The 144179-nt window shown below is 39.8% G+C and overlaps 2 protein-coding genes and 1 long non-coding RNA gene across 5 annotated transcripts in view; 1 reads left to right on the top strand and 2 right to left on the bottom strand.

The window, feature by feature from the left end:
- The window catches only part of LOC114829605, a 2893-nt gene extending 1157 nt beyond the window's left edge, over positions 1-1736 (bottom strand). Inside the window, exons 1-2 of the mRNA XM_034288541.1 lie at positions 1539-1736; positions 256-538 (exon numbers count right to left, since the gene is read on the bottom strand). Coding sequence (XP_034144432.1) covers positions 256-538; positions 1539-1624 — 369 coding nt within the window. The 5' untranslated portion in view covers positions 1625-1736. The remainder of the gene's footprint in view (positions 1-255; positions 539-1538) is intronic.
- Positions 1737-36033: 34297 nt separating this feature from the next.
- Positions 36034-128169, top strand: LOC105028774 (chemokine-like protein TAFA-5). Of its 2 annotated transcripts, XR_002196531.3 has the most exons (5): positions 36034-36906; positions 81457-81606; positions 105930-106057; positions 119589-119717; positions 123564-128169. XR_002196531.3 is itself a non-coding variant. In XM_020044955.3 (4 exons), the coding sequence occupies exons 1-4, from the start codon at positions 36816-36818 to the stop codon at positions 123570-123572; spliced, it is 378 nt and encodes a 125-aa protein (XP_019900514.1). In that variant the 5' UTR covers positions 36034-36815; the 3' UTR covers positions 123573-128169. The 2 variants fall into 2 exon arrangements, 1 of the variants encoding a protein (XP_019900514.1); XM_020044955.3 differs by lacking the exon at positions 119589-119717.
- On the bottom strand, positions 46249-47308 carry LOC106023883. 2 transcript variants are annotated; one of them, XR_004574834.1, is made up of 4 exons: positions 47268-47308; positions 47101-47184; positions 46734-46952; positions 46249-46349 (listed from the first exon to the last, which is right to left on the bottom strand). It is a non-coding gene; the product is annotated as an uncharacterized LOC106023883 (long non-coding RNA). The 2 variants fall into 2 exon arrangements; XR_004574835.1 differs by lacking the exon at positions 46249-46349 and adding an exon at positions 46356-46581.
- Positions 128170-144179: the final 16010 nt, after the last annotated feature.

The raw sequence follows: 144179 nt of genomic DNA, 5'->3' as shown, positions 1-144179 counted from the left end.
GGCAGTGTCCCTCCAACTGCAAAAAATCTTGTCTTAAAAATCTTGTTCTATTGGCCAAAAAGTCAAATTTATCTTGTTTTCAGGTAAAAAAATCTAGACGGTTAGCTTATTTTACATAAAAACAAGATAAATGTGACCTTTTTGCCAATGGAACAAGATTTTTAAGTTTTTTTTTTTTTGCAGTAAGGGGGCGACTGCAAGGTATATATCCATGTAAACACACAACTGCCATTGTAGTGGTACTGTGGCACTCACCTGCACATAGTCATAGCGAAGGTTCTTGACTGCAACACTGTTCCTCTCAAATGGAACCTTGTAAAGTTGTTTCATGCTGACGTGGTGTTCCCGCAGGACCCGGGCGAGTGTCGTCGTACTGACACTGTGCACATTGTGGAAAATTGCCTGGTCTTCGAGGATGCGCTCACGCAATTGGCGCAGGGTGATGGCGTTGTTTGCCACCACAAGGTTGACAACGGCCAGTTCCTGGGCATGGGTGAACACTCGTTGCCTTCCTCCCACGGCAGGTCGCCTGGCAGTTCTGCAAACAATTCATGATTAGTGTCGATGGTTAGGTTCTGTTCCCCATCCCGTACTGTCATACTGTACGTGGTGAAATACTGTATAACCAGATTCAGCCAGAACGCTGATGCACAGCAAATTTGAAAGCGCAAATTTAACACTCTCAGAGTTACAGTCAAATTAACACTCCCCCAGGGTTTATATGTAAACCACTGTAAAAGTGTTAAATTACTGTAACACTGGAAAATCTACAATAACACTAGACAATTTGCTGTGTGGGTACTTAGAGGTCTGCACGGGCTTTAAACTGAAGCCCTAACCCGGCCCGTACCCGCGATCATTTAACCCGAACCGACCCGACCCGACAGTTACATTTACATGTTAAGCCCGAACCCGACCCGAACCCGAGGTCAAAAAAACAAAAAAAAAACATGTTTGCAATATGTATTTAATGATTGCTTAAAACGATAAACAAATATCGTTACATAGGCGCAGCGGCCCCATCAGCACAGCAGTAAGAGAAAAAAAACTTAACTTACCAATTGCATAACTTTGCTGTGGTCGACCAGTTGTAACAGTCACACTGCTGCTGTCTGTGTTGTTGTGACTGAAATAGCGCGCGAGATCGGTAGCACATGCGCAAAACGGTTTTGTGATATTATAATGATAAAATAAATAAATATATATATTATTTTTTTATTATTTTTTTTTTGAGAGAGAGAGAGAGAGGGAGAGAGGAGCGCCTGTGTGTCTGTGTAACATATGCACATTGATTGCACATCTGCGCACGCATGTACTTTCTCTCTCTCGCGTGCCGGTCACCACAACACACACAGCAAGCAGGCAAAGCACAGTAGCACACGGCACGCAAACTATATATAGACTTTTTAGTTTTTAGGCTGTTCATTAAACATTAACCCGAAACCGACCCGAAACCCGCACATTTTTCGGGTCCCATCGGGCTCGGGTCGGGTAGCAGACCTCAATGTGCAGTCCTTTGGCGTTAATTCAGGACATACCTGTTTTCTTGTCGGTATGTCCGAATGATGCTGGCTACTGTGAAGCGGCTGAGGTTGGGCCGGACCCTCTGCCCGGCCTCCCTCATAGTCAGGCCATGGTTGATGACATGGTCCACCACAGTGGCCCTGATGTCGTCAGTGATAGTTATGCGTCTGCCTGGTTCCCGTTCAGGTTGGTGCCATTCTCCTCTCCCTCTTCCCCCATCTTGTTCTCCTCTCCCTCTTCCTCCATCTCTTCCTCGTTCTCCTCTCCCTCTTCCCCCATCTCGTTCTCCTCTCCCTCTTCCCCCATCTCGTTCTCCTCTCCCTCTTCCTCCATCTCTTCCTCATTCTCCTCTCCCTCTTCCCCCATTTCGTTCTCCTCTCCCTCTTCCTCCATCTCTTCCTCGTTCTCCTCTCCCTCTTCCCCCATCTCGTTCTCCTCTCCCTCTTCCCCCATCTCGTTCTCCTCTCCCTCTTCCTCCATCTCTTCCTCGTTCTCCTCTCCCTCTTCCTCCATCTCGTTCTCCTCTCCCTCTTTCTCCTCTCCCTCTTCCTCCATCTCATCCTCCTCTCCCTCTTCCTCGTTCTCCTCTCCCTCTTCCCCCATCTCGTTCTCCTCTCCCTCTTCCTCGTTCTCCTCTCCCTCTTCCCCCATCTCGTTCTCCTCTCCCTCTTCCTCCATCTCTTCCTCGTTCTCCTCTCCCTCTTCCCCCATCTCTTCCTCGTCTTCTCCTTCCCCTTGGTCCTTCGGCCTCCATATTCGCAATTGTATCACGACAGGTGCACATACCTGAGTTCTATTTATAGTGCTACAGCTGTGACTGATTGGTGTTCAATTACCGGTTAAGTGTTTTACTGTGTGTGCGGGGGTGTTGCTATTGTCGCATGTGTTTTTATTATTGAATGGATGTGCTGTATGCAAAGTGTTTCCTCATTTTCCAACGTGTGTAACATACAACACTCTGTGTGTAGTGTTTTGCACCGTGTGTTGCACAATTGTTTGCAGTGCAATGCCTACAATGTGTTTATTCATTTGGTGCCTGTGTGTAAGACATGCATGCAAATGATACGGTTTTGACGCTTGGATCTGGGCATTCACTTTTTGTGTTTTAGCAATTGGGAAAAACTGTAAAGTACTGTAACATATCACGTTACTGTATCACATGTATTGTATTCCTGGGTGGCTAATGCTCCTTTTCCAACAAAAGTGGTAGTTTTGTGAAACATACCGTGATAACGTGTTAAGATGTTTCAGTACTGTGTATGGTAAATACAGTAAAGTTCCGCATACACAGTACTGTTAAAAAGAAGCAAACGAGGACAATTTGTGGTTGCATTTTTCTACAGAATGGCTAGAAGACCTACTGGGGGTGGACACCAACACCGGTTCACCCAACAGCAGGAACTTGCCATAGTGAACCTAGTCAGAGCAAACAATGCAATCCGTCTCCACCAGCTACAGCAACAAATACTTGCAGATAGGCAAGTATTCAACAACATAAATCGAGTAAGCATTACAACTATCAGACGCATCTTGGTAAAGCACAACATGACCATGAAGCAATTGTACAGAGTCCCATTTAAAAGGAACAGTGTCAGGGTCAAAGAACTTCGACATGAATATGTACATGTAAGTGTTTCAGTCCTTTACATTTACAATAAAGAATGGGTGCAGTCCAGTAACAGATGAATATGTACCACTGGATTAGTACCACATAGATACATTCAGAAAGCTACACAGGTACCTGTGTGGTGGGGTGGTTCGGTTCTGTATGTGTAGTAGTGTAGGTGTGTGCTTTGAGTAAAGCCATCCACAATATGTATTTTTTGTTACAGAGAATCTTGGACATGGATGGAGCTGCCCAGCCACATGAATGTGTTTACATTGACGAGGCTCGATTCAACCTTAGCAAAAACAGACGACGGGACGTAATATAATTGGCCAAAGGGCAATTGTTCATGTCCCGGGGCAGCGCAGGGGAAATATCACATTGTGTGCTGCCATAAGTCTTCGAGGTCTACTGCACCATCATGCCAAACTAGGTCCCTAGCGCAACACATAATCAAATTTCTAGATGCACTTCATGATGCAGTTGTACAGGATGGACCAAAGCAGCCCAGGTTTGTTGTTGTCTGGGATAATGTTTATTTCCATCAGGCTGCTCTGGGCCAGAACTGGTTCACCAACCATGATCAATTTGAAGTTGTGTACTTGCCCCCTTACTCGCCATTTCTAAATCCTATAGAGGATTTATTTTTTCGCTTGGAGATGGCACGTATATGACCGCCAACCACATGCCCATATGCCATGGTCCTTAAAGTTTGGAAACAATGAGCCAAGTTTTGCAAAACGTGTTCAAGCAACGGGCAAAAACTGTAATAAGTGGAAAATTCAAGGATCTCTTGATACTAAGCCATGGTCAGGTAGGCCAATAAAGATGTCAGCCAAAACAGCTAGAAACAAGAAAAACCCACAGCTAACCTCAGGAAAAATACAGGTTGCTTTAGAAAATGATGATATGTTGTTTCAAGGAGCACAATACGACGATACTTGAACAAAAATGTTGCCAGAAAGAAGACTTTACTGCGCCAATGCCACAAAATTGCCCAATTACAATATGCTCGACAACACCTTGACACACCTCACAGCTTCTGGCACACTGTAATTTGGAGTGACAAGGCCAAAATAGAGCTTTATGGTCACAGACATAAGCACTATATTTGGAGAGGGGTCAACAAGGCCTATAGTGAAAAGAATACCATCACCACTATGAAGCATGGTGGTGGCTCACTGATGTTTTGGAGGTGTTGAGCTCTAAAGGAATCTTGTGAAAATTTATGGCAAGATGAATGCAGCATGTTATCAAAAAATACTGGCATACAATTTGCATTCAACTGCACGAAAGCTGTGCATGGGATGCTTTTGGACTTTCCAGCACGACAATGACCCTAAATACAAGGTAAAGCTGACCCTCCAGTGGTTACAGCAGAAAAAGGTGAAGGTTCTGGAGTGGCCATCACAGTCTCCTGACATTAATCATCGAGCCATTCTGGGGAGATCTCAAACATGTGGTTCATGCAAGACGACCAAAGACTTTGCATGACCTGGAGGCATTTTGCCAAGATGAATGGGCAGCTATACCACCTGCAAGAATTCGGGGCCTCATAGACAACTATTACAAAACATTGCACGCTGCCATTGATTCTAAAGGGGGCAATACACAGTATTACGGGTATGCAGACTTTTGAACAGGGGTCAGTATATTTTTTCCTTTGTTGCCATGTTTTAAAAGTTTTATGATTTTGCCATTCTATTATGACCTACAGTTGAATGTAAATCCCATAAGAAATAAAAGACGTGTTTTGCCTGCTCACTCATGTTTTCTTTACAAATGGTACATATACTACCAATTCTCCGAAGGTATGCAAACTTTTGAGCACAACTGTAACTCAGTTCAGAGTACACAGGTGCCACAAGTCTGAAGCAGATGAGGAGTACGTGTCTGAGGTGGTGGACGAGGAGGAAGAGTATGTGTCACAGGTGGTGGGCGAGGAGGAAGAGTACGTGTCACAGGTGGTGGGCGAGGAGGAAGAGTACGTGTCACAGGTGGTGGACGAGGAGGAAGAGAGCTGGCCGGACCCAGCACAAAGACATGATGCTGAGGCAGAATGAATCTCTCATTGACTTTGATTTAGCAGTTGGACAACATTTTAGAGTTATTGTAATGTGCTTTCCATTTAGAGTTTTCTTTGATCAGTGGGCTTTTGCAGTGGACTACTATGTGGACTAACTTGTCCCTCTCCCAACCCTGTGGGGAGCTTACATGCTAGGTATGTCATGGAGAAATATGTCCACCTGCTCACCTGTATTACCCCAACAAAGGTAATACAAATATTAATTAAAGATTTCTGTAGACCTTTATCCAATTTATTTGGAACTGGTTACTGCAAAATGGACTAAAATATAAGGAATATATCATTGACAAGATGCCATATCTACTAGCATGAATACACAGACAACAACAAACTGCTTACAATAACACTTTTTTCACCAATACCCTTTATAATATAATCCGTGTTTATATTATTAACGAATGGCATAACCCATAACCCATATGAAAAAAAATAATGTTCAATAAGCTATGTTCAAACATTGTATCTTAATGTTTGGAAACTAAAATAACACATATTCCAACACCGTATTTTAATGTAGGGATACACTGAACATACATTACATACAACATGTTTTCTATCCACTAAGGCTGTGTTTACACAGGAAACCTAATTCTTTCATTAATTTGTACTTTGACTAATCTGATCAGATCTGAAACAATATTGCTGTGAAAATGTCTGATCTGATAAATAGAATTCAACAAATAGAGAACATTAGATTGAGCCTGTGTAAGTGCCGTCTTTTCCAAAATAAGCTTATTTTAGGCTGTGTTTACAATTCTAATGTTGTTTTCTGCAATTAGTCTTTTGATAAATCACATCAGATCTTTTCACATACTATGTTTCAGAGCTTCACTAACTGGTCAAAGTACAAATTAACAGAGGTGGGGGACTCGAGTCACATGACTCGATTCGAGTCTGACTCGAGTCACAATTTTCAGGACTTGTGACTTGCTTGATTAAAATATCAAAATGACTTTGACTTGAGAACAAGTTACTTGAGACTTGACTTGACTTGAAGTGGAAGACTCGACAATGACTTGAACTTATAATAAACAAACAGCAATACAATTATTTTATATGTTGTGACATCAGCACCACTAATCAGTGTATGTGCCTTTAACGCTGCACAATTCAAACCGCGCCAAACATGGCAGACAGTAACGTTAGTCGAGCTCCACAAATAGTATAGTTTGGATACAAGGACTTTGAACTGGACCGTGTGAAAAAAAAAAGATTTGCCAGATGCTAAATATGCAAAAACGTCAAATTTCATTCGTCATTTTAAGAACCACAAGGAAAGGTAAGAAAGTAATCTCTTTATATTCAGTTTCACTCTATAACGATTAAGTTACTAATGTAATGAATTAATATTTTGTTTGTCATAATTTGGCCTTGGTTGCATATTATGTTTTTTTTTTCTTGTTAGAAATGTGACCATTATCATTACTGAATACGTCTGGTAAATTGATGTAAGGGAATTTGACTATAACAGTGGCATAGCCTGAATTTTAATGTTGATGGGCATCTTAAAATGAGCGGGCATGTATATTATTACACGTAGGCTATAATGTCTGTATTAAATGTGCGCATTTTCAAGTGTTTGTGGACTGCGTGTGGAAACTAAAAAGCATTGTGCTTACACCATAACAGTTAACTTTACTGAATGAAAGGCTAATGGAGGCGCCGATGTGATTAGCACCTAAACATTTCGAAGAGTTTTATTTTTTTACTCATACAGACAAGAATAATTGCAGCGTAATTACATATTAGGCAATTTTTCAGTCACAATAATTAGTTTATAAGGTTGTTATTATTAGCCTTTATTACATGGATTGGCTGAATTCCAGTGCAGAATGCGTGTTATTTCTTGATAACAGACCGTTGCCATGAAAAACAGCGCGTTGCTATGGACGCAGCAGGATTCTAACCAGAGACGGAACGGTACTTGATTTTGAAATCGAGCTTCGCACCGAGCGCACGTCAGAAACAGAGGACAGTGTGTGTGTTCATCTCTTTAGTACTGTGACTTGACTTGAAACTTATAAGGACTCGACTTGACTTGCTTAGGGTGAGGACTTGACTTGCTTGATTTATCTGAACTGTGACTTGAGACTTGACTCGAGACTTGATGGTTAAGACTTGAGACTTGCTTGGACTTGACCATGTGTGACTTGTCCCCATCTCTGCAAATTAATGATAACAAATATTTTTATTTAACTGCCTGTGTGAATGCTAGCTTAGGGGGTAGAGCGCTCTGTGCAAATAACTTGCATTCAATTTAAAACAGAGGCTATGTGTATCATTGTTTCATGAAGGCAACGTCGGAGAAATCAAGAAAAAGTCATAAACATGAAATTATATAATGATATGTATACATCATATTTGTTCTTGTTATATGTGTTTTGCTTTGTTTTGAGATAACATGTGTTACAGTGGTTCCATTCACAATAGTATTTCATGGAGCACCTACCTCTGGATAATTCCATTTGAAGCACAGATTCCCTCCAGGGTTGACCTCCAGTTGTTTCCTGCCTGCAGGCCACTACAGTTTCAACACTTCTCAACACGGTAACCCTTGTAAATTGTACAGGGAGCAGTAGAGGTGATATTGCAGAAAATATATCAATGTGATTGTAAAGCAATAGAAAAAAGCAACAAATACCTTTGCCCTCAAAAAGGTTATTCATCAAAAAGAAGGCATTGGCAAATCAAAGTTCTATGGCTTCTTCCTATCTGCAAGGCATTTGTTGGGTGGGCTATCACTGTTACTGAAATTGTTTTCACCGTTCTGTGACGCATCATTGCCGTGTGCAGCCAGCCTTCATGGCCTTTGCTCTGAGCTTTTCTTGCTAAACTAAATCAAGTTAAAGTTAAATGTGCGAGGCATGCCAAAGTGGAGTCTTGCAGTCCCTGAATAATGTAAAGAAATTGCTCCTTTGGCTTCTTAGACAATCTGCTCGGGGTTGAACTAATTTGAAGAATGCTTTCAAAACAGTTACATAAGCATAATGGTTGTGTTTGCTTGATATTCCAAAGCTCTCAAAACAAATTATCACATGCAGAAGACCTGACCTTTTATCCATTCGAGTGTTTATATTTAGAAATGTTTATATTTTTCTGGTCCAATTTGCAAGCCCATGCTTTGTGCTTTTCCTGTAGCCCATGGCAGGGCAGGCGGCCTGTATAGGAGGACTGATATCTAACACAGCTGAGGCATATTTTACTCTGGTAAGTACTGTTAAGTTCTAGTGGAACTCTAAACCTGTCCATCGGGCCCATTCTGAATTCACTGGGTCGGCAATATGAGCTGTCCAAAAGACACAATATGGAGAGAGTGAGAGAAAATGGAGGCAATGGATGTCTCATTGACTTTAGTGGGTAGCAGTGTGGTAAAGTAAGCTCTGGAATTAACACAGTAAAGTTGAACATGGTCATTTTATTCAGTAGGTTGTTATACATTTCTTAAAAAGTAAAAAAAAAATATACAGCTATGAGTCACCTATTTTCAAACAACCTCATCCGAGGAATCCCCTGATGTGGCATTACACCAGTGAAGTCAAAACTGAGAGCATGCTTTTGGCTATGCAGCTCTTTGGTTATACCCTGTTCAGAACTATTCAACAGTGTAATACCTCAGCCACGGACCAAAAAAGCCACAAGCTAACACCAAGTCCTAGTGTCACTTTCTAATCCTCTTTCCTTAAGTATTGTAAACGATTTACAGCCTACCACATAAATCTCTTTCTCTCACACACACGTTCAAACACACAAACAGATATGCACACATGCACACACACATCCACACGTCATACACCGACACACCATTGCACCCACGCAGCCCTATAAGACTTAATGCGTCTAGTCGCTCAGAGGCAGAAGGCACGATAACGCTCTAATACCCATTCACTGAATCACCTGCTGTCATAGGCCGAGGCCCAGGTATGATTTGAGTAGGCAGGAAATGCACATCATGTTCAGGGGTTTGTTATTATCTTCCTTTTCATTTAAACTTCACCTCCTCTTCCCTCCGACCCCCTCTGCCTCTCTAGAGTTTAGTTCTGTGAGCGTTAGTTCTTCCTTTTTGAGCTGGGAAGCCACGGGGACAGCTGGTTTATGGCTTGCCTTGAGAATGTCCTTGTGTGCTTTGCATAGCAATGACCGGAAACAGATATAAATTCTGAGCTGAATTTGGAATAAATGTATTCCCATTTGACCTCCGGGCAGTAAAATTCATAAAGTGTCCTATCTTTTATGGGTACATTAACTTTTTTCCCCTCCACTTTCAATACAGATTGTGATGTTGGAGCAGGAAACGTAGCTATCTTCAATGGAATGCTATAATGTCATTACATCTCTGGCCAAAACAATATTTTAGCCAAAGCATTATTTTATATCAGCAATATCTCAAAAGGATATTGCTTTCTATTATATTTTCTGACCTATTCAAAGACTTTGAGGTCAGATTGGCATTTGGATCCCACATTTGGGTTTCACTGCAATATGTTTCCTGACTTTTATGTGGTATTACTATAAAATGTCTTATCTACAACATATTTGTAGTTAGGTGCAAGACCGTTCCAATCTCAGCTGTTTACAGTCCAATAGCAACATTCCAAAAGGCGAAGATCTTGTCTTTAGTAGGTCTTTGGGTAAATGTGCTTGTGCATGGATCCAATTAACTCGTTTATATTATATAATGAAAGCCATATACTGGCTTAGAATTTAGGCTATAGCTGTTTACACTTCCACTTCCTGATGACATGAGAAACTCTGGAACTTCTCAAGGAACTCCTTGGTTTGGAACATTTTGCTATTTGAGAGTTTCTAAGAGGAACCTTTAAAGGTGGCTTATGCAGCATTTTCCATTTAAAATATCTGATAACAATCCTTACATATCATCAGTTAATGTAAAAAACAGTCTCTGGCAGAGTGTCAGGACTGGCACTATCCCCACTGCTATGGTGGCAAGTAAAACGTAGGTCGGGACGTTCGTATACATGTATTTCCTTGAAGGTGTGTGAGGTGAAGGCCAATGACAAACTTTGTTTGGGTTCTTGTATGCCTACACCAAGCACTCCAGAAACAAAAAATATAGAGAAGCAACGCGAACATCAGACAAAGCACGGAGTATAATGAGGGTGAATTTGGATTTGGCATTTATTAGATGGCGAGAGCTGAAGTTTGTGTAAATAGTGATGCAGAGTTGGCAATGTTTCTACTTGACCTGTACCGTTACCTTAGGTACCTCATTTAGCTAGTCAAGGAAAGCTATGCGTAAGTTACTAGATTGATGATGATGGAGAAACAATTATTTGATGTAGAAAATCATTCAATGTTCTTGTTTATTTTATTTCTATGAGCGCAAATACATCTTAGGAAGGTTTCTCCAAAACCTAATACATAAGCTACTATTGCTCGGAAAAAGCAATTACATTGCCTTTTAACTAGATTTAGTGTTGCACAAACTGGTTAAAATGTGCATATTATTGTCCCAGCCTGGCGCTAGCTGGCACAAATATGGTTATATGTTCTCTAGCTAGCCATCAACGAGTCTCTGAAACATGGTAATGCTTATAACGCAATAGATATTCCAGGTGACGTTTTGGTTGGTTTAGCTGTTTACTTTGTTTATTCCATGTTCTGTAGTTATGGAAAGGACACATCAACTTTCACCCCATCTAAAACGAAAGTCTGTGTTCATTGCTTCAGCATTGACGGTTGGTGGGTCAATCTTCTCGTAGTTAGTAATGACAGTGTCAGATCCTAATGGAGTTATAGAACCAATATAAAACTCACTGCCAATAGGTGGTGTAAAAATGTGCATAGTGCACCTTTAATGATCAATATAATCAATATAACAACGGGTTACAGAAGTAGCTCTGGAGAAAAGCTTGGCATAACATTTTAATGTGCTGTGATCAAACTTATGATAGATAAAAGTTTATACGTTATCTGTTTGTTTTTTTTCCAGCCTTGGCATCGTGGCTAATTCCACCAGGTAAAAAACAGCAGTTGGCCATTATAGAGCATTGATTTAAGTAAAATTACTTTAGGGGCATCATTTTGAAACCCTGACAGATTTTAAGCTTACCATTGACCTGAAATGCCAAGTATGACAATATGCAGAATCCAAAAGGTTCCTTCCAGCTACCTTTACTTCGAAGAGTGTACAGGACACAAAAGACAAACAGGGTTATGAGAAAAAGATGTCTACATTAGATTGACAGCAGGGTCAATTACAGTTCAACAAATGATACATGGAATTCATCTATTGGAGAGAATCCTACATTTCAATAGGGGGTTTTAACATTCAAGGACTGAATTTCATTGTACCATGTTGAAATAGAACATGATTGCAATGCTGTTAGATGCAGTCACACTATTGATGGGGAGAGTTAATGAGTCCCACTTGTATCTCTCTCCATGACCACTGATTGCAGAAAGGATTGGATATGCAAGGCAGGAAGGTCCATAAGCTCTTGGGGACCGTGCACCCTGTCATGTCTATTTTTGTGTATAAATCTGACAGTAAAGTGTTCGTGTTGTCCAATAATCTATATGGTTACTTAGACAAAATGAACTGAAAAAAGGTACTTGATTCAGATTGGACACTGCAATGTCGTCTACACATGTAATTTGGCACCCTTCGCAAATGTTAGCCAGTGAGCAAAAACGAACTGATAAAATGGACATCAACAGAAACATAAACATTCAACTTGTATTTCAAAGCAAAGGTTCGTGCAAAACCTATTTAGAAACCAGAAAAGGAACCAGGCAAGCCTAGTTCAGCCGACCCGCAAATAAAAGTGATAAATGTTGTTGCCCTCACTGGAGACACCATTAAGCATTGTGTTAAACTGACTAACGGTTCTCATTAAGTTTACCTCCACAACAAACAACATCTATGAACTGTATGGCTTTTGCCACTGGCCGTTTTAACAGCTTATCAGCTAGTAAAAGGCTTACTAGTATCTATCAACTTTCTAATTGGAATAGTCATGAGAATTGAGCAATTGCTAGCAAGATTGAATAGTCATTTGTGAAACAATAACTATCAGTATAGGTGACGATAACTGACTTTCTCGTCAAATGAAAAGATGAGAGCATCGTGGAAACCCCTACTTTTTGCTGCCCAAGGGGTTCAGATAAATCCTATATTACTTACTTGAGTAATCCACCAGAAACTGTAGCAATATTGTATAACCGTAAACGTTTTATTTTAGGCTTACTATAACATGGGTACTGAAGGTCTCTGTTGAATTTTGAGAAAACCAGGTTTGCGGCAATTGAAATTGTAAGACAGACTAATTGGTGTGAATAAAGAACTTGAACTGTGTCTAGGCTCACTGGAAATGTGTTTATAACAGGCTTTGAGGCTGGCATTGCTTAATTGTTTATGTTGTTTACATTTTATCCACAGAGTTGTAGGCTAATGTGTCATCACATTGTGTTAATGTGTTAACTCAAGAGTGGAATGTTTTTCCATGTTTGAACTGGGCCTGTGCCTATTTATTTATTAGTACAAATGTGCATGCCAACCTCACTGTTGTAACTTTTTGATCTCCATTCTCCTTTCTTACAGCATTTCTAGATATTGTAATGCCTTTATTGATATTGTATTATACCTCTATAGCGGTTTTGTTATGTTCAGATTGATAAGATCCATTCTTAGTTGCTATTCTAAACTGGGTCTCAATTCTAATCCTGCGGGGGGCGGTTTGAGAAAAACTGTGATATACTAATGGAAATGCCTCCATCAGATAACACTGATCTCTTTACTCCGAACTGAACAGTTGCTGTGATTGAAAAGACACAAAAACATATGAATTGAAAGAACTCAGCCTCACACCTCTGATGCCCATGTCGACATATTTAACCACCAACCACTTTACCCAAACACCTCTTGCTACTCCTAAATTAGAGCAGGTAGATTGATTGCAGAGGTTTTAAGGACAGGAGAGTAAAGAGAGGCTCAGGCACTTATCAAATTATTCAACACTTCCAGAAGTGTCGTGAAAACTCCAATGTCCCCAGCCACCATTTCATTGTGATCTTTTCCATCAACCAAAGTCTCCGGCCTTGCAAGAGTAATTATTAACTGTGCTTTTTTCACATCGATTACCTCTCCCTCACTGCTGTCCATCAATGTTTTCTATATTCATGTGAACAGAAAATGAGATTTCAACATGGACCCTCAGATATTTTTGAGTAGAATTGTCTCTACCTATAATTTAACAACTAGCTGGGTGTAAGGCCATGCATGAGGCTGCTCGGGATACTTTAATTGAAACGGGGCCTTAACATATTGGTAAGAGTTAAAATGTTTTTGAGTAGAAAAGCCATTTCAAAATTCGCTAATGTATCAGTCCTTTTGCCCCTGTTTTGTCAGTTACTGACATTTACTCAATTAGCACTACAGCTAACAGAGTTGAGCCAGCTATTTTAAACTAGTAGTAATCATTACAAAATGACCCAGGCAGTGCTCCAGACATTTGTTTTTTAAATAAATTACAAGAGTAAAATAATTTATTGCATAAGTATTTACCACCTTTTGTCAATACCCCTTTGGCCGCAATTACAGATATGGGTCTATTTGGATAATTCCCTACCAGATTTTCACATCTGGACACAGCAATTTCTACCAATTATTATGTAGAATTTCTCAAGCTGCGTCAAGTTGGCATGAGACTTTAGTTGAACATCATATTTCAATGATTTCTACTTGTTCTCAACTGTCTTGCTGAAAGATTAATCTTAAGTCCCAGATTTCATAAACTTCAGCAGATTTTCATCCATAATTTCTCTATACTTTACATCCCTTTTGCCCCCTATTTTCACAAGCTTTTCAGGTCCCTATGTAGAGAAGGAACCCGATATAATGATGCTAAAACCTTCCTGACTTGCTTTTGCCAAACATAGAGAGTTTGGCATTAGAATCTTCTTCCACTTGGTCTCAAAGTCTTCAACATGACTTCCGGCAAACTCTAGTTGAGATTTGATTTGTTTTATTTTTGCCACTCTCCAGTGATGCCACTTTTGTGAGGCACAGTAGTAAAGGTATTGTTGCAGCATGCAAAGTGTCTCCCAGCTCAGCCTGTGGAAGACTGTAACTCCTTTAGAGTTGCCAGAGGTCATTTTTTGGCCTCTCTGTGCCCAAATTGCCTGGACACTCAGTTTTTAAGGACAACCTATCCTAGACAGATTCAAAGTTGTGCAATACTCTCTCAATTTCTTAATCGTGGACTTCACTGTGTTCTGGTGGATACTCAGTGCCTGGGAAATGTTCTTATTTCGTACCCCTGATTGGTGCTTTTGAAGAAGTTTATTCCAGATTTGCATTGAAAGTTCCTTCGTATCCATGTTGTAGTTTTTGTCATGAATTTTACTAGCAAACTTCCAAGAGACAGGTGTATGTCAAGTGTGAACAGTCTCAAAGACTGTGACAGCTTATGCTGAACATGCAAATATTGCTTCAGCAAAGAGGAACAATGGTCACAATTTGACTGGCAAAGATAGATGGACCGGATTAACCGGATAGCTGCTCAAGACCATTAAGCACAGGCTTAAAAATTACCACAGAATTGAATCAGTACCTCTGTGACATGGTCTCAACAAAATGTTCATTTTATTGCCATTCTGAAACCACTTGTATCTAAGGCCAGTGCCAAAAAATGCAAACCTTGGACCATTGAGCAATTGTAAAAAGTTATATGAACAGATGAGTCATCTTTCATCCCATTTCCTACATCCAGATGGGTTTATATTTCTAGAAAGCCAAAGGATGTCTTCCATCCACAACGATTTCCATGGCCTCTCCAAACACCACATCTGAATATCATAGAACTTTTACAGGAAGTTCTGGACCACAGAGTGTGAAGAACTCTACAGTTCAAAAGTTTGGGGTCACTCAGAACTTTCCTGGTTTTTGAAAGAAAAGCACATTTTTTGTCCATTGAAATAACATCAAATAGATCTGAAATACATTGTAGACACTGTTAATGTTAATGGTGTATATGACTATTGTAGCTGGAAATAGGAGATTTTTAATGGTCCTACAGAGGACCTTTATCAGCATCCATCAGTCCTGTGTGGCACGTTGCGTTTGCTAATCCATGTTTATCATTTTAAAAGGCTAATTGATCATTAGAAAACCCTTTTGCAATTATGTTAGCAACTGAAACAATTGAAAACTATTGTGCTGATTAAAGAAGTATTAAAACTGGCCTTTAGGCTTGTGGAGTATCTGAAGCATCAGCAATTGTGTGTTCGATTAAAGGCTCAAAATGGCCAGAAACAAAATACTTCCTACTGAAAGTCATCAGTCCATCCTTGTTCTGAGAAATGAAGGCTATTCCAGTTGAGAAATTGTCAAGAATCTGAAGATCTTGTACAATGCTATGTTCTACTCCCTTCAAATATCAGAGCAAATGAATCAAACTAAATCTATCCGGAATAGGCCCCGGTGCACAACTGAGCAAGAGAACATACATTAGAGTCTAGTTTGAAAAATAGACACCTCACAGGTCCTCAACTGGCAGCTTCATTAAATATTACACACAAAACACCAGTCTCAACTAGAATGTCAAAGGTCTGCATGGCTGTAATTGCTGCAAATGGAGGATTCTTTGACGAAAGCAAAGTTAAAAGGAGACAATTATTACTTAAATTAAAAATCATTATTTCTAATCTTGTCAATGACTACATTTCCTATTCATTTTGCTATACACTCACCTAAAGGATTATTAGGAACACCATACTAATACTGTGTTTGACCCCCTTTCGCCTTCAGAACTGCCTTAATTCTACGTGGCATTGATTCAACAAGGTGCTGAAAGCATTCTCTAGAAATGTTGGCCCAAATTGATAGGATAGCATCTTGCATTTGATGGAGATTTGTGGGATGCACATCCAGGGCACAAAGCTCCCGTTCCACCACATCCCAAAGATGCTCTATTGGGTTGAGATCTGGTGACTGTGGGGGCCATTTCAGTACAGTGAACTCATTGTCATGTTCAAGAAACCAATTTGAAATGATTCGAGCTGGGTAAATGGTGGTCATAAAGGGATGGACATGGTCAGAAACAATGCTCAGGTAGGCCGTGGCATTTAAACAATGCCCAATTGGCACTAAGGGGCCTAAAGTGTGCCAAGAAAACATCCCCCACACCATTACACCACCACCAGCAGCCTGCACAGTGGTAACAAGGCATGATGGATCCATGTTCTCATTCTGTTTACGCCAAATTCTGACTCTATCATCTGAATGTCTCAATAGAAATCGAGACTCATCAGACCAGGCAACATTCTTCCAGTCTTCAACTGTCCAATTTTGGTGAGCTTGTGCAAATTGTAGCCTCTTTTTCCTATTTGTAGTGGTGATGAGTGGTACCCGGTGGGGTCTTCTGCTGTTGTAGCCCATCCGCCTCAAGGTTGTGTGTGTTGTGGCTTCACAAATGCTTTGCTGCATACCTCGGTTGTAATGAGTGGTTATTTCAGTCAAAGTTGCTCTTCTATCAGCTTGAATCAGTTGGCCCATTCTCCTCTGACCTCTAGTATCAACAAGGCATTTTCGCCCACAGGACTGCCGCATACTGGATGTTTTTCCCTTTTCACACCATTCTTTGTAAACCCTAGAAATGGTTGTGCATGAAAATCCCAGTAACTGAGCAGATTGTGAAATACTCAGACCGGCCCGTCTGACACCAACAACCATGCCACGCTCAAAATTGCTTAAATCACCTTTCTTTCCCATTCTGATATTCAGTTTGGAGTTCAGGAGATTGTCTTGACCAGGACCACACCCCTAAATGCATTGAAGCAACTGCCATGTGATTGGTTGATTAGATAATTGCATTAATGAGAAATTGAACAGGTGTTCCTAATAATCCTTTAGGTGAGTGTATTTCCTATTCAAATTCATTACGTACGTTTTCATGGAAAACTGGAAATTTCTGAAACTTTTGAATGGTAGTGTAGATATCCACCTCCAACTCTCAATTAACTGGATTCACTTCTTAAAGAACAATGCATTATCCCAATACACAAAGTTCAGGACTTGTGTGACAGCATTCCAAGAAATAGCACAATCGACATCAAAATCTTTCCCCCACATTTTAATTGGTGCCTCCAAGATCATCAGTGCCATCAACAAAACATGTTAATTTAGAGCACTGCTAGATATAATCTATGAAATCATGAAGACAATGGACCTGTCCAACTCTACACATTTTGGTGCCATTTTATAATATTTCATATTTCTGACATTCAAAGATTTCTTGACATTAGGATATTGAGACCGTTTTCATAGCAATATACCTGAACAAGATATGTGTGTCCTGAGTTTATTTAAGGGTATGTATGTGTGAGGGGAGAAGAGTATTACCTGTATGGAAATTAAATATTGCCCAGAACATAATACTGTTATTTAGCAAAAATAATTCACGGCATCCCTTTCTCAATATGAATGGAATTTGCAAAGAATCTGCATTCTCTTCAAACATCATGAAATTCATGTAAAACAGTGTTTCTCCACCCTGCTCCTGGGTGCCCCCCTTCCCTGCATGTTTTAGATCTCACCCTGCTCTGTCACACCTGATTCAACTGATCAGCTCATTATCAAGACCTTCATGAGGTACATCAGGTATGTTAGGGCAGGGAGAAATCTAAAACATGCAGGGCAGGGGGGTGTCCAGGAGCAGTGTTGAGAAGCACTGATGTAAAATGTTGGTGTACTACAAACAATAAATTAATATGGGTGCCTGGTGTGGTACTAGACTTACTGAAATGCGGAGCAAGTTGCAAATTTAAATTTTCAGAAAATTATTCCAGGCACCAACCAATGGGTTAGGGTAGAGTAAGTCTTAGTGGATGCCTGAGGCAGCAACATTACACTGAGATTAGATGCCTTTCTTTTCTTTCCTCCGTTTCTGTCTTTTGTTCCTCTCGGCACTCTGCAATTAATTTGTGGCAGTGTGAGAATTCCTCTTGACTAATAGCATTTAATTGGCATATGGTTTCCACCAGGAGGCCTGGGAACTGGAGAAGAGAGCACACCTGCTGAACTAGAGAGAATCTGGGCTGAGTCACGCTTAAATGGGTCCTGCCTCTCCCTGCCTGACCTGCGGCATCCATACATATCACAGCCCTTTTGGGTTCCTTCTCAAAAGAGCTGTAATTATCTGACGGGGTAACAATGTGGGGTATTGTCCTTGGCTTTAGGCAGTGGGATCGGGGGTGTTTAATGACCACAGTAGGTTGGTTGGGTGAAGCACTGTGTCATTTAATAGTTTTGTATTAGTGTGTCATGGGTCTTTTAGAGAGCGGGTGTTTGTGGTGGGTGCGGATGGTAGTTATGTGTCACACTGTACACAAGCATATTCAAGACTGTGCTTGCGTACAGCATCTCTCAGGTCGCTCCAATGATAGTGTGTGAGTCTGTGTGCACATTTGTGTGAGTGGGTGGCTGGAGGGTTGGCATGAAAATGCCGTAAAACAGAGAAAAGATAATCGACATAAACACAGTTTGTTTACCTTCGTTTACTTTTTATAGCTCATAAAATCATTTCAGAGTGAATGTCTATGCAAACCTACAGTTCCACATTTGTGCTTAAAACCTTTGGTGGGGCACAAAAATTCAAAGATGCTATCATACATAAGCATTATGCCCAACCATCCGCATCCCCTCCCTGGACAATTCAAAATGTGTTTCCAGTGCAAGATGATGACAGCCCTCAGCTCTGCAGTGTATTATAATAATATGGCCATTGGCAACACTACTATACTATATGCAGTACTTGGCCCTCTGGGTTGCTCGTTGTCAAATACATTAATGATATCTGTCCAGTGCCAGTTTAGACTACATTAATGACACTGTGACATTTTAACATTTCCCACATAACAGGAACAGCTATTAGTGCCCTTGGTTTCCTAGGCGGACTAATACATGGAGAGTATATGAAGATGCGATTTGGCAGGGGGAGGGAACTTGGATATGTTAAAGCTCGATCCTGGAGCCTATATCGCTGTTTGGCATAGACAAAGTGTAGCTCTGTAAAACCACTTTTTGATGTTATATGTCCGATGAGGTGGCCAACATGACCTGATAGGTGTGCTTTACACGCAAAGCAAATTGTGACAGGGTGGGGCATTACTTTTAAAGGACAAATGTGAATTGATGACATTTTATAACAAATTATAACTGTCAAAATATCTGTCAGCGATACCAGCTGATGCCGATATCATGTGGTGATGATGAATTGCAAACCAACAGTAAATTTTCTCTGATGGAAAATGTGGTCCGTATACTAACCACTAGCAGAATCCATATCTATGGTCACAGGATATGTTTTCATGAGGTGTGGGTAACCTAACAATTAATCTATTAAACAGTTTCCCAAATTTGTTTGGAAATTCTAGACATGGAGCATGTTTGTAGTGTACGTGCCTCACTATCATGTTGTGTGTGTCTATGCGTCTGTCCGTGTGTGTGTGTGCGCGCGCGTGTGTGTGCGTCTTGCGCGTGTCCGTCTGTGCATGTGTGTGCGCGTCTGTGTGTGTATGCGTCTGTGCATGTGTGTGCGTCTGTGTGCGTGTGTGCGTCTGTGCACGTGTGCGTCTGTGTGTGTGTGTGCGTGTGCACGTCTGTGCGTGTGTGTGCATGCGTCTGTGTGTGTGTGTTCGTTTGTGCGTGTGTGTGCATGGACTGTGCGTGTGAGCGGAGCCAGATCCCAACATATTACCAGGTGGATAAAACATTTATATGGGTTATTCTCAATCAATATTTTTTTTTACATGTCTGGAGCAAGTTAAATTAAAACATAACCAAGATGTGTAAAAATAAATCATTATTATGAGGTCTTGTTTTTAATAATAATGTTCTAGTTAAAATAATTTAAAGGATTGAAATTTGTGAACATTTCCCCATATGAAAATGCTGTAATGAGTCCGGACTAAATTATTGACAAACTTTGTAGTGTAATACATTCACCAGGTTTGCACACCTTGACCAGGTTTGCACACACTGCAACAGGGATTTTGGCCCACTCCTCCATATAGACCTTCTCCAGATCATTCAGGTTTTGGGGCTGTCACTGGCCAATACAGACTTTCAGCTCCCTCCAAAGATTTTCTATTGGGTTCAGGTCTGGAGACTGGCTAGGCCACTCCAGGACCTTGAGATGCTTCTTACGGAGCCACTCCTTAGTTGCCCTGGCTGTGTGTTTCGGGCCGTTGTCATGCTGGAAGACCCAGCCACGACCCACCTTCAATGCTTTTACTGAGGGAAGGAGGTTGTTGGCAAAGATCTCGCGATACATGGCCCCATCCATCCTCCCCTCAATACGGTGCAGTCGTCCTGTCCCCTTTGCAGAAAAGCATCCCCAAAGAATGATGTTTCCACCTCCATGTTTCACGGTTGGGATGGTGTTCAAGGGGTTGTACTCATCCTTCTTCTTCCTCCAAACACAGCGAGTGGAGTTTAGACCAAAAAGCTCTATTGTGTCTCATCAGACAACATGGCCTTCTCCCATTCCTCCTCTGGTCATTGGCAAACTTCAAACGAGTCTGGACATGAGCAGGGGGATTGAGCAGGGGGATCTTGCGTGTGCTGCAAGATTTTTATCCATGACGGCGTAGTGTGTTACTAATGGTTTTCTTTGAGTCCCAGCTCTCTTCAGGTCATTGACCAGGTCCTGCCGTGTAGTTCTGGGCTGATCTCTCAACTTCCCCACGAGGTGATATCTTGCATGGAGCCCCAGACCGAGGGAGCTTGACCTTCATCTTGAACTTCCATTTTCTAATAATTGCGCCAACAGTTGTTGCCTTCCCACCAAGCTGCTTGCCTATTGTCCTGTAGCCAATCCCAGTCTTGTGCAGGTCTACAATTCTATCCCTGATGTCCTTATACATCTCTCTGGTCTTGGCCATTGTGGAGAGGTTGGAGTCTGTTTGATTGAGTGTGTGGACGTGTTTTTTATACAGGTAACGAGTTCAAACAGTTGCATTTAATACAGGTGGAGAACAGGAGGGCTTCTTAAAGAAAAACCAACAGGTCTGTGAGAGCTGGAATTCTTACTGGTTGGTAGGTGATCAAATACTTATGTCATGCAATAAAATGCTAATTAATTATTAAAAATCATTCAATGTAATTTTCTGGATTTTTGTTTTAGATTTCGTCTCTCATAGTTGAAGAGTACCTATGATAAAAATTACAGACCTCTATATGCTTTGTAAGTAGGAAAACCTGCAAAATCGGCAGTGTATCAAGTACTTGTTCTCCCCACTGTAAATCTTCCAGCTTTCAAGACTAGGCTCAACATAATACATGACTGTATACATATTGCCACAATCCTCTATATATTATTTATTAGTCGCTCATAATTGCATAACAGCCTATCCAGCAACAGAAAACCTAGCTAATTAAGGTAGACCTATTGTGGCACGCTATAGTACGGACTTTGATACAAATATGGAGTCAGATTTACACATAAATATACAGTCCCTTCAGAAAGTATTCAGACACCTTCACTTCTTCCACATTTTGTTGTGTCTTTGACTTAATTTATAATTGATTAAATATATTGTTTTTGCACACATTCCCATAATGACAAAGCAATAAAGTAACTGGGTTGCATCACCCAATGGCCACTCTGACAGAGCTTCAGAGTTTCCTGCAGTAATGGGAGAACGTGCCAGATCTCTGCAACAATCCATCAACTCAGCCTTTTTGGTAGAGTGGTGTGATGGAAGCCATTTGTGAGTAAAAGTTTTATGACATGCCACTTGAAGGAAAAATATTATCTGTTCTGATGAGATCAAATTCAAACCATTTGGGCAACATTATAAGCATTAGGTCTGATGAAAACATAGACAAGACAAATCTCCATGAGGTCCAAATTGTAAACACTGTTACAAATATAATGTGCAAAATGCACAAAGTTGTATACATGTACACCAAAATACAACAAGCTAACAAGTCACTGCAAAAAAAAACAACTTCTAAAATGTATTTTACAAATATAATGTACTCTATACAGTGTAATATAGCATAACTTACTGTCATTCTTAAATATTCTTACTATTGCCACAGTTGAGCTGGTGAAACTTGGCTAGACATGCAGCCTTTTTCATTGAACAGCCATGATTGATAACATGGTCAATATTTATGTTACGAATGTCCTCTTAAACTTGCATTCCACTTTGAGCTACTCCACCACCATGCACCTGAATTTCTCTTCTCTAGTTTGGTCGACTCTTTCAAATAGCAACTCAAGGGTGACCTCTTCCATGCATGAATAAGGATTTATTGCTTATTGACCTTATTCACCGTGCCTCCATCTTGAAATCCAAAACGAGGCTAGGGGGTACACTCTAAACCGGAAGTTAATTGACAGAGCGCAGCAGCGGGCGTCTGTCATCATGGCGATACCTGTGTGGACATCAAATCTTTCATGTCTTCCTGAAATAACAGTGGACTATGTCGAAAAATGGGCCAATAAGGACTGCATGATTCCCCGGGCTGTTTTTCTGAAAGGATACAGCAACTGGATCGAGGGATATGTGCACGACGTGGAAGGTAATGCACGGACGATCACTGCTTTTTTTCTGAAATCAACATTAGTTAACGTTATACTTTTAAAGTTAGCTTGTTGGCTAGATAAAACAACAGGACGTGACAACATTACAACCTGATGCTAAGCATTGTTAAGATATATTAACCACACCAGACTGACTGTTATTTTGAGTGTTAACAATAAATTATTTTACCGACAGTCAAGAGGAGCGAGACAGTCAGTGTGAGAGCTAAGTCTTTTCGCTCAATGCGAAAAAACGAGGCACCTTACAACATTCAGGTATCATGACTGTGGATAAACTGCTCAGTTTGCGGAGTGGTGCCACTGCTAGAACAAATACGCTTGCTAAACGTTCAAATGTTAATCTTGATCATTCATATCAACAGTTCGTCTTTCCCTGCTAGACTAAAAATAACATGTTGATGTGATCTTTAGCTAAAAGTGTATTGGAACCATCAGTCAAAATAGCTTGTTTCCAAAGTGTCACTACAAAGCAAGGCAGGGTGCTACTGTTGGTTATTAAAATTATTAAATATTAAATATTAAGTACAAGTTAATTTGTTTACAGGCATGGGTTGCTCAGTTCACATAGCGATGTTACGTAGGGTTGGGGAAGGTACTATTCAGGTCTCACAGGTAACACAGATGCTAAAAACGAATCAGTAATGTCGTCTACTGGGATGCACAAACCCAGTAAAATGGATCTCACTGTTTATACGTAGTTGTGTGCTTAACATGGTCTAGATTAGCAATGGTTATTATCAGGCAGGCACAGATCACGTCGTGTTTATATTTTGCTGTAAGACACGGCTACCCATGGCAGGGTGTTAGCTGACCAGGCTAGTAAAAAGAGCAACAACTTGCTTAACGTTACCCCCGAATCAGCCCTTCGCTTGTTATAACTTTAAAAAGGACGGGTGCGTGGCTAATCAAGTAATGTCTATTTAGCCGGAAGGTTTAGCTAGCTATCTCCATGACAGTTAACGTAAATATGGCTAACGTTAGCATTGTAAACTAATGTTAATATCTTACCTTGAAATGGTGACCGGGATCTCTTCTTATTTTATGTATCCATTCACGGCAAAGTACAGGATCTTTGGGGAAACGATGGAAGGTTTGACCTGTATAGGATTTCTTTCTCTTTGAAGACATACATTTGGGAACACAACAATGCGGCAGCATTGTAGGTAACGTTATGACAGAAGTCTACAGATGTGCGGGCCAACGTTACTTCCGTACCCCACAGCCTCGTTTTGGTTTAAAGGAAGTGCCGTAGGTGAATAAGGCGAATCGAACAAAAAGTGCTTTGCATAACGTGTAAATAGGTTCCCATTCAAGCCAGTAGTTTATATCAGTTGTGACCTAATGTTTTAATTTTGTTTGCTATATTTACTTAATTAACTTTTGGGTGTTTTGTAGAGTTGTTTTTGCTGGTCGGAAAAATATGCTTCACATTAACTTTGTTTCACAGCAATGACCATTGACATCTGTTTTGCAAACAAAGAACAACGTTGTACTTATTAGGTTAAAATGGAGATTAATTTGACCCCAGGTTAATTCATTAAAAGTATCTTAGAAATCAAGAAAAACTGTAGGAAAGATATAAATACTGTATAAATACTGTGACTTAGCTTTACAAAAGCTGAGCATACTGGTACCAGATCTCTTTCATCCCCGACGTGTGGCAGCCATAGGGGATGCGGTACATTCGTTTCATTTTTACTTGATGATTTCGAAAAACACTGTCTGTTTGCTATGCTGACTGTAGATGCTGTATGTGGGCAAATGTTTGATCATCAATAATCTCAGAGCTCTAGAACAGCAACAGAATCTCTGTACTTACAGCACTAGAACTGATTGTTGTCCATCAAGAACATAATCAAACATTTTGATATACTGTACATACTCTAATGTAATTTGATTTATACAATGTAACCAATAGAATAGTTTTGCAAGTCTCAAAAGCAATTGTTTAAAGGTTTATTTACCAGTTGTCCCCGTTGAATATTTGATTGATTAAGTCAATAGATCTGGACAGATTTGGCCGAACACATTGCCCAGCTTCAGCTATGGTCTGTCCATGGTTTAGGACATGATCTACTATTGTGGCTTGAAACTCATCAGAGATGGCTCCTGGTCTTTATCTCTGACAGCCTTTTCCCACTCTTCCTCCTGTCATACTATATGGGGAAGTTCGAATTCTGCACCCTTTCTTTTGCTGATTCACTGAGCAGATGACCACAAATGCAACTAATTTCAGTTTGGCACATGGTTTTACCAAGTGTGAATAAAACCTTTTTGAGTGAATTTTTGTATACACTAATGCCATTTGTATTAACAGTTTTGCAAAACAATGTAAACTGAGTGCTATCACAGTACAAAAGCAACACAATTATTAAAAGGCACTTAAATGGATTTAGAAATTTGATCAGTGCTTTTATGCTGTAGACACTCATGCCAACGTTTTAAAGCAAGAAAAGGAACCAGGCAAGCCTAATTCTGCCAGCCCGCCATTAGAAAGGATGAATGTTGCTGCCCAAGCTAGATTCAATCCATGGTTTACTGTGTGACAAACTGCGTCTTTAACCACTACGCCAGGGGTTCCCAAATGTTTTTGGCCAACGACCCCCTTTTGATTCTCGTGACCCCAACCTTGTGAAGAAAAATTATATAATCATTCTTTTTTTTATTTGAGGCTATGAGAGTCAATTGTAAAGAACATTCTCCCCCGACCCCATTTTCATATCAGGTGACCCCACATGGGGTTGCGACCCCTAGTTTGTGAACTTCCGCACTACGCTATTTAAAAAGCACGTGATAAATGTGTAGAGATGTGGATTATCTGTTTGCTTGCATTATCAAACCAATATTCAAAACTCCACGGTTCCCTACATTAGTTAACATAGAATCCAACAACAGGTATAACAGGGTCACTACACTACATTCAACACATTAAATTATAGATTACTGTCCCATACGGAAAATAAATGTATTGTAAATATATTTTTGAATACATTTTGAAAATATATTCCTAAACACTTTTGGTAAATATATGTCAAAATGTTTGAAATTGGCTGCTTAAATATATTTATAAACAAGAAACCAGCCAAGCCTAGTTCAGCCGGCCCGCAATAGAATGTGTCGCCCACGTGAAAGGCTGTGTCGTTATAACCACTACACCACGGAGCTGTACATTTTCTGGGTGTCAGTATAACCTCGTCTCTATCCTGACCAAATCCTCTTTTGCCACTGGCCGTTTTAATAGTTCATTGGCATTTCGTGAATGACATTGATAGAGTTAAACTGACTAACGTTTCTTACTGAGTTCACCTCCACCACAAACAGTGTCTACGTATTAGCCAGCGAAGATTTCATCTATACAGAATAAGTACTTCGCTTCACCTGTGAGGAGATACAAACTCGGGACCTATAGCTCACAAGTCTGCTTCTCTAACCACTACGCTATTTAACAAGGTCACTCAGTCAATCAGTCAGAGACATTTGCTCTTCTTGACCGATTCCGCTTACGCGGTCCAAATATACTGTAACATTGGGAAGGCTGTGTTTCAAACCTGTGACCTATGTTCCACAGTCAGGCGCACTAACCACTACTCCAAACAGGATTATTTCATATGGAGGGGCAAGTAGTGGTCTTACCAACGTCGGTATAGTACCTCAGAATATATTTGTGACCATAAGATGTTATGTATTTTGGTAATGTATATCTATAAAATGTTTTCAACACCTAAATGTGATATAATAAATACGTCAGTAATTACATTTCATCTTATTACTTTCACAGGATCTGAAAAATGCATTTTAATATGGGCTTAAAAATACATTATGTAATGTCTTTTTTATACAAAATACATATTGTAATGAGAGCATTTTTGACGGTGAAATACATTTGGACAAAACTGAAATGTATTTATACATTTTCAAACACATTTTGGAATAAAAGCTGAAATACATTTTGATAGCTGAAATGTATTTTGAATTAAGTTAAATTTATTCGACATATATTCATCATGTATTCTACATACATTTTGCATTGCAAAAATATATATATTTTCCATATGGGGTAGATGGCTAGCAAATAACTATAGTACCTATAATGAAAACAATGACTTGAATCACTCCGAGACTGGTTTGTTTCTTTAGAAAACAAATAGACTGTTGAATAGCTAACCACTATGCCAAGTGAACTATGCTATGTAAATGGAAAACGAGAACAATATGAACAAATCCTAATGCCTAATTTGTTAGGAATAGCTAGCCAGCAGCTATACAGTACCAGTGGCGTTTTTATATGTAAACAATTGGTGGGGCACAAACCATTTCAAAATATAGGATACACACCTGTAAAGCTTCAAAAGTCCTTCTTGCTACTGATGTGTTTATTTAACACATCAACAAACAGCATGGCTCCACAAAACACTTTTAACGACAGAGCGGCTTGCTTCTACCAGGTGTTGTAGTACACATACTGGAGAGAGAGAGAGACAGAGAGAGAGAGAGATTCTTGTGTAATTGCTCTCCTTCTCTCCCACACACTGTAAAATGACCACTGTCACATTTACAAACCTAAATTAGGAATGCAACCAAGCTCAGAACCAATGTGCCTACAGGGCCATAAGCGAACAGCAATGAGCTCAAAGCAGAAAGACAACTTTTTAGGGATACAGATCCATTCTATGACAACAACCTTAATAGATAAGCATGGACACACTGACACTCGTCACCATCTATAATCAATCCAGCACAAAAATATGACCAATGCAACGACCAGCACCACAAAGGCAGGATGATAAAATATGCTTTAATTCACCAAGGCCGAGGGCTCACTTGAAGAGAAAAGTGGCACAGCGTTTCTTCCTCTAGGCAAACTTTTCGATGATTTTATTAAGTAGCTGCTGAATCAGCTGGCTTTCAATGGACAACATGGACAATGAGTTGAGTCGCAGCTGTCCCATGGTATTGCGAGTAAAGGTTTTCACCCTCTTCAAGGTGGAAAAGTTCCTCTCTGACATAGGTGTTGTTATGATCATTTTCAGCAGAGTGATGGATCTTAACAGAGATAGGGCCGTCTTACCAGTGTGAAGCTCAGTGTGGCGGTACAGAGTGGTCAGCTCAGACTTCAACTTTTCCTTGTTTCCTAAAGTTTTACCGCACAATCAAGCTCAGAAGTAGGGAATGACAGGACAAATTGTGGGGAAGAGCAAGCTGTCAACCAGCTTGGCAGTGATGACGTAGTCACTTTGTGAAAACCTCTGCTCCACCTGGGAGATGACTGTGTCGCATGCCTCCTTTATCACCGGCGCAGTGTTGGTTACTCGTCAGCCTGGCTCGTCTGTTCCATCGTGAACGGTGGCAGCAAATTCATCAGTTTCATTCCGCATATTCTGGACATTCTCCTTGAAACGATTGAGTGCACTGCTAATCCCAGATGCATCGATGCTCCGTTTTTGCAGAGTGTTGTAAAACATCAAGTTCAGGCATAAGGAAGAAAAAAATTCCAGCAGCTGCAGAAAGCCTCTGTCCCGGAGTTTTTTGACATACTGTATGCTTCACTTATGGTGGCCTCCTCCCATCTTGGTTGTGTGCGTATGTCCTCCATACACAGGAGCAGCGCAGCGCGGTTTTCCCAAACTGCACTGACAGTTCTACTCCATCGTACAGCGGGTGGCCTTGGAATGCGTCTCTGTGTTGCCTCAGCAAGTGCCGCAAGATGTTGGAGCGCCAGAGAAAAAGGTGGCAAAAACACCTTCAGGATGCTCATCTTTGCTGAACAAAGTTGCTGCAAGGTCAGGTTCAGCTGGTGAGCATAGCAGTGAACAAACTGGGCATGTGGGCTTTCATTAGTGTCTGTACCCCTCGGACGTTTCCACTCATTAGAGCTGCACCATCATAAGTCTGAGCGATCAGCTTTTTTCCCAGCTTCAGTGGTTCCAGCACACCCTTAATGCTATTAGAGAGGCCGAGTCCTGTTTTATCTTTGACTTCCACAAACTCCAAAAATCTTTCTGTCACTGTATTGTCAGGCAACATGTATCGAAACACAACCACCATTTGTGATTTACAGGAGACATCAGTTGTTTCATCTGCCTGTATGGCAAGAAATGATGTCTCGTCCACTTGCTTGGCTATCTCCTCCCAGTACACTTCATACATACAGTCTAACAGTTTGTTTTGTACAGTGCTAGATGTCCCTTTGAAGATGGGCTGAGCGTTATAGTGCCTCTGAAGTCTCAAATCGCCCTCACACAGTCTCAAAAATGCATCTGAATATTCCAGGATTCAGGGAGTCCACCGACTCGTCGTGTCCCCTCAGTGCGGTTTCACATTTTCCACACAGTTTAATACATGTTATGATCCGACTGAGAACGTACCTGTTTTCCTCCAGCTGTTTGTTATGCTGCTCAATGGAGCCCCTGTATGCACTGTCAACTTGGGCTGTGACATTTACCCTTCCAAGTAAGCCCAATTTCACAGAATTGTCCAGATTACTCCCGCTGCTCTCATGTTTTGCAATCCTCTCAGAAAGATGTTTCAAATATTTGTAACCCGTCCTCGACCAAGTGCCATCTCCACCAAATAGCAGACATGGAAAACAGAAGAGTGCCTTCATTTGTATGCTAACCATTAGCCACTTTTTATTCATAAACCTCTCCACGTTAAACACAAGGTTACTTTTACCAGTAGTTTGAGTGATGACAATATCCCGTAGCTGATGGGTACCAAGTCACTTTACATCAAGTTTCTCCTCCAAATTAAGGGTTTCAAATCGGTTTTCAAACCGGTGCTCGAGTATGAAATCCACTTTATTCATTTTCTCAAGTTATCTGGTGTTTGTGAAGCTAACAAGCTAGCTAAGACAACCTACCCTCCTTGCTCTTCTTGCCGACTAATGTTGGCACCAGACAGAGACATACGAATTACGAAATTACGCTGTAGTTGTGCTACCGGCTGTCAGCCCCACTTGGCATCAAATTTGTGTGATCTACATTGATCACACTAACATTCTGAGCATGCGTATTAATATTTTCACACGTACAATGTACATTGCATTGTGAGAGAGGGGCTAGCCCCACATTCACGCTTAGCTTATGGCCTACTACTGCAAACTCAAATCGGCAGAACGCAGTCTGAAGCAGTAAGGCAGGGACAAATTAACATTAAATAAAATCCTAACACAAGTGATATGCAATTTAGGAAGATGATTTATTCATAGATAATAAATGATAGGAAGTAATCTTCAAGAAATAAAAATAAAAAAGTATCTGAAGTGAGAGAGTACAGAAAGAGAGAGAACGAGACTACCTCACCACTGGAGCTTGTTCAATGTTCAACACCAGAGTCACCCTTCACTCACACATAAGTGGTGAAATCCCTTGCCGTTCCGCTAGAGACAATGGCCCTCATTTATCATTCTTGCGTAGAAACGGGCGTATATGTTGACGTAAGATTTTGCTTACACTCCTCTCACCGCCTGATTTATGAATCAATTTTAAAATCCAGGTTTTTAAATCAATTAATTTTAAAATCCCAGTGTACGCAATACCTGCCCTTGATAAATGCTGCGGATGAAAACGATCATCATTAGAATAACACGCCCATATATATTCAAGTCTCCGCTTCCCCCACGCCCTCATTTTACGCTATTGACACACGGAAGACGGCAAAAAAGATAAACTTCTCTGACGTGGCGATTGAGACGATCACCAGGGAGGTAGAAAGAAATAAAATTGTTTTATTTGGCAGTTTAAAAAGCGGAATAAAAGATGATGTGATGTGGAGTACCATTAATTCACATTAATAATTGCATGACAATTTGTAATATTCGTCTTACTGTTTTATGATATTTATTATTAATGACGTTTATTGTTATTTAGAAGAAGAATGTCGTTATTATTATTATTTCTATTATTATTATTATTATTTAAAAGAAGAAGAATGTCATTTTTATTATTTTGTCAGTCTGAATTATATTTTGGTCATTAAAAGCCTTTTATTACTGAACCCAGTCCGTGCGCAACTGCCGGGCCTGAAACTTCATGTAAAGCGCACAGGCTCGCATCTGAAGGAATACATATAAATCAAATGCTTTGGTAAAGTCACACAAATTAAACATTGAAGTCCATGTTGCACAAAAATAAACACTGAAGTTTGTAATTATTATGTTGTTGTTTTTTTTACAGTGGGTCATAATATATAATATATTTTAGTTTGTCAGTGCGTTAGGATTTTTTTTTCTGCACATTTCCGCACTAACTCAAAACGTGCGTACACCACCTCCTGAGCTGGCGTAGGATTTGAGAGTGCCGTACGCCAAAGTCCATATTGATAAATCTCAAAGTCACCGTGGTTTTGGGTGTACGCCAGGTGTACGCTGGAAATTTGGTGTACGCACTTTTGATAAATGAGGGCCAATGTGAGGCAGCTGACATTGTCCTGCATTTGCTGTTTTGTCCAGCTGACATTGTCCTGCCTTTGCTGTTTTGACCAATCAGTTACTTACTTTAAGCTGGGAAAAGTAGACTATTGCGTTCAAGGAAAAAGGCAGGCCCAACATAAACAAGAGTAATCTGCGTTCATTAAAATGAAACTCGCTAAAAGAAAACAAGGGATTTGAGCAGATTTCTCTGCTGTAGCCTACTTGTAATTCAAGAGAATCGTGACAGCCCCGCAGAAACTGGTCATTAACGACAATGGGTGCATGCGATTTGTTTTAAAAACTACATCTACTGAAGCAGGTAGCTAGTATTTCATTTTGGCTGATAGCAATAGCTAGCACCACTAAATACATATTACGTACTGATCGAGTGTAATGTTGTGGAAATGTCTCTACCCAACGTATTTTCACTGATTAAAGGACTGAGTCCCCTTGTTCAAATTAGAAAAGGAACATGGTAGAGAGGGATCTGGTGTTTGCCTAGGGGGAATCCTTGACCGGCACCAGCGGATTAGAAGGTTACTTGTAAATCAGTAAATCTGCATAACCCTTTAGTGTCTATCTGTTGTTTGTCCAGACATTGTGACTCCTCAGGAGTTGAGAAGGTTACCCATGTGAGGGTAGCCTTGTGTGAAGCCCAGGACATGTGATGGAACAAGGGGAATGTGTTTTATTGACAAGATGGATGAGCAGCAACTGACCATACCGCTTTTTACCGTATAAGTACTGATGACTGTTCATGTATTGAGTTAGAGACTCCTCGGATGATTATGTTTGTAAGCATTTGACGCGTCTTTCTATTTGCAAATAAACTTAATTATGCCAAGAGAATTTTGTCTCTGTACTTCCTCCTTTAAAGAGTTCTAAACGATTAAATTGCCATCACAGGTAACTATAAGTCTGAGACTCTGAGTGATCCTTGACCATGCTGTAGATGAGAGCAGCCCATTCGGGTACTTTGATTTTGGGTCATGCTCTCGCCTTTTTCTGGGGGGTAAGCAGCCCATTTAAATTGACTGGTTGTAAATACAAAATCTGAAGTATTTGTCAATTCATTCATGCAAAATAAGAAAACCATATTACTTTTTAGCTATTAGGAGCGCAAACACTATGGCCAGTCAGGCAAACAATAATTTCATATTATATAGAGAGAACTCAAGAAATAGGGGTTGAGTGTCCATTCAGTCTGCCTCCATCAAAGTGGACGAATGACCCAACTCAGTGGCCGGAGGTGTCATATCCTGATAGGCATTATACAACTTCCTTATTCCAGTTTATGTATTTATGACATCTGTCACTTTATTTTGTTGTTTTGGTAGTCTGTCCAATATGACGTTACTGTAAACTAATTAAATCGCTAAAATTTAGCTTGCACCCTGCAACTATAAGGTAGACTACAAATGAATGATGTTTATTGCTACAATAGTATGCAATGAACAATTACATATGTTGCGTGATTACATTTTTGAAGATTCAACTTCCTATAATTTTCTTATCATGGCATTAATGCAGCATTTAGACACACTTTGAATTGGGATTATTATAACGATAATCATGAAATCACTTGAGGGAAGTGAATTTTCAGAATGTTCTATGTACTGCCTTTTCAATGCAGCATCAACATTCACTTCTTTGACCTGTGATGAAGTGTTTGCCACAGACATGAACGTTTTGACAGGACGGGTCCCATAGTTGAGCATATTCATCCTCTCTGTGGGTGACCTGAAGCCATAGACCTCTCCTTTTGACGTCCTTTGTTTTTTTGGGAAGTAGAGAAAAGTGTGAACTGGCGTTTTTTCTCTTATTTGACATGCATAGCACATCACATTCTACAGCGCTAGCTGTCACCCAAAAGGGGGCGTTGTCTTTCGGACGAGAGGAAAGTGACGTCTGGCTGCTCTCATCTATATTGTTTCTCGTCAGACCTTGAGTGCAGTGTTGCCAAATTAGCATCTTTGTCGCTGTATTTAGCGAGTATTCAGACCCCTCTAGTGACTCTTTTTCAAAAAAGCGACAAATCTAGCAACTTTTTCTGGTGTTATTGGAGACTTTTGGAGACTCTGATGTGAAAGCACGTATCGTTCTTACTCTTCCCAACGAACAGCGAATGCTGCCGTGGGCCCCTCCCCCGTCCCAAAGCACTCACAGACGGCCCAGTCCTCGCGCAGCAGTTCTTCCCATAGGTTCTTCCCAGCTGCAGTCAGAGCAGGAGATGTTCACCCCTCCGCGTCCTGAGACTGCAAATGAATCGCGCATGCGGGAAGCCGACGCTGGCTGATCCTGCCCTGGCTTACATTCAATGAGTACATTCAGGGTAAATGTAAAATGTTCTTTGTCTAAAATAAATCACTGCACAAAAATAAATCACTGCATTTGACTCACACAGCCTAAGTCACTTACTCACCTCGTCCAATGTCTAGGAATTGTGACATTAAAAAAGGAAACCAGGCAAGCCTAGTTCAGCCGGCCCGCAATGGAAAGTGTTGATTGTGGCTGCCCTCTCGAGAATCGAACCCAGGTCGCCCAGGTGATTCGGGTGACAATGAAAATGTCCTGCATCATAAAAGAATTACAGTACAAACTGTTCCTGCAAAAAACGAGTTGATGTCCTGTGTCAACATTAACAAATTACACTACGCACTGTTAGTAAATGCCTTTGTAAATCCTTAATAAAGGTAAGGGTTATCATTAGTATCTGTTTGTTCATGTCATTGTTCATAATTTGTTCATGTGAAATACTGTATTCGTTAACGGGTGTTATAGCTGCAAAGGGGGGACCATCTCCACATTAATTCCCATGGTTTTGGAATGGCCTGTCCAACAACCGCATATAGGTGTGGCCATATGGTGTAGTTTGTTGAAAGTTTGTTGACAGTGTTAGTATTTGTTGATAAGCAACTGCTTGGTAAGGTTAGGATTAGGGAAAAGTTTAGAATACAAGTTAGGGTAAGGGTTAGAAAATACTTAAGGTTTTACTTATAGTGTATCATCTGTAGGGACACTTTTGGGACCCCCAAAGTATTACTATATTTTTAATGGCTTTTTTCATTAAAACATTTCATATCTGCCTTTTATGACAACGTGTATTTCACAATATCATTGTATTTTTCATAAGTTTAATGGTCTATCTCATAATCACATGGGTCAATCAATGCGAAAGGGTGGTCCTTAGCCCCTGAATGGCTAATCCAGCACGTTAACAGTGGCTACACTTGCCTGCTTATGTGGACGCACTGTTGCCAACTCCATAGTTTTCCTGATAAATTGGGCTATTATGAAAATAATGTGGCGGGTGAAAATAAATTGGTCGGGGGTGACGGTTTCTAGGATACTTGTAAAATGAACCACGACCACTAATTTTCACTTTCTAATAAAAGTAGGGTAGTGTGGTTGCTGCTAGGATGGCTTGGGCTGTGATGGAGACACAGCTAATGCGTGTGCGCGTGAGAGAGAGAGAGCATTGCTGCCTACTGCCGGCAGCACGTTGCACGTTAGGATACTTTACGGTATACAGTCAGGTAGAACCACAATAATCAGCAACGTAACTTTCATGAATAAACGTAACCTATGCCTTAACACTAAACCTATCCAGTTCAGACTAAACCTGAAAACCTGATTCTAACAATACCCCTAATTATACGCCCCCCCCCCCCCCCCCCCTATTCTTATAAAAAGAAACATCCGTCAAAATCACGTATCAGCGTGTCATTAGTATAATCATACATGAAAGTAGGCTACATAGAAATAGTAACGATAAAAGAAACAAAAATGCAGCTTTTTGGTTGTTTATGTGAGTGACTGATCTGAAGTCGGCCAAAAGTCAGCCAGCCTGCATAATCACGTTTGTCTGCAAAGAAGAAACCCTGTCTTAATTATATTCTCAGCTTTGGCAACATGACATTTAGACATAATTGATCCCCCAGAAAATGTACAGACTATGTCGTAGTTGTACATTTTAAGTGAATATAAAATCATTGACAGTGCTATATTGACTTTGATATAGGTTATTAAAGGGATCTAATCGATAAATGTAGGCTACGATAATTGGTTATACACCCACCATTCTTGACCAATTAATTCGCCTTTTTTTGTTCCATATAAAAACAAAATGAAACTGCTTCAATCAGTCGCATACATTTAGACTAGAAGACACCTGGCTGATTCAAAAACAATATCGCCAAAATGCATGTTTGATGAAAATATCTGAATGCGTTTTTCATATAGGTCACTGAGCATACAGTCTGAGCATCGTAGTTTACAGTTTTTGTTCCAGGCTATATTAAAGTTTTTTACTTGACATAATCTCAATGCAACACTGCCCAGATATCAAAGTGTCATCAAATATATCTCAAATATGGGACATTTTCTCCTTTTCTGTCCTGCACTCCGCTAATTCTGTTATGCGTAAGGGCCGTGCATAATACATGCATGCACTCAAGTCTGGGCCGGTATTAGCTCCACATTTTACGCGACTCTGATCAAACCGACTTCCAGTAGGTTAACTACTTTCGATGCTAAACAGCCAGGGATATAAATTTAATTTAAAAAATAATGTGTATATATGCATATATATGCAGTTGTAGATTACATCCCACATTCCTATTCCCTATAATCGATTAATAAAGCAACAGATAATTGTGCAAAATGCAAGAAGCACCTTAGTGATGGGCCTAAACCAAACCGTGTCCCCCAGTTTGCCCTCAACGGTAAACAGCCTGTGGAATCGCCTGGAGATAAACACTTGTAATGGCTGTGACGTAACGTATAGAGCAGTGAAAGTCGCTGGAGTAGCTGCGGTAGAACGAGGGCAAGCCCGAGAGGTATTGGTAGGCTACATTGATCAGCGTAGTGCCACCGCAATAACCACGCTGCCTATCGTTTATTTAACAAGTTATCAGCGGCTTTGCATTCAATTGCAATGGACCTGAATCTGAGCGGTGTTGTTAAGAGATGAGGTCGTCTTTTATGTAGTTTTAACTTGACTTCTTGTTATCCGTCAGTTGAGGGAATTGAATGGGAAGATTGAGAAACACAATGCAAAACAGCCCAAATGGATACAAGACGAAGAGATATCTAAGGAGACAGCGAAGATGGACGTATTCCAAACCAGCCACTGTCTAGTTAGTGATCTGTCTTATGCGGAAAATATCGAGACAAAATTAATTTTACGGAATTGCTGCAAAGTGGTCCGGTGGCGCAGCCGTCTCATATCATAGGCACCCCGAGTGTGTGGCACGCCGAGTCACTACGCTCGAAGAAGAATTTGCGGTGACAAGCAGTTTTATGTGCCCGTGAGAAAATTAGTCACTTGAAATTACGTGAATGATGGTCAACGACTTTAACTTTTCTGTCCACTATTTCATAATATCGGAAAGGTTGCATTATTTTGGAATTGAAGGAATGTTTCTCATGGATTGTACCTGTTTTGTATCTTACTTTGAAATCAAGCCCAGAAAATAACGATAGGGAATTGCCAATGGACTATTTTTTTGTCTTTCAACACTGCTGCATTGGATCAGAATGTATTTGTCATTGTAGCCTAGACTACAGCTGCTGAAGACCGTGCGCTCCGTCTGGTATTTTTGACTTTTCTCAACGATGCAGCTCCTCCGACTAGCGTGGGCTTTAGCAGGAGCGACAGTCTGCTGTTTTGTTATCTTCCTCATTCACTCACACGTTCTAAAAGAAGGTAATTCCTGATCTTTTGCGCTTCTTGATTTTACAGAACACTATTCAGAAACATTTCTATTCTGTTTTACAGATTAGGTTATTTGGTTAACTCAACTCAACCAAAGAAGCCCGGTTATATTATATCGCTCTGTACTCGTCTCATATTTAGACGAAGTTGCATGAGTAACTCAGTTACTTCTTACATGCGTTGTGAAGACGATTGGTGGTCTGTGTTTCAACCTAGACACACGCTTGTCCCCTAAAATACTAATTTTAATAATTAATATATATTTGTAAGCCCTATTTAATAAAACATAGCCACCTTTCAACAAGTATTACAGTAAATAAAATGCCTTGTGCATATTCGGGCAGTGTGTGTGTGTGTGAGTGAGTGAATGAATGAAAGAAAAGAGAAAACAGCGGAAGAGAGAGAGAGAAACCGACTAAGACTAGCAAAGGCGGTGTGCCAGGATTTAGGGTTGTGGGTGGGAGCTAGAGAATAGAGAGGTCTTTGGTAACATTAAGTATTCATTCTTCAGTAGATGGCACCAGAGGGCAATGCCAGGGTCAACTATAATTATATATAATCAAAAGTATTTATTTTGACTTAAGACATATAGCCGCACTGAGATTGCTATACTAAGATTGATTTTGCCTGCAACATAAAATGCCATTTGCAGAGAATGACTGCCACATGTTTTGGGATTTGAAAGCATCTGTTATACTACAGACACAGTGGCTGCGCACACTGCATTACCATACTTTAATTTGCAGTAAGACTTATGTCCACTGAAGTGTGAATGTATTTGCCCCAGAAAATAATTGTATAAAATTTGCGTATTGGAGCCCTAAATGAATGTCACACCAAGAGCTGCTGCAGGTGTGGCAAAGGCACAGTACACTTGGCTTGTTCTTCAGTGAGTGGGCAGTCCTCTGCTTTGTCCACTGCTTTATAAGTGGTGCCTGGAATAGGAGAATGGGTGACGCAGCATGTCTTTTATGCCTGCAAAGGGCTTTGTGGGAATACATGGCACAACTGTTCTCTAATCCCCCTTCTCCCGTGTTCCTTCTGCATCTTGGTGAGAAAGGCAATTGAGAATGACCCTTTGTGAGCAGTAATTGCTCTTACGTGCCTGAATTATATTTGACCATAAGATCAAATGCGAGAGCTGAACTTCATAAGATTTTCGACATTTCTTCATAAGCTTTATTGGAATGGACTAGGGTGTATGGATACTGTGTTTGTGTGTGTGTTTGAATTTGGCTGTATGTGGCCAAATGTGGCTGTGTTGCACTGAGCAGATATAAACATGCTCCTATTCTCCAAAGCTGGTGGGATGTGGGCCACCCTAGTTCTCACTGAAGTGTATTCATTTCCTCAACTGTACAAAAATAAATTATTAAATATAACATGAAAAAATATGTTATCTCTCATGACTGTGACATTGTTACACCAAGTAAAGGCCCCAGCACTGAAATAAAGGCCCCTGTCACCTACTTTCAGTATTTCTTAAAGATTGTGTTAGCAGAAATGATATGCTACTAATTCAAGACATTTTTTAATTCATCTGCCTCATGATGAGGGAGGATGATGAAAGTTTGGATGAAAATCTACTAAAAGTACAAAATCTGTTTCTTAGTTCATTTTATCAAGTTGCTAGTCACCCAAGTTTAGTTCTGTCAAAAGTGGTGTCCATGCAGCATGGCTATGTTCATGTCGCTTGGTAGTTTCAATGAAATGACAATGATTGGCTGCATTTTTGTTTGTATTAGCTTTTCTATGGTTGATTACTTAAATGTATAGATGGTGAAAAAACATTTTCAACTAACAAACATTTTTTTTATTCTTGTGGGTAAAGTGTATAGAGTTGTCAAAATGTCGCCTGCTACAGCCAAGTGAGATTGCATTTATAAAGTGAAACTAATGTTCTGAGTTCAGACAGCCTAGACTTTATTCTAATACTAAACTAAATGCTAGTCTAGAGCATTTCTGTGGAGTACAGATCAAGGAGTCCTTATGGTACTAGACATTGATCCGCTCAATTTACTGTAGTTCTAATACCAGTAGATTTGATCAAACTCAAGGTGCCATATGACTGCAGAGGTGGCAGGTAGCCTTAAGCACCTCATCTCTAACCAAAAGGTTGCAGGACCAAATCCCATAGCCGGCAAGGTAAAAAATTGGTCCAATAGACATTAACCTTCTATTTTTTTGTAATCTTTAACATAAGTTTTTTTTAGGCAGTATTGTGTATCATAGTGTACCAGTGACCAAGGTCAAATTATCAACACTGTATGAGAGACTTAATATTAATAATTCTTGAGAAGCTTTTGCATGTGACACAATGATGACTTAATTAAGACCTTTGGAAATGTGCTTCAGTGATGGCATTTCACTTTATTGTAAAAACCTGGTTCCCAAAAATTTGGGACACTGCTTAAAAAGCTAATTAAAACAGAATGCCATGATGGGCAAATAATATATCCCTATATTTAATTGTAAAAAATACAAAGACAACATATCAAATGTTGAAACTGAGAAATGTCATTGTTTTTGGAAAAATGCGGAATCCATGATTCACAAAAATAATTTCCAATTTTGATTTATCAGGCCACAGGACAGTTTTCCACTTCTCCTCAGTCCATCTTAAATGAGCTTAGGCCCAGGGAAGGTGGCAGCGCTTCTGGATTTTGTTCATGTATGGTTTGCTCTTTGCATAGAAGAGTTTTAACTTGCATTTGTGGATGCAGTGACGTTCTATGTTCAAAAGAATGCTTTTCGGAAGTCTTCCTGAACCCCTGCAGTGATTTCCACTACAGAATCACGTCTGTTTTTAATGCAGTCCCGAAGATCATGGCCATCCAATATTGGTATTCGGCCTTGTCCCTTGCGTTCAGAGATGTCTCCGGATTGGTAGAATCTTTCATGATTTTATGTACCATAGATGGTGAGATCCCCATACTGTTTGCAATTTTACATTGAGAAATGTTATTCTTAAAATTGTTGCACTATTTGCCTGTGCAGTCTTCCAATTCTGAAAGACCCAACCTCCCTGGAATAATCTTTTTATACCCAATCATGTAACTCACCGGTTGCCGATTAACCTAATTAGTTGTGAGATGTGCCACCAGGCTTTTATTTTATCATTACCCACTTTTCAAATCTTTTGTTGCCCCTGTCCCAGCTTCTTTGAAACGTGCTGCTGGCATCAAATTCAAAGTGGGCATATATTTTTCATGAAACAATAATATTTCTTAGTTTCAACATTTGATATGTTGTCTTTGTATTATTTTCTATTGAATATAGGGTTTAAATGATTTGCCTTCTGTTTTTCTTGACATTTTACACAGCGTCACAACATTTTTGGAAACAGGGTTGTACTTCTTTTGTCACATTAACAACTTTGGTAAACAAAGCCTCTGGTCAGGGACATTCTATAATGTAGAAAAGTGCTACATCTGAAAACTGTTTTTCTGGTTGCAATGATGTTTATTTGCTTCCCTTTTAAGAGGCTATATTTGCTTCCCTTTTTATTTGGGCTATATTAGGCAATCTTAGTAAATCAACGGAGTAGCTGTATAGCAGATGTTACATGTTTAAACCAAGGTAGAAAACCTGTGATCTGACTGCTAGTCCTGTTTTCCCTCCTTGAAATCAAGAATTTGACAGTTAACTTAGTATCTTTGTATGTTTAGGATACATTTAATGCACCATTCATTATTTTAAGATCACTAGACCCATGTAGATGAGGGAAAGGTAACTAAAAGAGGAAGACATTAATGTTTGTATATTTTGAAACCATGTTCCACACTACCCACAATGATTTTGGATTTATGTTTTGGTCCTACATCTTTTGTTGTCCCTTTGTCTTTTAGTATTATATTTATATATATATATATATATATATATATATATATTTAAATGGTTTGGTCTGGACTTTCACTGAAATGTACTTCTGGAACAGTTTGAAAACTCAAGAATTGGTCCGGTCAGTACAGGAAATGATTGAATCCTGAACGTGTAATTTGCCCAAACTTATATAATTTGTGAAGTTGTCGAACTTGGACTGCACAACAACTATCCCTTTTCGTTTTTGGTACAAAAAGTATCATGACACAAGATTATAGGCTCTGGGTTTGTTTATTTGCCATGGTAATAGAGATATTAACCATTATAAGAAGAACAGCAACCGACACTGCATGATGTCAAAAGCAATTTCAACCTAATCATTATTCCCAGGTCTCGACTTGAAGGCCAAACAAGGGAACCTGGCCATGTAATACACTGCGTAAATGTATTCTTATTTTCAATTTGGGCGGAATAATAATACAAAAAAATCATCATTTAATGAATATCCAATATCAACGAATGTCACTTTCTCTTATTCCCTCATCCTTGAATAAATTGCATGCCAGTTGCAATTGCAGCCCAAATGAAAGCAATTGGAAAATATTATGATTTTGTGTAACATGTTAAAGGCAGTATCACCACAGCAATATCTCTCTCATTTCCTGCTATAATTTCATTTTTTTTCTGATAATGATTGAGCCTCGCAATACCTGAAATGTTTATTTCACATTGTAAAGGATGATGTTGTGTTAATTTGTTCTCATTCGTTTTTTGCCTTTTACCAGTCATCCTCCTAATGGATAATGGGGGTTTGGATTCACATATCTCTAGTTGAAATACGAGAAAGCAGAGGGTGCCTGATAACAATATGTCATATGGCAATTGGTGTAAAACTTCAATAATTTATGCTTATCCTATTTTTATACATAAGAAACAACTATTCTCATAGGTGTTAATTTGTTAATATTGCAAGTTAATGGTGGCAATGTTTGAATGTTTGTACATTCTCTTGTTCCCGTTGAATCTCTCTGTGATTTAATACAGTAGTGTGTATCCACCCTACTGTATTTCCCATCCATCCATCACATCTATCCACCACATTTGTCTATCCATCTAGTTATTTTTCTATATGGCAGGGTACCATTTAGGTACATACAGTATGGATGTGAAAAGCATTAACACTCTATGGACCATTTGTCAGAAAGTAGTTTGCTACAGGTTATGTGTTATAATGTGATAAAAAGTCAGATTTTTGCTGATTAATCTCAACACTGATGTTCACTCCGTAAACAGAAATATGAAAGGTTTGCATATTTGAACAGGGAGAAGATTTCTTACTGTACGTTGAACTGTAATAACTGTTACACTCAACAGAAACTCTGAACAAGTCTCTGGGAGATGAATGTGCCTTTGTCAAACAACATTTAAATAAATCCGTCAACATTACAGACTTAAAAGTCATATGGTCAGTCAGAAAATTAATGCATACATCAATGCAAAAGTGGTTGTATTCATACAAGGGTTAATGCCAAGTCTTGTTACTTTTCTTGATTTTCCATTCAGACAGAGAACGCCCCTCATGAATGTATTCACCCATTTATATAAAGTCGATGTATTCTATTAAGTCTTAGCATGTATGCTCTGCTCTTTGAGGGGTGTCTCAACATTTCCCAAATGCTCAAGCATGTCATTATACATCTATAGCTTGTCCAGTCTGGACACTTACAGTACCAGTCAAAAGTTTGGACACACCTACTTATTCAAATAACACATATGAAATCATGTAGTAATAAATATTTTTTAAAACAAATCAAAATACATTTTATATTGTATATTCTTCAAAATAAACCACTCTTTGCCTTGATGACAGTCCATTGTTACTTGAAGACATGAAGGTCAGTCAATACGGAATATTTCAAGATCTTTGTTTCTTCAAATGCAGTCGCAAAAACCAAGTGCTCTAAAGAAAATGGCTCTCATGAGGATCCCCACAGGAAATACCCAGAGTTACCTCTGCTGCAGAGGATAAGTTCATTAGTTACCAGCCTCAGAAAACGGCAATAAACTGCACCTTCATGCACCCAAATGAAAGCTTCACAGAGTTCAAGTTACAGACATATCTCAACATCAACCGTTCAGAGAAGACTGCGTTAATCAGGTCTTTGTGGTGGAATTGCTGCAACGAGTCCACTACTGAAGGACACCAATAAGAAGAGATGTGCTTGGGCCAAGAAACAAGAAACTAGCCTATGCAAAGTTATATAGTAATGCTAAAGACAGAATCGTATTATCAAACTGAGTGACTTGCTCACTTTTGTGAAGACAATGTAAACATAATAGCTAGGCATAATCATACACACCTGGATGAATGACCGGTCAATCAAGTAGCTTGTTATTAAACTAAGTCACTTCCTCACTTTTGTGAAGAAAAGAACAAGCCAGGAACCCGGAAGTGTAAGCTAGCTTGCAACCTTGTTAACGTTAACAGTAACGCCATTAGCTATAGCCAGATAACTAGCAATGCAAAATACTTTTTGAAAAGGAATTATCTGTAGCTAGTTTCAGTGGGGCAAAAAAGTATTTAGTCAGCCACCAATTGTGCAAGTTCTCCCACTTAAGAAGATAAGAGAGGCCTGTAATTTTCATCATAGGTACTCTTCAACCATGAGAAACAAAATGAGAAAAATCACATTGTAGAAAAATCCAGAAAATTACATTGTAGGATTTTTAATGAATTTATTGGTAAATTATGGTAGAAAATAAGTATTTGGTCAATAACAAAAGTTCATCTCAATACTTTGTTATATACCCTTTGTTGGCAATGACAGAGGTCAAATGTTTTCTGTGAGTCTTCACAAGGTTTTCACACTCTTGCTGGTATTTTGGCCCATTCCTCCATGCAGATTTCCTCTAGAGCAGTGATGTTTCGGGGCTGTCGCTGGGCAACACAGACTTTCAACTCCCTCCAAAGATTTTCTATGGGGTTGAGATCTGGTGACTGGCTAGGCCACTCCAGAACCTTGAAATGCTTCTTACGAAGCCACTCCTTCGTTGCCCGGGCGGTGTGTTTGGGATCATTGTCATGCTGAAAGACCTAGCCACGTTTCATCTTCAATGCCCTTGCTGATGGAAGGAGGTTTTCACTCAAAATCTCACGATACATGGACGTGTGACTGTTTGAGGTTGTGGGCAGGTCTTTTATATTCAAAACAGGTGGCAGTTCAAACAAGTGCCATTAATACAGGTAACGAGTGGAGGACAGAGGAGCCTCTTAAAGATGAAGTTACAGGTCTGGTAGAGCCAGAAATCTTGCTTGTTTGTAGGTGACCAAATACTTCTTTTACAGAGGAATTTACCAATAAATTCATAAAAATTCCTACAATGTGATTTTCTGGATTTTCTTTCTCATTTTGTCTCTCATAGTTGAAGTGTACCTATGATGAAAATTAAAGTCCTCTCATCTTTTTAAGTGGGAGAACTTGCACAATTGGTGGCAGACTAAATACTTTTTTGCCCCACTCTAATGTTCGACTTATCTGTGTACATGTTTTGCTGCAGACTGAATATCCTCTGATTACATATAAAGTCCTTTGTTGTTTGCGTTTAGTTTGTTGACCTTGTTTACAAAGCTGTTTCTTTTTGCTACCGTTCACACCCAAGGTGTTCAATCCTCCAAGAATATTTTATTTTTGCTATCATTACTGCCATTGTTGTCTTTAGTTTCTAAATGTAATCCGTGGACGGTTATTTTATACAAGACGAGCCAGCATTTTCTTTCGACCACTGCCACTGCAATGAAATGCCTCAATTTTGCATGAACGTTCTGATTCATCTTCTGAGTCATGGCATCATTGTACTCCAGAAAGTAGTATCTCACTACTTGAGATTTGTTGATGATGCCAGCTAAATGCAGGGCAGCAATGTGGTTCACAGCTGTAGCAACGCAATCGTAGTTCACCGTTTTTGAAAAACCCTGGGTTACAATTCTAATAAACATGTACGGGTGTTATGACAGAAGCCGGTGACATTGCAGACCAATGTGAACTCAGTATTTTAGCATGTCCTTCATTATTTCAGCCAATCATGTCTAGCATGAAATTTCCTCTATTTTCTGCTGATTTAACAAGGGTTTGAGTTTAAAATTGTATTCGTATTTACACTTTGCATACTAGTTTATTATGAAGTCACATTCAAGTTCACATCTTCAAGAAAGCATTTCTGCAAAAAAGACAAAATCCCAGATAGCAATGAGTCGGCGGACCGGAGGCGGTCCTCCAAAGACAGTAGAAGCGTCAGAATGTCTAAATCGCAAACACGTTTGCCAGCTTTCCGCCGGCGGCAGACGCTTTTTAAAAGCAGCAGTCGCACTCCTACCGCCTGTGTTCTGCGGCCGGCCCGTGGTCCAACCGCCTTTCCACCGCCGTTATACAAAAGGTTTTCGAGCGATCTGCCGCTTTTATATATATATTTAATATTTATAGCATGCAGTTTATCGAGAATAATGATTGATCAAACCAGACAAATTTCCATTTGGTGTTTTAATTCCACATTTCAAAGTACAGTAACTGTCATTCAAACAAGATCACTGAAATAAATAATAGGCAGAAAAAAATAAACATAAATACACACAGAACATGCAGGTTTCCAATAAAATGTTGGTTAAAAAAAAAGAACAGCCATACAAGCAAATTATAACACAAACACAATCATTGTTAATAATATAGAGGTCAGCTCTGGGATGAAAATAATTACCAGTAAACATAACAAGTAATGAGGATATTTGGTACCAAAGAATGTGCAGGATACCAAATAAAACGAGGTAGAACATCACATTTTCAAGCCATTGAGTAAAGCTCTAGAGTAGAATATTCCATTATAATGGCATTGCTGACCTGGAGCACAATATTTACACCATGCTGCATTAAGATGTGTCTCTTGTATCTGTGATAAACAAAACTTGATATACATATATAAAAATACAGAGGTAAAAACAGTAGTAGAACAGACCATTATAACTGCAATGCTGACCTGTGGCACAAGGATTTACAAGCTATATTTAACAATAGAATAACAGTTAAGCACTGTGATGGAATGAAAAATGCTGATGTTAAAAACAGTAAGTAGAATATTTGGTACCAGGTACTGTGCAATATCAAGTATCAGAGGTACGAAATAGTATTTCCAAGCTATTATTAATTGAATAACAGTTAAGCATAGTGATGAAATGAAAGTAGAATGTTGGTACTAGTTAATGCGCAATATCAAGTAACAGGTATGAAATAGGATTTACAAATTATAATAGAATCGTTAAGATGGAATGAAATAAGCCAATACTAAAGTTAATACAAAAAAAACAGGGTGGGTTTGGTGAGTGTAGTCTGGCACTTCTGGCTTCTTGATGTTACTGACTGCAGGATAAAGAAAGTGTTCCAGTTCAGGGATGCTGGGGTGTCAGTAGTCAGCCTAGGTTTAAGGGGTTGGCTGTGGGTCCTTCTCAGCTGGGCGGCTTTTTCCTCCTTCACAGTCTGATGCTCCTTTCAGGTAACGTGTAACGTTAACCTGGACCGCCTCATCAGTGGCATCCTGGGTTGCCGGGTTCTTCTGGAGGGCCCCTGTAGAAAATACAGATCTGTCATTACATTTGAATGGCATAAGGCATAAGGGCATCTACTTAAAAAAATTACTTTGAACAATGGTCTTCAGGAACAGGTCTCTAAAACAGGTTTTAACCCCTATACCAGTCCAGGTTGTATTAACGGCAAGGTTATTAGAGAAAATACTCTGAAGCATTCTCCACACTGTTGTCTTCAGGTCCCTCCCACATTTGATAGCCAAAAACCGAAGCTGAAAATGTGTTAAATTACATTTCTCGCAAGCTTCTCATACATAAATATAAAATGTGACAGGCTGTGGATTTAGACTGTAGAATATACAGTGTACAAACTTAATTTGACTTTTTAGATTACCCTACGGCCTTATAAACGAAAGCAACACACAAATCGTTCCTGGAGCTCTTTATCCTCCCTCAAAATGCTGTCAAGAAACACCAAATCTTCCTGGGTGTCTAGGGGGAGTAACATCCCCTGGCAGGGATAGCTCTCCAACAGACACATTGGCACTGAAATGTTGCAGCATAGTGTCCATTTTGTTTTCCATGCTACGCACAACATCGCCAAACTCTCCAAGACGTCGCAGCACTAGGGTCTGATCTGCACCTACAGGGGTTCCCAGAATAAAAGAATAAAGTAGTCAGTCCTGGTCCCTCAATTACTAAACAATGACATTTTTACCTAGGTCTAATACACGTACATGTGGACCCAGTGGGAATTAAATCAACAACCACAGGTGGTTTGCAAGTTGTACCTGATTGCCCAGTGCGAGCAAACATCTTCAGCATTGTCCCAAATTGCTTCACCTGCTCTTGAAGCGAGCCGCTGTCACCCGAAGCTACAAAATGAAAGGCATATGGTCATTCTGAACCTACATTACACACAAAAAAGTAAAATTAAAGAAAGAGTGCATGTTCTCACCTGCTCGTGCATGGCTCCCCTCCCTCAGGGCATGGCTCCCCTCCCTCAGGGCATGGCTCCCCTCCCTCAGGGCTTGGTTCTCCTCCCTCAGGGCTTGGTTCTCCTCCCTCAGGGCTTGGTTCTCCTCCCTCAGGGCTTGGTTCTCCTCCCTCAGGGCTTGGTTCTCCTCCCTCAGGGCTTGGTTCTCCTCCTGGAAAACTAAAGGCACTATTTTCAAAACTGTTAAAAAACTGGACATTAGGACATAGGCCTAGAATATACCTTCATTGCTGAAAACTTCATGCTGTACATGCGATGCCAGGGGAGTCCAAGGGCCAATAACGGAGCGATGACTTTCTCCTATTGATAATCATTGACGTAAAAATATGTTTGAAGTTATTGCATACATGTAATGAATTGGACTTAAATGTAACAGTTTAGCGCAACGTATTACATACCTCCAGCCTTTTCACCCATTTGCTGCCAGGGTACATTTTCTGCTGGGGGTGTAAAGTTTAGTACTTGACGAACTGGGGGAAAAAACATAACAGCTTTAATTTCACTGCAGAGATTGCATATTCAGTAATGAAACAATAATTGAACTGTGCAAAGCTAATGATATGTACAACACACCTCCACACCTTTTATCCAGAAAGTCAAGTGCCCTAAAGAAAAACAGATTATGTATAAAAGGATTCCTAATCTTAAACAGAAATTTGAAAATCTAACAAAGTGTACAGTTTAGTTACAGGATCACAAATTAAGCATCACAGCAATACATTTTACATACCAACTCTGAAGTCTACAGATGGCTCAACATTTTCCTGGTTTTCTGGAATCAATGCAACTTCTGTAGAATGTAGTGATTCAAGTGAATGTCCTGTTTGTCCCTCTCAACTCTTTTCATTATTATTTTCCTTTTGGCCCAGTAACTAAACATTGTGACTAACAATGTATTTACCTTTAAAACCAAAACGATTGACCAACAGTAGGTCTCTTGGGTGAAGATAATCGGTTATGCTCTGGCCAAGGTATCTGCAACAAAACCGGATTGTTAACGTTAGGAATATACAGTAGCTATGCTGTGGGGGGGAAACATTATCAGCCAAATGTGGAACAGTGAAATTGTTAAAAATAAAATGTATTCATTGGGTGTTGTGATTCAAGTGAACACAGAATGTTCCTCAAACATAAAACGTACAGCAGCTCAGAGAATTAGAAATCACAATCGCCTTAAATCCAGTACAGTAGCAACACAGCACAAAACATGCTAGCCACAGTGTATACTGTAACAAAGGCAAAACAGCATGTGCTAGCTAACACTTACTCTAGCTACTGGACTAGCAGCATACTTGTTCAGGCAAACAAAATAATTTAAACAACATATATACATCGTTATTTTTGTAAGAAAGACTAAGTTTAAATTTTAGTGTTTTCTAGATGTAAAGCTTTTGCTACCTATTATAGCTCGTTAAAATTCAACATGTACTAACAACATTGCGTTAACAAGGCTACTTTAGCTAGTTAGGCCAGGACAAAGATGACTACACATTTTAAATATATAAACTAAAAACAATGTCAACATAATATTGCGTTACACAAAAAGGAAACATGTACTTACTTAAACGATGGTAGTCGATGACTTTGCTAGCTAGCAGACTGTAACTCGCGATTGAGCGATGAACTGATGCGAATGTGTCCAAACCAACATGGCCGGTCGATTTTGAGAGTAGCCTATTTAAAAGCGTCTTGCCGCAGAAGGACCGCGGTCCTTTAGACCGAGGCAACCGCCAGAGAAAATGAAGCAGTCAAAAAATCTCGCAAGAAATGGGAGTGACGTATTCGGCGGCAAACGTTTCATCCCCGCCAGCAGGACGCACCTATAGCCGACAGCTAAGGGCCGGCGGCAAAAAGAAGCCTTGCGGATATTTTTTGCTATCTGGGATATCGTCATAAAGCCCCCATATGGTCAGATACATGCATGGGTCAAATATTTTACCAAAATCAAGCTCAAATGTAGATTTTGAATAGCGAATAGCGAGATACTTGTTTTGTCCATTGTTGATTAGAACGGCCGCATCTGAGGCAATAAGTGCATTGCATTGTGTTATCATCAACTTACAGGTTACGAAGTTTATTGTAGCTATGTGTGCAATTTTTCATTTTCTTTTTTTTTCTCAATTTTTCCTGTCATTGAATACATTTGGCCAAACTCTCTTGTTATAAAAGATGAAGTGCTATGAACAGGTTATTGAAGACAGCATTGGCTATGACTAGACGGCAAATGCTAGATTTGTGCTAGACTCGAAATGCTAGACTCCAACCCAGTGTTGCCAGATATCGCAAAGAGAAACAAGATACCAAGACTGTCAAAGGAAACCCAAAATAATCAACTTAGAGCTGAAGACGAAGCCCCAAAAACGCCTTTTAACAAACAACACCTTTGTGCTATTGAAGTTTCAGAGAGCCAGCTGCTCTTATGGGGCCGAGTACCCAACTTTGAAGTTACATTCAAAATCTTTTTCTCTTAAAAGTGGAATTACATTTCAAGCCAACCTTTCTTTTACTACGAAGGTACTATGTTTGTGAACATATTGATAGCAAATACGAAGCTAATGGAAATGTATTTGATTTTGTTTGCAAACAATAATGAATTTATTGAACGCACCTCTAGCCACTGAACTAATTTGGGGAAGGGAAACAATCACAGCTAGTAGTAGCCAGGAGTAGCTCAGATGTACATTAAGCCTAAATCACACAACAGACGAACGTCAACCGTGTCATTATTGAGCACGTCATTTTGAAGTGCTCAATTCACATTAGGCGAGACAGTACTGCAAATGTTGTTCTTTGTTTTTTTTAGCTGTATTGACACCTTGTTAGGGACTTGTTGGAATTTTTGGTGAAAAGTATTTTACATGGTTAAGCGGTGGTTGACTTGAGCCTTCTAATTTTAGGCAAACAGCATTCCGGATCCTTTTTTAAGGCATGCCCTATTAACATATACATTTTCATTAACCTAGTCCAATGTGCAATTTGTCCGTTCCTGCACTTATTTTATCCAAAGTCAAGTGCTGTGAGTGTTCGACTGTGAGTGATGCCATTGACGTTAGTCTGTCATGTGATTTGGGCAGTACTCTTTCATTCAGTCCCATTCATTGTCTATACGCGCACATACACAAGTACGCAAGTCTTCTGATTTGGGCTTTAGGTAGCAGGGCTAGGCAATAGAGGGGGACGGTAAAGCATTTATTTAAAGTCTTGTGGACAAATCATTAAAGAAGCCCATATACACATTTGCATTTCGGAAACTAGCCCAAAAAAGCATGTCCCCCGACTAACAATATTACCAAACGACTTTCTGAAACAAGAAACCAGGCAAACCTAGTTCAGCCGGCCGGCAATAGAGAGTGTTGCCATGTCAAAATTTGAACCCAGGTCACCCACGTGAAAGGCTGTGTCGCTAACCACTACATGAAGCTGTACATTTGCGGGATATCAGTATAGCCTCTTGTCTCTATCCTGAACAAATGCTCTTTTGCCACTGGCCGTTTTAATAGTTAATTGGTCATTTGTGAATGGATACAGTTAAACTGATCAACGTTTCTTAATAAGTTTACCTCCACCACAAATAACATCTATGTATGGCGCTTGCCACTGGCCATTCTAATTCGGCTAAATTTAAACATCTAAGAAGCGGAAGCTGGCCATTACAGTATCTCATTATAGTATCTCACAAAAGTGAGTTCACCCCTCACATTTTTGTAAATATTTGATTATATCTGTTCTTGCTAAAATGTAAAGTAGTGAGTGTACAGCTTGTATAACAGTGTAAATTTGCTGTCCCCTCAAAAAAACACAACTCACAGCCATTCATATCTAAACCGATGGCAACAAAAGTAAGTACACCCTAAGTGAAAATGTCCAAAGTTTCAAAGGGATTTATAATGATCTTTTAAAGCCTTTTAAAATGATAAACTTGGATTAGCAAACAGAATGTGCCATTGGAACACAGGAGAGATGGTTGCTGATAATGTGCCTCTGTATGTCTATATAGATATTCCATTGAAAATAATTTCCTGTTACAATAGTCATTTACAACATTAGTAATATCTACACTGTGATTATGATAAGTTTTATGTTATTTTCATGAACACATTTTTTTATTTCGAAAGCAAGGACTTTTCTAAGTGATCCCAAACTTTGGAATGGTTGTGTGTGACCGAATATGTAGGTGTGCACATTTTTCGCTCCTGAGCAATTACCAATTTCTACCTAGAAAACCAGCTCGTGTTTGTAGTGTTTTTACTGTTTAAATTCATAGTTGTTAATCACACAAGTAAGCAATATGTACAGTGCAACTCAATGTGCCAATCATAGCCTAGCTTAGTCAGTGGCTGGAACTGAACATGACTCTAATACCACTTAGTTAATTGATTAAAATAATGAAGAGCATTAGAAATGAAATTGTGCATTGTCAAAATGAAGGCTCTCAACTGCTCCTGTTGTGCGAACTTCATTCATATTTATTTTATATGTCTAGTGTCAAAATCTCACACATCTCAGATACTGCACACTCCCAGCTACTATCTAATCATCGAAACATTGGAATTATTCCAACCCTGTTTAGCCATTTTTGGTTTAAAAGCAAAACACAATGTCTGGCAAATTCATTTTCAGCATGTGGTCTGTGGTTTGCTCATTTGAATATCAGCTGATGCAGGAGCTACGGGGCTTGCCTGTGTGCAATCCATAAACATTATCTTAATACGCTTCAATATTTATCGCAAACATAAACAGAGTTCTAACATTTTGGACCCATTTGGTTAAAATTGCAGTAGCCGTAGGCTACATTTATCAAAGACCACACATTCCTCTGTTGCTAAATTTGCAATAAAAGGGCCATATTAGCTGTTCAAGGACAATTTCACTTAAAAAAATAGTTCTACATTTCTATAGTTCAATTACTACATACTGCACAAAAATAAGCTGTTTGAAAAGTTTTAAATCATAAGCAATCCGCATATATGTTGATTGAAATACAGAAGATTGACATAGCAGTATGGTAGATCAAAGCTGCATCCTGGAAGACCTTTGTAGAGTGTTAAGTAGTCATTGTGGTGCCCATGTGAATTTCCTTCAACTTTTTTTTAATATGTACAAAATGGCTCAACGTACTCCAGTCTACACTAAGAAGGCTAGCCTTGATGAAATTTTCAAGTGACGAAGAAAGTGACCAGCCCAAAATAAAACAAAACGTTTTAACTTAGTTGTTGTGAATGTGGACTTGTATTTCTTCTTTAGTTGTTGCCTTTCTTTCATCTTGTTTAAACCAGCCCATTGACTGCCTTTTTTTTCCTACTCATTTTTTTGTTGAGAATTGGAGATAACAACACTTGGTTTCATTGCTGTGCCTCATGGTAGATGGAGGAGTGAAGGGCAGCAGTGAATTGGAGGTAATGAGCAGAGAGAGGAGGGAGGGATGGGCAGAGAGAAGGAGCGTTACTGGTATTCTCTGTAGTTACCATACACATTACAAAGTTTCCTCTTTGGCTCTCTGGCACGTCTTACATCATCTAGCCTGTATGTAGACAGAATGGCAATTACTGCAAATAACTACCTTTCTCTTGGGCTTCAACGAGTGCTGAGCCAGGTCTTTTCTCTGACGTGAAGCAAATTAATTGAAGTAAAAAGCTCTGTTTGTGGCATTCAGAAATGTATGTTGCGCTTACTTACCAATCACCCAAAGACGTCCGGCCCAGATGGTTACATATCTGAATGAGGATTGGTTCAGATTTGGTCCTTCTGGACGGACCTCAATTTCAGTAGACGTCCAGTCCAAATCTGAACAAATTATGTTTGGTTTCTGTCCGGACTGACCTTGATTCAAAATTCAACACACAAGTACAGATAACTTTTTTTTACATTTAATGTGTACAGCATAGTGGAGTCCAGTGTAGTACAGTAGAGAATGGTAAAATATGTACAGCACTTTGATGGACCTTATGAAAGTATTTGTTCTCCTTCACATATTTTGTTGTGTTTAAGACTGAATTTTTATTGCTTAAATATTTTCTGCCATGAATCTACTGTTAGAAGTATGATTGGAAAAGGGTTTACACTCAGGCTAGAATGTATAGCCGCTTTATGCCTTCTTCAGTGCTATACATTGAACTGACGAAATGTACTTTTAACAGATTCAAAAGCAATGCTCAGCTAGTTTTACGGGTGTATATAGTTGGGTTGTCAAATGGAAGATGCAACAATGCCACTTGTTACAGCATGATCAAGACCTGCCATAGAATTAATTACTTGAAGACATAAATTCAGTACATATGAGTTTACTATTTACTTGAAATAGAGCTCCAGAAAAAATTAAGAGACCACTGCACCTTTTTCTTTACTTTCCAAAAAAGTTGAAAAAGGAAGGTTTTGAGTGAGGACAGAAGGGATAAAATTAAGAGACCACTGAAAATTCAACGCTTCTGTTCCTCAATCAAAACCTTCCTTTTTTGACTTTTTTGGAAAGGAAAGAAAAATGTGCAGTGGTCTCTTATTTTTTTCCGGGGCTCTAGATTACATAAACATATCACAATGAGACTGGTGGTGATATGGAATATGAATCACGACCATAAGAAAGCAGTGTAGTATATAATAATGTATAAGCCATTGTATAGGCAAAGACCTATAAGTACTGTAGCATGCAAGGTCCAGTGCCACATTAAGACCCTGAGGATTAAAGATAAACTTTTCATCTGGTTTCACATTGCAGGAGTCACTCTTCTACATTTATGGCTTCAAAAGAAACACTCGTGGTGTGATTGTCTTCTTGAAAGTGTGTAGCAACTGGTGATGTAGGGTCCTGTGGATGGCACTGCGATGTTCATTGATGTGTGAACCCAGTCATCTGCGTGTGATGCCCATGTATTATTAGCATCAGGGACATGATAGAATGTAGACTACATTGTTAGACCCACAGGTGATGAATCTATTGTATATTCCTTGTTGAGAGTAGTGTGTGTATTGAATGCATTGTTGTTAAAAATTCCACGTGTTTAGGAACTGAATATATTAGTTATATTTTAGACATAAGGTGATTGACTAGGGCCATTAACATAATTTCTTATTGCTGTAATTCTTGTTCCATATCATGTAATATATTTAATGTCAATAGTCATCTCATATGTGCTTTAAGCTCAAGATGTCTTCATGTAATGCATTCTGTGGCAAGCCTTGATCATGCTGCAACAATGGCATACTTGTGTTCTCCATTTGAGAACACATAATGCTCCGGAAAAATTAAGAGACCACTGCACCTTTTTCTTTCCTTTCCAAAAAAATAGAAAAGGAAGGATTTGAGTGGGGATGAGACGGGTTCAAATTAAGTGACCACAGCAAATTGAACGCTTCTGTTGCTCACTCAAAACTGTCCTTTTCTTTTTGGAAAGGAAAGAAAAATTTGCAGTGGTCTCTTAATTTTTTCCGAAGCTTTATGTCTGGTGTATTTTTGAAGTACACATTCGTGCCAGATTTTTGGGGTAATATAGGCTAGATCAAATCCATTTGGTCATTAAAAAGGTAGGCCTCAGGGTTTCCATGATTCTCACGTCTTTCACTTGATGAAGAAGTCAGTTATTGTCACCTATATTGATAGTTATTGGGTCAATACATTTTTACGTTTTTGTGTCATGAAATTGCTTTGGCTGTGTAAAGTTCATTATTAGTCTCACTAGAAATTGCTCAATTCTTATGACTATTCCAAGTAGTAAGTTAGATACTAGTAAGCCTATTACTGGATAATAACGTGTGGTAAAATGGACAGTGGCAAAAGCCACATTTCATAGATGCGCTTTTTAGTGGAGGTAAACTTAATTCGAAATGTTAGTCAATTTAATACAATGCTTAATGGTGTCTAGCAAAATATATAAACTTGGCGTGATGTTTATGCGTGAAAAAAATTTTGAATGTCGAGATGCTATACCGAGAATGGGCAAACATATGGCATTGTGGTTTAGTGGTTAAAGACACAGCAACGTGTGTGAGAGACCTGGGTTTGAATCCAGTGAGGGTAACCTCATTTATCACTTTTAATTGCGGGCCGGCTGAACTAGGCTTGCCTGGTTCCTTTTCTGGTTATATACAGAGTTAACCAAGAGCACTCAATAAGCAGTTTTGATGGTGCTCTCAAGGTCAGTTTTTATTTTTACCAATTCATAATTTCACCATAATTAGCAGACAACTTTTCCAACACGCCATTATAGCAACACGGCAGTAGTAGGCACTTTTAACCTGACGACCAGACCACTTATTTTTTTGCTAGTTACTGCAGTCCAATGACATAATCTTTAGTTTTAAACCCCTCGCCTATGCCACTATCCCTCACAGGAATGTAGTTTCTGCCGATTTTGCAGGTTTTCCCACTTACAAAGCATGTAGAAGTCTGTAATTTTTATCTTGGGTACTCTTCAACTGTGAGTGACGGAATCTAAAACAAAAATCCAGAAAATCACATTGTATGATTTTTAAGAAATGTATTTGCATTTTATTGCATGACATAAGTATTTGATACATCAGAAAAGCAGAACTTAATATTTGGTAAAGAAACCTTTGTTTGCAATTACAGAGATCATACATTTCTTATAGTTCTTGACCAGGTTTGCACACACTGCAGCAGGGATTTTGGCCCACTCCTCCATACAGACTTTCTCCAGATCTTTCAAGTTTCGGGGCTGTCGCTGGGCAATACAGACTTTCAGTTCCCTCTAAAGATTTTCTATTGGGTTGAGGTCTGGAGACTGGCTAGGCCACTCCAGGCCCTTGAGATGCTTCTTACGGAGCCACTCCTTAGTTGCCCTGGCTGTGTGTTTCGGGTCGTTGTCATGCTGGAAGACCCAGCCACGACCCATCTTCAATGCTCTTACTGAGGGAAGGAGGTTGTTGGCCAAGATCTCACGATACATGGCCTCATCCATCCTCCCCTCAATACGGTGCAGTCGTCCTGTCCCCTTTGCAGAAAAGCATCCCCAAAGAATGATGTTTCCACCTCCATGCTTCATGGTTGGGATGGTGTTCTTGGGGTTGTACTCATCCTTCTTCTTCCTCCAAACACGGCGAGTGGAGTTTAGACCAAAAAGCTCAATTTTTGTCTCATCAGACCCCATCATCCAGATGTTCATTGGCAAACTTCAGATGGGCCTTGACATGCGCTGGCTTGAGCAGGGGGACCTTGTGTGCGCTGCATGATGGCGTTGTGTGTTACTAATGCTTTTCTTTGAGACTGTGGTCCCTTCAGGTCATTGACCAGGTCCTGCCATGTATTTCTGGGCAGATCCCTAAACTTCCTCATGATCATTTATGCTCCACGAGGTGAGATCTTGCATGGAGCCCCAGACCGAGGGAGATTGACCGTCATCTTGATTTTCTTCCATTTTCTAATAATTGCGCCAACAGTTGTTGCCTTCTCACCAAGCTGCTTGCCTATTGTCCTGTAGCCCATCCCAGCCTTGTGCAGGTATACAATTGTATCCCTGATGTCCTTACACAGCTCTCTGGTCTTGGCCATTGTGGAGAGGTTGGAGTCTGTTTGATTGAGTGTGTGGACAGGTGTCTTTTATACAGGTAACAAGTTCAAACAGGTGCAGTTAATACAGGTAATGAGTGGAGAACAGGAGGGCTTCCAAAAGAGAATCTAACAGGTCTGCGAGAGCCGGAATTCATACTGGTTGGTTGGTGTTCAAATACTTATGTCATGCAATAAAATTTAAATTAATTATTTAAAAATCATACAATGTGATTTTCTGGATTTTTGTTTTAGACTCTGTCTCTCACAGTTGAATTGTACCTATGATAAAAAATTAGAGACCTCTACATGCTTTGTAAGTAGGAAAACCTGCTAAATTGGCAGTGTATCAAATACTTGTTCTCCCCACTGTAAGTGTTGAATACAATTAACAAATGCTGCCCCCTTTCCACTTGATTTAGCTTTGCAGGCTTGATGCCGCCCAAAATCAAAGCAATCTGTAGTCACATGTCTAATGCCAGTTGTCATGAAGTGTAAAGTTTAATCAAAACTCCTAAAATATTGTGTCAGACAAGCCTCATTGGTAAGAATCCTTGTGAGGTGTGTAGTTTGTTAACTCTGGTCATCCCTTTCCCTTGTTTGGGCAAGTACACATGCACGTAAACTGTGATGTGATCATGTAAAATATTATTGAAGGCCTGAGGGTGTATGGGTATCTACTTTGCATTTAGACTGTAGCCCTGCTCCTCACTAGTCTTGCTAGGTGGTAATGATTACATTCTGGAACAAATTCTTAATTATACTCTCAATTATCTTGCTCCAAGACACTTCTTCAAATATTTCTGATCATACTACAGTAACTAACTAGCTATTAAAATTGCTTTAATTTTGTAGATTATTAGCTGGTTACGTTCTCTTTTGTAGTATGAAGTGAATGGTTCGTAGTCTTTCTAGCACAGATCAGAGTGGAAAGGCTTCTATGCTGTGGCTTAAGATGCTTGGATAATGAAGGGGCTTTGCCCTCAGGCTTTAAGGCACCCCCCTACAGTAATTGTTCAGATTTCTTCCCCCCTTTTTTTCATGTACTGAATAAAAAATATCAGCTGAACACATTTAACTCAATTGATAACAATACAGTTAAAATGTTTTGGGGTCACTTAGAAATGCCCTTGTTATCCATGAAAAAATACATGAAATTATTTTGTATAGGAAATATATTAAAATGAATAAGGAATATAGTCATTGACAAGGTTAGAAATAATTATTTTTAATTGAAATAATAATTGGGCCTTTCAAACTTTGCCTTTGTCAACTAAACCTCCATTTGCAGCAATTACAAACTTGCAGGTGGTGATCAGTTGACAGCTCCACCCCTCTATTCACCCAAGTGTCTAAGACATACGGCCGCAGGTCAGATGAAACGACAACAAAGTTGATCATCGACCTACGGCCTAGGGTGTCCTGGTGCCACGTGCACTGATGGACACCCTTATGCTTTAACACCCTTATGCTTGGTGTTCATTATGGACAAACTGTGACTAGCACAGAAGTGTTCGTTATGGACAAACTGTGACTAGCACAGAAGTCCAATTACTGAACACCGCTCGGGTTCAGATCAGGAGGGCTGTTCCTCCCAATCACGCCCCTCCAGGTGTCACTGTCGTTGCCCACGTGGGCGTTGAAGTCCCCCAGTAGAGCGATGGAGTCCCCAGTCGGAGCACTTTCCAGCACCCCTCCCAGAGACTCCAAGAAGGTTGGCTACTCTGCACTGCCGTTCGGCCCGTAGGCACAAACAACAGTGAGAGACCTATCCCCGACCCGTAGGCGCAGGGAAACGACCCTCTCGTTCACCGGGGTAAACTCCAACACATGGCGGCAGAGCTGGGGAGCTATAAGCAAACCCACACCAGCCCGCCGCCTCTCACCATGGGCAACTCCAGAGTGGTGAAGAGTCCATCCTCTCTCAAGGAGTGTGGTTCCAGAGCCCAAGCCGTGCGTAGAGGTGATCCCGACTATCTCTAGTCGGAACCTCTCAACCTCACGCACGATCTTAGGCTCCTTCCCCGCCAGCGAGGTGACGTTCCACGTCCCTAGAGCTAGTTTCAGTGTCCAGGGATCGGGTTGTCGAGGCCCCCGCCTTCAAGTGCCGCCCGATCCTCTACGCACCGACCCCTTTTTGGTCCCTCCTGTAGGTGGTGAGCCCACGGGAAGGCAGCCTCAGACATGACACTGGACGAAGGGAATGGGCAGAGGCTAGGGGTAGGCTTGTTTGAACTGATGATGCTTGAGGCGGTGGAGGAAGATGGTAACAGATTCAGAGTCACGGATTGATTGTGGAAGTGAGTCCAAAGCAATGGAGTAGCCCTGGAGAAAGCCCCGTCTCCAAAGCTCCGTAGCTTGGACCGTGGGATGATGAGGTGACCAGCTGTAGCAAAGCAGAGTGACCGAGAGTGTTGGTAATGGGGAATAAGATCAGAGAGGTAGGGTAGAGCAAGCTGATGGAGGGTTTTATAGGTGAGCAGAATAATTTTATAATCAATGCACTGAGGGACAGGGAGCCAGTGGCATTCTTGGAGGATAGGGGTGATGTGCTGCTCTGAGTTTTGAACCATTTGTAGTTTATGAAGGGATAAAGTGTTGATGCCAGAAAGAAGAGTGTTGCAGTAGTCCACACAGGAGGAGATACATCAAGGTTTCTGCGGCGGTTCGAGAGAGGGAGGCCTTTAGCTTGGCCATTTTGCTGATGAAAAAGAATGAGGATTTGACTGTTTGTTTCATGTGTTGTTCAAACCTGAGGGACGAGTCGAGGATGACGCCTAGGTTGCGTGCATGAGGAGAAGGGGAAACAACAGTGTCGTCAGTGGTGAGAGTGAAAGTTCCAGTTTTGGAGAGCGTGGATTTCAAGCCTATGAGAAGTAGTTCTGTTTTTTCACTGTGGCGCTTTAGGAAGTTGTTTTTATGTTGTTACTCCCATAGAAAGGTTACTCCCATAGAATCCCTTTGAATGGTTGGAGTTCCAGGCTCCAACACACTGGGCACAATAGTCTGGGGATGAGGTTAGCCTAGCAAAGATCTCAGACTTCATATCTACCAATCTCTGATATTTGCATAGGTCAACCTATGCAATATAATAACAACTTATAGTAATACATATATTACATACATATATGAGTAGCATTCACAAGAAAATTATGATAATGACTTAAATCTCCCTGTACTAAAATCTCCTCATCAGGCAAGTAGATAGTAATGCCATAGCTTTCCTCTACCACCCTGCTGCATTGCTGACCAAAGCTATGCAATACGTATTCAATGTATGTAATCCTTTTTTTATGTGGTTCTAGCAATGATTTACCAATGATATTAATAATTGAAGAGAGACGTTGTTGTTTACATAACAGCCGTAGGGAGTTTTAACTTTGATGACTTCGTAAAATAATAGATTTTCACCATCTGAAAGCATACTGATTAATACAGCATTCCTCAGAGTCTTCCTCTGAATCTCATGCTAAATTCCTTTTAAAGGATTGCACAGTCAAAGTAAAATCCTACTGTACTTTGGAATGCTCAACATCTTTGAATCCTATAAGGCACTGCCTGCCTTCTTTGTGACCCAGCAGATGCTTAGTAGTAATGAAACAATGTAGGCATTTATTTAGTTTTACACATTCTTGTAATATAGCCCATGCAATAGGATTTTCTGCATGTTGGCTGCAAGCAGTGTATAATGTTGTTCCAACAAACAAAATGCATAGCATTCTAATCATGCAAGAATTTATCCCTTGACAATAATCTGCAACAATTACATACAACTAGGAATTTTACACAGAAAGCAATTTAACCAGTGAGTCAAATACACATAATGTAAGGACACTTCCATGTTCAAGTGTTGGAACGTATCCAATTACATCAATTATTTTAATTGGCTGATCAGTAGTATGTTCCTGGAAATAATCACTTTCAGCTTGTGAAATTAGCATAGGGCTAACGTGCCATCTTATTCGATGGGGCATGCTACAATCTAGCATTCTTCATGTGAGAGTAAATCACCAATTTCAGTTGACTGTGTGAGGGAACGGCATCCTAGGGACTGGAGGACCCAGAGGGCACCATGCCTAAGGGGTGAGCAGGGTAGAGATAATTTGATTCACCTGTTGTCAATAATGTCTCTACCCTACTTAAGGAACCTCAGGCCAGGAACTCATTCTCTTTGGAGAGAACAAACAACGCACAGCCCGGACTATTTGATATAAAACTTTTAAATCTTTAAAGTATTGCCAAGTCCTCGCTAGCTGTAGAGATTGTGTACTTTTCTCCCCATAACGAATAGGCAGTATGGTATAGCCTAGGGATGTTTATTCCATTCTAGTGCTTCGTTTTGTTTATTCCAGAGCAGGATCCTTTGATTTTGTCCTAGCACGTTGTACTGCTAATATTTTTGTGTTATATCAATTTTTAAAAGAAAGGAGGAAAATAACAAATCTACACTCTACAATACACCTTGGAAAACGTTGTTTATGCCTCTGGTCTCATTTTCAACGTTCCCATTTATGATTTTTGTTGTGGGTGAAGCCAACCCCTTACCGCTGATATGAGTTTGGAGTTACAGAAACTTTTAAATTTAGGCTTTTTTGAGTTTGCAATGTCCCTCTGTTTATGTCCAACAAAAATACCTTTCTGTCGATTTCTGTGCTACTTTGAAACCATATCTCAATATGATGGAGATCTCTAATAGTATTAATGCACCTGTCATGTTTACCTTTAAACATATTATTTTGACCTTTTTTCAAGCAGATCACACATTTCCATATGGAAAGACTCACTGTCGAAGTAGATTAGTTATCTGTTGTACATGTTAGCAGGCTGAGCAGTGAGAGGAGGAACGAAGGGTTGTGATACCCATCATTAGACACTCTTTTCCTGGCTGTCTGTGCATTGGGAATTTTTGTGATTATATGTATTAGCTGGCATGCAACCCTATGGCAGGGAATCACTATAAAGAGGACCAGCACAGATTAGAATGGCCCAGAGTAATATTGTGATGCAGTCAAATGAAATTATGAGGTCAGTTAAGGTTGTGGCAGACTCACATTGCAGATTTCATCTTGCTTTTATGGGTTTGTATTGGATTAATTATTCCAATAGTTGAATATGTATTTGATGGCAATTTTCAGATTAATGCTGATTAGTTCCATTTTTTAATGTATTTGTATGCTGTAAATATTTCTCTAATGTAGTATGATGGCTCACATGTCTTTTCAAGTGTGTTTTGAAATATATGTCAGAATTGGCTTAGACATTATCAGAAGGTAAAGAGACATATCTTTATGATTATTTATTTTTTATTCTAATTTGTGGTTTGTCCACCAAGGCTCACCTAATATCCTTGTTAAATATTCACTGAAGAAACACAAGTTAGTAAACACACATTATATATTGCGTAATGTAACGGGACATTCACATTGCATGTCCTTAGCCTTTTTAATTCTGTAGGTGTGAGACCTATTGGGATAGAACTGAAGCTCTGAAGTGTCACTCACCACACACTTAGAAATAAAGGTGCCTGGAAGAATCTACCCCGGTGGCGATTTACACGACAAAGGGAGTTTTTAATCAAGGAACACTGAATGAAGGCTAAAAACAGATTGGATTACATGTTCAACCCCTTTTTTATACATTATCTCACAAAAGTGAGTACACCCCTCAATATTTGATTGGGCATTATTGACCAACAAATGAATATAGAATCAAAGGACTTAAAGTAACTTAACACTTTACTTTCTACAGCAAGTAACTAAGTAACATAACTTGTTACTTTATGGGAACTCGAACTACTAACAGTAATTACTTCTAAAAGTAACGTTCCCCAACACTGATGGCGACTGCCTTCCCAAAATTTTACACCGCTTCTGTGTCGGCATGGGAAAACTTGATTTTGCGCCCATACATAAAATACCAGCGAAACATTGCAGCGAACGTGATGATAGGAGGGACCGTTTTCCATATTTGCAGTGTTGCCAGGTGGGGAATATTTGATTATATCTGTTCATGTGACAACACTGAAGAAATGACACTTTGCTACAATGTGAAGTACTGAGTGTACAGCTTGTATAACAGTATACATGTGCTGTCCCCTCCAAATATCTCAACACACAGCCATTAATGTCTAAATCGCTGGCAACAAAAGTGAGTACACCCCTAAGTGAAAATATGCAAATTAGGCCCAAAGTGTCAATATTTTGTGTGGCCACCATCATTTTCCAGCACTGCCTTAACCATCTTGGGCATGGAGTTCACCAGAGCTTCACAGGTTGCCACTGGAGTTCTCTTCCAGTCCTCCATGACGACATCATGAAGCTGGTGGATGTTAAAGATCTTGCGCCTTCCATTTGAGGATGCCCCACAGATGCTCAATAGGGTTTAGGTCTGGAGACATGCTTGGCCAGTCCAACACGTTTATCCTCAGCTTCTTTACCAAGGCAGTGGTCGTCTTGGAGGTGTGTTTGGGGTCATTATCATGTTGGAAGACTGCCCTGCGGCCCAGGGATCATGCTCTATTTCAGTATGTCACAGTAAATTTAGGCATTCATGGTTCCCTCAATGAACTGTAGCTCCCCAGTGCTGGCAGCACTCATGCAGCCCCAGACCATGACACTCCAACCACGATGCTTGACTGTAGGCAAGACACTTTGTCTTTGTACTCCTCACCTTGTACTCCTCACCTAGCAAAGTGTCACATGAAAAGATATACTCAAATATTTACAAAAATGTGAGGGGTGTACTCACTTTTGTGAGATACTGTATGTGGTAAGGTGATAACATTTTGCTATTTGAACTGGAATCGAGGAACTGTATTAGAAGCCTTATGTAGAACCTTAAAATCTATATTACGTTTGTAAAATTTATTTTTAGAAGTAATGGCATTTAAAATATATTTTTGCACAAATATTGATAGAATAAACATATTGAAATTTGAGTCAAGCAATTATTAGTTATTTGGACCGGATCCAGGAAATATGACCCAGGAATGAATGCAATTTATTTGGTAACTAATAATATTATTAATAATGAACTTAGGACGATGGTGAGCTTGACACATTGTTCCAGTACATATCCACTCTCTCATTCAAGTGACATGATGATTGATGTGTGGCTGCTATTTAAAAAAAAAAATCACCCATATAATCTATTCGTGGAGGCACGCCTACCGTAGTATACGCAGAAGAATGATGTTGCCATGGACATCACTGCATATATTTAAGCAAGATGCCAGTCACACATTATCTGCTCAGATACATGGATCTCCTTCTTGCTGTTCCACAGCATTGCAAACATTGACCAAAACAGAGAAGATACAGACACATACATCTGCATGTGTGTACTTAACCTGAATCTACCTCTATTGTAATAGGTTTTATAACAAATATACACTAGCGTTCATAGTTTGGGGTCAATTTCTTTTTTTTGTCCATTAAAATAACATAAAATTGATAAACAATACAGTATACATATTATATCTACATAGACGTACAGAGGCCCATTATCAGCCAGGGGTGTAAAAAGTACAAAGTAGAAGTACTCGGCTGTGTTCACCAGTTTTGGGAAGTTCCTAAAGAAGGGTTAAATGACCATCTAAACAGAGTTCATAACTCATCAGTGTCCTTAATTGATCATTTACACTCTTCATTTTTATTTAATTGATCACTAGTTAGTTTTGAACTCCCTTTACCTGGTTATTTAGATCTTAATTAGATACTTCCCTAAAGTGGTGAACACAGCCAAACCCAGTTGAGTACTTTTACATTGTACTTTTTACACCTCTGTCAGCAATCATCACTCCTGTGTTCCAATGGTGTGTTGTGTTTGCTTATCCAAGTTTATCATTTTAAAAGGGACTTACTCTGGACTTACTCAATTTGTAAACCCTTTTGTGATTATGTTAGCACAGCTGAAAACTGCTGTGTTGACTAAAGGAACAATAAAACTGTCCTTCTTTAGACTAGTTGAGTATCTGGAGCATCAGCAATGGTGGGTTTGATTACTGGCTCAAAATGGTCAGAAACAAATTACTTTCTTCTGAAACTCATCTGTCTGTTCTTGTTCTGAGAAATGAATGCTATTCCATGTGAGAAATGGTCAAGAAACTGAAGATCACATACAACGCCATGTACTACTCCCTTCACAGAACAGCGCAAACTGTCTCTAATCAGAGTAGGAGTGGGAGGCCCTGCTGCAACTAAGCAATATGACAAATATATTTGAATGTCTAGTTTGAGAAACAGACATCACACAGGTGCTCAACTAACAGCTTCATTAAATAGTACCCGCAAAACGCCAGTCTCAACGGCAACGTCAATAGTGAAGAGGTGTCTCCGGGATGCTGGTCTTCTAGGCAGAGTTGCAAAGAAGAAGCCATATCTCAGCCTGATCAATAAAAAGAAAAGATTAAGATGGGCAAAAGAACACAGGGGGTGCTGTGGTGGTGGTAAAGTGGAAGATTGGTACATGATGAAAGGGATAATGAAGAAGGAAGGTTATCACACCATTTTGCAGCGCCATGCCATACCTTGTGGACGGCACTTGATTGGAGCCAATTTCCTCCTACAACAGGACAATGACCCAATGCACAGTTCCAAACTATGCAAGAACTATTTAGGAAAGAAGCCGTCACCTGGTATTCTGTCTATAACAGTCGCTGGATCTCAACCCTGTTGTGGGAGCAACCCTGTTGTGGGAGCAGCTTGATCGTATGGTACGAAAGAAGTGCGCATCAAGCCAATCCAAATTGTGGGAGGTGCTTCAGGAAGATTGAGGGAGGGGGGGACTTTTCAGATTACCTCAACAAATTCACTTCAAGAATGCCAATGGTTTGTAATTGCTGCAAATAGAGGATTCGTTGACAAAGGCAACGTTTGAAGGGCCCAATTATTATTTCAATAAAAAATAATTATTTCTAATCTTGTCAATGACTATATTTCTTATTCATTTTGCTATATTTCCTATATAAACTAATTTCATGTATGTTTTCATGGATAACAAGGGCATTTCTAAGTGACCCCAAAACATTTGAACTGTATTGTTATCAATTGACTTAAATGTGTTCAGCTCATATTTTTTATTCAGTACATGAAAACATGTGGGGGAAAAATCGAAACAATTATGTTGACTTTATCATAACACTCCTGACTGAATCTGACATTTATCCACCTGTCGTGGGTAAAGCGTAGCTGAATGTTGGTTTTTGGCACAGACATCTATAAGTTATGGTTGTGCTCAAAAGGTTGCATACTTTGTAGAATTAGTAGTATATGTACCATTTTTAAAGATGCAGCAAATTTTTTTTCAAGTATCATCGTATTGTGCTCCTTGAAACAACCACACCATCTTTTCCCAGAGCAGCCTGTATTTCTCCTGAGGTTACCTGTGGGTTTTTCTTTGTATCCCAAACAATTCTTCTGGCAGTTTTGGCTGAAATCTTTCTTGGTCAACCTGACGTTGAATTTTCCACTTTGTGATAAGTGATTGAACAGTACTGACTGTCATTTGCAAGGCTTTGGGTGTCTTTTTATATCCTTTTCCATCTTAATAAAGTTCCAGAACTGTCTTTTGACAGTTCTTTTCTGCTCCCCATGGCTCAGTATCTAGCCTGCTCAGTGCATCCATGTGTGAGCTAACAAACTCATTGACTATTTATACACAGACACTAATGGCAATTTAAAAAACCACAGGTGTGTGTCTGTAACAAGGCCAAACATTCAAGGGTATGTAAACTTTTGATCAGGGCCATTTGGGTGATTTCTGTTATCATTATGATTTAATAAGGAGTCAAACAACTACAGTATGTGTTAATAAATGGGTTCATATGATCACTATCCTTAAAGAAAATAAAAAAGATTTGCATGATCAGTCATATTTTCAATGCAAAATTTCACAATTTCTGCCATGGTATGCAAACTTATTAAGTGCTGAGTTGAGGTATTGTTAACTAATCTGTAAAAAGGAATCCCAGCAGCACAGATATTAAAACAGAAATAACTCAATTCACTTCATAGTGATGAAGGGTAAAGCAAAGTACTTTTAGAAATTTACCTCTGATCCACAGGCCTCCTCAGGCCTACGGTGGCATTCTAGAGCACTTTGGTAGTGTCTTTGTTTCAAAAAGGCTGACTGAGATGAATTGAGATGAGCAGGTGCACCGAAATAACCTCATAATCAAATGTAAATTAAACTACATGGAGCATTTTTGTAATTTACCCTGCACACATTGACTGTTTTGTTGACACAGCCTAGCCAAATTCAAATCATTTTTCTGACATTATATAATTGTTTACCCATTACTGCGGAAACAGTGGTAGACTAAATAAATTGTCACACTCCAGACCATTGTCATAAATTGACAGAATAAATATGTATAGTTGACATCTACATGCTGCTATAGTTGACATCAAAGGGATGCAAGTCATTTAGGGATGACTGATCACAAATATGAGGAATTTCAGTGGAACCAAATAAAAATAAACAATGCCTATCCTTCGCACATTTTTAATATGGCTTCCCTGTGGCATTGTGATTGACGTTCATATTCATTTTACATTCTAAAATAAGTCCACATAATGCGGGCATTGCCTGACTAAATTCTCTGCATGAACTGGTATGCTACTCATTCAAACACACCAATAAAGTCTGTTCATGTGACAGTCTACAATAGACTCTCTTACAATATAAGATGTTGGAAAGTGTATTTACAGTATTACTGTTATTCTATTGTGCTTATAAACAATAAATTAGTTTGACTCTACTATGTATGGCTCCAAATAAAACATGTTGGTTAAACAACATGATGGTATGCCAGTATACTCTCTTCTCATGGCACTACTGTTGTCCTGACCCTAACAGTAAATGTAGGGCCAGGACAACAGTAAATGTCTACAGACATTTTGGGTTTCCAAAATGTGCCACAATGACGGAGCCTTACCAGATCTAAATAGTTCCTTGATGAATACCTCTGAAAAGGATATTTGAGAAACTCATATGTAAAGTTTCTCAAACCCAACCTTTTCAATGTCAAGAAAGGTTCAACTGTGTAAGCGTTTTAATAAAATGTATTAGAGGTCTTAGAAATTGTCCGTTTCATATAGTGGTTGTAATAATTAGCATACCCGTTTGTCACGGGAGAGAGAAATTATATTATTTATTGCAGCTTTAGAGTCTTGTTCATGAGGTTACGGACCTGGTCTTCCTTACACAACATCAATCTCATCTCGCTCAATCTCTTCTCACTGTAATGTTGGTTACCAGCTAGCCTATACATTAAGGGCGTTTCTAACTAGCAAAGACCATGTTTTTAGAAGTCAACCCCCATGCCATATGGCCATCGTAAACATTCCTTTGGTCATTAATCTTAACAGAGATGTTTCTGTTGTTCTCATTATCTAGGCACATTCACTTCCCATGAAACGTACATTCATATTGTAATTGTTAATGCTCAGATTCTACAGAGGCGACAATTTGCTTACAGTCTGCAGACTCAGATAGTCGTTTTTAGCTACCACTTAGCATTATTGTCATCATAATATCTAATGTTGAGTTTATACACTGAAAATACAGGTTTTCCATTTTTATACATGCTAGCCAGGGTTCGCTGGGAGTACACTCAAACAAGCATATTTGTGAACACATGTATGCATACTGTATAGATTTTTGCCCATTGGAACATATGAATTTAATAAGACTGTTCTTTGTTCGTTTTTGCAATCCACTCCTGTGGGACAAGTATCACTTTCAGAGCTGGCTTTTGTCTGAGGTGGATCACAGATGGCTGCCAAAAATATCTGGCAAGGTGACAGTTAACTGGCAGTCCCGCCACAGTATACCCAGGCCTCCAAGGGATTGCCACGGAAACTTCCTCATCCAAGCAGCCCTCTCTATACCACAACATCCAAAACTGGGAAGGCAGTTTAGTTTTTAAGCTTGATGAACTTGATCGGCACAAGTTCCTGTCGCATCCATGTTGGATTGTTGGATTCTATCTTCTTGATTACTGTTGTCTCAGATGAGACGTTTAGCTTCCTCCATTTGATGTATATATCCTTGCACTAAGCACTTCACATTAGATCAGAATACTTTTGCTTCCTGACCAGGAAATTAGCTTTGAATGTGTAACAATATTTATTTAATTAATCTGTAAAATGCTTTTTTCTACTGAATTATTTTGTTGTAAAAGAATGCGTTTGAGTTACATAAGGGACAACAGCCTCTTCTGGATACCACAGGGGTGTCAGTTTGATGTCCATATAAACTATATGCCAACTGAAGTGCAGTGTGTTGGTTGACGCAGTTGGAGTCATGCACTGTCACTTGGTATGTACACACACCCAAGACATGTTTATCTTGTCAAAGTTGCTGTTATCGTCAATGACAACTTTCTGGTACTTAGTAGGGCTCAGCTTTATCACTCCAAGCCGTTTTGGTGGATTAGTGTCTGTTTGACAAGCAACATGGCTGAGGCTTATTTTCCTTTCACAGTATGGTCCTTGACTTTTACTTTTACTAAAGAACAAAACAGCTTAGTTCTCTGGAAGAGTTAACAACATGATTGTTTTCTGTATTGAATATTGAATATGGTTTTGTTTAAGGGAGCCATTTGTACGATTTCCAACAAGCAAAAGCAGACAAATTCTAATTATATTATAAACAAAACAGATTATTTGAAATCAATATTATTAACACTTTCATACTTATACTGAAGTTTAATGTCTGCATATTCATTTATCGGTGTTACACATACATTGCTGTCCGGTGTCAACAGCATATGATATAAAATAAAAAAATGTGTTTGCTGTTCCACTAACCTAGGACAAATAGATTAGATTCATTAGATTAGATTAAATTCAACTTTATTGTCATTGAACAATACGAGTACAGTATTACGAAATGCAGTTAGCATCTAACCAGAAGTGCAAATAGAAGAGGGCAGGATATTTACAAGTATAGGTAAGTAAAGTGTATGTTACAAGTGGAATGTATAGATGTGCAGTAAAGACAAATACAATGCAAAATGGCAATTCTAAATGAGCAATGAAGGCAAATAGAGGGCAGACAATTATTAAAGTACTACTTATGTGCAAGTTGGAATATTTGTGTGATGAGGCAATGCAAGACCAAATGGCAATTCAGACAATCAGTGCAATCAAGCAAGTTCAAGGTATCTCGAGGTGTCGAGTCTGTGCAACTGAAATGCAGGGATAGCAGCAATTAGGTTCCCGAGGTAGACAAGTAGTACAAGGGAGTAGTGCTACAAGGTCCCTGAGAGGCAGTACCAAGCGGTGGGCGTTTGGGTATGGTTTGTGATGGGATGAGTTCAGCAGGGTTACAGTAGATTGGAAGAAGCTGTTCCTGAGCCTGCTGGTGCGGGAATGAAGAGACCTGTACCGTCTGCCTGATGGTAGCAGTTTGTGGCATGGGAATGAAGGGTTTCTGATGAGGCAACGCGCCCTGCGCAGACACCGCTTGCACTGAAGGTCCATGATGTCTGGGAGCTGGGCACCAGTGATGTGCTGAGCGGTTTTCACCACCCGTTGTAGGGCCTTCCGGGTGGCCAGGGAGCATCTGCCAAACCACACTGTGGCACATTTAGTCATAATGCTCTCAATTGTGCAGTGGTAGAAGTTCATGAGGATCTGGGAAAATAAGCAGGCCTTTTTCAACCTCTCAAAAAGTACAGGCGCTGCTACACCTTTTTGACCAAGGTTGAGGTGTTGAGATATAGAATGTAACCTTACCAACTAAGTACATAACTACCTAACTTGACAATCTAGCTAACTTTATGCAAAGCTTAGTTTGGGATTTCTATTTTGATAGACTATTCTGTATAAATAACCAAGAGAGAAACAAGTTTCTTGTTCTCCCTTGTTAATATGGGGCAGATCTTTACAATGTAGTAAGCATATCTTCACCAATGCACTTAAAGTAATAATTTATGTTGCGTATCTTACCAGTAAGGTAAACTTGGCAAGTCCTTGGCAAGCACTGGCCCAAGTTTATGTAGTGGCATGATTTATTTTAAGAGCTTATATAAGGTTAATAGTTTGCTCACCGAGGATTGTTAATAAATCCTTTTTCAGATAAAATGGTGATGGGGTGATGCGCTTTGGTGTCTTATAGCTTTCCACTGTAACCTTCCCTATGCATAGTTATTTTTGATACCCAACTGTATGTCAAAACTCCCGATCTAGCATTCTGTGTGGGCAGTAGTCAGGGAATGAGATACGGAGGAAAAGTTTGAACAGTGAGTGGAAGGATGGGAAAACTTACACTGGGGGAGAAGTGCTAAGATTTAGGTGTGGAATAGTGTTTGAGATGAGCGGTAAATAGGAAAGAGAGGAAAAGGGCAGAGAGGGAGGATGTGTGTCAGTATATTTACCATACAGCTGAGCCAAAGCACCATGGCTGAGTCTGGATGAATGCGAAAGGGGAGAGATTAAAGCCTAGGAATGGGGAAGTCTGCATTCAGTTACTGCAGTGACCATGGGTGCCCTCACGCATGCTGATGAACTTCCATGAATGGTTCCATGGACTCTCCCCACCCCAATATCTACCAGGTTCCAACAATTATGGCCTATATGCAGCAAAGGACCATAGACAAATGGTAGTGTTTCTCTGAGTAGACCTGAGTTCACCAGGGTCTAAAAAATGTGGTTACGCGCCACTAGCGATCTAGTGCTCTAGTAAAAAGTGATCTAGTAAAAAGAAAACAAACAACAACATTTCTGGTTTCTTAACAGAGGATGGAGTGTGTAATGAGGGAAAATGAATAGAGTAGTTAGACCCTGTGGAGTAAGACCTTGCAGGGATTTTGAATACATTTAAAGAAACTCCTCTGAATGTTTGTAAGTATATTCGGTCATTGTTCTTCTCGTTCCTTGTTAATGGTCATTGCAGATGCATAGCTTGAAATAAAAAGAAAAATAATAGGTAAACCAGAAAATTATATTCGCTCATCAAAGAAATATCCTTTAACCTGTTACTGAAGTATGAAGTAACTGGAAAAATTATACTGTACCTGGAAAGCAAAAGGACATGCAAAGAAGGAAACATAAAAAAAAAAATCTGTATAAATATGTATTTTCATACATAGTGTTCAAAATATCTATTTTCCGGAATATTAAATCAGGTTTATTTTCTGTTCTGAATTAATTTTGAAAATATTTAATTTACGTACAGTGGATATAAAATGTCTACACACTCCTGTTAAAATACCAGGTTTTTGTGATGTAAAAGAATGAGACAAAGATATATCATGTCAGATCTTTTTCACATTTTAATGTGACCTATAATGTGAACAATTCAATTGAAAAACAGACTGAAATGTTTGAGGGGGTAAAATGAAAAATAAAAACCTTACAATAACCTGGTTGCATAAGTGTGCACACACTCATAACTGGGGATGTGGCTGTGTTTAGAATTAACCAATTACATTCAAATTCAGGTTAAATCAAAGTCATTACACACCTGCCATCATTTAAAGTACATACATACATACATCTTTTTCCGCTTCATCCGGAGCCGGGTCGTGGGGGCAGCAGTCTAAGCAGAGATGCCCAGACTTCCCTCTCCCCAGACACTTCCTCCAGCTCTTCCAGGGGGACACCGAGGCATTCCCAGGCCAGCCGGGAGTCCATCCAGCGTATCCTAGGTCTTCCCTGGGGTCTCCCCAAGAAGGCGTTCCGGAGGCATCCGAAACAGATGCCCACGCCACCTCAGCTGACCCCTCTCAATGTGGAGGTGACTCTGATTAATCACAAATAAAGTTCAGATGTTCTAGTAGGATTTTCCTGACATTTTCATAGTTGCACCTCAGAGCAAATGCCATGGTCCGCAGAGAGCTTCCAAAGTATCAGAGGGATCTCATTGTTGAAAGATATCAGTCAGGAGAAGGGTACAACATAATTTGTGAAGCATTAAATATACCATGGAACACAGTGAAGACAGTCATCATCAAGTGGAGAAAATATGGCACAACAGAGACATTACCAAGAACTCGACGTCTCTCCAAAATTGATGAAAAGACAAGAAGAAAATTGGTCTGGGAGGCTTCCAAGAGGCCTACAGCAACATTTAAGGAACTGCAGGATATTCCGGCAAATACTGGCTGTGTGCTACTTGTGACAACAATCTCCCGTATTCTTTATATGAATGGGCTATGGAGTAAGCCTTTTCTTGCAAAGAAAAACATCCAAGCCCGGCTGAAGTTTGCAAACCCAAAAAGCAAAGTCTGATGAAACCAAGGTTGAACTTTTTGGCCATAATTCCAAAAGGTATGTTTGGCGCAACAACAACACTTCACATCACCCAAAGAACACCATAACCACAGTGAAGCATGGTGGTGGCAGCATCATGCTTTGGGGCTGTTTTTCTTCAGCTGGAACCGGTGGCCTTAGTCAGGGTGGAGGGAATTATGAACAGTTCCAAATACCAGGCAATTTTGGCACAAAATGCAAAGAAGAGTGGGCAAATATTGCCACGTCAAGATGTGCCATGCTAATAGACTCCTACCCAAAAGACTGAGTGCTGTAATAAAATCAAAAGGTTCTTCAACAAAATATTAGTTTAAGGGTATACACCCAGGTTATTCAGTTTTTTTAGTATTTCATTTTTTTCCTCAAAGATTTCAGTTTTTTTTTTTTCAATTGAATTGTTCACGTTGTAGGTCACATTAAAGATGGAATTGTTCTGACATGATTTATCTTTGTCTCATTCTTTTACATCACAAGAACCTGGCATTTTAACAGGGGTGTATAGACTTTTTATATCCACTGTATATTTTAAAATTCTTATTTTTTGGGGTGAAATTTCAGCTGCACACTTTCAATCTAAGCATTACAGTATATCACTAAAATTCATTTTATATACAATTTTATATAGGGTAAATATTCTATTACATAACCTCAAGCTAAAAACTGACAGCAAAGATGTTCAAAGTAGCACAAGGTATTTAACTATGCTGTACAAAAGAGCACAGTACAATTTAAGTGTATTAAAATAGGGCATAATATAATATATAATTGTACTATGCTGTGCTTTATTGTACTTCACTCAGTGATTGTTAAGGGTTTTATAATTACAGAAGATCGATATATCAAAGTTAGCAACAAAATACATTTACAGTTTATTTTATTTAAATACATTAAAATGCAAAATAATACATTGTATCTGCATTAATATTGGAATGTTTGTGTTTTTCGGTAATTATTTTTGCATTTGAAAATGCTGAATTTCTATTGGAAGTTTACTTCTCTTGACAAATGGAAGAGCTGCTTTGAAAACCACCGCTTAGTTTAGAAATTATTGTCCCATCAGTATCACTATGAAATATCTTTCAAATGTATATAAAAAAATATAAAATTATACACAATGAGTTGGAAATTTTTTCTTAGCAATCACCAAGCTCTTGGGTTAGGGTTAGGATTATTTCTCAGAACAAATTTTACATAATGCTCCTTTAAGAACCCATATTTTATATATTTTACTATCCAAAAATAGACATGTAAGAATACTGGCCAACACTTGACTCAACTTTCACCCTCTTTATCAGCTAATTGGAGTGTTAATCATTTGTCATGGAAATGTACTGTAAGAACCTATGGGTTCAGAATTGCCATTCAGAAGATATCATTTGAAGTAATTGAAATAATAAGTGTCATTCAAACATTGTTTTCATCAAATAATCCTCCATTTGCAGCAATTACAGACTTGTAGACCTTTGGCATTCTAGCTGTCAGTTTGTTGAGGTAATCTGAAGAGATTTCACCCCATGCTTCCTGAAGCAACTCCCACAAATAACATATATTCTAGATAGCTACAGGAGGATCTGATAATTGGATGTCACATGAGATATGATTTTGATTGGCTGAAGCCCACCCCATTGGTTGGATATAAGTTTCCTCCACCCTAAATGTCACTACTTCTTTGAGTTTTACAGTTTCCTATTGATGCCTAATTAGTAGTATAATACATTGCCAGCGATATTTTATAGTTCTGATAAGTAAAAAAGGCTCTATCTAAATGAAATAGGCAGGCTATATTTCATAATGTATTCTTGGCTAAATTAAATTCCAAACCCCAAAGGTGTAAATCCATCGTTAACTAACTCTTAAGGCCCACATAGGCACATTGCCATCTTAAGGCTATGAGCATTGTTAAACCATCCCAAGTGCCATGTTATCAGGAAACCGGGCTCTGGTGACAGTGCTGGCCACTCCATGATAGATGGAATACCATCTGACTGCTTCTTCTCTAAATACACTGCTCAAAATAATTAGGGACCACTTAAATCACACATCAGGTCTCGATGAATTAAATATATTAAAGATCAAAATCTTTACTGTACATTGTGTAATTCATTAAGAACAAAATTATGTAACAATGGTCTATGGAAACCAAAATCAGCAACTGATTGAGGGCTGGATTCAAACTCACATTGAAAAGGGAACAATTTAAATCACAGGCTGTTCCAGCTTGTGTGAATTTCATCACGGCAACTCATAATGTACCTCCTGCACCTGGATGAACCCAGAGCCCACTGCACCTGTGTAAGGTCTAACGATGGGTCTGTGGATATCATCCTGGTACCTAACAGCAGTCAGGGTACTCTTGGCTAGCACATGGAGTGACTGTACGACCCTCCAAGGACATGCCTCCCCAGACCATCACTGGCCCAGCGCCAAACCGGTCATGCTGGATGATGTTGCAGGCAGCATAACGTTCACCACCCTGTTTCCAGGCTATTTCACTTCTGTCACATGTGCTCAGTGTAAACCTGCTCGCATCTGTGAAGAGAATGGGGCGCCAGTGGCGGACTTGCCAATTCTCGTGTTCTCTGGCGAATGCCCATTGAGATGCACAGTGCTGGGCTGTGAGCACAGGTCCCACTAGAGGACGTCAGGCCCTCATGCTGTCCTCATGGAGTCTGTTTCTGAAAGGTTGGCCAGAAACATATACACAAGTAGCCCACTGGAGGTCATTTTTTAGGGCTCTGGCATTGCTCCTCCTGTTCCTCCTTGCACAAAGGATCAGATACCAGTTCAGCTGTTGGGTTGATGCCCACCTACGGCCCTGTCCAGCTCTCCTCGTCTAACGGCCTGTCTCTTGGTATCTCCTCCATGCTCTTGAGACTGTACTGGGAGACACAGCAAACCTTCTTGCAACAGCATGTAAGGATGTGCCATCCTGGAGAAGCTGGACTCCCAGTGCAACGCGACTGTGCTGTAGGTACTGCCTCATGCTACCAGTAGTGACAAGGACACTAGCAAAACACAAAACTAGAGAAGAATTAGTCAGGAAGAATAAGGAGAGAGCAATTGTCTGTGGCCACCACTTGCAATACCATTCCCTTTTTGGGGGTTGTCTTGCTGTTGCCTCTCCAGTGCACCTGTCGTCACTTTCATTTGCACCAAAACAGGTGACACTGATTCACAATCGCTTATGCTTCCTGTTGGCTTCTGTTCACTATTGATCCATGAACAAAATGTATTAAACTGTAAGTCAGGAGAGAACTTTCTTTCTTTGCATGAGTCCAAGATGTTGATCTTCCATAGTTCTTGCATGTTTTCCCAATTTCTTTGTCTTTTACAGCATATTTATATTAGACCCAATCTCCAGCACATCAGGATGTATGGATAGGGTTTGTGAAGCCTGTCAGTAATGGACCCAGCACCACGTCCTATCTATTGTTCAGAGTTAGTCAGCAGTTGTGTTGTATCAAGTTTCTCATGCCCATAATCACTCATTCCTAACTGGACAGGTTGATATCCCACAAGTTTAATTGACTTGGTGTTATACTGTGATGATTTGCTTCCCTTAATTTTTTTGAGTAGTGTATGTATATCAAAATAAATGGGTAACATGTGACAAAGAATAGATATAAAACATCTGTGTATGCCCTAATATGCCTAATATATTTAGAAATACATATGAATATGCTTTGGATACACCTATACAACTGCTAAAGAAAGGCAACATACCAAGACATACAGTCATGAGCCTTCTTAAATCTGTTAGTGTAAATGGCTGGAGTTTCTTAAAGTAAGTTCCATTGTAGGGAGTGAAAACTCAAATAACTTTGAGAGATACTTGGACAGGGTGAAAGGGAAAGGAAGAAGAGAATCACATCATCTCTTGAAAATCTTCCAATAATCATTGATGCGCTTGAGCAACTTTGCCACTTGAAATTGATTGGATTGAAAGTAAAAGAGTAAAACAATTCTGTCTTAGATTTTGTGGAATCGTTGACAAGCTAAAGAATTTTAGGCCAAGAATGATGTATAAACAATGAACAAAAGTGTATCGGTTTGGTTACAGGATGTAAGTTTTGTATCACATGGTATTGTGCATTAATGACAATAGTGTAGCAGCTGACTCTGACCAGCTTTATTTAAATGTGGCCAAGTGGACACAAGATAAGCATAATAACATGAATCTACTTTGTGTTTGAAATTGTTTGTTGAGGTAAGAACTCTTACATTACTTTGAGCTCAGAAGGAACTGAGAAGAAAGTCGACAGCTACAGAAAATACTATTGGATTGTAACAGGACAGAATTAAAGTAGCATATTTTTCCCCTCTGAATCACAGTGTGTGGCCTGTTATTTTCAACCTACGGAAAGCAGACGCATGGTCATTCACTTGAAAATAAATGTAAAGTGATTGTGTTAAATCTAAGTTGCCCATTATGAGATTTTTGAGTAATATTGAATACTGTTTCTTCATAAGGTTTACCATCCATATCAATTTAATGAAGATAATTGAATTAACCTTGTAGTCCAGAATTTAATTGGTATATGTAGTTGAGTTCAATTGTGGGTATTTTAGTTACTTCTCAAAGAAAATGTCACCTACCAAAATATATGTCTTAGCTAACAAATGTTGTTTTTCCTGTCGTTGAAGAGCAAAAGCATAAACCAACCTATATTCTTAAATTGGCCTACTGTGATTCTAAAGAAAATATACTCGGGACATTTTGTTTGTCATTGCCAAAGGTAATTTTTTGGTTGACTTGAACAGGAGAAACGTGATGCAGTATAAAACTATTTCTATGGTCAAGATGCCATGTGCATTTTAGAATTTTAATTTGCAGTGAGCAAATCAATACAAATGAGAACGAAAACTAAGCAATCAGGGAATGTATACAAACCAAGAAAGCATCCTAGTGAGATGTCAATAATCATATTGATTATGTAGTTATACAGTAGAGACTGCTAATCCGTCTCCATCTTTGAGCTTTTGATTATTTTCCCCAACGAACCCCATCTCCACATATATCTTAATCTAGCTGTCATTAATGTGACAGATAGTTTTTTATGGCAGGATAATGTATATTTATGGCAGACCTGGACCTTCACTTTTCCCTCCCTAAAGCAACATGAAGGCAAGGCCAATTCTAATGGGCTAACATTCATGCTTTTCCTGAGTGATGGGATTCCATCTACATTTAAGGTGGTAGATGAGGTACAGAGTGCAGGTGATTGTTCCTCAGGCTCACGGATCACATATCCCTGTGAATATCTAACATCATGTAGTAGCAAGGAATGGATTGTAACCATGACTGTTTCCTACAGAGTGCCCAGGGTTATGGACGTAGCTCAAGCAGCTCATTGGTTGTTCACTGACAGTTCAGGCTGGCTTAGATTGCCAATGATGGTGATTCATGTTACAGATACTGTACCGGTAGCTAAAAATATAGGTTCATGGGTATTTAGGTCTGAATAATACCAGTCAATTTACATTTTCACTTCACTCGTAATGGAATAAAACATGTAACGTATGAACTAAGTAACTAAGAAGTATGAAAATGTATGCACTCAATGCCAGTTGCAGCCTGCCCATAAAGGCATTCTCGCGGAGCCCCATTGTGATTGTAAAAATATACATTTATTCTGTTTTATTATGTATTAAAACCCTGTTTCCAAAGAAGTTGGGATGCTGTGTAAAATGCAGATATAAACAGAATGCAAAGATGCGCAAATCATTTATACCCTATATTCAATGGAAAATAGTACAAAGAAAACATATAAAATGTTGAAACTGAAATGTTTATTGTTCCTTGAAAAATATATGCCCAATTTGAATTTGATGCCGGCAACACATTTCAAAAAAGCTGGAACAGGGGCAAAAAAAGACAGTAATAGCTGTGTAATACAAAAAATGAACCTTGTGGAACATCTCACAACTCATTTGGTTAATTGGCAACAGGTCACTAACATGATTGGGTATAAATAGAGCATCCCAGAGAGGATGAGTCTCTCAGAAATAAAAATGGGGAGGGATTGCGCAGGCAAAAACGTTTCTCAACATAAATGCAAAGAGTTTGGGGATCTCATAATTAATAAATAAATCTACGGTACATAATATCATAAAAAAATTAACAGAATCCTGAGACATTCCTGTAACGCAATGGACAAGGCCAAAAACCAAAATTGGATGGCCGTGATCTTTGGGCCCTCAGGTGGCACTGCATTAAAAACACAATTCTCTAGTGGAAATCACTGCAGAGGCTCAGGAACACATCTGAAAACCATTGTCTGTTAACATAGTTTGTTGCTGCATCCACAAATAGAAGTTACCATGCAAAGAAGAAACCAGATATAAACAAGCTCCAGAAACGCTGCCACATTCTCTTGGCCTGAGTTAATTTAAGATGGACAGAGGCGAAGTGGAAAATAATCCAGTGATCTGGCGAATAAAAATGTATACAGAGTATTGTTAAAATAAAAGATGATTCAACACTGTGGTAAGCATGCCCCTGTCCTAAATATTATGAAATGTACTGCTGACATCAGTTTCAAAACGGGCATTTATTTTTCCCCCAAAAATTACAAAATCTCAGTTTCCAAATTTGATATGTTGTCCTTGTACTATTTTCAATTATATATAGGGATTCAATTATTTGCACATCATTGCATTTTGTTTTTATTTGCATTTCACAAAATCACACTACTTGTTTAGAAACAGGGTTATATGTTCTGATAAAAGTTTTTTTTTTAGTACCAGCTTTTCAGTTGCCTGCTACTCTGTCTGATAGAAGCTCTGGGTGTTGGAATTTAGGACTTGACAGAACAATCAAACATCTTGCAGCATACATTTTGCGTCCATTTGTTGTTCAGCAGTCTCCTCTGTTTCTTGTTTGATCTCATGTTTTAGATACAGTAGTTTAGCTACAGACATCCCAGTTAACGGCTTACCGCGGTCAGGCCTACCGATAGAAGACAATGAGTATTTGGTAGGGTCTTGGTAGGGGGACCACCTGCAAGCTCGACCATTTTGGGTTGTTGTCAAATAGGTAATCATAGCTTGACCAACCAGCTTGCTCATGTTAAAATAGGCTGTCGAGTAACCTTCATATTTTTATTGTTAGTTCCGGTTAGGCAAGACATTTCTTTCTATTATTTCTCCAAACATGTTGTGTGAATCGCAGTCCCTAGTTGGCTATGACATCAATGACATGTCATGAACTAAACCCAGACTTGCCACTGCCAGTGTCATTTGTTATTGCCCTCCTTGTTAACAGAGCAAAATATTATTATCTACTGTATACATGCAATTTATTTGTGCAATAATTGATTGTTTAGAGGGAGCAATATACATGTTTATTGATGAAAAATGTTCTGTCATCATTTGGAACTGCCCCTACTACACAGCTCCTACTACATGAGCTGCGATTGCTTGCTGGTATAATGGACATGATGTGTTGTACAGCAGGAGGTCCTTTTCCAATGTATTTACAGTATATCCCATTACATATACTGACAGTGTACTCACGGACAACACAGAAGAAAGGACCCATATTATCTAAGCATCTCATAGCACAATCTAGCACCATAATTGTATTCATTATGATCTAAAAGGCACACACAGTGTAAAAGACAGAACTGAACCTAGGTCAGCAATGCTACTCTGAGACGTTTTGTGGACACAGGCCCATTTGTTTCAGTTTCAACTGGTGAGAAGCTGGAACATCTCTCTCAGTACTTCAGAATCACTATCCTAGACAGCCCACCATTACTCTGGATGTGTCCGTGCAGTAAACTTAATTAACTCCCCAGAACCTCTACACTGTGACTTGGGGCCAGATTAAATCACCACACCATGCTGCTTGCAAATTACAACCGCTGACTCGGAGAGCCTACTGAGTCCCTATGGAGAAGGCCCCGGGGCCAGTCCACTCACACAGGTTAATCTCCAATCAGGAAGATGGGTCAAAAGGTTCCAGGACTTGGATACATCAACAACTCTGGTGTCCAACCAAGCCACTGTACCACCTCATCGAGCACTGAGCAAGGGTCACGAAACAGTCTGAAATTTAGGATAAGTAAATTTCCTTGGAGACTTAGTGACCATTTCGTTACGTGTGTGTTGGTGTCAGATATGTTGCTAGCGTTTTGCAGGTGAAGGGAAAGGTAATGCAAAAAAAACATGGGTCTTTTAGGATTACTTATGATAGGTGGTGAATTATTTACTGGTCAATGTACAAGTTTTGCCCAAATTGTGCATTTAATGCAACTTTTCATCTTGTGAAAAGTTGATGTGTCTAGATGTGTCTACACTGACAGTATTTCCCTCTAAATGGTAATTCATCCTTCACATTCCCTTGTTATCTATGTCTTACATCATTTGCCTTTACTCCTTCTCTCTTTAGGTCAGTTGGCAGCAGGTACGTGCGAAATTGTCAATCTGGACCGGGACATCAGTCAGCCGAGGCGAACCATAGCTCGACAGACGGCAAGGTGTGCCTGCAAGAAGGGCCAGATTGCGGGCACCACGAGAGCCAGACCGGCTTGTGTAGAAGGTAAGAGCTGAGATCCACCTCCATCATTAATTTTCAGATAGAGCTCCCTGAGTAGGGGCTTAGAAAGCCCCCCCCAGGAGGGCCTCTTTGGGTCACCACCCCCTGTGTATATCCAGGACCCATTTCTGATGTTGTGGATTATGGGGTTATAACTGCTAAGGCGGTTTAGGCATCTTGTCTGGGAATGGAATGTTGCACTGCATTTCATCACCTGCTGTCCTTGTCCTGGTTTCCATCTGGGGAGGATTGGAAAACAGCTGCTGCATGCACAAAGAAGTGTCACTCCACAAGCTTATATTACCTTATATGTATCAGAGGGTATGCTGAGATGTAGTATCAAGTTGCAGTACCTTTTCTCCCTTTGTTAAATACTAACCAAGACAGTTGAGTAAAGTTCATAAGAGATGGGTAATTCTACCCAGAAATAGGTGTTTTCCTAGTCAATCCACCATGATAATATCATAAATTAGCATACAGTTGCATCATGGCGATCAATAGATAGTGTCTGTGAAAAATGTCAATATTCAAAGGCAATACATTTTTTGAACAGGGATAGCTGGCAAGCTAAACACTGTTGATATCATGTCCAGCGGGACTATTTGTTTGATATCAGTTCATTTTTGGACTAAAGCAAAATGCCTGCAATATTCCTATTCGTGAAAGTGAGGACAGGTGTTTCAGTTAGCAAAAAGCCACTACACACTTAGAGATGGGGAATTTTGAGAGTTGAAGGAATTTACTCTTTTCCAACAGTCAATTGGAAAAGAGTTAACAAGTTAAATGTTGTCAACTGAGTTCAAACTTGAGATAAAAGTTCACACAAATGTATCTCACCCTATAGCCAAATACAGTTGTATGGCAACTTATCCTCTAGCACTAATCTGCTCCAGGGGAGGTTGAATCACAGCTAACTCTACTTGCCCTGAATTAAATGACTGAGGAGTGACTTGAAGAACAGCGGAATAGGACTCCCAACTTCTTGGTAACAATGTGTCATTGTTTATATGCAAAAATGTACTTTAACATTTGCTTTTTGCAGTAGTAGTGGCAGAGATTTGTATCCTTTTTTATGTTGGAACTGCCAGGAATCTCACGTTATAATATTTTTATGGCATATTGGTGCCAATATGATATGCATTGTAATTCTCATGATTCTGTATCTGATGGTTGTTATACCTAGTCATGACACCCATGTACCAAACTGAAACGCATGGCAAAACATCCTAATGACACCTCCAACAGTTGGCTGGTGTTTGTCACTGCACTTAAAAAAGATGTTTGCAATATATTTTGGGTGACCTTTACTTACCCAGAGTATGCTGCATCTTTGCAGATTCGGTATTTATGTCAGGTTGCGTCTTTGCTCGGGTACTCACTTTGTTTTGTTATTTCTTCCAGAAATAAACACTGGTGAACCATAGAACACGGTTTACCCTATCAGAATGGAAAAACAAATGAGATTTCAATCATTTTAAATCTTTCCCTCAGTTGTCAAGAACCCCAGGCTGTAGTAGCACATGCTTCGAATGACACTGTCCTCTATCCCCATTCCTTCGTTCCACAGAGGTTACCTTTCTAACCGGATAATCCATATATCCATCACAGCTTAAGCCCGCTGCTGCAGCCAAACTGCAAGGATTGGAAGCAAACAAAATATCAAAAAAATCTATCAAACAAGTTATCCTTCATGCAGTGTTGTTTTTGGCTCATAATAAATTGTATTGTATGTACAAAGGCAAACACAGTGTAGATTGCTTCAGCCTTTGTGGACATTTTGCCATTTAATGATTTCACCTGTGACTTTGATCTTTTTGGAAGACCCTCAAGGCCTTTTCTAATCGCAAAAAGAACAGCTGCCATGTGCCATCGCGAATTACCCAAACAAATAATGAATGAAAAGTCCTTCAGCCTTTGAGTTCCGAGGAAATAGAGAAAATCCAAAATCAACAAAAGGCTGGTGTTTGTAGCCATTGTTGTGTTTGGTGTTACTTTAAAAGACCTTGCTTATCTGCCATTTCATTGTCGTCGCCCCCTTTCATCTACTCCCTAGTGTGACAGAATTCCTGGTATTGATTTCAGTTAAAGAGTGAGGGATGAAACGGTGCTATTGTCAGGGTCTGAGGTACTGTAAGCATCAGGAAGATTGCTGGAGTTGCTAAAGTCTGCACTGGATGTAATGATATTACTCAATGAGGCCAGGAGAAAATGACTTCAGGGCCAAGGAGCAGTTTATCTGGAGCCCGATTACTCTTTACAATTTTGATTATAAAATAAAGCTACAAATGAGACCTTTAAATGTGGAGAAAAGGTCACAAAAGGGCAGGCTTGTGTGTTTAAGCGTTGCTGTTGACTCTTTTCAATTCATTGCAAATGTGAGCAAAGATACCTATGATATAGTGTATCCATTTAAAATTGTGGTTTAAAAATAAATAAATAAAACTAAACCAAAAAAGGTGGCTTCTTTCTAACACACTTCTGTGTTGTGTGTCTGCTAGTTTCAAGTTTATTTGTCAAATGTACCGAATAACACAGGATCATCCAGCACAATTTAATTATTGTGACATGGCACCCAACATCTACGTAATAAGAATTAAGAAAAATATATAAGAAAAAATATTAAAATGTAGTAGTACTTCCCAACCATGGGAGACTCATTTCACATGCATGTATTTGTTGTAGCCCTGAATTTGCCTGGATTTAAATCAGGTGTGCCAGTTTAGGACTACAATATTTTAAATGTCTGGTGGTCCAGGACCAGGCACTAGCAAATTCAATGGAGGGCTATTAACTACTGATGGACACTGATTGCTAACAGAGCACAGTAATCCAGACACAGCTGTTGCATTACAGTTTTAATGCACCCAAGGTTGTGTGAGACTAAACGCAATGCCACAGACTATTGCTGTATGACTTTTCAGAATGACTCATGGTCGAGCACTAACACACGAATTAGGAAACTCTACCCCCAGGTACTATGAAAACCAGAAAAAGAAACCGACAAGCCTGGTTTAGACATCCCACAATTAGAAGTTTCCAAGACTGGATTTGAACCTAGGTCTCCCAGATGAGAGGCTCTGTCTTTAAACACTATGCCATGGAGCTACACATTGGCAGTGTATTGGTATAGCATCTCGACATTAGATCATTTCGTCATGCATTAATGTCACGCCAAATTTGAATATTTCACTTTCACCATTAAGCATTGTTTTAAACTGACTAACGTTTTTCTTATTAAGTTTACCTCTACCACACATAGCATCCATGAACTGTGTGGGTTTTGGTCACTGGCCGTTTTAACAATTTATTAACCAGTAATAGGCTTACTAGTATCTACAAACTTACTAATTGGAATAGTCATAATAATTGAGCATTTGCTTGCGAGACTGAAGATGAACTTTATTCTGCCAAAGCTATTTCATTTCATGGCACAAGAACGTTCATGGCATTTCATGGCACAAGAACGATAGAATAACTTTCAATACAGGTGACGAGAACTGACTTTTTCATCAAGTGAAAATATGAGAGAATCATGGAAACCCCTACTCTTTTACTGCCCAAGGGGTGATCTAGCCTATATATCCCCAAAAAATCATGCACGGATGCGTACTTCGAAAGTTCACCAGAAATAGTTGCATTATAACACAAACATTTTGACTGTGATGAGGCTCGAAAACAGGACCTCTGGGGTCCTTACCAATATGCCATTTAACAAGGGTCAGTCACACACTCACTCAGTGACATTCACTCTTCTTGACCAGCTCCGCTCATACTGTCAGGCAAAACTTGCAGTTTATTAATTATTCTTAATCATAAAAATAATTATCAATTTAAAAAGCTTCTGTAAATAGATATGGTGTCTGATCAATGATTAAATGTAAACTTTCAAATCAAATAGTTTCAGATCAAAGGCAAATCCAGAGTGAAAGGCCAGTGCTTGTTAGGCACCTCAAATTTCATCCACCTTGGGATCAGAATTTTAAACAGTTTAACAATGAAGGTAATTGTAAAGCTGTGTTGTCTCATTTCACAAATCAAATAATCTACCTTGTTTCAAAGTAGCATAGCCAAAATTGGCTGATATAAACTTGAGAATTATTTTGCTGGTGAACTCAGCAGGGAAATGTGCTGTAGCAGCAGCTAACTGTTGCATGGATTGGACAGGTCAGGTTACCAAAGACATGGTATGGCACAGTGATGAACACACCACCTTGGGTCACTCAACATTTAATGTAATAGTTTAACAACCACAGGGATAGGAAAACCTTTATTACCAGAGTAACACATATAGCTGATTAGATAGGAATGGAAGAGTGATGGGAAAGCGGAGCAACCAACATGTACACCTCTGAAATCAATCATGAAACAAATCAAGCATGGTGACGTGTGCAAGGTTGAAATGTACTCAATCGATCAATTTCCCTCAAATAATTCAGTATGTGAAAATACTTAAGTAAAGAAGGTGGAATATGTGATCTGTCAAACCACACTAGTCACAAAAGTGATGTTCAAACACGCCTGTTCGTGTGGAGCTAACACTCCTGGTTCCATGCACATATTTGGCTCCCTGTTGGAGAGAACAGGGTTCATTACCCTTCTACACCTCTCCAATTCTCATGTCTCCCTCTCCAAATGTCAATAAACAAAACAAAAATAAGTAAGGAGACTGAGTTTCCTGAAACCTATTTGTTCCACCCCTTTACACAATGTCATGTGAAATAGGAAACCACCATGTTTTCTTAGACATTGTTTAGAGCGTGGTTGTCTAATAGTTATTTTGCATACAACCTTTTCACAGTGTGCTTGGCTTTTGAACATTCTCAGCAAATTCTCAAAAAGGTTTACATGGTCAAATTGTATAAAATTGTTGGGATGGTTCTGGGCGACTTACTGTTAGAGCGACCTACTGTTAGTATAAACATTTTATGAAGTTAGGTGGAACAACCAGAAAACTTTGTAGTGGTACATTCTACTCAATAAATGTGTTATCTGGAAAAGTCGGAGTTGAATAAACAAAATACAAATAGTAAACATAAAAAACATAGCAAGAATTAGTTCACAAATGCAACAATGATTTGTAGTTTTGTCCTTGTCCATCTGGTCATGCTGCTGAGCTGGATTATGTATTACAGACTCTGGACATAGCCCACATGCATTTATTAATTATTACAATTTGTACACTTAAAATGTTGCCCTGGCACATCCAGAAGAAGACTGGTTTCCAGCATAGAAATTTCACGGCGGCCACGACGGCCACGGCTCGTTGCCCTTCGCTGTGGCCGTGATGCCCCGAAAATCATTGTATGCCCTACTGCCACCATGGCCTTTGTGCCCCTGCCACTATGAAAAACTTGCGGTCAGCAGTTTGTTCGAAAGTTTATTTATAGTTCGCCATTGAGAACAACCATAAGAAAGGACTACATGCAGGAAAACAAGGTAGCTAGTTATTGATAGATAGCTGATTCATTTAGTGATTACCTGAATCAAACCTCTGTTTTGGAAGGTGCATTCATGAGCAACTGGGAGGTGAGAAAGTTCCGACCTCCGAGTGGGAGAATACACCTAAACCATTTTTGAAAGCTCAGAGCAGCAATGTTAGGTTTGACATCACTCCACATGGCAGCGTTTGTGAAAGTTTAGAAAACAAGAATTACTTGCTCGGTGCACAGAATTTAGGTTGTACTCATTAGCGCAGGTGATTGTGATGTTAAATGACACTTCGTAGTTTACTTTTGTGTAACTGAGGTAATGTTATGCCTCTGGCTAGCTTGCTTTAACATTACTTGACTGTCAATGCCTTAGCCTGTTTGTTGTCATCATGTGAACGCTCCCAACTAAAACTTCTGAAATGAAACAGATTCCAGAATCTATAAAAATGTTGAGGGGGAGTAGATGTAATTTCAAGGATTAAAACAATTTAACTTTTTATATGACAAAAACATCAGTTATTATAAGTTATTATTCAAAATATGATATAAAAAAGTGAAGTATGTATGTTTTTATGCCATGCATGTTTTTTCCTATCAGCAAGTCAAGTTGTTTATTTGTATGCTCCAAATCCTTGAATTTCACTCAATGGCCTTTGTGCCCTGGCATGTGACCTTTGTGCCCTAAAAATGTTTGTGAAACAAAAGGCCAAATGGCCTTGCCCCTAAAATTATGAAATTCCAAGCCTGCCGGCCACTCCTCAGAGCCTGGTTCCTCTCTAGGTTTTTTCCTAAATTTCAACCCAATTAGGGTGTTTTTCCTACCCACTGTGCATCAACCCTGTTGTTGCTTGCTCTTTGTGGTTTCAGGCTGGGTGTTTGTAAAAGCTTTTTGTGACAACTGCTGATGTAAAAAGGCCTTTATAAAATACATTTGACTGAAGGTATGAAATCAGACAGGCTACTATGGACCTGCCCCCGTACTTAGGTACCCCCTCACCTCATTTCACCTAATGCCACAAAATGAGGGACTGGGGCACTACATCATTTTTTGCGGACAATGAATGTTCCTTCTTGTAGTTTGCATTTAAATGGTTCCCGTCAATGTGCTTTTCAGAGTACTTTTTCTAAATGTCCTTGTCTATACGTTATTCAGACTAATTCACCAATTTGTCCATCCTTTTGCTCCTCCCTCTCCAGCTCTAGCTAATGCAGTTTTAAATTTTTCTTTTTCATTCTTATGCATGCCTCAGGGGACATGCGAGCAAACATGTTTCAGGAAGAACCTACCATATTGATGAATGAAGTGATTACTTAATGGTTTCCTCTTTGAATGAATTGAGTTATTTAAATGGAGGATGCTTTCTATGTTTTTCACAAAGCAACAATTCTTCAGAATACACAATGATGTACTGTTTCCAGATGTTCCGGTAGGTTCAGAACAATTGATATGTAAGGTCAATAAAACATTCTGCTACTACGGATATTTGGCTCCAGTTAATTAGTTATGCAATTTGAGAGGGTTGCAATGCATTATTTATGCAGACTTGTCAACACATTTTTTGCCTGTTGTCTTATTTGTTCTGCTCCATCTTCCTCCAATTTGTACTATCGGTTTTAGTAGTATCTCTCTTATTCACCTCTACCCCACAACCAATGACCATATGTAGATGAAAGAATAATGTACGGTAACACTTGAATCCCCAGCACATCTTATTTACTGACAGATCTTCATGAATGGACCGCGATAGAGGGTGAATAACGACTGAGGTGAGCCTTGAGAATCCATTGCAGAAATAGCATATGTGGGTTTAAGAGTCAGGCCAGCGTTTAGCTTCCACTTGTAAACAACATTCTAGCAGTGCTCAGGCTTGAAGAGCAGTGATGTTTTTTAGGTTGACATCTCTTCATGTGTTGCTTTGCGTTCTTTCTCTCTGCTAGTTTATGCATATTTGTTTGTAAATGATTTTTGGGAGGGATTTGAAAAGGGAAATTATTGTGGCTCGCATGTTTTAGGATTAAATAATTATTTCTTGATGACGATTTTCCTTTTCTTTGAACAATGTACACTCAATTAATTAAGTTAGATTTATTTTTCAGAGTGAGATCAAGCCGAAAAAACAACCATTACATTCTTTTCACAGCTTTTTTCCCCTAATTTCCCTTGGGTGTATTTCTGAAGGGCACTGTACACCTTTGCCATCATAGTCAGAGAGGACCACAATTTTCAGCTCTCATTACAACCAGTGATGTGTTCTTTTCTCCTTAAAACTAAAACTTTACATACATCTTGTTACGTCTTTCAACAGTACCAAATTACTTACTCGATTCCATTACTTATTAGCTTTATTATTCAAGGATTACACTCACAAACACCTATTTTTATTGCTTCCATTATGAGCAATCCCCATGAAACATTCTTTAAATGTGCCATATTGCTAATCAAGTTGTAATTGAAGCACTGAGATCCATGTCCTAATGACATGGGGGTCTATCTGTAATATTTTAAAGGGGCAGTAGAGACCTTTGTAGAATCCTGCCTCTAATGTTTGCAAGACAAAACCTGATGTCTCCTCCTTGTCTTTACTTACTGAAAGAAACCTTAAGGTAGAAAATGGGTGGGAGGTAGAAATTATAATGTACAATGATTTATTTAACATAATTTATCTGAACCCATGGATAACAGTCTATCGGGAGGCAGCAGCTGAGCTCTTGATTATTTTCTATTTATATAGCGTTTTCTATAGCATTTTCCTTATCTTCACAGTAGACTAAATCAATGTAGTGCTGTTGTTTAGTGATATTCCTGTGGGGGTCAGGGGTTGGGGGACTTTTTACTTTTACTGAGTCAACTGATGACAGCCTACATTACTGGAGATTTATTCTATTTGCACAAAATTGTGTCCCATGGAGCGAGTTTACACTTCAACCCTGTCAGTCTCTTGTCAAAAACTGTCAGTCCCCTTTCATGAATGTTCAGATGACAAACCTAGCTGGGAAGTCATGCAACTACACACTTTAACCAGCTGTGCTCACTGGAAAGTAGTTTGTACACCACCTTTTACAATTATTCTCTTTTGATATTGCCAAATTATGTCCCAAAATACAAAATATGGTGACCAGGACTGGCCAGATCTTTGTCCCTGGGAATGTTTGCTATTGAAGCAGAAACATATGATTTACTCTTACGGTCCTCTTAACGCATGAGGACATATATCATTATCCCACACAACATCTATCTGGCCTGGGGCCACATAAAAAAGCGACAACATAAAAAGCGACAACATAAAAAAGTGCACATCCTTCCATTCAGTCACTCCAGGCAATTTTCATAAGAGGGTGTTCATAGGATATACGTTGTATGTGTGTTGGGGAGGGGCTGATAAAATGGGTTTCATTACCACAGCGACAAGCCCATAAGGCTAAGAGAAACAAGTGAGGGATGGCGAAAAGGCAAATTATTATAGATGATATCAACAAGGAGAGAGGATGAATGATGGGTGAATTAATATGTACTGTAGCACTGTGGCAGATTATTTCCCCTCGTGACACCCTTTCTCGGGGAGACCTCTCAAAGGATCCACTCAATCAACTCAAAGTCATGCTAAGAGCTATATACAGACGCCAAAATTTTCCCCTCATACTATTATTATAACGTTGATGAGTTAAGCTTCTTTGCATGACTAACAGGCATTACAGACACAAACAAATGACAAATACAAATCAATCATCCAAAAAAGGCTTTTATTAAAGGATTTATTCAGTGTAGCAAATGATGCATCCCAATTAGGTGTAAATACTGTGCCTAGTGAGTCTACACACCCCCAGACTTTACTGTATGTTCTGCCTTAAAGGAAATATCTGCAGTTACGTGTTATGTTTTTGACTTATGGATTACTGATACTTACCAGTTTTTGAAGAATATAACTTATGAATATGTATTATGAACTTTGTTCTGCTGTCTTACTCCATCACAACCCAGCATATGTGTACAGTTGCTCCATCACAACCCAACATACGTGTACAGTTGCTCCATCACAACCCAACATACGTGTACAGTTGCTCCATCACAACCCAACATACGTGTACAGTTGCTCCATCACAATCCAACATACATATGCAGTTCCTCCATTGTCACTTCAAGTTAGTGTAAACATGCTCATAGCTTTAAACTTCGTTAGAAGTAGCCGTATGGATTGTGAGTTCTTGCATCCATAATGCTGTGTCTATGAATTAGGGAGTGAGTTATTATTTCTCTAGCCCTATCCTTCAGCTTTGAATGGAAACTAGGGTGAGGAGTATGTTTTTGTTTTGTTTTTTAACTGCTGATTAGTGCAGTTAACATAAAAAGGGATTGGATTGGACATATTTTCCTACATCACTATGCAACCTGTTCTTCATTTTTTAAGCAAAAGAAAATGGGACAAAAAACATAAATGCTGTAACCATATTTGTTTTTATTGTCTTCTCACCACAGAGTTGGCACATTTCGCAGTCAATATATCACTTTTTATGAGATTTCACCAACTTTACACCTTTTAGTTTTTGATAACACTGTGAATCAAAGTGGGACTTGAAAGGGTCAAGGTAAGTCAGTAAAAGCTGTGAGCCTGCTACAGTTATTTAAGATGGGACCAAAAATCACCGATACAAATAATATGTTCTGTCACAATTACCACTGTGTTTTTCTGAAGCCCATTTAACTAAGAATTCACGCATCCGTAACAACTTTTTCTAAGGCATGTGCTTTCTGTTCTTCCAAACACACTTCCTTGCCCTCCTTGCACTATGAAGTGTACAATGTAATGGGGGTTTTGGGTTTTGATAGATGTTAATGGTCCAAAACCTTTTTTTTACCAATCCTGCCATAGTTCTTTTACTGAGGCGCTGTGAAACCAGAGTGAACACTTGGTGGTTACAAGCATACCGGTTGTGGCTCCTGATAGGTAGTGAAGTAGGGGCAGTGCCAAATGGTGACAGAATGTGTACATCAACAGACATGTACCATGTATATTGCTTACTTCAAGCAATAATTTATTAGTAAAATAAAAAATATATATAGTTGGCTAGTAATCTTTGATCTGTTAACCTGCAGGACAAGTATAAATAATACCAGCAGTGGCAAGCATGGGTTTTGCTCACAATAAAATGGCTTAGGTGTTAACAGAATTATTGCTGCCTACTATACTATCCTGACCAGAAAAAAAAAAAAAAACTATGATATGGAAGGTTCACAGAAAATATAACTATGTTGATAGCTCAAACCATAACTTGCCAATGTTTTCCACTTCTCCTCCGTCCATCATAAATGAGCTCAGGCCCAGAGAAGTTCTGATAGAGTTTTACCTTGCATTTGTGGATGCAGCAACATACTGTGTTCACAGACAACGGTTTTCGGAAGTGTTCCTGAGCTCATGCAGTGATTTCCACAACAGAATTGTGTCAGTTTTTAATGCAGTGCCATCTGAGGGGCCCAAAGATCACAGCCATCCAATATAGGTTTTCGGCTTTGTCCCATGCATACGAAGTTTTCTCCGGATTACCTGAATCTTTTAATGATATTATATACCATAAATGATGAGATTCCCAAACTCTTTGCAATTTTACATTGAGAAACATTATTCTTAAATTGTTGCAGTATTTGCCCGCACAGACTTTCACAGAGTAGTGAACCCCTCCCCATCCTCTGGAATGATCTTTAAATATCCAATCATGTTACTGATCTGTTGCCAATTGCTGTGTGATATTTTTTAGTTTTTTAGCATTACACAACAATTCCAGTCTTTTGTTGCCTCTGTCCCAACTTTTTTTAAACATGTTGCAGGCATCAAATTTGAAGTAGGCATATATTTTTCAAGCAACAATAAAATGTCTCAGTTTCAACATTTGATATGTTGTCTTTATACTATTTTCTATTGAATATTAATATTGATTTGCACATCATTGCATTCTGTTTTAATTTACATTTTTTGCAGCATCCAAACTTTTTGGGAAATGGGGTTTTATAACATGGTGGTGTATTACCATTTGTTATGGTAACTGCACTACTCTTACACTCACTTCCAAGGATGGAGCAAACATCACAGGGGCCAAGTTCTCCGGGTCGAGCTCTCAGCTATCCGGGAAAACTCCCCACTGGGCTATGTCAGAGGAAGGCCCCAAAAAGTGTCAATGACCCCATCCCCCAATCCTGTTCTCCACACTACTGCATTGCAGGCACGGCAGGCTATACCAGTGCCTGTGGTGAAGAGGACCATGTGCAGCTTCTACCTCCAAGACATACAACTGTAAAAATGATTACTCCGTGTTTACCAGACTATCCACAATGTCCCCTTTTTAGTACTGACTTTATGCACATATACTGGACTGTTTCCAAGGGCAGCACAGTAAAACAAATTCACATTGTTATAACCTGTAATGTTAATGTCACAAGAGGATCACATCTCAGCAGTGTGCGACATCTGTTTTATAGTTTCTACACATTTTTTTCTCCTCTTGTGACTGCTTCCCCCATCACCAGCCCTACCCTTTACACTTCTCGCCACATTGCTTTTCAGAAACAAATTACATTTCTATGACTCCAACTGTTCACTCATGGTTTTGATCACAGTATTGATCTGTTATATTGTACGATTTTTATGTATTTTTCGTGCATAAGAGCACATGCTGTGTGTGAAAGCAAAGATGTTAAAAATATATATATCTGGTCAAACAAGAAAATGTGCCTTTTTCATTTTGATTGAGATCCTGGTCAAGAAAGCATCATGCATGGATAATTGGTATTGGCACATAACATTTTAGACAGAGGCACTGGTGACAAACCTTTAAGTTGGAGGTTTTAGAACCTCTTTCTGGTGGCCAAGTTGATCTGTTGAAGTGCCCTATGCAGTCTCTATTTCATTGTGTTCTTAAGTCAGTGTATTTATTTATTGACAAAAAAAGATTTACCAGCCACCCTTTGGCCTGTGAAATACTGTTTGAAGAACTAAATAGGGGTTCTTTGATTTGTCCTAGGCAGGGGCGGGGCTGGGGCAAGGCTGTGACGGTGACACAGCTGGTGTTGGGGCATTCTCACCGCACCATGTTTTCCAGAGACTTTACTGAGTCTAAAGAGTGTATTCTTGAGTTAGTAGCTCCAACTGTTAAGTGATGGCATTTGTTATTGTGATGAAATATATAATATATAATACAGAAATACAAACAGGCTTGTGTACAGTAATGAATAACCATGTCTGGCATCCCGTTACTTATATTATCTCCCTGAGCTGTTACCAATGGACTTTAGCTCAGTGCACAAAAGACCAGGGACCTCATTAATCAATATTGTGTGGAAACTATCCTAAATGTGTCCTTACAAATGGAATTAAGAAAGTGAGTGTGCATAAGAAATTCATCAAACGTTCCTATAAAACACTGCTAGGAAATCATCATTGATGAACATCACATGTTCATAGACTCAGTGCTAATGCAGGACCATGGCTGTTTATATGTTGAACGGGCCCCAGATTAACCATATTATGGTCAAAATCATCCCTTCAAGCCTGTGCGAAGCATGAAATATGACGCAACCCAGAAATCGATATTTCTGAAATATCTTTAAAAGCTTGCTCTGAATAGTGAACAGTTAGGACAAGTGTGTTTAGCACTGGGAGATATGGTGTTTTTAAATGACTATTAAACAATCACCAATAGGCAAACAATTTCTTATTATCACATTTTGAAATTTACAGATTAACTAGTTTGCGTTTCAGAGGCAGTTTACTTATTCCACCACTTGACAGAGTATGCACGCAAGGTCATGGCTGAGCAAAAATTTACAAACAGTCTCAAGCAAATGTTCATATTGATAAATCCCACAGTAAAAAAATATTGCACCCATGGTTTGATAAATGAGCCTTCAGGGTTCAAAACCTGTTAGAATCCCAAACACAAATTGCAGAATTGTCATCTGGAAATATTACAACAACCATCAATGTGAATTGAACTAATTTCCATAGACACCGCTTATTAATATTGATGAAGCTTATGTTTGCTGTGAAGCAATTTCCGAGGAGCCAAGAGCCAAGACCTGTTTCTGCAGCTGTCTGAGCGTAGGGTCAAGTGTAGCCTCATGACTCTCCCGGAGGAATGTGGGTTATTTTAACACATTTCCGGTGGGTCAATGATGGTCATGCTAATTGTGTTACTATATCATTTGGACAGCATTTAGGGAATGTTTCTTTTTATGAACAACGTTACAAACGGGGCAATTACAGACAGTGGATCGGTGATATGATAAGACATCTGCACTGTTCACTCAGCCAATGCAGTAGATTGAGATAAACATTGAAAAAAGTATAAGGTTTATATTAGTCAACTCAAACTTGCTGAACCCTGGAAACTTGGAACGTTACTTGAAACTTTGCAATGCTGAACAGAGATATTTCTTAGAGGGCACTATAGTGACTGCAGCACATTTCAAATATCTTTGAATTTGTCCAGGGAACAGCCAACCAGAAGAATAATACACCTGCCAGCTTCAGTGAGCTTCAGGCTGTGACAGGGGACACTATGCCATCCATTTCGACCCTAATGCCAACAGGGCTTTGCAGAACTCAAACACCTTAGAGTAGGATAAAAGATAGCTGTTTTGGCGTTCATAGCAATCAACCTTCATTTCATGTGTAGTCCCTTTCCCTAGTCTCACTGTGGAAACTGATTTGCTTATTAGTAATGGAAAAATCTAGAATTCCCCTAACTTGCTCTTGCGACTTCAATGAAAAATGAACTATTGATTAGTTGTTTAATCTTGGGTGATGTGATATCTTGGGAAATATAGCAGGTTATATAACATTTCTAAGAGTGGATCAAAGACAGCTGATGTTTCTCATGTTGAGGTCTTTCTTCAAACCAAACATTTCAATTTGTGACATTGTTCTATTTCTGTCGGAATTTACTCAGAAATCAGTGGTTTCAATCATTCTTACAGAAACATCCTTACCACAATTGAACAAAAATCATGAGGAATATAGAATAATTAAATAAAATAATATTTATTGTATTTATATTTCAGCGGCCATTCATATGTGACTGGTAAAATATCTAAAAGGGCACTCAGAGGTTTTGCCTTTTACATTATGAGACAATTAGCAGGGAAAGAACACATTTAAGCTTTTGAAATCACTGTTAATATATTTCCTCCCCATTCCCAACACAATGATCCCATTTAATCTCCACCAGAGCAAAAAATAAATAAAGACCTCAAAACGTCCTTTAGGGCTTCCAGTCTGTTTGGAAGGCTTACGTCGTTTCAAATCGATTGTGGAAGGGAAACCGCTCTGAGACGGTCAAGCGTTTAGTAGAAGGAGGGGGGTTCAACACTAAGCAGACCTACTCCATTTAGCATTGGCGAGCCCCAGAGTGCTGCTGTCGTAACCTTTGCTATTGATTCGAGCTGATTTGTTTTAAATGTCAAGTACAACACCCGGGCAGTCAGTGCTCACAGACGTTAGCTCTCTGACTCTCTGAGCTATGAACTCTTCAGTGTAACTGATGGTAAGCCAGTTTATACATTAGTGCTACTGACATTTTTGTAAATTGCTAATCTTATCTGCATTTTAATCAGCTATGTTACACAACTAGCACATGCTACATTACAGTTTGTGCTGCCATAGTTTATCCATTTTGATCTGCATTGACTAAGAGAAACCTGAAAATCAGTAAAAAAAAGTATGGGACTACAGAATACAGAAGATAGACTTGTGAGTTGCACTAACCAAAGCTCTCCCAAAGCGTTTGGCAGTAATAAGAAATGTTTGATGCATATTTTTGTTTGTTTCTGTTTGTCTCTGAGGAAAGCCCACAGGCATCGACCCTTTGCTTTCCACGCAAATTAAAACAAACCACAGACAGAAAGGCAAAGGTGTATCGCTTACCAAAAGTCTTTATCAAAATATTTAAATAATCCTTCTTCTACCGCAACAAGAAGCCCTTCTCATTTATCGTCTCAGTAAATCCTGTCGGCAGGTCTCTGCGTTGGTCATCAGTCAGCGCCTACCGTAACTGGGTCAAGACCGCCGAGGCTCCAGAGACCGCCTTCCCAGCTCTGTCTGCAGAACACTGGCGGAACACAGCTGGGGCTGGGCTATCACTCAGGCCTATTAGGGACCCGCAGAATGCACAATGAATTTAGGGGAATGTGGTGGGGCATTTACCATGTGGGGAAAAGAGGGGTTGCTCCAAGGGCAAGATTTAACTTTCTCACTGCGCAGTTAGTTTACTTTGTACAGCAGTCTGTGCAATGAATGGTATTTTTTCACATGAGCCTCTTTTAACCTCTTTATTCACAACTTAGGTCAGCTATGCTGGCATGTGGTTTCCCTTGGGAATCCCAATTATCTATTCATCCTCAAATAGAATTTACAAGTAAAGTAATAGGGCAACTAATTTCTGTAATAAACACGCAGTTTCTGCGAAGCTCATATTCTGAGAAAATAAGATCTACCTGAACACTTTGCTACAATGTAAAGTAGTGAGTGTACAGCTTGTATAACAGTGTAAATTTGCTGTCCCCTCATAATAACACAACACACAGCCATTAATGTCTAAACCGCTGGCAACAAAAGAGAGTACACCCCTAGGTGAAAATGTCCAAATTGGGCCCAAAGTGTCAATATTTTGTGTGGCCACCATCATTTTCCAGCACTGCCTTAACCCTCTTGGGCATGGAGCTCACCAGAGCTTCACATGTTGCTACTGGAGTCCTCTTCCACTCCTCCATGACGACATCACAGAGCTGGTGGATGTTAAAGACCTTGTGCTCCTCCACCTTCCGTTTGAGGATGCCCCACAGATGCTCAATAGGGTTTTTGTCTGGAGACATTCTTGGCCAGTCCATCACCTTTACCCTCAGCTTCTTTAGCAAGCCAGTGGTCGTCTTGGAGGTGTGTTTGGGGTCGTTATCATGTTGGAATACTGCCCTGTGGCCCAGTCTCCGAAGGAAGACATGCTCTGCTTCAGTATGTCACAGTACATGTTGGCATTCATGGGCCCCTCAATGAACAGTAGCTCCCCCGCCACACGCCACGCTTGACACCATCTGAACCAAATAAGTTTATCTTGGTCTCCTCAGACCACAGGACATGGTTCTGCTTGTCTTCAGCAAATTGTTTACGGGCTTTCTTGTGCATCATCTTTAGAAGAGGCTTCCTTCTGGGACGACAGCCATGCAGACCAATATGATGCAGTGTGAGGTATATGGTCTGAGCACTGACAGACTGACCCCCCAACCCTTCAACCTCTGCAGCAATGCTGGCAGCACTCATACGTCTATTTCCCAAAGACAACCTCTGGTGAGCATGTGCACTCAACTTCTTTGGTCGACCATGGCGAGGCCTGTTCTGAGTGGATCCTGTTCTGTTAAACTGCTGTATGGTCTTGGCCACCGTGCTGCAGCTCAGTTTCAGGGTCTTGGCAATCTTCTTATAGCCTAGGTCATCTTTATGTAGAGCAACAATTATTTTTTTCAGATTGCCATGAGGTGCTATTTTGAACTTCAAGTGACCAGTATGAGGGAGTGTAAGAGCGATGACACCAACTTGTGTCATTTCTTCAGTGTCACATGAAAGGATATAATCAAATATTTATAAAAATTTGAGGGGTGTTCTCACTTTTGTGAGATACTGTATATGTATGTATATGTTTTGTGTATGTACATTTGGTATATATGTATATTTATGCAGTATGTAGGAAATTAACTTGTATCAAACTATTATTATTATTTTCTAAAGAACAATGCATTAATATAAATGACAACATATAGTCAATAAACAAATGTTGGTATAATGAATATACACTCCTTACTGAACTAACAATGGCATTCTCAGTAGGGGAAAAATGTCTAATATAAAAATATGTCGTTAACACAGTCACGGCCAAAAGTATTGGCACAATATATTTCTTTGGTTTGCAATTTACAAAAACAAAAAAACTAAATAATTTGCACAATCTTAGCTTATTCCACAAATAAATACTAAAATGGCCTGGACAATGTTATTGGAATCTTTTAGAAATAATTATAATTTGAAGGAGAAACAGTAAGATTTGAAGCAGGTAATTCTTCTTTGCTTTATAATTGTAGGCACCTGTGGTGAGTTGCCATTGCCAACATTATATAAATTACTCATTCAACCAGTATGAACAGAGAAAAATACTCATTATCCTCTTTTGTGTTACCATGTGTACTGCAATGAGCATTGATAGAAAAAAGAAAATCAACAAACTGTCTGGGGAGGTCAGACACAATATAATAGTCAAGCATAGAGGATCTCAAGGCTTCAAGTCCATCTCCAGAGACCTAGGTGTTTTTCCACCATATGTAATGTCATCAAAAGGTTTAAGGCACATGCCACTGTAGTCAACCTCCCTGGACGTGGCCGGAAGAGAAAACCTGATGGAAGATTGCAGAAAAGCATGTTTCCAAAACTGGAGGAAGCACCTTGATCAACTGTCTGACGAATTCAAGTTGGCCTTCAGACAAGAGGTACAACGGATGTATTGTAGGAGACCCGCTGCTGAGAGAGAGACATGAGAAAGCCTGACTGCACTTTGCAAAAACACTCCTGAACATGCCACAGTTCCTCAGGGACCCTCTCCTGTGGAATGATGACGGTAATTCATGGGACAGTTAATAGGTTATATTTTTTGGTTTCAATCAGTTTGAACACATTTATCACTGTAACTTACTTTGTCATTAGAAGGTCATTATTATATAGTTATTAATTTAGGACTTTTGGATTAGATAACCTGCTCAGTACAGTGTGAAGGTTTGTTCAATCATCTGCACAGTCTGTTGTCTACTGACCTGCCCCATCGTGGAAGTACCAGAACATCCTAATCACTCTGGTGTACTGTAGATGCTCAGTTAGACTAGAAATGCAATTTTCAACAGGAAACTTCAAAACCTGCCTACCCTTTCACCTCCTTCGTTTTAACACCTTCTTTTTGGACTCTTGACGAGCCCACAGACGGAGTGGAATAATCTCATTAAAACCGGGGCCAAGTATGAATAATTACGTAGAAGGACATTTTTCCTAACTTGAGCACAGCGCTGCATAGTAACCCCTGTGATTTGGTGAGAAAGAGAAGTGACTCGCACCAGTGAGCTGATGAATAGAGAACATTGTTAATTAGGCGAATGGCTGTGTGTAGCACAGAAATAGAAAGCTTGGATAGTTGTTGCACTTCCCAGGCTGAGCTCCTCAGGAACTGTTCATTCGCTATGAAGCAGAATTCAATTTGACAAACATTTAACCTCGAAAAGGCTTAAACAGTAGGTACATACACATACAGGTTTGGAAAGCAGAAAGTTATGATTGCCCAAATTAAACTCTAGTTGTTATTTAGCAGTTTTACTGTTTCCCTAAATGAAAGAAGCAGTGTTTCTTGGAATGTCATTGTATCTGTAAAGGGTTTTTGTAGCTTTTCTCTCGAGTGGGAGATTTTTTTCTCTCAATTCGGCCTCATTGACCGAGACTCGGAAAAGAGTTGACAGCGTCTTAGCATCAAAGGCTACACTGTGAAATTAAAGCGCATTGAATTAGCCTAAAAGGCTCTGTAAGCTGTTATTACAGAGTTGGGCGGTGAATACTAATGCAATTGGCAGACATTAACCCTATGGGAGGTATGGACATGCCACACACTGCAACTCTGCAGGTATTTCCATTCATAAGAACTGAATTGTGTAACTGGAACAAAATGCAAGACAATACTATTGAAATGACACACAACCCACTGAAATCTGTCTACATAAAGAATATGAGTGTTTGCACTATCCTACAATGTATCACATGGAATCAATATGTTTCCTTTATGGTTTGTAGAGCGTGGTACTTATATGCTCCCAAACCTACAGGACAATGGTTTTTACGGAACAGGACCGGAGAGCCCTTCTACAGAAGCATTTTAGATGATGACCAGTGGCTAGTAAATATGCCGTGTTATTTGAAGGACAGAGGAGTGTTCCCTGTCCTGTCCTTCTTGTGGATTAGCAGCCCCGGATCTTCTCTCGTGACAGACCTGTGGCTTCACACCATATTAAGCAGAATTTATCACCCATGGTGGACAGCTGTTGATGGCTCAGTGATATGCTATTTCACAGACATACTGCCTTACCGGTGGAAGTAATGATGCCATTTCTTTCTTATCTCAGCAAGATGAACTATGCCCCCACCCACCAACGCCGTCAGCCCCCACCGTCACCCCATGTTCACTCACACAGCACCCCCCCCCCCCCCCACCCCGCCATAGCAGATTACATCCAGGTTATTTCTGCTTCTTCTCCTCGTTCCATGATTATTATTCCGTTACAGAGATTGCCTTTGGATCCCCGTGCTCACTCATCTGTTTCCATTGAGCGGCCGTCCTCAGTCAATGGTGGGATAATGAAGGAGCAGGATGAATTGATTAGAATGTTATCTAAGGTGGGAATGACCTCAGAAGGGGAGTGTGTGTGTGTGGGGGGGGCATTAGTGTTATGTGTCTAACTTCCACAAACCCCTTCCTCCATCAGATAAAGGTATTAGAAAATATAACAATTTAATTAAGTACCATTTCTGAGAGTGCCTCATGTCCCCTCTTGTTGTTCAATGGAAAATTGGATTGATAATTAAGGCTAGCATCACAATTCCAGAAGTCTTAAGACACAACAGGGAAAAAAAGCATTCACGTGTCTAGCAGGCCATACAGCATTTCATTTTCTTTACAGTTACTGCAGGAAACTGCTGTGCAGGGTATCAGCGGAGTGAAAAAGTAGAGAATAAGAGAAAATGCTTAAAGATGTTTTGGGGTTACAAACAGTTTCCTAGGAATGCAGCCATACTAAGTGGTCTTATAAAAAAGGCTAACAAAAATCCTAAATGGCAGTCTGGATGCACTGACTGGCCTGTTAAGTTTGAATAGGCAGCTGCTTCTTCAAAATCTATTTTCTCAGTTCAGTCATATGTCTACCTTTCTGAATTAGCCTACACCAAGATTTCCATAGAATTACCACTTGGACAAAGTTCATGGGATACGCATGCCTCATTAAGTCACGCCCAGCATGTCTGTCAGTGGACTCACAGTCCAGTTTTACTTGATAGCAAGTTAAATGGGTAGGATAAGAAATAGGCCACAAATGCATGAAAACAGTATATTGTGTCCAAGTGGTGTATTGAACAGCATTAACACATTCAGGATTATTTTCCCTCCAATAAATTGAGATGACAAGCGCATGTACCCAAAGCTGTGCGGGGGCTCCGGAGGTGTCTGTCCACTATGCCAGTGTCCATTAGAGCATCTTTCTCTACCCGGTACCCCACCACATTGACAGACTAGAGAGAAATACATTTGAAAGATTATTATTCACCACATAAATGCCCACTATACAGTATTTATATTCATTGCAGATCCAATCTTTATTCCAATTTATTCCATCTTTATTATTTTTTCTCTGCTGGGCCTGTGATAGGCTGCTTGTTTTATAGAGGAGCAGTAAAACACTCACAAAAAAACGGTGCTCTGTTCTTCTAGTGCCAATACACTGCTCCAGATAGTTCTGGTCCAAGTCAAACAATGTTTGTATCTTGGTTTTTACACTTGATTCTTTTGAAACAATGTTGGTGCAGTATGAAAAAGACCCCTTAAAATTACCCCTGAAGCAAACCGAACTTAAAACCTAAATAGTCGGACTGCAGTTAGGCGGAGTGTCGTTTGGTTGAAAACACACTTCAGCAGGTTTGCTTTCATGCACCAGGCTAAAACACTAATTTCTACACTTTACCTTTAATATTTGTTAAAAAAAAACTCAAGAGAACAGAGTACTTCATTATGTTGGTAACCAATTTGTAATAGAAATAAGCCACATCAGGGGTTTGTGGGATATGACTATACACCACAGGTAAGTATTGCCACCTTCTGGTTTGTAAGACATTATAAATTCTCTCTATATTTTAATACATATTTATATTTTTGCATTTCTAATGCAAAAAATCCAGCACCGCCTATTGGTTAAGATATTGACAACAATTAATAATGACTGGTATAGGAGTGCTATAGGTAAACTCTTGCTTCTGGTCTTAAGATGGAGTCACTATGACCTATTACGTTGCTCTACAGCTCCGGAAAAAAATAAGAGACCACTGCACCTTTTTCTTTCCTTTCCAAAAAAAGTTGAAAAGGAAAGATTTGAGTCAGGATAAGAAGGGTTCAATGTGCAGTGGTCTCTTAATTTTAACCCTTCTGTTCCTCACTCAAAACCTTCCTTTCCAACTTTTTTGGAAAGGAAAGAAATAGATGGTCTCTTAATTTTTGGCAGTGGTCTCTTAATTTATTCCAGAGCTGTATGTGAGGTGTCATCTTTGGGATGGAACACTGAAACGTCTGTTTTCAAAACATCCCATGGAAGTTCTCATAAGAGAAGATTTTGAACTGTGGTGCCCCATACATTTCCATCATAGCCTCCTAATCACGACTCTTGTTCCCAATTGTCGTATTTAACTACTCACCTCATGCAAATGTCCTCTGAATTTGAAGTTTGAGTTTAGTTTGTCTTACTAAAATAGGAAATGGAAATGTGCCACGCCACTCCTGTGTGTTTTTGTGCGTTACATAGGCACATATACACACAGACAAATACACACACGCACACATATGATACAAGTCAGATCCATAGTCCCCTTCATCGTGGGGGACTAATCAAGTCGTTTTTTACTGGGTGACTTTTAATTTAGTCATTTTCTATTAAGGTATCTTAATTTTTATGTACGTTTTCATGTTTGACAATTTTTTACTCTTCCTTCCACTGACTGGACTGTTTAAAATAGTTTTCCTGGTTTTGCATCTTCCTCCAAATATGTGATCCATATCTCTGGATCCTCTTCATGCAAACTGTTCCACAAAGATCCCTGCAGCATACTTGGGAAAGTTTCATTTCATTGAGGGATGCTATTTATTTTTTGTCATGAATGAAAAATATAATTATATTGGTCTTGAGTCCAAAGTTTTAAAATAGTTACAGGCACATGGGATAATTATAAGTATGACCGCAGCCTGAGTAATCAAAGAATCTGGGTATGACAGGCTTCTTTGTAACTTCTTCACTGGCCATCCTCATATTACTCACACATTGAACAGGTCATTCTCTGGTCAAGTTAAGATCTCTAAAGCAGAAACAGAGAACGCTATGGTCTGTTGATTACTCAATTACCTAAGTCACAGCATCCTGAATGAAACCACTACAGAAATTAATATAAACACGTAACTGCCAACTTAATATAAAATAATAATATCATCAAAACATCATATTTTGGTTCTCAGCTTCAAATTTCTATCACATACATTAAAATGATCTATTTCATGAAAAGTTTCTCTTTTCCATCTCGTCTTTTTTTCTGCTTCACACTAATCCACATTCACATTCATTTGTGATTGAACGTGTCCCATTCAAGGAATTGGCATCATCTGTTTTCATTACAACATTGAAACATAAAGCTGTTGGACCAACAATAGCCCTGATGTTTTAGTTGTGGTCGTCTATTTGAAGACAACATTTAGTTTATCTCCCCATTACAGATTAAATCTACTGTAACTTAATTTTGTTTGTACAATTGATTTGTTTGTACTGCTTGTGGAGGTAATTGAGTGTTCTTCCTTGACATTGCTTTCGCTGTGTGAACACAATAACATTGCCCTTGGCTTTATGTACGTGCATCAGTGATTCCTTTCTCCCTTATGCTGTATATGCTGACATTTGCATGGTTTTGTTTTGTTTGTTTAATTATTATCTACCCTCCGTTCAATTATAATTTTCCCCTGGACCTAAATATGGGACTCTCTTTCCTTCCCTCTTTTCTCACTCCCTCTCTCTCCTTCCGTCTCCCTCTCTCACTCCTTCCGTCTCCCTCTCTCACTCCCTGTCTCTCTGTGGGACAATTGGGGTGTCATGACATGCAAATGCAAGTGTGCACGAATGCCCTAGTTTCTTATAAATAGACATTTGTGTATGATCAAGTATTAAAAAAAAGGACCGCTTGAAGAGAAGGTGTTTTGTAGAGCAAAAGCGTTCTGTTTCATAGTACACGTCATCGGCTTGATTTACTCAGCCGTTCTTTTGCTGTAGTTCTTGACAGTATGGATGCCCTTGCAATTCACATCTCTGCGTGCTAGTGGACAGGGATAGGCTTTGGGGGCTTATGGTTAATGCCTGAACACAACTTCTCCCAAAATCTGGTATTTTGGTGGAGGGCTGTTGTCTTCAGTGTCGAGCAGGTGTCTCTCACAGACACACACACGCATACATACACGCACACACACACACCTTTGACTTTGTTTCATGAAAGGGTATGGTTTGATCAGGCTGAGAACGCCTTGCTGTAACCCATGGTGAGATATATGTTCTGGTATTGGTTGTTTCCCTATACAGCGGAATGCTGATCATTAGAGCGTTTCTGCTTCATAACCTCTATGGTTATTCATGCATAACATGCCTTGTGCTGCAAATCCTACTTGTCATGTTTATCACTTTCCTCTCACATACATTATCTTGCATCCTCTATTAAAGAGACTGAAGCGCTGTTGTATTCTCTCCCTGGTTCTCTGTCTCCCTTGATTTGTGTGTCGGTCTGCGGGTCATTTCCTGATTATTCCAAAAGCAGTCCGACATTTGTAGTTTCTTTGACATATTCTCTCTCAAATGTTTTGCAAAACTGTTCACCCATGTAGCTTCATCTGACTTGATGCACCTGAATTGTGGTAACTGATACACTTTTCAATGTTGCGTTCTTGTGTTGTATTTTCCATTAACTTGTGATCCACATAGCAAATGTGATTTGACAGAAAGACACTGAGAGATAACCAACCATTCCGCTTCTTTTCCTCTCCCCACAGCTAGCATTGTGAGAAGCCAGCAGTGGTGTGATATGATGCCTTGCTTGGAAGATGAAGGCTGTGACCTCCTAGTCAACCAATCAGGCTGGACCTGCACACAGCCGGGGGGCCGGGTGAAAACCACTACGGTAAGACGTGGCAACATGATCTGTCACGAACCGAGTGACCAGAGTCTTAAGACCTGTTTCCCTGTGATGGGTTTCCAAAGCTCTGAGGCCACTGTGGATACATTCAGAGCTGCCATAATACCAAACGCTAGTACAAATCAATTGAGTATAACTTTCTATATGCTCATGGCTGATATGAATGAAGTGTTCATGTGGTAACAGAAAGGAAACCATAGCTTAAGTGTGTTGATTAAATAATTCTTACTCATGCACACGTAATCCCACTCACTGAACGAATGGCGCTTTTGTCGCTCTCTTGTCAGGACATCAATTTCATCGGTGATTAAGGAGCTCCATTTCAATTGGTTTATTATGCAGCATTAATTTGCAGCCCCATCAAAAGCATGTTGTCTGAATGTAGCAGACGGTTGTTCATTTATAACAACGCCATATAGCGTTGCAAAAACACGTGCTTTGCAGGCCATGAACCAAATAGGTTTTTGATTACATTTTAACATGCTCAGAGATTATGCAAAATGCTTAAAAGATATGCTAAATTATTGTATATCAAGACTATTCCCCAAACAAATATTGATGTTTCAAATATAAAGTATACTTAGACTGATCATACTATCCTATAAAACTGACATGCATGGATATGTCCTCTGAAAATTACATGGATTGTGTCATAATAGTGTTACTGTCAGCACAGTCACACAGCTTAAAAGGCATGTGCCAGTGCTACTTTTATTAATATTTGGTCAAGGAAGCAGTGTGATAAGAAGCAGCTTGGCAAGATGTGCATCGGAGGACACAGGTCTCTTCAACAAAACATAACTATAAAGAAAAAGAACATTTAAAAGTAAAAAAAAGAATGTTTCCCTGACATATTTTCCTGGATCTCTTTTTTAATTGCATAAAAAGTGCTAGACAGTCATTCGGATTCCCATGTAATATTGCATTTTTGAGTGACTGGAAATCAGCCATTTTGTAAAGTGGTTGAAATAATGATTGCGTACTCGGTCGTCAAAGGAGAGAGTAATTAATTTATTTATTGCAGCATTGGATACTCTATTGTTCATGACGTAACAAACTCGGTATACCAACTCGATCTCAAAGAACCTTCCGGTCGTCCTCCACTTGATAGTCATCGCAGGACAGAATACACATCACAGTACTGTAAGCCCATTGGCTAATTACTGTCACGCTTTGACTGAACGTGATTTCCCACTGTACGGATAAACAGATGTTCTGTTGTGAACAAAACATAATACGCATACATTCATATACTTCAACACTTGACAAAAACAACATTTCCAATATATTTACAGAAGCTGCTAACAGAAAACTTCATGGAAAAGTATTGTAACTTTGAAGTAACCAAATCACAATAAAAAATGCAGCTGCAGAGATCACATTAGGTTGATTACCACTGACCTGTTCATGTCAGCTACAAAATAGGTCTGAAATTAGAAATGTTTGTTATCGAAGTAACATGAGGCTACTAACAAGGTTCTAAAGAGGCCAAATTGTTGGTGTTAGGAGCACATAACCTTGACCCCTGAGGATGGAAACAAATTAAAATGGTCTAATGATTCATATTTCAAACTATTTGCTACATCTTTTTGGAGAAAGCCAAAGGATGCCTTCAGGCCACAGTTAAATCTGATGAGAGATCCGTAATGGTTTGGGCAGCCATCTCATGGGAGTTTTTGTGTTGGAGGTGGTCTCAAGGATGAGCCTACTCCTTATTTGGTCCTTAATATTGTGTTTCCATTATTTTATCCTCTCGTTCTATTTCTTTTAAATAAAAAAAGAAATTATTCTCTCATGCAAACTATTAGGAAGTCTGAAGAGAAAAACTGAGTGGGCAAGAAACTAATTTGGTGACACTTGTTGTAGTTGTTTTTCGCGACCAAGACATCAATAAAGCAATGGATTGCATTGTTTTTAAATGTTGGTAATTTAGCTAGCTTGCCCAAATGGAAAAAAAAACAGGCCAGTTTAAATTAAAACTATGTAATCCAAGTTTGGAGATGATTGAAAAACATGATTTTGAGTTTATTTATCAGGAGCTCTTATCCAGAGCAACATAGATCAGTGAGTGAGTAGATGTTTTTACTGGCCCTCTGTGACAACTCAACCCACAACCACGGCATTGCAAGAACCATGCTCTTAGCATTGCAAGAACCATGCTGTTATCTGGTGAAATACATGGGATCATTATACGTTATGATTGTATATTTCTATGTAACCATTATCAGTAGCAACCAAAACCAAAATCCTTCTAACATACTGGTCATAAGGTCGGTCTGCCAACTATTATGAAAACGTCAATGGATCAGACACAATTCTCTGAATTCCCTCCGGAAATATCCTGATGGCTGCCATAGTTGGTCATGCATGCTCAGGTCCTCAGTGTCATGGTTCTCCATCAGAGACAGGAGGTTGGTGGGCTGTCAGTCTAGTCACTGAATAATGAAACCTGTCAGCTCAAGGATGGCTTTCAAAGTCCAGCATTTTATGCACAGAAATGCTCTGATCAGGCGCCATTGCTTTCAATGGGGCCTGTTTAAAAAATGGACAGGGGGCAATAGGGAACTGCTAACCCCGTAAATTCTTTGTCAAATAACTCACAGTTGTCTCTTGTTGGACAGTTAAAGCAATATTCTCTATGGCGGCAGCTGACTCCATTTTGTGCCAACTGTTGCTGATGCTAAGGGATTCTGCGATGTAACCACAAGGATTTAGCAGGGATAAGCCTTTTTTCTAATTTAGCTACAAACAGACCTGAAAACTTAAACACAGCTCAGGCGGTCTACAAAAATTGTTTTGGAAGTGAATACATTTACAGTATCTCACCAATGTGACTACACCCCTCACATGTTTGCAAATATTTAATTATGTCTTTTCATGTGACAACACTGAAGAAATGACACTTTGCTACAATGTAAAGTAGTGAGTGTACAGCTTGTATAACAGTGTAAATTTGCTGTCCCCTCATAATAACACAACACACAGCCATTAATGTCTAAACCGCGGGCAACAAAAGTGAGTACACCCCTAAGTGAAAATATCCAAATTGGGCTCAAAGTGTCAATATTTTGTGTGGCCACCATTATTTTCCAGCACTGCCCTCTTGGGCATGGAGTTCACCAGAGCTTCACAGGTTGGGGATCATGCTCTGCTTCAGTATATCACAATACATGTTGGCATTCATGGTTCCCTCAATGAACTGTAGCTCCCCAGTGCCGGCAGCACTCAAGCAGCCCCAGACCATGACACTCCCACCACCATGCTTGACTGTAGGCAAGACATACTAGTCTTTGTACTCCTCAACTGGTTGCCGCAACACACGCTTTACACCATCTGAACCAAATAAGTTTATCTTGGTCTCATCAGACCACAGGACATGGTTCCAGTAATCCATGTCCTTAGTCTGCTTGTATTCAGCAAAACTGTGTATCATCTTTAGAACAGCCATGCAGACCAATTTCAGTCTGCGGCGTATGGTCTGAGCACTGACAGGCTGACCCCCTCCCACCCCTTCAACCTCTGCAGCAATGCCTGCAGCACTCATACGTCTATTTCCCAAAGACAACCTCTGGACATGTCGCTTAGCACGTGCACGATAACACCAAATTTAACACACCTGTTCCCCATTCACACCTGAGACCTTGTAACACAAACAAGTCACATGACACTGGGAGGGACAATTGCTAATTGGGTCCAATTTGGACATTTTCACTCATGGGTGTATTCACTTTTGTTGCCAGCAGTTTAGACATTAATGGCTGTGTGTTTAGTTATTTTAAGGGGACAGCAAATTTACACTGTTATACAAGCTGTACACTTACTACTTTACATTGTAGCCAAGTGTCATTTCTTCAGTGTTTTCACATGAAAAGATATAATCAAATATTTGCAAAAATGTGAGGGGTGTACTCACTTTTGTGAGATACTGTTTATAATGAAGGTGACTCAATTATATTGAACCCATTCACCCACCCGACTAAAGTATATATAACATTGCGTAGGATTGTGCAAGTCACTGCAAAGTAACCATCCACTGAGTTCGTTCTGAATGGCCTCTAGCCCCAGGTGGGTGGAGTTTGCATATTAACATTCCATTGGTCTTTTGTAGAAATCTCCAACCACCCAAGGAACTGGGCCAAGCAAAATGTTGGGCCCAGTTACATTTCCATCAAAGAACACTGTCTATAGATTGTTGCAAACATTTATCTGATTATACAGAAATAGGTAGTCAACAATGATAACTAGAACTGCAAAATATGTTCTTACGTAATTCTTAAAATTATTAACGGTTATAGAACTTTATCATCTTGACATGAGTGTCTATTAAATGACTGGGTTCTCTAAATGATCATGGAGAGCCTTGGGTGTGGGGGCATCCGATCCAACCCCATTGTAATAATTGTGTTGTAACTTATCAGTGCTCTAGTAGAACCTATTAGTACAATATGGTTTACTAGTGTAGGGTTGGTATAAAATGCTCTCAATAGCAGAGTGCAGTTGCTCTAGAGGAACCTAAATCCAACCTTTAGATTACATGATAACCTTAAGTTGATGTGTACGAAATGTCACGTTTTTTATTAGACAGTAAAAATGAATATTACAGCCTCAATTTACTTTAAACCGCTTTAATGTGAAATTCCTTTTACAGTCAGAAAGTTACAAAATTAAAGTAATTAAAAAGATTTTACTCAAACTGATCATGTCCAAACATTCTCATTCTACAACTCATTTTTCAAATTCCTTCTACAGATCTATTTTTGAATTCATCTAAGATTACCTAGTATGTCTATGAATTCCTTAGAAAAGGCTGACTGGTTATATCGTGGTCCACCCACTCAAACTCTCTCTGATCTTTTGTATTCCTTGATTTGAATGTCCCTCACAGTGTAACAATCATATCTTCTGGCATTCAGGGGGTGCTGAATCATGCTCAGACTTAGTATCATGTTCAAATCAATTCCTTGTGCGTGTACAATATCTGCATATTGTCTCATCTAAAGTGGTGCACATGTAATTGGGCCCACCACCAGTTTCTCTATCTTGCTAAGATCGAGACTTACTGAGAGAAAGAAGGAAAGAGGCAAAGACAGCCGACAGAGAGGAGGTATCACAAAAACCTGGGGTGAGACAAGGTACCAGCCAAATCACCTCGGGATACATGCTGACTTTTCTGACCGTATAATGGGCTAACAATGGCAGAGGAATTTGCTGCTATGGCAATATTTCATAGCCTTTTTGCTGTATAGTGTAGTGTATAAACTATAGTACCATTTATCTTTGGGTTCATTCAGTGCTTCTTTGAACCCCAATTATGGCATAGTTTACATAATGTACCAATCTTTTAAGCTTGAAGCTAGGAAGAAACATATTTTCATTCAGGGGAATTACTTGGGAATTGTGGCAATGGTTATTCATTCCTTACTTGGTCAAGGATCTGTCTTTAGTAGCTTGTTATTGGTTGCCATGCCAAGCAGTATGGCTTCGCTGTAATCTCAACCTCTGTCTAGACATTCTTCAGTAACAAGGATGAGGAGTCGAGAGGGCCTTATCCTGATTTAATAAATACCTGCAGGCACACAATCCAATCACAGACATTGTTGACAGTCTGCAGCTAGCAAACCAAATCCATTTGTACCTCTCTTTATTATTATTTTTACTGCACATAGTCCAGGAGTGTCAAATTCATTTCGCCCTGGGGACTACATTTGGTCTTTACTGAGGTCCGGAGGGTCGCACTTAAAATGGATTATAGAGTTTTTCCTTGGTGTACAAAATAAGAAGTAGCCTCTGTCCATTGCTTTTGCAATTCTCTATCCTCTTTGACTGTCTAGCTTTGTTTCTATGATTGTTAGCAAGCTGAACAGAAAGAGGCTAATAACTTAGGTCCATTTTAATTTCTTCACCGTTTCAGTGGGGTTTTAGAGAAAGAAATCAACTCATGCTCTCTCTGTCATGATCCAGGCAACACCCCTGGGTTAAGGTTTTACTTGAATTAACACACTTGTGTTGCCGTGTTTAAATACCAACCATGAAATCCTCTGAAGTTACAAAATCTAGTTTAAACTAAAAGTACACATCAGCTTAAAATTTTAAACATTGCTGTAAGTCACTCTGGAAAATAGCTTTATGACTACAGGGGCTCTCAAAATGTATTTACCCTCCTACGACATCCTACTGTGTTACAGAATGAAATTTGAATGGATTTAATTACAAAGTTTTCCCACTGATCAACCCAAAAGAGTCCACAAAGTCAAAGTCTCCAAATTGTTTTAAATGAATACAAAACATAACATATTCATTCTGTACTTGCATACATTTGGTCTTCTATCTGCCACCACCATGCTTAATGGTAGAGGTGGTGTTCTGAGGATGATGTGCAGTGTTAGATATGCACCAAACATAGCACTTGGTGTTGAGGCCAAAAAGCTCAATTTTGGTCTCTTCTGACCATAGAATCTTCTTCCACTTGATCTGAGTCTCCAACATGCCTTCGGGCAAACTCTAGCCGAGATTTAATGTGAGTTGTATTGTTTTTGCGGCTGTCCCATAAAGGCCACTTTTGTGAAGCACTCAGGTTATTGTTGAAGCTCAGCCATGGAGAGACAGTAACTCCTTAAGAGTTTTCATTGGCCACTTGGTGGGCTCCCAGACTAGTGCCCTTCTCGCCCAGATACTCAGTTTCTGAGGACCGACAGTTCTAGACAGATTCATACTTGTGCCATTTCTAGATAATGGAATTTACTGTGCTCAGGGGATATATAATGCCTTGGAAATGTTCTTCTATACTACCTTTGATTGGTGGAAATGTTTTTTTTCCCCAGATTTGCTTTGAATGTTCCATCACCATGTTCATGAAGTAGTTTTTGCTAGAAATTGTACTAACCAGCAGTGGGACCTCCCAGAGATAGGTGTAGTTAATCTGAATCAGGGGCATCACCAGACCCGGGATTTCCGGGCTCTAGCCCCGGATGTTTTTAAATTAGTCAGCCCCAAGTGTTCTGCGAGCTGACATAAACACTGCAATGTAATAAATATTTGCAAGGCGAGCCGACAAGTGCTTCATAAATCATGACTTGAGCATGCGCTGTATATTGTCAGATATAACAAAAGAAACAAGCAACCAGAGCTGTCAAAACAAGCCCAAAACAATTAACTTGGAGCTGCAGATGAACCCCCAAAACCCAAAGCCTTTTCACACATACATGTACTATTTAGTTAGAGAGCGCTGGTCGGTCTACAGATGGGCGCAGCTATACATCACTTTCCTCTCGTCTGAACGACCATTGCCTCCTTTTGGGGGACTGCTAGTGCTGTAGAAGTGTAGAAAACAACAGCAGAAAATTGGAAAGATTACTGGTTCCACGCCTCAAAGCTTCTGCGTTTTGCGTGTCGAATAAGAGGCAAAACGCTAGTTTAAGCTTTTCTTTACTTCCCAAAAAAGCGAAGGACAGCAAAAGGAGAGATCTGTGGCTTCAAGCCATCCGCAGAGAGGGTGAAAATGGTCAACCATTGACAGGACCCATCCTGTCAACACGTTTATATCTGTGGCAAACAGTTATAATGTTAAAAGTCAAAGAAGTTCATGTTGATGCTGCATTGAAAAGGCAGTACATAGAACATTCTTAAAATTAACTTCCCTGAAGTGATTTTATGTCATGATTATCATCATTATAATCCCAGTTCAAAGTGTGTCAAAGTGCTGCATTAAGGCCATGATAAGAAAATGATAAGGAATTCAATCTTCAAAAATGTTATTAATCAACAGATGTAATTGTTCATTGGAAACTATTGTAGCAGTATATCATTCATTTGTAACCTACCTTATAGTTGCAGGGGGCTAGCTAGTTAGCTTGCTAACATGGTCACATGTAACGTCACATTGGCTACCAAACTACCAAAACAGCAAAATAAAGTGACAGATGTCAATAAGGCAGTTGTATATAGCCTATCAGGATATAACACCTCCGCCCACTGGGTTGGGTCGTTCGTCCACTTTGATGGAGGCAGACCGATGGACACAATCCCTATTTCTTCAGTTTTCTCTATATAACGACATAAAATAATTTATTTATATAATAATTGTTTGCCTGATTGGCCATAGTGTTGGCCTGATTGCCCATAGTGTTTGTGCTCTTAATAGCTAAAAAGCAGTATGGTTTTCTTATTTTGTATGAATTAATTGGCAAAGACGTCGGATTTGGTATTTACCGCCAGTCAAATCAAATGGGCTGTTCAAAGTACATGGATTGGCTGCTCTCATCTATAACGTTGCGGAGTAGCCTAACTGTAGTTGAAGTTACGTTCAACATCTTCAAATTTAGCGAACATGCAAAAAGAAAAAAAGAAAAAAGTTGGAATTACATCTCAAGCCAACCATTCTTTCACTAGCATACTACATAAATACTACATTTTCACAATGTTTGTGAGCACATTGATGGGGAATACAAAGCTAACGGAAATATTTTTGCCGTTGTTTGCTAACGAAAGTGAATTCATTGAAAACAGCTCTAGCCACGGAAATAATTTGAGGAAGGGAAACAGCCAGAATAGTAGCTATACCAAAATGCTAATTCTTATTTGGGCTTGTGTGTTGTTTTGATCATAAAGCACAGTAAAACTAAGAGCGAGTTTAAATAAAAGCTGTAATGTCCCCATCATCTATTGTCTAGCTCTGCTGCCTACTGTACATCTGGTCTATACCGGCTTCGACACATTATATATTTAAATATAACTTTATATATATAATTAATAAATGTTGTTGCTTTCAATAGATTCGAACTTAGGTCTTCCACACAAGAAGTACTGTCTTTAACCAGTACGCCACGGCATTACACATTTCAGCAGTCGATATTCTATTGAGGATTTTGTTAAACTGATTAACGCTTCTTATTAAGTTTACCTCCACTATAGCGTCTATGAACTGTATTGCTTTTGCCACTGGCCGTTTTAACAGCTTATTAGCCAGTAATAGGCTTACTAGTATCTACTATAACTTCCTAGGAATAATGATAAGAATTTAGCAATTTCTAATGAGACTGAAGATGAACTTCGCAATATAACTGCAATATAACTGCCAGAAACAATCGCAATATAACTTTATACAGTTTGAGTTAAGGCTTACTATAACGTAACTACTGTATGTTAAGCCAGCAAATGTGTTTGTCTATCCTGATCCAAAACGCATGCACGGAATGCGTACTTCAAAAATTCTCAAGTCGCAATATAACCGTAAACTGTTTTGTTTCAGGCTTATTATAATGTAGATACTAACGGTTTAGACATTTTTGTCTATATGGAATAATTCATAATGCGTACTTCGCTTTGCCTGCGATGAGATAAAAACGCGGGACCTATAGTTCTCAAGTCCACTTCTCTAACCACTACGCTATTTAACAAGAGGGGTAGGTCGGACACTCGCTCACTCTCTCACGCACGCACTCATGCACTGAGTAAGACATTCGCTCTTCTTGGCTGGCTACGCTTACGCGGTCCGGCAAAAAATATGGACGTAGTAACCGTGACGTCACCCATAGGTGTTTGAAGAACTGTTTTGAACTCATTTTTGGTGGAGATGAACGTCGCCATCTTGGCAGCACGTCAATATGCCTAACTCCCGGATAACCAAAAATGGGCAAAGAGGTGGGGCAGTTGCCAAGTGCATTTGAGGTGCCTGGTTGCTAAAACGATACCTACCTAGCTCCACATTACCAAGTTAGCAAAAGCTAAGAAGCTAAGCTAAATGCTACCAGTATGTTTCTCTGCGTTGCTAGTGGGTGGTGGGTAGCCAGTCACCTTAACGTTACCTACTTACATTTGAGGTAAGTTAACCTAAAGCTGTAAAACAAAACGTATGCTTAAAATGCTTCAGCTTTTTTTTTTAAATATATAGATTTTGTCAAGACGATGTTGAGACTTAAAAATAGATATTAGATTTTCACATAACTTTAGTTATGAGCATAGCCTGTATTGTTACAAGTCGTTTATTTGGATGTCACTTGATTATAACGTTACTTGTCAGTGACTGGAGTTAGCTGAGGCGATAACAAAAGGACAAACCGCTAGGAGTGACACGAGTGACAGCGCCAGCACCACACCTGTCACTCATTAAACCACGCCCACTAATTTTAAGACCCCCCCCCCTCCCCCACCATTGTCAAAAAGGGGGAAATAAGCAATATACACAAAAACTATTTTTTAACCAGGCTGTAAACATGTTTATTTCTGCTGTAAATTTGGGCATTTTGCCATAGAGATATATGGAGATTGCTCCCTTTTGCAGCCAGCTTCAAGTGGCCATTCGATTAATTGTAGTTTTTGGTACTTCCAGTTAGGTTTAAATTTTTAGCCTCTGTGTTTGCCCCTTGAATTACACACATGCAGTTCCTGAGCCCCTGGTTGTCTGAGCCCCGGAGTTTTGAAAGTCTGGTGACTCGCCTGACCTGAATTCATGTGAAAGACCTTGATTACACACAGGTGGACTCTATTAATCTAATTAAGTGACTTCTAAAAACAATTGGTTGCAGATTATATTTTTCTCTTTCACTTTATGGATTTTCTTCAGTTGATCAGTGGCAAAAACTCATTACTTGTTATAACACAAAATGTGGCAAAATCCAATGGGGGGAAATACAGCCACTGTAAAAATTAAAGTTGGCTAGCTTTTATTGATGGGACAGCTAATAAATAGCCATTCTTTTTGCATATTACCAGTTTCTAAGCATGGCGGGTGGGGGGGGGGGGGGGGGGGGGGCAAAATGTTTGGCATAACAAATAATTATAGGTGGCTTTAGCACAATAAGGCTTGTTTCTTTTCTTTGAGATAGTTGCCAATTGCTTGCCTATTTACCTCAGTTAGAACCTGTCTTGTTTTGCTCTCCAGACACATTACTTTCATGATTTATCAAAAATTAATTATGTTCATATCCAGGCAACACAGCCCCTTATGTTTTCCAATTAATTTTAGCAGGCCTACAGTATTTATCTAAGAAAGACAGATAACAACAAGCATTATATTAAAACCCAAGAATCAGTTATTGCAATCTCATATTCCCATACACTCTCTATTTCTAGATTCAGTGAACGTTCTTAATTACATGATAAAGCTCATTGGTTATTACCTCTCTCTTGAGTGTGTGGCAGGCTAGAAATGAACATTATCTGCAACATCAACATTAACATTGAGGAATGCGATTACTGTAATCAATCATATTTGGCAGCAGGCATGAGCAGAAAATGTGAATAAAAAAACTGAGAAGGAAGATGGTACATTTTCATGCCAGGAGACCCAGCTCTTATGCAACACCTTTTTAATGAAGATTATTGGCATAAATGTGTGTGTGCCCAGCGATTTGTTAAAAAAGCCCTTCCAACTGAGGGAATGCATGAGTGGACAGCACAGAGTTCTACAGATGACAGGCAGACTTGGCTGTGGTGAAGCTGAATCCCTTACCTTAATTGATCCCATTGGGCTGCTAGGCTTTAACGGGCCCAATCAAAACACAGGTTGAACACAGGCACCATGGAGAGGACAGCTGCTTGTCAAAGGCAGTGCAGCATGACTAAAGGTTGTAGGAAGCAGCCTGCCCTTCACAATCCTCACGTTAAACATTATGGAGGTACAATGGCAGACAAGCCATACATCCGAGCATAAGAGGCAATGATAACCTCACCTCAAGAATTCTCCAAATGTCAAACATATTTCACCTCCAGCTGCAGGAAACAATTCTAATGCCACATATTACTTTTAATGTGTTCACGCCTGTGTTGCATTTTGAACTTGAGTCCAGGTCCACTTTCCTTCAAATTTCTGTATTTTGTATCACTTCACTGTTGTCATTAATGCTTTCATTTTTGTCTTAAATTCTTCCTGATGACTTCAAACATCACTAGTTCTAGTCCTTTGATGTCAATGCTACATTACCATTAGTATCTACTCACAAATCAAATCTGTCAGTCACAACCGATTACCAGGAATTCCTGGAGACACAATATGAATATAGCAAAGCAATGTTTATTTCGCTACAGTTTTTGTTCACCCCAAAATGTTTTCCTTTATTCAGTGATGTAGTGTATGAAAGTTTTGCAGAAACTGCAGAAAAATACTTGTACGTTTTACATTTAAAAATATTTGACCGCATTTGGATGATCAGTTTTGCATACCTATTATCTAACCACAGCACCACTGATTGTATTGAACTATTGAATACAAATATACTCTGATGAACCAAAACATTATGACCACCTGCCTAACAGGCTGTTGGTCCTCTGTGTCCCGCCAAAACAGCTCCGACCCACCGGAGCATGGAGTCCACAAGACACAAGAAGGTCTCCTGTGCTATAAGGCAATGAGACATTAGCAGCAGATCCTTCAAGTCCTTAAGTTACGAGGTTGTGCCACTGTGGATAGGACTTGAACTCTTCATCATGCTCCTCAACACCTTGAACTCTTCATCATGCTCCTCAACACCTTGAAGTCTTCATCATGTTCCTCAAACCATTCCCGGACATAATGAGCAGTGTGGCAGGGCATATTGTCCTGCTCAAAGAGGCCACTGCAATCAGGGAATACCATTCCCATGAATGGGTGTACCTGGTCTGCAACAATGTTTAGGTAGGTGGCACTTGTCAAACTGACGTCCACATGAATGCCCAGACTAAGGATTTGCCAGCAGAACATTGCCCCGAGCATCACACTCCCTCCTGCGACTTGTCGTCTTCCCACAGTGCATCCTGGTGCTATCACTTTCCCAGGTAAATGGTGCACACGTACACAGCTGTCCATGTGATGTAAAAGAAACGGACCAGGCAAACTTTTTTTCACCACTCCATGGTCCAGTTCCAATGCTTGTGCCCATTGTAGGCACTATCTACACAGGGGTCATCATGGGCACTCCGACCTGTCGGCAGTTACACAGTCCCCTACACAGCAGGGTGCGATGCACTGTGTGTTGTGACTCATTCTTCCCATAACCATCATTAAACATGTCTGTGACGTGCCACAGTAGATCTTCTGTCGGTTCGGACCAGACCGGATAACCTTTGTTGACCTTGCACATTGATGAGCCTTGGGCGCCCCAATTCCCTGTTTGTGGTTTATCCCGCCTCGCACCACTGTTGGTAGGTGCTCACCACCGCAGCCCGGGAACACCCCACAAGCCTTGCTGTTTAAGAGATGCTCTGACCCAGTCATCTGGCCATAACAATCAGGCCCTTGTCAAAGTCGCTCAGGTCATTACCCATTTCTCCTGCATCCAACATGTTGACTACGAGAACTGATTGTTCGCTTACCATCTAATCTACCCAGACCTTGACATGTGCCCTAGTTAGGAGATGATCAACATTATTCACTTCATGTTTGAGGGGTCATAATTTTTTGCCTCATCAGTGGACATTTTCAAAGCACGAACAGGCTTTCATTGAACCAACAGCAAATGTAACCTCTTTTAAGTCTATGCTTCACTGCATCCCTATGCATCTTGTGTAAAAAAAAAATGCAAGAGTCTCCCTGTGATTTCAGGCCCTATGACGACACACATACAAAGACAGAAGGCAATGCCAGCCAGACAGCAAAAGTCAACCAGTTTTCAAGGACAGACAGGAGAGAAACATCAAACTGCAGATCCTGGCAGGCTAGCGCGACAGCAAGGTACATGAATTCTGTTTCCACCCAATGTCAAATGCATGATTACTCCTTTGTTATGTCAAATTACGTACTTGTTTCCTCTTCCGTAATAAAATAACAATGTCCATTGAAATAGTGAATGCATTCAGACAGGAATAGTGAATTCTCAAAGACAAACCTGTATGGTTTGAATTTCAGCATATTAAGAATATCTGAAATAATGAGTACAAGTGTCTGCTATCCCTGTTTATACAGCTTGAGTAAATAAAAATGGGAGATTTAATATGAAATGTTTTGTTTAAAAACAGAATTGGCAGTGGGGCATGATAATAGTTTACATCCTATGTTGAATTGTCCGTACCTTAATAATTTGTCCTGTTTTATTTCTTATACCTGATATACAAAACACAACTCATATACTGTCCCCAAATGTAGCATTACAAATTTTCTTTTGAGGGATTCAAATATTCATTCTGGCCCTTATTTTACATAGTTTATTTTTTAGAAAACTAAACTGAATATACTTTTTGTGATCCAAAAAGTATATACAGTATCTCACAAAAGTGAGTACACCCCTCACATTTTTGCAAATATTTGAGTATGTCTTTTCATGTGACAACACTGAAGAAATGACACTTTGCTACAATGTAGTGAGTGTACAGCTTGTATAACAGTGTACATTTGCTGTCCCCTCAAAATAACTCAACACAAAGCCATTAATGTCTAAACCCCTGGCAAGAAAAGCAAGTACACCAAGTGAAAATGTCCAAATTGGGCCCAATTAGCCGTTCTCCATCCCTGGTATTATGAGACTCGTTAGTGTTACAAGGTCTCAGGTTTGAATGGGAAGCAGGTGTGTTAAATTTGGTGTTATCCCTTTCACACTCCCTCACACTGGTCACTGGAAGTTCAACATGGCACCTCATGGCAAAGGACTCTCTGAGGATCAGAAAACAAAATATGATTGCCCTACATAAAGATGGCCTAGGCTATAAGAAGATTGCCGAGACCCTGAAACTGAGCTGCAGCACGGTGGCCAAGACCATACAGCGGTTAAACAGGACAGGTTCCACTCAGAACAGGCTTCACCATGGTTGAACAAAGAAGTTGAGTGCACATGGTCAGCGTCATATCCAGATGTTACCTTTGGGAAATAGATGTATGAGTGCTGCAGGCATTGCTGCAGAGGTTGAAGGGGTGGGAGGTCAGCCTGTCAGTGCTCAGATCATATGCAGCACACTGCATCAAATTGGTCTGCATGGCTGTTGTCCCAGAAGGGAGCCTCTTCTAAAAATGATGCACAAGAAAGCCCGCAAACAGTTTGCTGAAGACAAGCAGACTAAGCACATGGATTACTGGAACCATGTCCTGTGATCTGATGAGACCAAGATAAACTTATTTGGTTCAGGCGGCAACCAGGTGAAGAGTACAAAGACAAGTGTGTCTTGCCTACATTCAAGCATGGTGGTGGGAGTGTCATGGTCTGGGGCTGCATGAGTGCTGCCGGTACTGGGGAGCTGCAGTTCATTGAGGGAACCATGAATGCCAACATATACTGTGACATACTGAAGCAGAGCATGTTCCCCTCCCTTAAGAGACTGGGCTGCAGGGCAGTATTCCAACATGATAATAACATGATAAAACATAACATGATAAAACCCCAAACACACCTCCAAGATGACCACTGCCTTGCTAAAGAAGCTGAGGGTAAAGGCGATGGACATGGCCAAGCATGTCTCCAGACCTGAACCCCTATTGAGCATCTGTGGGGCATCCTCAAACGGAAAGTGGAGGAGCGCAAGGTCTCTAACATCCACCAGCTCCGTGATGTCATCATGGAGGAGTGGAAGAGGACTCCAGTGGCAACCTGTGAAGCTCTGGTGAGCTCCATGCCCAAGAGGGTTAAGGCAGTGCTGGAAAATAATGGTGGCCACACAAAATATTAACACTTATATTAACACTATTAACAATATTAACACTTTGGGCCCAATTTGGACATTTTCACTTAAGAGGTGTACTCACTTTTGTTGCCAGCGGTTTAGACATTAATGGCTGTGTGTTGAGTTATTTTGAGGGGGCAGCAAATTTACACTGTTATACAAGCTGTACACTCACTACTTTACATTGTAGCAAAGTGTCATTTCTTCAGTGTTGTCACATGAAAAGACATACTCAAATATTAGCAAAAATGTGAGGGGTGTACTCACTTTTGTGAGATACTGTATATATGCAATATTTGGTATATTCCCCTTGGGGAAATTATGTTTACAACATCATGCACGGATTAAGAGGCATTAAAAATGCAAGCCAAAGACTCCGTAATTGCCTACAGCTACAATACAGTCAACACAAAACACAGTCAATGTATGAGTGAAGTATATAATGACAGTTAACTTAATACCTGGGGGTTTAATGTGTGGGTGAGGCAAACATATTTTATTTTTAATAATTGAAGCACAAGTCATCAATATAGCAAGATTCCAATTATTTAAAACAAAGCACTGGCCCCCACATTCTCAATAGTAGCTCAGCGGGTGAAGAATGATTATGCATGACATTGTATTGTAAGTGGGGGAAAGTGACTTATAATGCCACTCCAGTCCCTTTTGCCAGCGGCATGCTTCAATTAATTTGTGGTGTGAAAGCCCTGAGAGCATATATGGAAGACATTGTGCTTTGCTTTCCCATTGCCTCAGATTTTGTTTATAATTCTGAACCTAATCGCTAGAGGGCAGTGTGGAGCACCACATGTTCAATGGTACATTAAGGGCCATGGCAAATTGCAGTGAATTTGGAACGACTCTGATTACATATAAAACCTGTATCTGTAAATGAAGAAGGTCCGTCACACTCTTTAACCTCTCAAATGATGGGTCATCGTAGGATTTTATGCAACCCTGGGAAGGCTGGCATTTAATTGAATTAAACCTCACACAGCAAGAGTTGCCTCACGCCACAGTTTTCACCACTTCATTTACATCTTTTGCGTGTCTAATCTCAATCTGAGCAACAGCTGGGCATCATTAGAGAGAGTTCATTGACTGAAATTACTGTCACACAGTCAGATTGAAAAGGAGCTGGAACTTAAGCGAGGACAAGAACCAGAAGTATTTGGACAAATTCAATATTTTTGTCATAGGTTTAGTATTTGCTCCCATATTCCCTGAAGACCTGAAGTAAATCAAACTTGTGATGATTTTGAATTCATTTTCACATTTTAAGTTCCAGATGATATTCTGCCTGGTACAAACTATGTATTGCGTTATACTGGAGTAAATTCTATTTAAAAAATAATATAATATTTCTAAAAACACCATTATGATATAATACTGAAATAATAATGTATTATTCTGATGCTGCCATTATGACAATACTAAATGAACCGTGAACATTTTGAGAAAGTCTAAGATCATGGCCCAACACTTGCTAACCTCTCACCATAAACAATAATTACGAAGCATTATGTATAATATTAATATTTATGTACTATGTATGCTCATTCATCATTATTCAAAAATCTTCAGGATTATCCGTAATCATGATAACATCCAAACTAAAGTTGTTCTCAATCATATGGTATTAGTGTATAGTTCATATAAGAGTTAGATAGCAAAACATACTGTATTACATTTTTCTTCATGTTAATATATTCTGACTCCTGGGTTTTGAGACCCAATGTTTTCTAAATCACACATAACATGCTAGATTGAGTCCTGTGAAGTGATGGGCTTGCCATTTTATCGATGGTGGCCGCCACCGTAAACACATTGCTTACACAAGCGGAAGGGCTCTCATTGCAGAGGCAGATGTAAAATGTCATTATGGATTCTCTGCTCCCCTGATGGCTTTTGTGTTCCCATTGATTCCCAGGTCTCCTGACGATGGCAGGGACAGACTCTACGGAAAGAGAGAGAGGATTTTGTGAGCTGCTTCCCATAGTCTATCGTCACCGCCTGTGTGGAGCGTACGTTGTCTTATCATCAGCTGTCCGTCCATTGTTCTGTTCAGCGAGTGAAGCCACGCTGCGAAACGTTACCAAAGGCCTAGGACTCCTAATACGGGAGCTGGAGCTAACATGGAACATATGGACTGCGATGCTGTAGTATTCCTTGGGAGACAGAACTTCTTTTTCAATTGAGTTTGGATAACTCTGAAGTGGGTCATCGTGAACTACTGGATCCGACCCAGCATAGACTTTGGAGACACAGGATGAGATTCTCTTTTGAAGTTTACGCTTGGCAACTCCTAGTGTTTTCACAGACCAAAGAAATAGATGGCCAACAGCACCATGTTTTGGAGGACACAGTATGCTGTAAGGGGTTTAGAAACTTCAAGTTGATGAAACATGCAATCCCATATTCCCACTCACACTATGATGACTGTATCCCACAAATGTACACATGTTGAAGAAAGGGACTTGTAGCCCACAGTAATTGTATACAAATTATTTACAAATACTGGACAGCAAAAGAAATTCAAAGGACATGGTGTAATTCGTCAATTACATTTTGTGTGGACTACTGAACTGTACTTGTGTACTCACTGCTCTATTTTGGACCCACATTAAATCAGATTTACATTTTCAATTGCTATATTTGGACGATTTGCAGTCAGCATGGCTGGTTATAGTAAAACAAGCAATCCATTTCTCACCAGGAAAGAGGAAAAGAAGAGGAAATCCGTCATATGTTTGGGGGAAAGAAACATTACATGTATTTTCAAAAGCCTAAAGTTATATATTTAACAGTTTTATATGTTGTATCTTTGTAGAAAACCTTATTTAACACATTGCCAATCATAAACTGTGGATACACAATGAGCTATGTCCTTTAAGCTATTGGTCTGTCTTGTTCATTTGAACAAAGTCAAGTGGCTCCTTTTCAAGCTGTTGAATTATTTTTTCATCATAAAAAGTCAATTATTTAACATGAAATGAATAGGAAAGTACATAATTAAAGCAACCAGACAATAGTACAGAGCCTGTTTCTGAAGAAAGGTCATATTTTCTATGTTTTCTACTTTTCTAGTCCCCAGTAACCTTTGTGAAAATGTTGCACAAGTTGGGGTTTTACTTTTGAAACCACATTCACTACATTAAATAGAGGGGGGAGACACAAGGAGACATTGATTTAACCACTGGTGACTACAGAGTTTGCAACCAAAGCTCAAAAGGTTACAACTTTCTCACATCTATGCACATTTTAGCAAGGGGGACCTTTTCTCACTCAAGCAAGCAAAGCTTAGAAAGAAACACCACTGAGGGTAGTGAGCAGTGCCTAGCGGCAAGATTCTACCACAACAGCTCAATTTAAACTTCCTTGTTCAAAATTGTTTCAGTATGAGCAGCACATACATACTGTGGAAGTTTTGTTTGTTTTAACAGACTTCATAGAAAAACATTGATTTACATCATTCAGGAAAAAATTCATTGAATTAAGTGTTAACTTCTTCATGGGCAAATTGTAAGTCGTAAACAATTGTCAGACGTCTTGGCTCATTAAGTGTGACAAGGTCGAGGTCTGCCAATTAAAGGTCTATTCCGGGATATTAAGCACACCAAATTCAAATGTAATGATTTGGATTTATAACATAGAGTATCATACAAATTAAATAGAAAGGTAATCTGGATGATGTAGTACACAAATGGATGATGTATTACACATTATTTTTTTTTTTGAACAAATCTTAGCTCATGAGCACCACTCTTACAACTACTGGCTGAAGTTATACAAAAACTCTGGAGTTCCTCTTTAAACACGACCATGTGTGGGTCACAGGCCGTGCTATAAAGTTATTTTTATTATTTACTTTTTGAGCCTTTAACATGTAGAGGGACAACTGTTAAGAGAGGGTCCTACTCTTAATAACTGACCAATAAGAACACATCAATGATATAGAAGGCAAAGAGAAAGTGTACACTGGCCACGCAGAATATCCAGTGGGTACAGGATGGAGGCTTGTGGATGGCATGGCACAAATGTCTTTTTAATCTTCCAACCTTCCTGTCACAAAAGGGTAGGAATGGTATGAATGGGGGCACTTTGACTATCAGGTTAGTAGCTTTGGCATCACACTTACTATGCTAGCTTATTGGGTGTGACAATTACAAATTCTACAATGACACTGGTTAGCTACATTGTTTAGTTGTTGGTCGGTCATGGTAGTTGGTCAGCTCATGGCATTGTTGTACGTTGCCTGATACAGACTTGCAAGCCATTCGTAGAAAGTGACGACAGAACCTGAGCAAATTTGGCCAGTTAACGTCTGTAACTTCACTATAGCAAGTATTGTAGTTAAAACGCACAGTTACCCTGTAATAAAAACATGTAACTTGTGGAAATTACATAGAAGTAAATGGAAGTATAACTTTGAATGCTTACCAATGTGCAATTTTCCACTACATTCAACAAGGTTTAAAGTTCTGTGTTTTCTCAGCTGTATCGTATTCAGTAAAAACAGTCTGGATGTTCTGACTCCCTAAGAAATTCAAAGCTTAGAGGCTCAATACGCTCCCTTCAAAATGTTCACAAAATGTTGTTGCGAAACATATAATAAACTTCTGCCATCAAAAAGTATAATCTGGGTTAACTTGGTTTACAGACTGAGATCACATATGTCAGCTGTCATTCCAGATGATTGCATATTAGAATCATTTTAAAGTGAATCATTTGTGTGCATAAGCCATTATGATAACATAAACCTCCTTCCATCCAGTTGAGACAAAGAAAACTGTTAGGTACACAATGGTGCATGCAATATCTACCTGAGTACTATAACATTTCTACGGTTACACGGGACATGTGTATTGAAGGTTACTTCAGCGGTACTTAAAAAATAAATTTCCTGTCTTGACAAATGGCCCCTTTTTGAAGGTTTACAGATGTCCTATCCAAGTGGGAGAATAAACACATTTGTACAATAAAGAGTACATTAAATGTATGTCTAAGTACAAGACAATTACACCATCTTACAAAGGCTTTATCTAATTACAATGATGTCCATCTTGAAGTTGTACCTACTCATAATTCACTTACAGTATATAGTATCACCCAACAATCTGGTCTTTATTTAAAGTGCACTTGAAATGCATCCAAATTAGAGGATACTGTACAAGCCATTACTGCACAGAGTATGTAAACCCCACATTTGTTGCCATAGTGCTCATAAGCTTCCATGTATTCCAAATTAAACCTTGACCTGGGGCAGCATCAACACCAGAGTACTAAACACAGCAGTGTCAATGAGGGGGCTGGTTTTCAGTTTGTTATAACTGTTCCGGTTTATGCAGGCTACTGTAGGTTTGGATACAAATTGGAAACATGGACATTTCTATCAAGCACTGCAGCAACTCTGCTTACAAATTACAATTTCCACCAGTTACATGTTGTTAATATGGTGTTAATTTCTGTTATTATTATTCATTACTGTGCTTGTTACAGTGTAATAACACTAAAAGGAACCCCTTCAAAATGTCACCCATTTACCAACTTTTCTAACGTTCTGCAATGTATCTTACTTCTTAAACAGCATATATTTTAATAAAAGGCATTGGGTATGACTAAATCAATGCACACATATGAACATCCTGTATCTGCAGTCAGGTTCAAAACTATTGATGTTCTTGAATTTATGGAGAACGTAAAAACATTTACCAAGATCATGTGAAAGGGTAGTATGCTGTTTTCTGGGTACTCAATCTTACTTGGAATTTGATCAAACAACCTCTGGATTGCAAGCTACTTGAAGTACCTGGTGCTCCACCAAGCCTGTGAACCCAGTGGTAATCAGCGTATACACATTTCCACTTTGCCTAAACAAGTATATATACAAACTTTATGTGCCTTTAGAAAGTATTCAGATCCCTTCACTTTCTCCATGTTTTGCTGTGTTATAGACTTAATTTCTCATTGGTTATTTTTATTATTTTTTTTGCAATGCACACATTACTCTATAATGATAAAGCAAAAATATGTTTTTAGAAATTGGTGCCAAAATATTGGGAACCCCCCAATATCTCATGTATTTAAGTATTCAGATCCCTTATTCATTACTTTCTTGAAGGGCCTTCAACAGCAATCACAGCATTGAGGCTTCTTGTGTATTCCTGTACTAGATTTACCATCTGGTTTTGGGCAGTTACTGTAGTTTGTACTTTTAGACCTTCTGAAATGTCCCTCTATTAGACCCACCATGTTAAATTGAATGGGAAGTGTCAGTGAACTGCAATCTTAGTGTCTCCTCACAGATGTACAATGGGGTTGATGTCCAAGCTTTGACTGGACCAATCAGCTATATTGACAGACTTGTCCCAAAGCGACTCCAGGGTTGTCTTGACTGTGTGAGTCTGGTCATTTTCATGCTGAATGATGGATGATGCATTTGAGTGTCAAGGCAAATATTCTGAATACTAATGCACAGGAGATATTATCTTTTTTTTTTTCAATAAATTGGCAAACATTTCTAAATGCATGTTTTTTCCCCCCAATATGGGGTATTGTGTGTAAATTGATGGCAAACGTTTTTTTTATTTGTTTTATTTAATCAATAAAAAATACAAAAAAAATTGGAAAAATTAAGGGGTCAGAATAGTTTCTGAAACCATTGTATGTAAGAAGCCTGTATATCTATAAATGACAGTGTGTTTGTTTTCTGATTTGAATTAGTTTAACATATTTTATAAATGTGTACACATGGGAGTCACACTTAAAAACAAAAAAACTACTGAGCTTTGAACCTAGAACTCCTTTGTGTTCTACACTACCAGGACTGTGATCATATTGACTAGAATCCTTAACTGAAGTTTACTAAAAGCAGACCTGATAGGTGATAGATAAGTATTCTATTATCACCGCCTAGCTAACTGTGTAAAATTCGCAGTGATCCAGTACATTTGAAACTGAGCATACATTAATGCTTTGGGGATATGAACTTTCAACTTCATTCTTGAGTACATCATTGTTTCTGCAGTGCCACTAGGTTATTACTTATTTCTGGGAACACTAATGAACATATTTTGAGAAAATAAAGAAATGGTAAGGCTTGAGTGCTGTACCCTGGGGAACGAAAATATCAAAGGTAGTTTTCGTTGGTACAGTACCCATGAACTCACATAGTATAGTTAAATATACTTGAGGTACTGCGTAATGTGTTATTTTTGCTACTAAATACATTGAATACGGTAAGATGTACTGGTGGAGGTTATTAGCATATGGTTTGGGCATGATGAAATAGAGATATATTTGTGCTTGCCGTCAGTAATTTTAGCAGATTAGGTGTTTGATGGTGATGCCAATGTAACCTAAATGCTTTTTGTGCAATTGTTTATTTTGGAAAGCAATATTTTGGAAAGTGATGTGTCACTTGAGCTGTGATGTAATGCACCAAATTTACATCTCTCTGTAAGTCACAGGTGTGTTGATGCCAATGGCAATACATGCTGGTAACCTTCAATGACTGATCCTTTTGACAATCTAACTTTACATGATTTGCAGCATACAGTTTCAAGCTTATTAGGGGTGTGTCTTTTAGCCAATCATAGAGAATGTCATCCCAATTAATGTCCTCCATTGGATTATACAGTCGGGAGAACATGTATTTGATACACTGCCGATTTTGCAGGTTTTCCCACTTACAAAGCATGTATAAGTCTGTCATTTCTATCATAGGTACTCTTCAACTGTGAGTGACGGAATCTAAAACAAAAATCCAGAAAATCACATTGTATGATTTTTAAGTAATTAATTAGCATTTTATTGCATGACATAAGTATTTGATACATCAGAAAAGCAGAACTTAATATTTGGTACAGAAACCTTTGTTTGCAATTACAAAGATCATATGTTTCCTGTAGTTCTTGACCAGGTTTGCACACACTGCAGCAAGGATTTTGGCCCACTCCTCCATACAGACCTTCTCCAGATCCTTCAGGTTTCGGGGCTGTCGCTGGGCAATACGGACTTTCAGCTCCCTCCAAAGATTTTCTATTGGGTTCAGGTCTGGAAACTGACTAGGCCACTCCAGGACCTTGAGATGCTTCTTACGGAGCCATTCCTTAGTTGCCCTGGCTGTGCGTTTCGGGTCGTTGTCATGCTGGAAGACCCAGCCACGACCCATCTTCAATGCTCTTATTGAGGAAAGGAGGTTGTTGGCCAAGATGTCGTGATGCATGGCCCCATCCATCCTCCCCTCAATATGGTGCAGTTGTCCTGTCCCCTTTGCAGAAAAGCATCCCCAAAGAATGATGTTTCCACCTCCATGCTTCACGCTTGGGATGGTGTTCTTGAGGTTGTACTCATCCTTCTTCTTCCTCCAAACACGGCGAGTGGAGTATTGACCAAAAAGCAAAATTTTTGTCTCATCAGACCACATGACCTTCTCCCATTCTTCCTCTGGATAATCCAGATGGTCAATGACAAACTTCAGACAGGCCTGGACATGCGCTGGCTTGAGCAGGGGAACCTTGCGTGCGCTGTAGGATTTTAATCTATTACGGCGTAGTATGTTACTGATGGTAGCCTTTGTTACTTTGGTCCCAGCTCTCTGTCATATGGTTAGATGAAACCAAAATATAACTTTTTGGTAAAAACTCAACTCGTCTTGTTTGGAGGAGAAAGAATGCTGAGTTGCATCCAAAGAACACCATACCTACTGTGAAGCATGGGGGTGGAAACCTACGACTGATCTGTGTAAAGGAAAGAATGAATGGGGCCATGTATCGTGAGATTTTGAGTGAAAACCTCCTTCCATTGAAGATTAAACGTGGCTGTGTCTTTCAGCATGACAATGATCCCAAACACACCGCCCGGGCAACAAAGGAGTGGCTTCGTAAGAACCGTTTCAAGGTCCTGGAGTGGGCTAACCAGTCACCAGATCTCAAACCCATAGAAAATCTTTGGAGGGAGTTGAAAGTCTGTGTTGCCCAGTGACAGCCCCAAAACATCACTGCTCTAGAGGAGATCTGCATGGAGGAATGGGCCAAAATACCAGCAAGAGTGTGTGGAAACCTTGTGAAGACTTACAGAAAACGTTTGACCTCGGTCATTGCCAACAAAGAGTATTTAAGAAAGTATTGAGATTTACTTTTGTTATTGACCAAATACTTATTTTCCACCATAATCTACCAATAAATTCATAAAAAACCTACAATGTGATTTTCTGGATTTTTTTCCCCTATTTTGTCTCTCATAGTTGAAAATCTATGATGAAAATTACAGGCCTCTTTCATCATTTAAAGTGGGAGAACTTGCACAATTGGTGGCTGACTAAATACTTTTTTGCCCTACTGTATCATCTTTTAAAAGTGAAGAAATTCCTGTGCTTCTACACAGCAATTACATTTTTAATTCATTGCTAGCACACTGCCTAAACCTACACTTTAAACAGTATGTTCACACAGGCAACCTGATTCGAATGTTTTTTCACTCATTGCTCTATTGATCCATCAGTCCTTTGTTTCTAAGTTAGTTGGTTGCTTGCAACACCACAAGTTGTATGTTCGATTCCCGTGGGGGACCTGGTCAGAAATGTATGCACTTCACTACTGTATGTTGCTCTGAATAAGGCAGACAGCTAAATGACTAAAAATATGATTAGCTGAAAATGGTTAATATGAAAAGATCTGATGTGATTTATCAAAAGACTAATTAAAGCTAAAATATGTCTGTTTTTTGTATTAAAACATCGCTATTCTGCTGTGTACGGTGTACTGCTGCTAAGGAAACAAACTAGTTGGCTGGCACAGGGGCAGGACAATCTTTCTTGCGCTCAGGAAGTGATGTGTTTGATGTAAGAGTTGAGGCTGAAAAAACTACTCTTCGTTTTGTGGATCAAGCAGCGAGACACTAGTGACACAAATGCATAACAATGGAAGAAGATCAGAATTTACGGTACAGAAGAAAATATGGTTTCAATCAGAAGAAAGCAAATCTGCTAATAGAGAGGCCGATAGACCTTGTTCCAAAACACAGTGAACAGGGCCGGCCCAGGACGCCCATCCTAGGCAATAGAAAGTGTAGATCGTCACCCACGTAAAAGGCTGTGTTTAACCACTACGTCACAGAGCTGTACATTTGTTAACTGTCAGTACAGCTTCTTGACATTATATAATGTTGTCACACATTAACATCACACCAAGTTTGAATATTTCGTTAGACACCATTAACCATTGTGTAAAACTGAGTAACGTTTCTTATTAAGTTTACATCCTCCACAAATAGCATCTATTAACTGTATGGCTTTTGACACTGGCCATTTTAACAGCTTATTAGCCATTCGTGAATGACATTGATACAATAATATACAATAGGTGATAACTGACTTTCTCGTCCAGTGAAAAGACGAGACAATCGTGTAGCCAGTGAAGTTACGTTTTTGTCTATCCTGTAGAAACGATAAGACATAATTTGAAAATCCACCAGAAAGTCACAATATAAGAGTAGCTTCCCATGGCTACTGAAGGTTGTAGCTAGCAAAGTAATTTTTCTATCTTGATCAAATCCTAATATCCACCAGAACCTGTTTTATTTTAAGCTTCATATTACGTAGCTACATTGGGTTGTAGCCAGCAAGGTTTTTGTCTGTCCTGAACCTAAGGAATAATGCATTTTGTCTGTTAAAGGAGTCCAACATAGGACCTGATGTTCTGTAGCCCATGCCTCTAACCACTACACTATTTAACAAGGGGTAGTCAGTCGGTCGGTCGGAAGATAGTTAGGTAGGTAGGCAGGTAAGTGAGTAAGTAATTAAGAGACATTCGCTCTTCTAGTCCGGCTCTGCTTACGCGATCTGGCAAAAACAGCTTGCTTTGCTTTGCTGCACGCTTTGAGTCACTCTTGTCCAATCAGAAGTCTTCCGTGTTTTCACATCACCTTTTGGTATTGCCTCAGTACCAGTACTATCCGGTACCAGGTACTATTCTAATTTTTGGCTAGTGGAAAAGCAAAAAAGGCAAGCCCTGTAGAGTCGAGGCGTGTCGTTACCATGCAGTGGAAAAGTGCCTTTAGTAATTTTCCTAGTTGTGTTGATGTGGCAAGCTATGTTATTTATTTTAGTACATAATTCAATGAACAGCATGTCAACTCACCTGGTTAGATGAGGACATCTTTTTTAGATGGGCTGAATAAAGTGAACAGATTAAGTGTGGGGCTTTAAGAGTAAACTGATATACCAGCAACAGCTGAGATTTCTGGGACGCTGATGCAGAAATACTATCTGTTCTTGAAAGTTATGCATATCCGCTTTTTATGAAAAAATATTTGAACTGGACTGCCTGTGTGAACATAGCAATGAGTAGTAATATGTTTTAATATAAAACGTAACCCCTCTTTTATACCAACCACTTTGAATGGGAGAGGAGGTCTGCCATACTGGCCGCTCTGGATGGCAATGGAGTTAATTGGTTATCGGCAGAAATGTATTTTTTACCTTGTCATCCTCATTATTCAATCTTGAATGTAGTCTGTTAATGGCCTATTGCAATGTTTCCCAACCAGGGGTATAAGTACTTGGCCTATCAACAAGGGATGCATGAGAACAGTCATGACATCATAGGCTTACTAGTAGAACTGACATGAGGGGGTATTTCAGTAGTTTTCAGAGCAAAGATAAATTCTGTTGGTGGTACAGTAATTGAAAATGTTGGGAAACTCTGACCTATTGGGTGTCACAAACAACAGCTACTAACTGCTGGCTTCTCCTCGATACCGACATCTAGTAGATAACTTACAATCGTTTTGCAATAATAGCAAAGTATTTTGTCAGCTTTCTTAAAATTACAATCGAAAAAAATATATAATATTGGTTCTGTACTGGATTAAAATAAAAACTATGCCCCACCAGTATTAGACAAGTATTCTGAAAAAGTATTCTGAAATGGCAGAGCAGAATAAAACCATGAATAACAGGTTAAAGTGCAGAGATTGTCAGCTTTAATTTGCGGATATTTCCATCAATTAACTGTAAACCATGTAGGAATTACATACCTTCTAATACATAGTTACAAAATAAATTGTACATTTTAAAAATGTTAAATACATAGGTAATATTTAATACTTGAAAATCATTTGTATCCTTGGCAGACGGTGGGAATCTGCCTTGGTGATGCTCTGCCAGGCCTGTACTGCAGCAGTCATCAGTTCCTTTTTGTTTTGGGGCATTTTTGCCTTCAGTTTTAACTTTAGTATGTGAAACACATATTAACTGGATTCAGGTCGGGGTAATTCATTTGGCCTGTAAAGAACATTCCACTTTTTGGATCTGAAAGAATCCCTGGTTGCTTTAGCAATATTTTTGGAGTCACTGTCTGGCTGCAATGTGTTTGGTTGGATCTTAGCAGACAATATGTTTTTGTACACATTCTGTCAAAAAAAATTCTACATTATCAATGAAAAAAGAGAGCAAGTTCCAGTGGCATTCATACATGCCCAAAACATAACACCCCTTCCACCTTATTTTACAGAAAAGGTAGCCTACCAATTTTCTGATATAACTGCATCACGATTACAGCTTGCATTGACATCTCTTTGGTTTTTGTGCTGTCAGACACCAGCAACCGACTCCAAATGCAATTGCAAAGTCTAGGATCAAGACTAGACATTGACAGCTCTCTTGTGTATGCAGTAATGATGCTAAGAAACACACTTGTTTAATAAGAAAATTTACAAACTATTTTGGTGCCCTTAAATAGGGGACAGTAAGCTATACTGAATAATTTCAATAAATCCTGGCATTGATCTGAGCTGTTGTTGCTTATTTTATGATGTATTCTGATCTACAGAGTATGTTTTTATACCCCCTTGGCCTGGGACGTGCCCCTGGTCTGCTGGTGGGGAATTTATGCCGACAATCATTACTTTAACTGTGTTATATTTGTATCATAACCAAACCAAAACAACTGTTTACAGTGCTATGACTGAATACCCCTTCATTCAAATTTAATTTGAGACCAGTCATTTTAGTATAATACTGAATGTATATGAGAAATCACCAGATTTTCCAAAAAACAATGTTACATAAATACTGATTAGTATTGTAACTAAAAAATATATATGTATAAAAGTACATTTGCTCCAAAATGTTTTCATTAAGAAATTACTTAATTTTAAACAAAAAAGATTGCAGTCAACATGCTTTGACCTGTTTTTTAATACTCCAGCATCATTCCCCTGTGAATATAACAACGCAGCAGAAAATGTTTTATGAGACTGGAGAACACACCAGGCAGGACAAAATCAAGCTTAATTAACAGGAGGGGAGGCGATTCATGGGTTTAAATAAAATAATAAGAAATAAGAAAAAAACATTTGCCTTTTATTAACTTGTAAATAGAGTTTACAGTCACCAAAACCATATTACCCTCGTTCCACGAGCATATGGACATGTAATATCACAGCTGGACAGATGTTTTTCTACTTTCAAAGTTCATGCCATAACCAAAACCAGCCAAAATGTTGCCATTAAAATCAGATTTTAATTAGTGTTTAATACCCCTAAACAAAATGAGCCAGATGTGTAGTGGTCACAAATGGTGAAGACAATTCACCTCCACCACAAAAGGTTGATGAAAAAGTAACATGGTTGACCTCTGAAGGAACTGAACAGAAATAATGTCTCAAAAGAGCAAATCTCCCTCACTCATTTTTCACACTGATTGAAGTGATAAGCATTGTGCTGCTATCATAAAGCTACATTGTTGTTGTCTACAATTAGATGGTTGATTACCTGTATAGTGTCTTCACAGACCTTCACAGAGGAATGATTTTCATCAGGTTTCACTGTTTTATACCATTTAAAGGTGTAGAAGGGGTTCTTGTCCCAAACTGTCACATTTATATTCATCCTCTCACGAGTCACTGTCATGCTTCTTATATAAACGTGTTATGAAAAATGTGACAGCTATTAGCATTGTTGGAGCTGTATTCCAGTAAACATAAAAGCTTTTGTAAAAAAATATATGATTGTATTATACCAATAGCTGCAGTAATCCTGCTTTGATGTACTTGGATATGGACATTGCCAATTCAGCTTGAAACAGTCAATGCCACTCAAGGAAACATGCCAGATGTTTGAGGGTTAGCCGACCACCATGGAAAACTATATTAACGCATTAGCTAAAGCAACAGCACCTTGGATCAGAAAGGCAGCAGACAACACTTTAAACTTTCTTGAAATAATAGGCATGCTGAGAGAATAAGTGTATGTGGACACATAACAAAATTGACTTGGGAGAAAGATGATCCGAAATTAACAGCACATCTGTTCTTTGAAATAAAAATACAGCCAGCTACTGTGCTTTTCTAGACATAATTATCTGTTGAGAGCTGACCCATTACCAATCCAAATGAAATTAAAACTAAACCTTCAGATATTATTGAGATATTATAAAAAAGAAATGTTTTACTATAGTTTACTCTTACAGCTGATAGTAAAAATGCATTCAGTTGTACTTGCTTGAAGATACCCATTTCAATTATTTATAGAATTCTGGTGTTGTATGCTAGGTAGAATAATTGTATTTTCCTTATACAAGATCAATAGGAGCTTTTTGACCTGTGGGAGTCATGTCTTCATTGTATTTTCAAGTAGAAAGAACAATGAAGCCTTTAAGCTGTTCTTATAAATTCATGAAATTGTGTTCAGATTTAAATTTGATTGTGTGGCTGGATTGCTCATTAACCTATTGCCAATCTAGCACACTGTACACCACCCTCTGTTGTATATGTCTATAGATGGCATGATAGGCAGACTATTTTGACTATTTTATAGTAAACATGCAAAAAAAAACATTATACATAAACTACCCAAACATGTGGGAGTATAATGCAATCAGATAAGGAGATCTGGCTAGGATGGAAGAGATTATATATGGTTAAACCTGCTAAATAGAAAAAGTAACCCAATGAAATATGCAATACCGTCCCCACGTGTCCAATAACTAAAACCCTTCCAAAACCTTAAAGGTTTGACAACCATCCTTAATTTTGGATCTGCACTCACTCAACAGTACATTTTAAATAATTCTGTATGTGAGGTAGAATAGCTTCGCTACATCAGTTTATGTTGGTCTGGAAAAATGTGTTACTGCATTAACGATGCAAGTGGCCTTCTATGTTCAGGAGTGGTCATTTTCAACCGAGTAGAATCTTCAAAGATGCAAGCAGTACTTGAAAGCTAGGTCTATGATGTTAACACACAAGAATACAAGAATTTCCAAGAGTTAATTAATAAAAATTCTGATCCCTATACCACTATATCAAGATCACAATTCAGTTGTACACTGCTTTGAACAACCCTGCACCTTATCATGTACTGAATAGTTTGTGATACTACTTCTGCACTGTGATAAGGAAAGTATTAAACTAAAGGTACCTTAATAAAAACTTTATGAACAATGAATACACCAGATCATATTACATAAATAGTTAAATAGACTGTGAAGGTAACAGTGGCCACATTTAGCCCCAGAATTGCATGCAACAATAATTCGTTTCTTGGTACTGTTTGAGTAGTAAGTATAATATATTTGTTTGAGTGCTTGTTATTAAACATGTATGTATGTAGTATGTAAAGCCTGTATACAGACCACTTTCTACACCCAACAACCCTCCCCTTTCCCCAACAGTAAATTTACGAGTTACAGTTACAGCAGCCAGCGTTTGCAAAAGCTTTCCGGGCTTGATTCAACAGCAGTCGTCTTCATTATCAGCTTTTTAAATCAGCAGCTGTCAAAAACTGGTTATAAAGATACCCAGCCTAAAATCTCCAAGAGCAAGCAACCACACGATATTGATTCAGTGTGTTTAGGAAAAGCTCACCAATAGGGCCGGAACCCAGGATTTATGAAAAAAAACATACAGAAAACTCTAGTTATATGTACTATATATACTCTAGTTATATGTACTATATATATACTCTAGTTATATGTACTATATATACTCTAGTTATTATATCTTTTCTCATGAGAGAGTTATAGGACCGGCATGCATACTGGGGTTTGAGAAAAACTGTGCTAAATGGCTAAAAGACACATTTTGAAGGAAAATGTACTTTGTAAATGTAAAAGGTTAGGGTTAGAAGCAACAATTGAAGGCTAAAGACAGAAGCAGAAATAGCATGGGGGCGATGGGGCATAGGCAGCAAGGCACACCGCATCAAGTGGACCCACAAAGATATTCCACCAAAACTTTTTATATACCAAAGAACACATATTATTTAACACTATGTCAAAATATATATATAATATCATAAGCTATACTGTATAATTTCAGTAAATCCTGGCATTGATCTGAGCGGTTGTTGCTTATTTTATTTGTATTGTATTAAGAAATCTACAGAGTATGTTTTTATACCCCCTTTCCCTGGGACTTGGAGGAACCAGGGAAACTTGTAAAAATAGTAATTTGATGAAAATACTTATGGTATTTTATGTCATAATGTACCAAAACAGCATAACATTTGCTCCTGAAAACAGATTATATAGCCAAACTCGTTTTTTTCAATAAAATAATGACCGGGTCTCTTTTAATTGACGTGTAATCTAACCCATCATTTGGCAAGCTGTATGTCTGGTTTAGACTCTGTTGACTAACTATAGTTAAGTTACATTCGTAAAACTATGGACAGAATATAGAATTCAGGCTTCCCTGAAACATAAAGAACAAAGGAAGTGTTATTGTATCCTGTGTTCCACTTACTACTACTGTTTTTTAAAAGAACAATTCTATATAGAATATACAAAACCATCACCATCAGCATTGCCAGCGCAGAGCAAAGTTTCAGCCGCTTGAAACGCATCAAGAGCTATTCACGTGCATGGCCTAACTATCCAACCTCACCTTGCTTTGTATGGAGCGTGACACTGACAATGCCAAAGTGGTTGGCACATTTGCCAAAGTGAAGCAGAAAAATATGCGGTTTTAAAACAGGACCTTGATTTTTAAATAGTTCATTCATCACCTTTTGGGGATTTTACTGCAGTCAATGGAGTGCAGGGAATTAATAAGATAACATTACAACATGGCTAAATTGGCTGAGCATATACAACCTGGTGAGTGATTTTTTTGTTGTTGTATTTAACTGTTGCTTACACCAATTTTGTAGTGGTAGACCGCTTTGTCTAGTTTATCGATGAATCTAGGCCTATGTGTGTGCTTAACAGGTGCTTTATGTTCTTCTGGTGAAAAATTGCTGATGGGTGTTGCTATCCAACGATTTTGACTACCTGGGTAGCTTTAAGACGCTCTGCTTATATTAATGTGTGTTGTGTTGTCCTATGTGGAGTGAGCTTACAGTATGTGTTTAATTATGTTAAACTGGCAACCCGTTTTATATATATAAAAGTGTTATATCTCTGCTGCGGACTACCTGGAGGTCAAGGACCCCACAGATATAGGCCTGAGCTGTGGTGGGTGGGGCCAACGAGAGCACGCTGCCCCCTTTGTGTTTAGAGTCCGTTCCACACCTGGTTACAGGTTCAGACTCAATTTCTTCTCTGCATTCTGAAAACTAGATGGTTTTGGATTTTGCAAGAAGAAACCCTGACAAAGCTGTTCAAAAGAAACAACACTTTTTAAATTCCCCATGTTGGGGGGTGGAACAAGTGGAAATGAGCAAATTCACTTCATAACTACCTAAAGGTCAGTTAAGTTTTTAAAAAGCACCCCTAAAAATGTCACTGATCATAAATTCGGGAAAATAACCATACTTAGAAATGTTGTTTGATTAGAGACCACATTTCTTGCATTTTTACTGTCCTATTCAAACCCTTTTATATGTCGTGGAGCTCCGCCCCCTAGAGGGGCTTTAGCTCCTAGTGGTTTACCCTGGCCGCGTAAGCGGCTGTACTGAAAACTCATTATGCAAGATGCGACAGCCAATGAGGGCACGCCTGCCCTTATATAGGACCTGTGAGCCCAGAGAACACCCTCCCTTTTGATTCAGCAAACAATTGCTGAGTTCTACTCATTACTTATTTATTTTGCTTCAGGCTTTTGCTTCAGGCTGAGAGTTCAACGTCTCATCATGAAGAAATATTTCGCCGCTGCATGCTGTTGCGCCGACCTGTCACCGGATCAGGACCCTCACCGTTCGTGTGTTTCCTGCCAGGGACCGGATCATGCTTGCGAGGGTCTTACCGACCCTCTGGCTTGCTCCTCCTGTGTTGCTTTGTCTCTCTCTACACGAACAACGTTGCTCTCCTGGCGTCGGCGGCCATATTTTAGACCATTCACCTACTCCGTCGTCATGTGATGTCAAAGAGGTAGCGGGTAATCTAAAGGCTATCCTCCACCTTAACCAGGCTCAGACGGTTTGCACCGGATGCGCAGTGGCTTCTTCCCTGTTGGGACACCGTCACCTGTGGCTGTCACCTGTGGCTGCAACCCGCCCCCAGACTGGATACTCTGTGGTCGTCTAAGAATCCCAGACCGTCCTGACTAGGCGTGGAGCGGGCTGCAAGCGGCAACGTTGCCCTCACTGCCCCCGACCTCTTCCTCCGTCAGCAGAGTAAGGGCCGAGAATGACGGCATCGCCGATTCGGATCGACTATCTTTTCCTTTCAATAAACAAGCTAAACGTTGCTTGGGTGTAAGTTGTGCTTTTGTGCAGACTCAGGCGGTGTGTGAGCCTGTTAAGTCACTTGTACCTTTCACATGCCCTAGTTTGCCTCCATCGGTGGCTTTTAGAGACTCAGCAAGCACTCTCTCTGTCTTTATGCCGGCCCCGTTGGATATGAGCAGTGGCGCGAATGAGCGGCTTTTCCCTCATTCTCTCCCTGCAGCCTGCACGTCTTCTAATGTTTTTGCTTGCACATGCTCTATTCTGTTCCCTATTCAGTGTAATGGTAAGCGCTATGTTAGCTATGTTCAGGATAATGAGTGTTCTCAGGGAGTTATAGGTATAACTACTCTCCCCTCTCTACCAATGGACATATGCGCCGGCTAGCGGGTTCAGAGGCGTCTCTCATTCTGCTGCCTTCCAGTCCCAAGCGTGTTTGCTGTCAGAGTTCTGCCCGGCACGACCGTGTTTACATTCATGGCCTTCAGTGAAACGTTCAATTACGTAAATGCCGGGCTCCTCTCTCTCCGACCCTTTGTGGGCTACCGAGCGTCCTGAGAGTTCACTTGGTGTTACAGACGTAACCGTGGTGGCTTCTCAACCCGCTCGCTACAACAGGATCAAACGCCAGGTAACGTCACCGGCTCTCGCTTCAGTCTCGCTACCTGTTCCTGTCTCCTTAGCAATGCATCCCCACTCAGGGTGCAACATCCGCGTATGCAAATTCCTTTCTCTCCCTGCGCTCCTTGGGCCGTGTCTCTTCCTCTCTGGTCGAGCTATGTGGCGGTAAGGGAAGAGAGGGAATTAGAACGTTTCCTGACCAATGCCACCCAACTTCATGCTCCTCCTCTCTCAGAGCGTTATTGGGAGTGGAGTCATCACTGTACCAGGTCTGCCTGGCTCGATCGAATGATCAGACTGGGTTATTTAATTCAGTCTCACACAGTTCCAGGGATAGTGAAGACTGCTCTACTGTCAGAGGTGACGGAATTGTTGAGCAAAGGAGCGATCTCCAAGGTCCTGGAGGATCTCAGACAGGATGGTTTTTACTCCCGTTACTTCCTGGTTCACAAGAGAACGGGAGGAGTGAGGCGGATCTTGGATTTGCGCAATCTAAATGCGCATATAGCCAACAAGACGCCTGCTAAAAGCCTTCCTGCCGGGAGATTTCTGTTCGAGCATAGACCTCAAGGATGCTTACTTCCATGTCCTGATCGTTTGCAGAAGTTTTTCCGGTTTGCCTTTCATATACGAGGATTAGGTTCGGCTACGCTCTGGCTCTACGCACCTTCTCCAAATGTCTGGAGGTGGCGCTGGAGCCCCTACACAGGGAAGGCATCAGGATGCTGGCCTATCTAGATGACCTCCTGATTCGAGCATCGTCCCTGGAATTGGCCAGGATACACACTTCCTAGTGCTGTCCCATCTCACGCAATTAATACTCGCTTGCCAAGGCCAGCATGCCAAGGCCAGCCCAGCAGGTTTCTTACCTGGGTCTGGTCATGGACACACGCACAATGAGAGCGCACATTTCAGACATGCGGGCTCTCGATCTGCTCTCTGCCCTCAACCTGTGCCGGCCGCCCTGCAGGTACCCAGCACAGGTTATGTCCCTGTTGGGTACTCCCCCTGGGCCTACTGCACATGTGCAGCCTACAGGCCTCTAGTCAGCGGGTCGACCCGGTACGTCATCGGAACCGGACTTCTTCTCTGCCAGCTCACCTACGAGGGGACCTGGACCATTGGAGAGACCCCTTGGCGCTCTCTCAAGGCGATCCTCTGGGCAGAGTGTCAGAGTGAGTTCAAGTATTCACAGATGCCATTCTCCATGGATGGGGCGGTGTGTGCCGGGGTCAGGCTGTTGGGGGCGTGTGGCCTCCAGGCCCTCGCCAGATTAACAGGGTCTAATGCTGACGCATTTCTCTGACCTAGTCAAGGGCCACAATGTCCTGATTCACTCAGATAACCGGGCCACGGTTGCTTACATTAATCGCCAAGGGGCATCAGGTCTCCTGCTCTCCACTGGAGACACATCTTTGGTTATGGGCGCATGCCCACCTCCGCTCCCTGACTGCGACTCACATTCCTGGCCGTCTGAATGTGGGCGTGGATATGATGTCTCGGCCTTCATCACGACGAGTGCCGTCTCCACCCAGACATTGTCTCCCTCATCTGGCAGAGGTTTGGGGAAGCCCAGGTGGATCTATTCGCATCCAGACAGAACACACACTGTCGCCTGTGGTTCTCCCTGTCCCAGACAGATCACCCCCCTCTGGGGGTGGAAGCGTTCTTGCACCACCCCTGGCCTCGGGGCCTCCTTTATGCATTTACCCCGCAGCGCTGCATAGAGCGTCTGCTGGCTTGGATCAAGGCGGAAGGGCTTTGCCCTGTGGCTATCTGGTATCCAGAGATGATCCAGTTGCTGACTGACCGCCCATGGTCAGTTCCACTCAGACAGGATGCACTGTCCCAAGCATAGGGCTTGATTCTACACCCTCCATTGCTGTCAGCAACTCGCAGGGCCTGGCTCCTGAGCGGGACAGGCTTTTGAATAGAGGTCTGTCCGCTGCCGTCGTCCCCATCATCCAGGGTGCTAGGGCAGCATCTAACCCCAAGTTGTATTCCACTCGCTGGAATATGTTTGTGTCGTGGTGCACGCAGAGGTCTTCTGACCCTTCGTGTTGTCCTGTGATATGGATATGTCTACTTCGACCATCCGTGAATACGCATCGGCCAACTCTGCGTGTCATGAGGGTTTTTCATGACACGCAGAGTCATGAAAAACGGTTTTCAGCCACCCTCTCCTCCGGCGTTTCCTTTTGGATATGCGCTGTCTGCGCCCGATGGCCAGGCTGGGAGCTCTGCAATGGGATCTTGCTAAGGTGCAGGGCGCTCTCTGTGCCCCTCTATTCGAGCCCTTGCAGCAGTGTTCTCTTATGTTAATCACCCTTAAGACTGCCTTGCTTATCGCTTTGTGCTCTGCTATGCGAGTGAGTGATCTCTGTGCGCTCTCTGTGCGCCCATGTTGCCTGGCTATCAGAGAGGACACTGAGACGTAATCTGTCCTTTGTACCCAAGGTTATCACCAGCTCTTTTCGATCTAGGACTATCGATTTACAGGCCTTCTTCCCTCCTCCGCATGTCCGTGAGGAGGATGAGAGGCTCCACTGTCTGTGCCCGGTACGCGCTCTTGTCCTTTATGTAGAGTGCACCAGGTCTATCAGACTGACTCCCCAGCTGTTTATTTGCTATTCAGATTCCCATCTTTCCCACTGGCTTTGTGACAGCATCACTTTGGCCTATGGGGCGTCTGGTTCTGTTGTTCCGGAGGGTCTCCGTGCACACTCCACGCGGGGTGTTGCTTCCTCTTCTGCCACAAGGGGGGCAAGTGTGCCATTGGCCCAATCCCAGTTCTATTCCTTATAAGGATAACTGCAAGTATCCCCTTGCCCCCCTTGTGGTTTCTGTGTTGTCTGTCCGACTATGTGTGTGCGTCTCTAACCTGTGTCCTGTTTCTCAAAAGACAGACATGCTAAATCTTTCTCTCCCCGGCAACCGCTTGAACAGGGTTTCCTGTTCTCCTGCTTGCACCTTCCGTTTTAGCTCATATTACAAACAATTAATATTTTGCTTCATTGCTTACAACAGCTTATAACAGTTCACTAACTTATACAATCAATATATCTACACTCCTTCATCCCTTGGTCATTCGGTTCTCGGTGCAGCTGCCCGAGATCTCTAAATATCGCTAGGGAATCTCGTGAATCTCTTCTCAAAGGGTACAGAATTCAGTAGCCTGCTTGGTTCAGAGGTCTTGTCACTGCCTGCCAATACACTGGGTGTGGGTTTGCCTCCTCCTTGGGCCTTCCTCATATTGTCATTTCATTTTATGTATCACCATGCCCCTCATCTCATGATGTGTGTTGCTTGAGTGTT

The sequence above is a fragment of the Esox lucius genome, chromosome 19 (genome assembly GCF_011004845.1).
Source record: "Esox lucius isolate fEsoLuc1 chromosome 19, fEsoLuc1.pri, whole genome shotgun sequence".
In the NCBI taxonomy this organism is placed as follows: Eukaryota; Metazoa; Chordata; class Actinopteri; order Esociformes; family Esocidae; genus Esox; species Esox lucius.
The sequence above is the reverse complement of the archived record's forward strand: the minus strand, read 5'-3'. Positions and strand labels throughout refer to the sequence as shown.

Coding starts and splice junctions, on each gene's coding strand:
- LOC105028774 (XM_020044955.3), top strand. CDS start 36,816: ATGCAGCTCCTCCGACTAGCGTGGGCTTTAGCAGGAGCGACAGTCTGC. Junction 36,907..81,456: donor CTCACACGTTCTAAAAGAAG/GTAATTCCTGAT, acceptor TTCTCTCTTTAG/GTCAGTTGGCAGCAGGTACG. Junction 81,607..105,929: donor CAGACCGGCTTGTGTAGAAG/GTAAGAGCTGAG, acceptor CTCTCCCCACAG/CTAGCATTGTGAGAAGCCAG.